Genomic DNA, 144179 nt, shown 5'->3' with positions numbered 1-144179 from the left:
CTGTAATTGCTGAACCCAGATGCTAGAGGGCCAAGCACTGAAAATGAGGTCAGGAACTCCCCTGTCCTGCTCACAGCACCCTCCTCCTCAGTGCAGCCAGCCTGGAAAAGGAAGCTCTTTTCTTCAGAATGCACGAGACACACGGATTGACACTGCACGAGACACACGGATTGACACAAGGACGTTATGAAGGAAATGAGCAGAATGGGAGAAGATGTCTTGCCTGCACAGCCACAGACAGCTGATTCTACCTATCAAAACACAATAAAGCATTGCCAGGTGACCTACAAAGATCACAGATGGGTACTTTGGGCAGCACAGCTTGTTTCTTAATTTCCCCTTTTTGTTCCAACTGTAAAATTTGTAATATTTATTAATGCATCACACTCACTAAACTGTTGATCTGTGGTATGACGGTGCTAGGAAAATTTCTGTGCTCAGTTTCCAATTTTTAATCACAGGGAGACAGGGAGGAACGTGAAGGCTGTGTGCTCAGCCCAGACACTTTGGAAGACTGTCTGGTATCACACTGGGATACTGCCTCCGGCTGACACAGTAGCACTGATGCAAGTCAAAGTATGCTTGCACGTCAGCTGAAACAGTGCTGCAGAAGTAGGATTAAGTGAAATTAATACTTCAAAAAGAAAGTGCAAAAATACCAATAATCCATAAGGGATGTGAAGGACTGCTTCAGGAAAAATAAAACAGCAGCAGAAATATCATTGAATTCTGTGGAGGCATAAAGACAAACAAAAGACTCAAGACAAAAAAGGATTAAGCCTTTGGAAATAGACCAACAGTCAAGGATTCTTTGGATTTAAGGTCAGCCTTAGCCACTGGCTGCATTGCAGAAATCGTATCTGAGCAGATTAGAATAAACGCAGATTTCAGCATTGTGGTGCCCGAGCCTGAATACTTGCCAGCCCTGTCCTTGATTTGACTCATGCTTAACTCTAAGCCAAGTCTGAACAACACTTCTTCAAACCATGGCTGATCAATAAAGATCTTTAATGCATCAGCTGTCCTATTACAAAATACACAATGCAGATAACTGACAGTAGGAGACAGATGAATTCACAGAATAAAGCTGAATTGGAACATATGATGCACTATTAACTCATGCAGTGCATGCTTGTGTGCCTGGATCTTACCGTACCTGGGAATATGGATGTGCACGTTTCCCAGAATCAACTACTAGTTAACAAAAAAAGGTAGATGGAAGCTTGGTTATAGCTGGGGGTTATCTGAGACACTTGTGCCAGACATAAAAGGCAGAGTAGCTATATAAAGATGACCAGGTTCAAAAATTCACAAGTTGTTCTTACAAAATTATCTTTTCTGTTTGGAAGGAACTAATTCATTTCAGTCAAAAGCTGGGGATACAAACCAACAGGAATCAAAACCAGAGAAACCAGTTCAGATGAACTGTCCAAGATGTTCCTAAAACATACACGGATTCAAATGGAAAGTTTTAGTTCTAGCTAAAATTAACACAGCTGATATTTGTCAAGCTGGACTTATTTCAGACTCTGTTTTTACATCTACCTTTCCATGCAAATAACACGCCTTTAGAACAACTCAAAACGCACAGCTGCTGAACCTGTTTAAGCATGACTCAGAACGAAACATGAACAGCACAGTAGAAAACACAGTCCTGCACTGGGATTTTGCAGTCTCACATCTTGATTTTCCACTGTTCACATAGCTCTGATTGGACTTCAAGAAGACTGTCCTTAGGCAACGGCCAGCATGCAAGTGACCATACTGGGGCCTAAAAGGACACGAACCACGATCAGGAACAGAGCAGGATGCTGAACACCGGGAGAGTTTACTACTCTTCCTCTACAATTTAAGTCCTTACAAATTGGAATTATATGCAAGGTGCAACATCTCTTTGTCAAGAGGAGGCAGGAGAGACGGTTAAGCCCTTGACCTCCCCGAGCGCAGTTCTGAGAAAGAGGAACAGTGAGGAACAGTAACCAGCTGATACAAGGCTCCAGATGGCCTGGACGGGTGAAGTCCTGGGGAAAAACGAGTCAGTTTGGCTGTGTTTATTCTAAATGCTTGTTTTCATCTTAAAACCCACAAGCCTTAAGACAAGGAAACAGGGAAACAGGGCCTTGCACATTTTCTCTGGAGGATCTGCTCACCGCCTTGCAGAGTGCGGCACACATGCACGGTGACCAAAGGTCACCGAAAGCATGTCTTTATAAAAACTCTGTCTTGTTTCTATATGTAAACTATTCTTAACCTCAAAAGCAGTGAAATTTATTTATTTCAAGTTTGCTTGGTTTTCCTTTTTTGAATGAAGCTTGCCTACATTCTGTAGATTATTAACAAACAAATTTTCAGGAATTAAATAAAAAAGGTCATAAAGAAAACCAATGAATATTTCTGGCAGGCATTTCAAGCTTAAAGACCGTTGACAGAGAAGCCTATGAGAGAATAAGATGGTCACATTTGCTCTTTGAATAAAGAGTCAGTGCCAACGCCACATGCAAACATAACCGGATTTAAAACTGGATACCTAATGGAACTCAACAGATTAGATCAAAAGAATTAAAACCATTTTTTTCTCATTCATCATTCTCAGGAATTTAGTTTAGTAGTACCAAAAGCGAGTTATTGCTATTTTGATGCATTTCAACATCTCTTTTAGAAGACGAATGGATAGAGGACACGATCTCCTTCTACTTCAGCAAGGTTTCTTGCCTAGTGGCTGATGCTAGTGCAGCCCTTAAAAAATTAAAGACATTCTACAAAAATTACTGGCCCCACCTAACACTGGTTATTCACAACTGATAAAGCTTTTCATATAGTATGCATAACATTTTCCCTAGATGAAAGGGGAAAAAAAAACAGAACTAGAAGCCTGAGATACAGCATATAGAAACCAAAACAAGCTTTAAAGGAGCCCAGCCTGTTTGACTGAGACCCAGATGCTCCCCAGCTACAGCAATTCAGAAGAGAGTCTGCCATGGGCTAATTTTCCCTGTTTCTGGACAGTCTAGTTCAGGGTCAGGTTGGACACCTCTAAGCTACGCTGCAATCTCCAGTGCAGACATGTCCTGAGGGAGAAAAACAATGACTTGCTAAAGCCCATAGACTCAGTCTACAGTCATCAGGACTACACCATCAGGATTACCTCACCCCTCGACTTACTTTTCCTTTTTAAAACCAGTCTTTTCTGATGCTACAGCTCAAAAATAAAGCAAAAAAACAGCGACAGAAGGACACTGGTTTCTCTAGTTCAGGGACAGTAACTGTGGTGAGACAGCAACTCGTACTTCTATATCCTTAAAAATAAACTTAGTTATTCTTCAAAAGCCCTTGTGGAAGAACTAATAATGAGTACTGATGTACAATTTTTGTCACTAATATGTGCTTGAGGAACAAATAGACAGCAGCCAAGATGACCTGTCTGCAAACAAGATGTCCTTTTGACTGGATCTTAGTCTGCAAGAAGAAACCAATTTTAAAGAAAAAGCACAAAAACACAGTCATACTGGTGCACTGAAAAGGAAGGGGAAGGGAGAGCGTTATCTCAGGTGCCTAAGAGCTTGCCATTTGTGTTAGCACTGCAACAGGAAAACCTAATAATTCAGGTGCAGCAAGAGATATTTCTGGAAACCAAGACATTTCCATGTGCTCCAGTCCCTCATTTCTCTGGAAAAAGAATAATTTATTATATACAATTCAGGAAGAAAATTATGAGGCATAGCCTTTCTATATTCATGACAAAAGTTTTTATCACACAGGGTAAATGGAGATTCTCCTAGTGGGCAAAATGAAAGGTTTTCTATTCTGTCAGGAAGTCTGCCAATGGTGATGTCAAAGACAGAATATACACCAGACATCCAGATTGAAAAAAAAATTCTCCTTATTTCTAGCCTAGGGAAAATTCAGAACTAGAACTGAGCTTCAGAAATTAAGCTTATAATGGGATTCACATAGACCTTCAAACAGCCCCTGGATGTGAGGAAAGTTAAGATACAAATTAAAGCTTCTCTTTGAGGTCCACCCCTACGCCTGAAGGTACCTGCTATGCACATATATAGAATTATCCTACCCTGAAGTGTGGTAGTTCAAAAAGAAGCACGAACATCTCCCAGGACCACACTCAAACCAATTGAGAGTGAGTCTTCTATTTTTGGGAATTGAATTCAACACCTGCCAACACCAGCCTTGCACGCAGGTAGAACTGCAGCAGCAACTATTGAAACTATCATGTCTATGTTCCTTTTATTCAACTTTCACCTTAAAAACTACTAGTAGTCAGTTATATTGCTTGTGAGTAAAAATTAAAGTAACCCAAATGAGTAAAGAGCAGCAAAATTTCAAACAAAATTCCATTTATAGGTGAACTCTTTTAGAAATTTCAGGTTAAATGAACCATGGATGCAATTTGTTTATGGCCATATTGTAAATTATGGAAAGACTGGAAGAGAAAAGCCCAATATCTACCTGTTTATTTGGAACGCACACAGTTTGCCAAAAGAAGAGGATGCCTTTGTCAGTGTATGCACAAGGTCAGGCCAGCAGCGCTTGGCACCTTAGCTAGGTACTCTTCTTCTAGCCTGAGAAGATTAAGACATATTTCTATTGGATCAACACTGTCTCAGTGCTAGGGAATGATTTATTCTTCCAGTTTCTTCTAAGATAGGTGCAATTATTATTCTAATTTTACACGGCGGAGACTGGCAACAGAGATAAATCAGGTCACTTGATTAGCACCCACAGAAAACCTGACAGCGTAGTTCCAGGTTAAAACTTTGTTCTGTAAGCAAATATATTTATTCAGCATTTATCTGTCTTGATCCCAGAAGACATGAGCAGCTCAACAGGAATGTTTGGAAATTGCTGCTTCTCTGTATTTGAGGCTTCAGCAACCGCAAACTGATGCACCCAACCAGGCATGCAGAGCTGTGGCAGTCAGAGCTTCTGAATTGTAAATATGTTTTAGATAAGGGCATTTTCAGTCACAAGCAATAGCAAATCCACTGGGGCACAGCTTTTTACAGACAGTCCAAGCAACCTTCATACCCACTGACTTTAGGAGGAGACCCACTTAGCACCTCAGGGTGTCATGCCTGGAAACAAAGTTTCATTTTCTCTAGCAGCAAATGGAGATTGATATCTACTGCAGAGAGCTATTACAAGGGTTGCATAATGTTAGCAGAGTGCTGTGAGCACGAAATATGCCTCGTATCATTAAATATGTGACAGAGGTACCTGCAGAGAGCTCATTAATTCCCATTTCTATTCCTGTTAGTCTAGAAATATTAGCATATAATTGTTAGTTTCTAAAATATTCTGGCAAACTTTTTTTAACTGAAAAACTGTGTCAGCATTTATTTTGGAATATCAGATGAAGTCTGTTCTCTCGCATGCCCCTCAAGTAACGTGTTACAATAACCTCAGTTACCTAAGAGGCAACGTTTGAGCCTCAGCAAAAAGGCTTTCTGCAAGCCTTTACGTAGGAGCTGTGAAATTTCTTCTCAGTAAACCTAAATGAAGAAGCCTTCAGTGTGACAAGAACGTTCAGAACGGACTATTCTGAAAATGCAAACCAAAACCGATGCACGTGTGATACACAAACAGACTGTATGGCAATACCACGTGTATTTGGAGATGGTATTGCAGTGCCCATCACGGAAAAAATCCAAAGGAATCTGCATATCTTCTGTCCTTAAAGGACTGCATTTCTCTCTTCTGATCTGTTTTTTTTCCCTCTGGAAGTCCCAAGATCAGTTTGTTATACACAAAATCAAAGCCTGGAAGCAATATCAGTGTAACTGATAGCTGTGTACCAAAGCCCTGCACAAATGAATACATCCATCTCAGTGGCAGAAACAGCTCGCACTCACAGACACTGCTTCCCTAGTAAGAATGGCAGAACACCACATCTTGTTCTGTACAACAGCAGATGGGGACCAGGAATTTATTGCATGTTTCCCCAAACTGCAGCTCTGGGGACAAACTCTTCTATCAGCTTAGACTTCTCAGCCCGCCGCTTTAGCATCCGGTGACTTAAAAGCCTGACAAAGGAAAACTGCGTTTAACCAGAAAGACATCAAAAGATGGACGTGCAAACAAAGCGCAGCAGTTTCTTTGCAAACACTGCACAAGAACACCAACTGCGTGTGTGAAACTGGACTATGAAAAGAAACAGCTTCAACTCTTTCATAACGCTTCAAACAGCGAGACTGGCGGCGATTACAACCCCGCCAACAGCAAAGCTGAAAGTAAACATACTGGCCGACAGATCTCTGCAGGAAATCAGATGTTTAATTATTAAATTATTTTGAGAGGCAGCTAAAGAGAAGAGAAATGCATGGATAAATGTGTGGGAATGTAAACACTTGCATAGCACGATGCCACAAGTGCGGGCAAGAGAAATCACGGTGTGGTTTTGCTGAGCTGTTTCCCACAGTACGCCATCACCTGATTAAAGGCTATCTAACAACCCATATCCACAAGAGGGATTAACCAAATTTACATAGGCAAATCAGGGCAAATTTCCCCTCTCTGCTCACTCATGCACGCCTTGTTTCTGATTATTTATTTTTTATTTCACTGCTCTGTTAATCTAACACACAGGTCTGTCTTACCGAAGTCGAGGGTTGTCATTGTTTGTGGAAAATACGATAAACCATTACACACTTCTAGTTACTCCAAAAACATCTGCTACTAAACAGTCAGTGTCGTGCAAGGTTTTCCTCCAAGTATGCACAGGGAGTTGCAACACTTTGCGTAGCAGCCGAGATGTTTCCTACTAAACATTCACAGACTGCACATCTACCTCTGACATCGTTTGACTGTTTTTTGGAATCAGCACAGTGTGGCATCTTACCATGAAGAAGTGTTCACTGTCTGCTTAAGCTTTCAGGCAGATTCCTACAGCATCTTGCACTCTGCAATTTCATAGGAACCCAGAGTCCCAACTGAGTAGGATAAAAGTCTTTGAGACCTGGTTCTAAGCAATGTTGTAACTTAAGGCTCTAATAATATTTGTACATTGAGCAACTAAACTAAATTCAGTTTCTTGACTAGTATCTGTAAAAAAAAATTTATGCATTTTTGCATTATTTGCATTGAAACAAATCACAGTGCAGAAGTAAATAACATATTGCATTTCTGAACAACTGCTAAGTAAGGAAGCAAACCTTATAAAGGATAATATTTCATTGCATTAAAGTGTAGCACAGCTCAGAAAACGTTTTTGACAAGTCTGTGTGATGAACTTCTGCTCAGTTTGGCATATTTTCTTTGTGCCATCCTGAACTATACTGAGAATTATACGGAGCACTTTTAAAAAAGTACATGTGGAAGAAAAGAGACAAAGGGGCTAGTAAAGAGTCCATTAGTTTGACAGAAGCCATGGAATAAATGGAAATTATATCCACCAGTTTTATACTTTCCATCTAACATGGAACTTTTGTGGAACAGTGATACTCAATTTATGCTATATAGTAACCATACATAGATAATTAACACGTTACATGCTACAATACATTGAGAACAACATGTTTCAAGCAACTTACGTTCCACGTACTATGCAGGACTTTATCTGTAGGACTAATGAAGGGTATTCATGCCACTCTCACAACTCCTAGTGTCACAGACAGCATAATGCTGAAAGGTTTAATAGGCTATTTGGCAGGAGACAGACAGAATAGATTCAGCTGCTAAAACTGTGACGCTGACATTTTGTCCTTCGTTACCAGTTCTTATCCTTCCCTGTACAAACGTAAGTGTTGGGCGGTGCAAGTTGGCAGACTATCAGTTTCCAGTCAGGCTGCACGACAACATCCCCACTTCACAAAGAAAAAACTGTTCCTCAGGAATATTTGTAATCTGTTGCTATTAAAGGTTTAATGAAATATAGCTTTAGGGCACTAATTAACACATAATAATTACATGCTCTGACTACCCTCCACACCCATCATCTAGAAAATATACAAGAATAAATAAAAATGGGTGCACAAATCATACACGTCATGGCCTCACTTCCTTCCCATTGAATTCAACAATAAAGTTCTGAAATAATCAGGCAGAGAACACTGCCCTAGAGAATAAACTGCATAAAAGTGAAAATTTGTATCTTGACAGGTTGGAATTACACAAGAGTTTTAGTATTAATTTATGGGTCACAGTTTTATTTCCAGTCCTACTGACATTTTAAGGCACATGGGATACATCTGGGAAAGGACATCTGAATAGAATTGTAAAGACACATTGGATATCCTGAAACAGTTAAAAAAACAACTAGAGGGAGTAGGGGGAAGAACAAGAAGCAAGCTGTAAATCAGATAAAACCCAATATAAATACTGTGCTTTTCCAAACCAGAAAAGGGCCAGGCAGTTTTGTGCATCCTTCACAATTAATAGGCCAGAGCACTGTTCCCAGAGTTCTCTACTCCCTGAAGAATGCTAATCTAATCCATTTTTAATCCCCCTGTATGTTTCACCTGAGTGCTGAGAGCAAGAGAAGAAAGCTCCCACATCTAGGCGTCTCATCTTATTCTCTCCAATATTTATGAGAGTAAAGAAATGCTTGAACATATGTTGCAAAGAATGACTAAGCAAAAAATTCATTCCTGACATACCATCCCCATTACACCCACTCAAGCAATTATTTATTTGCAATTAACTGGGCTTCTGCAAGGCTTTATAAAGGTTTTATTTACCATATGCATTTGTTTCAGACAAGTCACTTCTTTTGAAGTGAAGCCACATCTGGAACAAGGGATTTTTTTCCTCCTGCCATGGGCATTAAGCCTCTGGAATCCTGCAGTGCTTCTCTTCCCCTGTCACTAGCACTGCAAAGCCACTTTGTGCCACAACCAACCTCCAGGCAGCTCCAGTTCTTACAGGTAGCAATGGGTGCTTGCTGATTTGATGTGTTACTTCTTGTTCTACGGATTCATTTAGGAAGACATAGCATGTGGAGCTTCTCAGGAGCTGCACGTACAGAAACGTGCAGGCTCTCAGGGACACTGGTCCCGCCACTCGACATTCTTGGGCGCCATCTGCCGGCATTTTATTAATTATTGACACCTCTAATGACATTAAATGCCCGGGTCAAAGTTGAATGTTTTCTTCTGAAAGGCGTTTTCTCTTCTAGAAGTGGAAGTATGTTCACCCACAACTTCCAGTAAAGGTCTGGAACGCAGATCTTTCTAGTCCCTCTCCACTCCCACTCATGGCAACCAAACGTGGGAGGAAGGTCCACCCAGCACAGGACACGACTCTTCCCACGCGTGGGGAAATGCCAGGCAGCACCTTGGCCTTTCATTACCAGCCTGTGATCTGCAGCAAACCACTCTGCCTCTTACACCCTTGCCCAGAGGTCAAAATCCAGCCATGCCAATCTGCGTGCTCAGAAGTTTACCACCACCACCAGCAAATCATCACAGCAGCTGAATGGGACTTTTTGTCCAAGCTACTAAAACCTACACTATATTCTATTTATACTACTGTTGTTAACCTACTACACGTCTCATACATTTAGAAACAGTTGATCCTAATCCACAAGATGGTAATTTGACTGTGAATATGGCTCCAAGTCTGAGGTCATTCTGACCAGCGTGAAGGCTGTGATTCACCTCCTTACTAAGAGCTAAAAGTGTGTATTGTGACGAGATCTGGACTCAAAACCATGAGTTCTCATTCCAGTGCAACTCTGAAACACATGGATGTGAGGTTCTGGTCCATGCCTATTCCTAGTCGAGACATATTCTCTCCCTGCAGACAATGGCACCACACACTGTTCCAGAAAGAACTGTTGTTGGCACAGGACTCTGTCATTCAAAATCCAACAGAATAAATACCTCTAAGGGTCAGATATTCCCATTAGGCTCAAGAGAATTAGGCATTATTCATGTATGACAAACAGGATCTAAATTTACAAACGTATGAATCAAGAAGGGAATTTCCAGAAGCATTTTAGAATGAGTAGACCATTTAGCTGTCCCTCTTCAAACAAAACTCATGCCATATGTAGGTTCTGGAATGAGGAAGAAATTCAGCTCTGAAATTCTCTGCCAGTGACACAAACCTCAATTTGGAAGCATTAGCTAATGAAAAATACAAACAGGTTTCTACAACCACAGCTATGAAGACAAATTGAGTATACTCACTGCAGTATGTTTAATAGCTGGGCTTAGCAGGAGCAAGTGTACAACTATTAAACCCTGTCATACATTTTTTTGCCAAAGGATCAATCCTAAGAATAACTAAAACCACCACTGTAAGTGTCGCAACATAAAGAGGATTTAGACATTGGTAACTAATGAGGGATGTATAAATCCTTATGCATAAGAATATTTATGCCCATACTCGGTGCTGAGGGAAAATTCTGAATATAACCTCCCTAATGAAATATTCCATGAGCAGCTGCCAGTTCCTGATTGCACTTCAAATCCCAGCCTGGAATACAACTGCTGGGATTCAAATTCATGCAGCACTACATGTCTGTGAGTCTAATTAAAAGATACAGACCTGCTGCAAATGTAGGGAAAGCAGTGCTGGTTCAGCTGTACGTGACACAGCGCACCAATTCTGCATCTCTGATGTTCACAAACAGAACATTTGGTAAACCACCAGTCACCTTTCCGGTCTTCTGTCCAATCCAGTCTCAAATATCCCAAAAGACAAAACTATAATCTCCCTTGGACAGCATTTCCATAATATTCACACTGTTAAGAAATACTCCTTATAATCAGAATAATTTAACTTTTCTGGTTCATTTCAATGCTGAGATGACAGTAAACAATTCCGTTCATTCTTTGGGCTTCTTTGTCTCCTACTAAAAGCTCAGTGAAAAAGAAGTGCACCAAAAAAAAAAAAAAGACAGATTCCCCTACAGGAATTGAAAATGAAAAGCATAAAAGCTATACATCCATCAGCTGAAGGGCCACTAGATAAAAATTTTCTACCTGAAAAATAAAGCTATGCCTGTCTTCTGAACAAAAGATTGTTCCTTCAATCTTTTTTTTTACGAATTCAGTGTTGCTTTCCTGAGCATTCCCTGCTGTCTATCCAGAAACATTTGCATTTTTTGTTTTTCAGCTCAAAGATGGCCTATGCTTCCTGAAATTTCTGTATCTTCTATCCTGTCCTAGGGTCCTCTCCTGTTTTGTTTTTCTCCCATTTGAAAGTTTGGAAACAAACAACATTAAAATCTAATCTTTCCTCCTTCCTGAATTCCATATGGGTCTCCTCTTTCACCTTTCCTTCCTGCATTTTCCTTTCTGGGCAGCTTTTTCCTCCCTATATGCAATATACTCTCCCTCTCTACTTTTCCTTCTCTTGAGCCATCCATTCTTTCACTGATGAAAAGGGTAACAAAACAAAAGCAGCTGTTTATGTACCTGATGACATGAAACTTTAATTTTTATGGAATAATATCACACATTCATGGTACAAAGTCGCAGCTTTCCATCAACGTGAGATCCTGGATGCTCTGCCATAAGACATTAAACAGTGAAGTGCCTTGGATTCCTCGCACAGAATCACCATCCCTTTCACCAGCTCTCTCTCATCTCCTGTTCTTCCCAGTGATCTTCATCTTCCAGATGACTAACTTTTCTTCCCCTTCTGACACCTTTCCACTTACCACTTCCTGCCTTGATCTAATGAAATCTACTTATGGATGCTAAACTCTCCATCTCATTCAGAAGTATCCCCTCTACTGGGACTGACAGAGGAGGAATTTAGCCAATTGTTCAAGAGATGAACTTCAAATGAGAAGGCAAGTGTAAAAACTGGAATGAACAGCTGTTGTGAAGCAGCAGCAAAACCACTTCCATGAGCAGCCTTAGGGAGTGCTCCGCAGCCCAGCCCAAACAGCATTAACAAGTCTGTTGACATCATCGTTCTGCTGCTGCTATTCCTATCCATTTTAATGGGAAAATATCTGGGAAGAGGTTATGATTTCTATTAGCAAGCTGCAGAAGTGCCCTGATCACAAACAAGACTTCATTTGCAAGGTACTATATATAGAACAAAAGACACTCAGTGCTTCAAAAAATACACTGAGACAACACATGCAAATTTTCTACAAGGGAAGCAATGAGATAATAATATCGGCCAACATGAGAAGGACTAACCATACAGCTGTGATCAGATTTGTGTAGGCATCGCGGCAAGAATTCGTATCAGAACTTTCAAAAAATTACTACAAAAACAAACAGGTTGATCCAAACAATATCATTCATCACAATTAAGAAGAAAAATCTAGCTGTCGATAGAAGCTTTGACTGCAATGCAACTTTTAAAGATTAAAATCCTTCTTTTTCTTATGGACTGTCACAGACATAATGCAAAGCTTTTTTTTTGCACAAAACAGCTAACAGAAAACAGCAATAAAATGTATGTGAAGGAAAACCTGGATCCTTCATAGGATGTGATAAAAATAGATGTTAGTTTGGCCAATCAATATTAATTCATTGGAAATCACAATTACAAAGACAGAATGCAGTAAAGCCTACAGAGTATTCGTGTTCCGTTACTGATGAAATAAAAAGTAATAGCTACTAAAACAAATGATAATGAAGAAGTAATGTTTAGAACTAAGAAACATTTCTTTTTCAGCAGTGTTCAGTTTAAAGAAATTTCAGCAACAAGTCCTCACATTTAACTGCTTCGATAATGGTATCAGTACTGAAATGCATTTGTAGAAACACTGATGGAAACTGTGTGGAGTTGTTTGGGGTTTTTTTTTGTATTTTCTCTGCTCCTAAAAGAGGATGATCACAGACACCATCTTCCCCTCCTTGGTAAACCAGTTACCAAACACCTTCATACGTGAAGATCTCTGAGACACATACCATAATGTCCTGAGAGCCAAGGGGAGAAGACACCCCCAGTGCTCACAAGGGTTTCTAGAGGTCCTGTCACTCCCCTGAAGGATGCCAGAACAGCTCTGCTGTTGGCCCAACACAAACCTCAGCTTGCATCGTGCTAGATCAGATTCTTATACCAAGTTTGCCAAGAAAATGCACCTAAACGACCCCTTAAGAACGTCCTCCCAGTATTCAGGAGGATATTAACGCTGCCCAACACCAGGCACCTCGTTCAATCTGCTCACCTCTTTCTTTCAAAGGCAAAGAGGGGGAAAGAAGCTACTCCAAATGGGAAATTTAGAAAAAGGCTTAATTGAAGCAGCCTCTGGCCCCTCGCTCTACTGCCTATTCAACAAGGGCAATAGCTCCTCCGAGACACGTACCAATATCCTCCCTCCTCTTTCCTCCGACCTTTCCATGGCCCCTGGGAAATCTACCTCCTCCCACTCCTTACAGTTTCCTTCTATACCCTTCTGCTGCCGACTGAGCCTGTTGCCTAAGCAACTGCGGCTGAGGAGGGGAGCAGGGAGAGAGTTCTGGTCCAGTTGTGTGCTATTGGCAACAGCACCGAGCCCTGACCCGGGGTGTGCGACAGCGGCGGCAGCAGTCTCAGGAAATTACCAGTTCAGCTGGGCCAGGGGCCCTGAGCTGGGTGCCATCCACTTGCCAGGTGCTGGGGATTTTGCAGCCACCTTCGATTTTTGTTCGAGCATGAATAAAATAACCTAACGTTCAAACTGTCAAACAAGTCGTCGTTTATCTTACCCATAAATCCAGATTATGTTCACAAAGCAGCCACATTTTTTACACTGTAATTCTGGTTCTAATAGAACTCAGAATTACAAATTAACTGGTAATTAATCTCTAGAATAAAAATAATCCACTCTGGAAATTTCAGACTATGATGATGTGTCTCTTTCTCCCTTTGCTCTTTTAATTGTGCATTTTAGAATTCAGAAACCAGAACAAAAGCATCTATCAATGACCTTTCCAGATCTACTTCAGTATTCTCAGCTTTCTTTTCATCTTTGCTGTCTGTCTCTTGGTATTTGAGCAACATCTGGTAAAATGAGAATGCAGTCTCGGCGCTATTGCTGGACAAGAAATAATAATCTCTGCAAGATATCCAGCAGAGATTTTTTTTCTAATATTGTTTTATTGAAAAAAATCCTTTTCTTTTTTTTTTTTTTAATAGCATTCTGCTTATAAGGTTTTGTGTTCCTACAGTATATGGAACACTACGGGTTGCCTCCCCTTCCCACGATGGTTTAGGATCAAAATGATTGTAACTGACTACTTGCTGCTCTGCTGATTGCATGGGGGAGAGCTGGGCAGTTTTTCCTGTATCACTTTAAGCATAAAGCATGGAATTGTCTGCCATGACACTTCTTAACAGATACAAGGACCAGTCTTGTTAAAATAAACCAAAAACCATCAGGGATGATAGACCTAGAGGAGTGTAGCTACTATGGCATGTCACTCTCTTTTTAATTATTAGTTAGTTGTTACTTCTGAAGTAGAAACATAGGTAGGTAGAGGTTCCAGTTACACCAAGGGTTAATGGTGAGTTACTGGAAAATGCTTTGACCTTTTAAATTTCATATCCATGTGAGCTTCATTCAAGATTAATTTACTCCAGTTTATCAAATCTGCCTCCAGCAGCTGCGCACTTGCTAATTCTGTCCTCTGCACTGTATTTATAGCACTTTTTTTTAGTGTTTGGCCTACGCTTATTTTTGTTGAGTATAAAATAGAGAACAACTGGAGTTTAATCTTGACAGAACCCAACCACAAAAGCTCAGAAACTAACATCTCATTTTTGGCTCTGTTATCTTCACAGATAACCTACTTCCACTTTCAGCTATCCAGCGGAATAGTCAGAGTGGGCATCACTGGAGCAAAGCACAGTCCAGTTTATGGTTTACTAAATTCAGCGAGAAGCTTTAATTAATGAAGTCTAGAGTGCTGTGACTAGATAGCAGATTCCATCAATTCATTTGGAATAAAACTATCGAGCTTTCTCAATGTATCTGGAAGTTTCAAAACCATCTGTCAAAACAATGTTAAAAAATATAGGACATGAGTAATTGTGCTTGGGAGAGCTCAATTAATCGGTCAGGTACGTCCAGTGCTGCCACTTCAATAGCTCTGTCTGACTAATGGCTGCAGCAATGATGCAAATTGGGTGGCTGTGTATAATACAGCTTTCAAAAACAGAAGGGAGGCTCAAACTGTCACAAAACTTAGTGAAGAAAAAGGCATAAGGCCAAACATCCTTACTGTGACTCATGGATTTCAACAGGATTACAGAAGGATGGAAACAGACCACATTTACTGTATTAGGTCACTATGCCAATGTCATTAATCTTCCACCAGTGAAAGATTGCTCCCTACCATTCTGTGACTTAAAGTATGAGGATAATTGGCCCATGGGGATACAAGAAAGCTATAAGAAAAAAAGTAAAATAATGGGAAAAGGCTGAAGAAAAAAACATAAACATTTTAAAATTTAACATCTTGATTTTCCTTTAAAGGTCTTAATGAACATCACTGAATGGCTATTATCAATATAAACCCTTATCAATATGTTTATCACTTACCTGTTTATCAGTACAAGCTCTTTCATACTGATAATCCTCCACCTGTGATTTGCATGTGGCAAAAGCTGTATCACAAAATTTTACTTGCTTCGGCTGTTTGAATATTACTAAAATACTACTTGGCTCTTACAGACACTTCAGATAACTGTATATTGTCACCTTGCTAAATAGAATTCTTAAGACAATTCGTATTTTTTTCAAGACGAAGTGACTGAAAATTCTTGAGGCTGCTGAACGAAACACACAGGTCTAAATCACTTTAAATCCCAACAGATGATTAGCAACTGATTCTTGGTTTGGGAGACACCAAGTTCTTCTGAAGGAAAATCAGGCAGGTAAGGCAAAACCAGTAGCTCTCCTCCTAGTTGTGTTTGCTCTAGAAAGTGTGCATTTGACAATGCACTTGTATTGTTTTTCTTACGTAGCACGATTTCTAAAACTTCCAGAGGATGCTTAATACACAACAGCTAGCGAGTAAATAGGCCAGCTAAAGAAGTACCCACCTCAGGCCTGCCATTTGATCGTGCATCCCTGCCAGAAACACCTCTGCGCAGTAAAAACAGCTATAAAGGAAAAGAATAAAACTTTGTTCGATTTAACAAGCACTTCCATTTTTCTGCTGCTGCAAACATTAAACGAGAACCACGAAATCACTCTAGGCAGTATCACAGTTGTATCTGCACTGTTTTCTTGTATGAGGTCAGCTTTTGTGCAGTAAGAATGTCAGGGATCTTTTCTTTCATTGTTTTCATCCTCTTGGTCAAAATCTGAAGTATGTTACGCTGTAAATCGAGTTACGATACATGTGGTGTATCTGAGGTCAAACACTTACCCCATCTTATCTTATAATCAGTGTGACAACTAATCAGACAGTGATCTTTTGTCACTCATCACGTATCACCATTAAAATTAATATACATCCACTAGCATAAAACAAAATGAGAAAATTGAACCTGAAGTTTCAGCAGGCATAGCAATGTATAATAATAAATCAATTTTCGTCTAGCACGGACTGCCCATTTTTCCCATGAAGGTGTATTACTCCTTCTGAGGGTTTACACCTGCTTTCTTTTCCTGGCATACAAAACATATTTGGCCATTCTTTTTGATCCCTTCCTTATGCCTGGCATTTAATTATATTTCAAGTTTGAACTTGACAATGCAAGTTGATCACAAGTAAAATTCTAGAATTTCCTTACTAAATTAAATCCTATGAGTGGGAAAAGAAATAGCTATTGACCTCTGCATTCTTCACGTGTGACGACAGCAGACTCTGGGAAAGCTCTCCTACGGAATTCAACTGCTCTGCATTTCAGAATCAAAAAGTGCAGAAGACTCTTGTCACTCAGGCGGTGTGAAGCTGCGCTAAGGAAAAGATGAGGTGTCATAAAGAATGTTCCAGCTCAGTTACAGAAACAACAGTATGGACAGATAAAACCACCTCAAGCTGGAAAATAAACATTTCATGCTCCCTGCATTTCTTATAAAACCAAGCAGTCTCCAAAGCATACCAGCCTGCATTTGCAAACAGTGTGCAATACGTTTTTGTACAATTGAAGCACTTGCTCAGGGCTCTATTCTGCAGATGTGCTGTGTTCAGAAATCCCACAGGAGCCGCCAGCGTTGACTTTTTCACCTGATGCTCTTGGAGCATATACGTTCATAGTGGCAGGATTACATTAATTTCAATAACATGAACAGCAAAAAGCACTAAAGGGAAAACCACATTCTTAATTTGCAGTTCATCCTCAGTAATTCTGGGAAAATGTACCTGAACTTTAGTCAAAAATTCAGCTGCAATGATATGTAAAGTAGACATCATCTAAGTCTTTTATTCCTGAATGTTCTTTAAACTGAGGCTTTAATAAATATTTTAAATCTCTGCTCTCACATTCTTTTGACAGCATCACCTCTTTCTCAAGAACTCACCTTTTTCTACAGCACTGAACACACTTCAAATGTCACTAAACTGTCCGGTCTTTGACAGATTTCAATCACTCCTGAGGTAGAAGTTCTAATTCTCATTACAAAGACTGTATCCCTAAAAAAGTTGCAAAAATCACAAGTTCTTCAGAGCAATAACAATTCACAAGTATTTGGAAAGGCAATATGAAGTGGCAGGCATTACTAGAAAAAAATATTTAACACTAATTTATTTCAGAAAATATCTCTCCATTTATATATTTAACTTCAGGGTTATATTTACAGGACATGTTATTCTACATGTTGAAAACTGAACTTGCATGCCTGTCCCTGTTCCTTATCCACACAATACTTACAGTGTCCGTAGACTGGTAATTCTTCTCTTTTAAAGAAAGTTCTCTTGTGAATCCTAACTCTGCAGATTTATCCGTGTAATAAATATGGCCCGGCAGCTTTTAAAAAGTGCCAAAACATATTAAAACTGAAACAAACCAGCAGTAGTTATGTCTAGCTTCATTACAGGGATGGCTGTTATTTGGGAACATGTAGCACAGTGATAACAGCAATGACATTCAGTATCCTTCCTGTTTATACTGGTTGTGGGCTGAGAGCTAAAAAGAGGCTCTGCCAACCCACACCCAGTGAATCTGCTGGCGTAGGATTGCACTTGGACATTTTCCTTTTCCCAAGACTGAATTCCCATCTCTTAATAATCAGCCTAAACTAACTTCCCCTACTGGCTCTTACCATCTAATATGGTCCTCAAACCACACAACTCCCACAGCAACCCAAAGAGCAGGTGGCTGCAGGTAAATGAAGCCTAAACTTGTTCTAAGTAGACATTTGTTGTCCCGTGGCAGGATTTGTTAGATTATCTTGATACTATGACTCTAGTGATGAAAGCCTTCTGGCCTAACAGGAAAAAAAACCAAAAAGACCAAGGCATCAGGGTATGTCTACACTGCACCATGCCCTTTGTCCAGCTCCCCCAGAAGGATGATCCCCTTGGACCAGTTTCCCTTACCTACGCTGATTCTAAACCCTGTGCAGTATCTCCCTCCAGCACTACACTGAAGGGCAGACACGATGTACTGAGAACAGGATGGAAAATATCTGCACACCATTACCATACCATCCCAGAGCACAACACGCCAACTGTCTTCTACACTGAGAACACACTTCCAGTTAAACAAAATACAAACACGCACACATTCTCACACAGACATATCAAAAGGGACAAAGCGCTGATATTTGATGGTAAAATAATTCTCAGCCCTGTTTCTGCATGGTTAGTGCTGCCTGCGGGTCATTCAAAGAGTTAAAAGGATTCTTCCATTCACTGCTGTAAGAGCTCCCTCTGCTGTTACACAGAAAACCTACCAGGAAACGTTCCATTATCCTTGCAACTTTAGCACCTTCATGTGGCAAATTTCCAAACACTCCATCCTCTGAGGTGAGAATCGACACGATTTGCTGAGACAACTTTTCATGCTTATTTTCCACACCAGTAACTGCTATCTTATTCCAGTCTTCCAAAATGCAGGCAGGATCATTTAGAATAATCTGTTCCGATGCATCTAAGAAAAAACCAACTGCATTTACAGATCCTGCATTTGCCCTGATAAGTTTTGTACTATTCACATTAAGCATACTGCACAAATCATTCACTGTTTTTATAGATAGATTTTAAATCCCAAGACTGAGTTAAAAAAAAAAAAAAAAGCTGATCAAATGATCAAATTAAAGACCCATAAGAAAACCAGCTTCCTGTGACCAGCTGAGACAAAAGACAGGATTGTAGCCCCCCCAGATGAAAACAGCAGTTTCCCAATCCACTGCTGATTGAGACAGCAAATTAATGCAGTGCTAGGACAGTTTTCCAAGAGAGAGAAGCAATCATCTGAACAATCAAATACCAAGATTATTATGTATTTGCATATAGTTACCTTTCCTCACCGTTAAAACCCACAATGATCTTGACTGATTTCCCTGAGCACTGTGGAAAAGCTAGTGGTGACATTAAAATCTAACCTTCTTTTACTCGAAAAAAAATAATATGAAGAACATTTTTTCCTGTAATTATTTTGAACTGTCATAAAAAGAGAAAATCAACAAACCCGAGAAGAGATGATAACCTGAAAATCCTCCCTTAAAATGATCTGAAATATGGCCAGGAAATAAAATGGGAATGAAAAAGTGTAATTTAACAGAGCAACAACAGTCTAAGCAAAAACACATCTAGCAGAAAAAGAGGACACTGCCAGAAGGCAGCTAAGTAGAAAGGAACCTAAGAACGAACACCGGGCACTCTTCTTTCCTTTCATCTTTTGATTAACGAACTCACAATCCACTACAAAGGGACAACCTTGGTTTTGAAACTGCAGGGTCTGAGAAACCCCACAGTTTCCAACTGGGGTCCTTCCCAAAACGCTGTGCAGGTGTACAAAAAGTAATTCCTTCGCTCATCAGAGCATGTGTGTATTGACATTACGATAAAATACACAGACACTTTTTAAGTGAGCTCTCCATGCTTTGGTAAACACAACAACAAAAGTTTGGATATTTGCATTCACTTTGAATGCTTTCTACACAAATGTGGTCCAAAACATTACCGTTAAACCTGAAAAAAATATATTGTCAAAGAACCATGACAGACAATAAAAAAGCTTTATTATTTACCTAAAGAAAAACATTCCAGCTCCTGAATATAACCCATGGCTCCAGAAATTCGGCCCTGTTTACACAGGCAGAGAGCCACTTTTTTAGCCTGTGCCAGACTGACCACACGCCACCTGAGCCAAAGCCAGGCGTTGTGGCTCGTTGCTTGGTTCCACTTTCCCACAGTCACAAATAGTATCTCCTACTGCCTCAGAAAAGGTTAACTTGAAGAAGACACGGTGATAAAACAAACCAGTGTTACTAATGTTCTGTAACTTTGGAACATTTCAAACAAGCTACAACAAGTGGATTGTGGAGATGGGCATATTTCTGCATGCGTAAGTATTAAACTATACCCTTTCAGGTCTTCTGCCCCTCTTGCAGCCTTAATTCTCTACATTTGAGAAAATGGCCTCTTCTCTCTTTTCTTTCATCTCCCAGCTGCAGCAGAGAGGCCTCTCAGAGCACTGTAAGCAACAGGAAGCGATGGGACATTTCTTTCAGGGACTACCCCAATTCCAGTCCCTGGCAGCCTTCCAGTGTTCCCGGACACGGGAGATTCCAGGCTGGTTTCGGGAATAAGGAAACGCTTGTGCTGTTCCCGAGCTATGCTGGAGCAGAGTGGCCATCACCACAGCACAGCCTGTGGAACAGCGGTATTTGTAATTTTTGTTGCCAGTCTCACAACAGAGGAGCATGTAAAAAAACGAGTGAGTTTTAGAAGCCTAGTCAGATTTCCAGAAATTATTACAAAAACATAAAATGGCAACACCCTGAGCCATTCAGCGTGCCATCTGACTTCACGTTTTCTCCAAAGTACAAAGAAGATTCAAAGAAAGGGTGGAGAAAATTCTGTCACGTTAACAAAACCAAGCTATTTTGTAGTATGACTCTCAGAAGTAGCTCAGCTGGCTTTAACACTTTCCTAAGAAATTCTACAGAAGGACACATGAACGGGAGATAGGTAAAATTTTGTCACATTTACAGTGGCACAACAGTGTGGCAACTGTTATAAAATATAGTGCAGCAAAACAGTGTGGAAATTACAGGGATTTACACTGTCAAGTGTGATGTAACCTGTCTGCTATGGGTGTTGCTACCAGTTTTGCCTACAATCTGAGTGGTTTAGGATTTATTTAGTTAGTTTTAGGATTTGCATAACAGTTTTAAAATCAGCACAGAACTTTACGGTTTTGGAATAGGAGGTAAAGCTCCTATTTACCTATACAAACGAGGCATCATTGTGTTTCAGTAACAGCATTTTGCAACAGCAAACAATTGAAAGCAATTTGCAGCTCCCTGGCTACTGTAAGCACCTATAATACTTTCAACTGGAAACTACAGCTGCTTTTCACTCTTTCACCCTGGAGGAACTGAGCTGTTGTCTACTAACATTGCATTTAGTAATATTTTATGATTCCTGAGGTGGTCATAAAGCATGGCTTGCAAAACACCGTCTCAGTGTGATGAAGTAACTAGCTAGGTCTTATTACTATAGGAACAATGATGATTTCAGCACATCAAAATAACAGGCTGGGACAGGGTTTTTTTTGCGTTAGTAGGGTAGGTTATGACTGAAAGAAAGAAGTGGTGTTTTGATCCTGACACAAAGTGGTTCGGAATCCAAATTTAAACTAAAATACGGGCTACTGTTAAAGAATGCTGTTGCTCTTCTCAGGAGTAAAGTGAGAATATAGCAAATGCAACATCTGCTGCTAAGACTACTAATTTTGTAAGTCAGATCCTGAATATTACCTTATCCCAGTTTTTCTCTCAATTATGGCCTTTAAAACTTGAACAAAAGCCAATAAAATATGCAGAGAAAAACCAAAAGAAACAACACTGATCTTATAAAGTTCAGTAATGCCCCTTACGGCTGCTTCTAAAGGAAGGACAAAATACTCCACTGCTTCCATCTCTGTCATCGTCGCTATTACTGAATTTTGTATTTCCCAATGCAAACAAGAACAGTGAAAGACAAAGCTATAAAGACTATTTTGCATTTATCTGCAATATTTAAAACCACTAACAGCTTTTATACACCTTAGCTATCAGAAACTCATTTTAATGAAGCTAACTAGAATACTGCTTCATGACTCAAAAGACTAATCTTGAGTAATTAACACACGTAACAGCAAGGGTGGGGACTTTCAAACCAGCAGGTCGACCTTTGCTGTTGTCAACTGCACATAATTTATCAGTGGAACTAAAACAGTGTCAGCGCTGCACTGGGAACAGGTTTATACAGGACCTTAAGATGGCTGCCTAGCACAACGCCTCATTCCCACATGAAGGGGCCTCTCAGCGCTCCCCTACCCCTGACTCACCCACGGCTTTTCTAACTCTAAAACCCGGCCGAGCCCGGCGCTGCTCCCGGCGGGATGCTTTCCAGCCGCCTCCAGGCCCCGACAGCGGGCGGGGCACCGGTGCGTGGGACCCCACGCTGCAGCGCACGCCTCTGGAGACACAGCCGCCGGGAAAACCCGCAGACGCCAAATAGACAACCGCGGAGCGCAACCGGGGCGGACGCACCGCTCCCCGCGCGGACACGGCGCCCTCAGAGGAGCGCCCTGAGGGAAGCTCTCCCTCACGGCCGCGCGCACCCCCTCACAGCCGCCGCCCGCCGCGCTGCACTGTGGGAGCGGCGGTTCCCCGCCCCCCCGCTCGCGCCCTTCCGGCCACGCCTCCCGCGGCACCACCCGGGCGGGACTACAGTTCCCAGCAGCCCCCAGCGCGGCCGGCGGCGGTGGGGCCCGCCGGGAGCCGTAGTCCCGCCGCGCCGCCCGCGCGGGTGGAAACCCCGTGCGGGCCGGCGCCGCGCTCTTTCCGGGAGCCGCCATTCCGCCAGCAGGTCGCGGCTGAGCCCTCGCTCCGCGGCCGCACGCGTGGCCGCTTTCCGCCCCTCACCGCCGGTGCCGGCCGCGCCATGCAGATCTTCGTGAAGACCCTCACGGGGAAAACCATCACCCTCGAGGTAAGCCGCCGCGGCCCCCGCGCCGCGCTGCCCCGGCGGGCGAGGGGAGGCGGGAGCGGGGCCGGGGGAGGGTTTGTCGGGGCTGCGCCGGCCGACAGGGCCGCGCCCGCCCGCCTCGGGCGTTCCGTGCTGCCCCGTGCCCTCTGATGCACCGGCACGTCAGGGTGCGCGGAGAAACGCGGGCCCGGCCGCGTCTGGGCGCCCCGCTCGCCGAGCCCACCCGGGGCTGGCTGCCCCAGGGGGGCCCGAAGGGCCGTTGCACCGTGGGTGCTGTGTGTGAAGCGCCTCTTGGGCTTTTCTGGGTAAATTAAAAGGCAAAGCGTGTTTTCACTCCGGTTTGTTTCATAATAGGTTGAGCCTTCTGATACTATCGAAAATGTGAAAGCTAAGATCCAGGATAAGGAAGGTGAGCTCAAACTGCACTCCTTTTTCTCTTCTCTGGATTGATGTGTATCTTATGCAGATCTGATGGGTCTGCAGCAACCCGTTTTTTTTTTTTTATAAAGTGTCGTAGTTCACATTCCTTATTTAATCGCGATTTATGTCACCATTAGGCATTCCTCCTGATCAGCAGCGACTGATTTTTGCTGGAAAGCAGCTAGAAGATGGACGCACGTTGTCTGACTACAATATTCAAAAAGTGAGTCGGAAAGGCTGAACAGTGCTGTAGTACCAACTAGCTGGCACTATCGGAGCAGACTGACCAATGCTTCACATGGCTTCAACCAAATCAGTTGATTTAGGCGTGGGGAGCACTTCTGACTAGAGAAGTACTGGTGCTAGGACTAGGACTGGCAGTTGCTGCAGCCTGGTCTATAGTTTCAGGTCAGAAGAAAACATTTCTAACAGCTTCCACTTCCAGTGCTTCCCTTCTGTCAGCTCTGGCAGTTGGCACTCAGTGGTGAGCTGCTTTAGGGGGCTAACGTTAAAAATTCTGCTCACTCCTGCCAGGTGAACCTGACAGTGAAGCCAGGAGAAAGGAGAAGCAATAAAAAGTTGTTGGTTTCACTTAGTTGCATCATGAAACTGTTCTGCGATTGCAGTTAGAACCGAGGAATATAGTCACAGCAGATTTTACAGGAATTGAACCTTCTGGGGTTTGGGATGCAGCAGCAGCCTGCTCTTCTCTGGAGCCTCTTCATTTGCAGACTTAATAGCGAGTGATCCTTTCAGAGCTTTCCTAACTGCCTGGTGCTTGAGATCTACTTTCTGTAGATACAAGAAAAAGTGTGCTTAAACGCTGCTCTCGTCTTTAGATAGCATTTTGAGTCTATTTCATGTGCTTTACAAATAGGAATCAACTCTTCACCTTGTGCTGAGACTTCGTGGTGGTGCCAAGAAAAGAAAGAAGAAGTCTTACACTACTCCCAAGAAGAACAAGCATAAGAGAAAGAAGGTTAAGCTTGCAGTGCTTAAGTACTACAAGGTACGTAGAACTAACCCTAGGAGGAACTTGATGAAAACTTAGCTCTCACCAGAAAGGACATGAAGCCTCTAACTACTCTGCATGTAGCATGGCATATTTAAAGTCCTTCTATTTGCAAATATCCCACTTGTTAAATAGAAGATAAACTGACTGTTGCAGTTGGGCACTTCTGAACTTTGCTTCAAGGAATCTGACGTAGTAACTATCACAGAAACAGCTTTGCCAAAGAAAAACACTCAAAATTATCATTGGTGCTAAAAGGTGGCGAGTATATGAGATGTTGTCTGTTTGCCTTTTCCAGGTGGACGAGAACGGCAAGATCAGTCGTCTGCGCCGGGAGTGCCCCTCGGAGGAGTGTGGAGCTGGAGTCTTCATGGCCAGTCACTTCGACAGACACTACTGTGGCAAGTGCTGTCTGACATACTGCTTCAATAAACCAGAAGACAAGTAAATGTATCAGACAATAAAAATCTGAAGCTGTGTACGGTTTAAGGATTTATTTCTGCTTCCTGTGGCACTGTATTTCCTCTCTGCTGATAAGCGAGAAAAATCTAGGAAACTGTGGATGCTGACTGCCAACTAGGATGAAATACTTTGACTCTAGAAGTGAACAGCAACTTCTTTTAAAGAGCGGGTTTGATTGAGGGAGACTTAACTAAAGGAGATGATGTGTAGTAATGGCAGAGGAAAGAAAAAAACAACCAACACACAGGCTAAATTTAGAAGTGGTCTCCTTAAACATGAGAGGAGTTGACAGTACAGTAGTTGTAATCCAGAAAAATAGATCAGGAAAGCTGAAGTCCTGTCTACAAGAGCGTCAATGCTAGAGAAAAGGGGAGTAGAGTCCTGCTAACAAAATGTAGACATACTGAAAAATTGTATAGCAGCACTGAGGGGGAGAATGAAGAGGTGTCAGCTATTTTGGAGCGAACAGATAGTCATCAGAAATATTTATACCATGATGGTTTTACACACTTGAAGTGCTTGCAGTTAATTGTTGTAGTTTATCCTGTGTTCCCATGAGGTCAGCTGGTTGCTTGACAAGATTTAAAAGCAGAACATTGTTACATAGACATCAGATACAACGAAGCTCATGTGCATTTCTAAAAGTTCATTTAATGTTGACGTAGCCAGCCAGGAATAATACATGTCCTTTAGTGTTAACGTATTCAAATGTATTTTAAAATCCTGGATCCCAGGAAGTTGTCTGTTCAACTTCTTTTTCTTCATAACAGATAATTTTGTCTCCAATGGTGAATTCTATATACTCATCCAAACTCAATCCACAATCCATACCCGTTTTTATTACCTGGACATCATCTTTATGATGCTTCAGTGATGATAAAGATCCTACAAAGAGAAAGTGGATCAACAAGAGACAGCCCACTAAGATGAGAGCATGGAAGTGTGTTGGTTTGCCCCTCTTACAGAATTCATGTTTCACCTTGTAGCTACAAAGCGAATGCAAGAAAATGTAGGGATTGTGAGCCCTGGCAGCTAACAAATGTCAGATATTGGTCCTTTTCAGCAGGTAAATCCTGTGATGCTTCTGCTTTCCTACCAAAGCTGGCAGTTAGAAAGAAGTCTGGGTCACAGTACAGTGACATTTCACAGCTTTTCTCTAGTTGGAGCAGCTCCATCCTAAATCGCATCAGATGCATATGTTTTGCTCTTAACTTCACAGGGAACCAGCAGTGCGTAATATTAAACACAAATACACGTTTTGTGGCAATTACACTTACCTTTCCAAATAACGTCCCCGTTACGGATTAACTTAAACTTCATTTTTTTGTCTAGCAGCCCCTTCTGTACTCTGCATCCAGCTACTGGAATTTTGTTTTTTCCTACTGTTACAGAGAAAATGTCGAGAACAGAAGCTTCCCCTAAAAGAGAAAAGTAAAGTTGTATGGATTAAACGAGAATAACGAACTGGCAATAAATAAAAACAAGCTACACTCTTCCACTTACCAGGCTTTGTAACAAAAGAGAAAAGCAGCTACAGAGGAATATCAAATATTTGATACAATAGGAATGCTTCACTGGAGAATAAACTTGAGGCCGCAACATGAAGCAAAAATTTGAACAGTCAATGAAAACTCACCTATTGTATTCTCCACCACAGACGGGGGTAGTCTGCTACTGAGCTCGTCTTTCAAGTCTTCTATAAGTTTGTAGATGATATTGTGAAGCTTAATTTTTACTCCCTTTTTAGCAGCCAGCCGTTTAATACTTTCGTTGGCTTTCACACTGAATCCAAATACAACACCTGGTAAATAGAACAATCGGCAGCTGATGACTACAGGAGATCACTCTTTAAATAGTAAGTGAAAGCGTCTGCTGTGTCTATTCTGTAATGCTGAACTTGCAGCACAGGGTAGAATTAGCAGTCAGCAATACAAAACTCAACATTTTGCTACTGTTTCCCTTTTAAGGAGGGACCATTTACTTCTCCCACTATTGCACATAACTGCTCCTAACCCTGAATCAAAACAAGCGGCTCAGAAAAGGCCTCTCACAAAGCTCCCTGATGACAGAGCTGGAGGTATCCAAGCAGAAACTAATGTTTACACACAGCTCACCAGAGCTCATAAAGGACAAGGACACCCCATTTTTGGGCTGGAAAAAGTTTGTCCAAATGAAGCTGGAAGTGAACTAAATCATTCTGAACCACCTGTGCACTATGGCAGTTCCCATGACCCCACACCTTCTGCAGCAGGTGAGAATTACGGGGCATGAAAAGGAAAAACTACTGACACGGTCCTTCCAATGACCTCCCCGAGCAAAAGGAAATTCTTCTGTACACTGCTTCTCTGGCTCTGCCCTGCCAGATTGAGCATCATAAAACCTGAGTGAAGAGTCAGAGTTTAACCTCCATCCAACTGCTGGCATGAGCTTGTTAAGAGTCCCCCCATTTTCATGACTGCTAGCCTTCCCCACCTGCACTCCTGTTTGTTAAAGGAAACGTTTTTACAATCCATGGAAGTTTACCTTATTGATGCTGCTAATTATTGAGAAAACTAAACCAGAACAGGTCCTACCCATTTCAGTAAAGAGTTTGTACCAATTGTAAGTTAATTTTTAAACATACACTCACCATTAAACGCTTCAGCAAGATTTATATCAGTTTCACTGATATCTCCCATTCCGAAATGAATGACATCCAATTTGCATTCACCGTCAGCATCATAGCTGTCCAGAATGTTCAAAATAGCTTCAACAGATCCATCCACATCCCCTGCGTGTGTAAAAGGAAGTACTGCTGGCTTTGTACACATCAAAGAAATGCTGGAGAACTAAGAGAGCACTGTGCAACACAGAGTCTTGACATCTTTCATTCTTACTGTATTTTCACTAGTATGTTAAAACACAACAAGCCTATTAATTTTAAAATGAACTGAATAAATGCAAGAAGATCAGAGGTTCCTCATCCGCTGTCATTTTCAGGTCAAGTTTGCGTAGTTTTTCAGCTACTACCATCACTGCTTGTGTACTGCTAAATGTGAGGTCAAACCAAGTTCCTCCTGTCCCACTGTAACTAATGCATTATTGTTCTCGTCCTCCATTTTGCTGATGCAGTACTGCTGCTCACATAGCCTGTATTTTTTTTTTCAATATATATTTTTTTTAGTTACATATGTTTATATGTGCACTTGTATGGGTTTTACTCAGGAGTTCCTGAGTAATAGGGTTGGGCTCATAAATTTTCCTGTTGCTCTGGCCCTGCTGGAAGTGCATCCTTCCAACCACAGGATGTTTTCTGATACTCCTCCTCTTAATGAGAGGAGTTCAATAATCTGTTCAGTTTTAAACTTCTGGTAACAGAAATTTTTAGTATTTTAGAGCTATGCTTCAGACTGAGCACCTGAGAAGCACAAAACCAATGGAGCAGTAACAAAACACGACAGCACCTTTAACAATGACCGATAGCACATTCTTGTCCACCTCTGTTCTCTCTTTAGGCCTTGAAAACATTAGATGCTTATTGGCCTTGTACAGCACCGCCTTCCTCTGCCTCCAGGTCAGATGGGCTAGCTTCTCTTGCTTCTCCTTATATTCCATCCTGTGTTCTTTTTGCTTTGCTTCAATAATTTCCACATCCCTTTTCATCCTCTCCTGCTGTTCCACGTAGGTTCTCCAAGCCACAACTTCATGCGCCCTTTGCTGGCAGGAGGAGACAGAAACATTACCTTCCAAAGCACCGCATCGGAAAACTCCACATTAACGCAATTCCATCCTTCTGCATCTTCTCTACAGGCTCGCTCATTTTCTTTCATATTTAACAACAGATTTTGCTGCAAGGATGGCAGAGAACGAGCACAGTAGCTTCCTCCCTGGGCCACTATGACAAGATGACTCAAGGCCCATCTCTGCATTGCGGAAGAGAATAAATTACTGTTCATTTTTCCATGAAAAATGGTATTTGTCCAGCTCTCACAACACCTATTTCAAGCTACATTTTATGCATATTATTTTGTCAGAAACTCGTTCTCTTGTTCTAAAATTAAAATACTGATACCATCAAGTACTGGATTGTTCTCCAGGCAAGGTGATAGTGTGATTATATAAAAAAGACAAAAGTCTTCTGTGCCTTTAGAAAGGGAACACGTTAAAACACATCCCACATTACCCCAGCAGCAGCCACTCAGGACTGCAGTCATTGCAAACAAAGTATGGACAAAGGCAAGATGACCACGAGAAGCAAAAGCATGAACCAAAGGTGGCTCGTCTTTAATTCCACCTTGCTCAGGTCTCTTAATACTCATGCTCAGCCTTTGTCTTTCATCATATTATCCAGGTTATTTAGAATGAAAGCTATCACTTATGTTTTACTCAGCCCCTTCCCATCTACCTTACTGCAGTTTAAGTTTTCCATTAAACCGTTCTTTCTGTACCTCAGATTCTACTTCAAGGATTTCCTCTCCTGCTGAAGGGACGTCCTTCCAGCCCATGATTTCCACTGGGATGCCTGGAGAGGCTGCATCTACAGCTTTGCCATTCTCATCGAACATGAAACGCACTTTTGCCCAGGTCTTCCCTGCAACCAGAACACAGCCTTTTCTCAGAGTTCCTCTTTGGACGATGGCTGTGGTAACTGGACTAGTGAAGAGCAGAGGAGAAAAACAACAGACAAAATTAAAGTGACTCTTCTCCCCATTGTCACGGTCAGCATAAGCAAGCAAACACAAAACATACTTGTGATCAATCACAGGCAGAATATTCCTGCAAGGCATTTTATTAGACTGCTAATAAAATTTTAGAGTGCCTTGCAAAAAGCCTCAAACCTGTCCTGTACTCTTTTCATTTCTACAGATCAATACAAAATCTGGCATTTGTGAAATCAGCAACAGACTGATTTTACTCATTAAAAACCCCAAACCTCAACGACTTTCTAGAATTCAGTTCATTTTTCAAGAGGGCAGAACACATCTTGTTTACAGAGAATACGCAAAAACACTGAGATATTTAAAAGAGTAAAACGTCATGTTACGCACAATTCGCCAAAAATTGTGTATGCATTATATTACGGCAATTAACTTCATCATTCCTCCTTTTTAATGACGTTTCAAAAAATACATCTGTTCTAGCATTTTAAACTACTCCTGTGCTTAAAGGATTTCATTTCAGTCATATGATGAATTTTGCCCTATCAGGTTATAACTTCTTTTTCAGTTATGCTGTAGAATAACATTTCAATGCTTTAGTTACAAACACTGCAAAGAAACTGCTACAGTTTTATCAGCAACAAGGAGTTCAATGTTAAACACAAACACTGAGGTACAAACTACCTGAACAGCCTCTCTGCACTGCTCCAAATGGCTTCCTTAAAGCTGCAGAAGCATGGATCACTCACCCTTTCCCTTTGTCTTTGCGAGACTCAATTACAGTCCCCTCCACCAGACCTGTGGAATCCGCCTTCAGTTCTAGCATCTCTGCTAAAGCAACAGTTGCTTCGGCTAAAACCATGAGGTTTTCACCCTGCAGAAAACCACACACACAAAAAATGTAAAGTTATAGAGGGAGCGCCAAGTGCCCAGTTAAACTAAGATCCGAAGTTGAAATCTTAGCGCCAAATTCCCCTGTTGGATTCAGAATTTCTCACCGTGCAACACAGTCCAACAGCACAGAGCCCTTTGCCTTCAAGGCAAGATGGCACTAAAGTAATCAACTATGAAGACCACAGTACTGCCAGTCCAGAAGGCACAAAACATCAGGACAGCCAGTTTCCTTGCTTCTCTGTTCATAGCATCCAAGTTACAAATGCATAAAAAGACCTTGCAATATTCTGCTACAAGTATATGAGGAGTGCAAATTAAAACCAAAACAATACAAAACAAAAAATCCAACCCAAAGACACAAAACACCAGAACAACCAACACGAAATTTGCTATCTACCACACAATCAAGACTCCAGGACATCAAAGAGACAAAACTGTTGCTCTATTTCCTCTTTTTTCCCTTTGTTCTAATCACATTTTATTTTTGAGAACAGACACAACGAGCTAGCTGTCAGTGAGCGGATCCAGATGTACAGGAATCAGCGCAACAACGTGCGCTACAGAGCTGAATGGAGAAGCCATTTTTACGTATGCCTATTTTTAAGTGTAAGAGCATGACTTCTCAAGGTCTTGAACTTGCCTGAAATTTTAGAAAATTATTTGGGATGCGTTTAGAAAGACAGCAATAAGCCTAAGATACCGCTGCATCAGTTCGGACAAAGCTGCTTTGGCCACCACAAAACTAAAAGTACTAAAGTTCAGATTTTAGTTCAGTTTTTAGCTACCACTTGTTTGCAAGGATGAGATGGTAAATCTTGTAAGAGCACTACAAAACTATGTTCCTGTGATTAGGCATGTGTTATGAAAATATTTATTTACCCTGATCTGAATTTCTCCCTTCACGCACAGCATTATCACCACCCTTGATAGTGTAGTCATTTAATACAATGAGCAAATATATGAGGAAACAGCAGTTAGGATGAACTTTAAAAACATCTGCTAAATTTCCAGAAGTAAAAGGAGTTATTATTGCTCACTTGAAGGTCTGAGCCTCAAAATACAATAGGAGTATATTTCAAATAATTCTGCTGAGAGCCAGCAGCACTTAGGTCACAGTAAGGTGTCAAACACCTGGAAGACAAACACTTATTTTGCAGCTGCCAAACAAAACTGCATCTGTATGCACACGTTAGACACCCATTTTTTCCACCAAAACTTTACCTTGAGTGCAGAAATATTGACAGCTTGAACATCACCTCCAAACTCTTCACAGACTACATCGTGAGCCAGCAATTCCTTCTTTACTCTTTCAGGATCAGCTTCAGGCTTGTCGCATTTATTAATGGCGAGGATAAGAGGAACTAAAAAGAGAACAAATGAACTCGTTACCCATCTAACCAAAACTCACTGCTACTAGCACAACTGCAGTAAAAGGTTAGAGCAGGTTATGACCACTTAGAACAAATCATCTCACTTGGTGCATGTTCCCTGAGCAGTCATTGAGATCTGAGCTACCATAAATAAGCCAGAGGAGTTATCCTAGTAGGGAAGGGGAAAAAAAACCAACAATAAACCTGCCCCCACCACCCTAGGAGTGCTTTTCTCGTAACCCTTCAAGTCCTGCAAAAATATTAGTATTTTAATATCTTTATGTATTATTGCAACATTCAGTATATTTTCAAACACCTTCCCAGGGGAGAAGGAATGGAGCTACTACAGTTACTTCCCAAGTTCTGTGGATTCCGATTCAAGGAGCTTCTTTTGAGAGGGGAATAAACGTCTGCAAGGGACTCATCATTTGAGCTGCACATATTAACTTTGTGTACTGGGCTTGCCATTCACTTCAGAGTTAACACCATACCTCCTGCATTTTTAGCATGCTGGATGGATTCTATAGTTTGTTGCATCACTCCATCTTCTGCTGCTATGACCAGTATGACGATGTCGGTAACGTGGGTCCCTCTTGCTCGCATGGCTGAAAAAGCTGCGTGTCCAGGAGTATCAAGAAAAGTTATCTTTTCCCCAGAAGGCAAATGCACTGTGAACACACACATATAGTTCATTTTAAAACTGACATTTCACATAGCTTTATTTGACTTACTGTAGATCAAGCATCACTCCTTTGAGAACTTTTTAAATAATAATGACATATTTTAGGCAGACAGATAATTCTTGGCATGGAGGTCGAAGGTGTTTTTAACTCCTCAGGAAACAAAAAGTGTCCTGGGATCTTTCATAATCCGAAAAAGTCTAAATATAACCTCAACCGTGCAGACAATCCACATCAAAGTTCCATCCTCATAGTTACTACAGTTATCACAAGTTATGATTTCCTTTTTCTCTGCTCACACATAAACTGTTTATGTTGCAACGTTTTTCCCCAGTGAACTGGCAGCAAGTCAGCCCGTTACGCTAAGACGGAGAGCAAACCGTTCTGTACACAGGCATGTACACTTGAATCCTACCAAGAAAAGCACCAATGTGCTGCGTGATGCCTCCTGCTTCCATTGATGCCACTTGAGTTTTCCGTAGGCTGTCAAGTAAGGTTGTTTTCCCATGATCAACGTGACCCAATATAGTGACAACCGGGGGCCGCGGGGTGAGTACAGCTGGGTCTGCAGGAGGCCTACAATTAAAACAAAAACATGTTTTATAAACACCAAAAAAAGCTCACTGAGCAACATTCACGCCCGCTACGGCTACCAAAGAGCCATTTCCTAGAACTCACTGATGAGCAGGTGAGCCTAGATGCTTCCTGCTGTGATCACAAATCCCAGCTACACCACCCAGTTCGCCCTCTTCATCTCCCTGCTGCATCACTTAATACAGTAATTCAGTATATCAAAGAGGAATTGGCTTTTCTTCAGAAAACGGCGTAGAAAAAGCTCACTTAAATCTAATCTGAGTATCAGTTTTATGGCCAAAGATATCAAAACAGTAAACTTTATCTTGTAAATATTATCAGATTGTGACCGTATCAGGCATTACCAACATACCATCAGAACAAAGAAAACACAGCATATGAAAAACACTTGCAGAAGCAAATAGGATGAAAAGAGCCAAAAAGAACAGTTCACCATTTACCTTTTCACAGCATCTGTGTTTTCTCTTTCTTTTTCCTCTTTCAGTTTTGCTGATTTATACTTCATGCCTGATTTTTTGACAATTAGCTTGATATGGTCTTCATCTAAGATGGAATCTGGTTCTAGTGAATCAAGGTTAATGTCTGTGTAGAGCAGCGCTTCATAAATATGATCTGTAGAAAAGACAAAGACATTTAACAACTACATCCACAAAAACACGGGGGACAAAAAAAACCCCTCTTCACACAGTTTAAGACTTTCTCATTGGCAGTTTTTATTGTGCTAGTAAGTTTCATTCACAAAGCATTTTTCCTTTAGTTAGATTTACCTAAAAGTTCCTGTTACGCTACATACTTGTGGAGAACTTGATTCAGAAAGATTTGGTGAAAACGGCTGCCTCATTAAATGCTACAATCTTATTTTTCACTCAGATTTTCACAGCTTACTTTTCTATTAACCCCTAAGAAGAAAACAACTGAAACTCCTCCAAACCAAATAGCAAAGACATGATTCAAGGAGGAAGGAAATTTGATAAATCTGTTCATATGCCACTTTCTTTGGTAGTAGAAACACAGAATATATTGCCAAAAATCGTTACATGCCAACCTAAGTACCATCACAAATCTATCTCAGAAATGCCCAGCAAGACATGACAGACTTTACTGTTTCTCTCCTCATTCTGTGAGGGCAGTTTGCCAGAAAAAGTACCCAGCTGGATAAAAAGAGATTGGAGATTGGTATTACACAGGTATGGAATTACTTCACCTGCCAATAGTCAAAACATGCTAATAACCCCCCTAAAACATGGTTGAAAACTGCTCAAGCTGAGCCACTACACAACCAGGAATGGTTCACAGCATTAAAACAACAAACCTGCTTCTGTATCCCAGTTGTTAGGACAGTCACCTAATGAGAGGCGTGTTTCCAGACAGGTCCTGCCTGCTCCCAGTTAATCAAATGACTGGTTTAAGGAAATACATATCCAATATTAAATCCAAGATCCCTGCTCCCAGGGCTGGTTTACAGGCTGAAGCTCTTTTGTGCCTTCTCTCTTTAGCCACGAATTCTTTCCTCAGAGACTCAACTTCAACAAACCAGGGTGCAACGTTTTTCCTTCCACAGTGATTTGGCACTTGGGGAACACAGTCAAAAGGAGCAGCCTATGTGGACCTGAAGCCCTCCTGCTGGAGACGGAAGAAAGTCCTGGCTTCTTCACATTGAAGTGTCTTGCCTGGTAATGTGGATGGCCCGACCTTTTTTTCTCGTCAGTCCCCCACTGCATCCACCAACATTTTCTTTGGTATGGGTACAATCTGCCTTGCTGAGGGAGGGATTAGTGACCACTAACTAATGCCACTGCAGACATCTTTGCCTCTACCACCCATGGAAGTGGCACGATACATTTTAACTTTTGTGCTTCATGCCAAGAACAGAGCAGGCTCTCACCTACGTCTTTACCCATGGCTCGTGCAAGTTCCTCAACAGTCATCTTCTGCCTTATCTCCACTTCACCTTTGGCCAGTGGTATCTTCTTTTTCTTCTTTTTTGTCTCCTACATGGAATTAGACATGTATATAGGAACACATAGCTGGCATAAACTAAGAAATAATAAAAACAATATTCAAAATGCAATAGTCTCAAGCCATATGATGTAAACACATCTTTTTGACTGCAATACTAATGAGTTGTAATAATGAATCACTTAATGCATCATACTGAGTATTTAAGATGTATAGCACACTACACTTCATCTTTTTTCATTTTTAGTTGCTCAAAACAAGGAAAAAAATCAACAAAATAATTTTCACTTTTGTTTGTAATAATTTCCTCTTTCCTCTGCAAGATTCATGGTGCTTCTGGTATAAGCACTTTAAGTCATTATTTGAGAGGGAGTCACAAAATAGTCATACATTCAATACGTTTTGTCTTATAACAACTTCTCTATATTCATTAATAAAGCTCCCTTTTTGTGTAATCAAAATGCTCAAACTGAGCTCTTGTACTTTGAAATTTCACATAAAACCAGAGATTATTGGATTTTGTTAATTACCTCCTTTGTAGCTAGATGTCTGTGTGGCACTAAGGCAATATGGATTAACTTGTCTTTTTGCCAGGACTCTGGATACAGAAGAACGGAGCACACGGGACGTGCAGATGACTGCACAGGCTTCCATTGTGCTCTGTTAACTTTTCTGTCCGAGAGAGTACGCAGCTGTCTGCAAGCACCACGTAACTGGACCAGATTCTCAAACTTTAGTATCAACCCTCGATTCATTTCCTCACTGAAAATACAAAGGACACATTGAAATCAGTCTCAAAGCTGAAAGATACTCTTTCTTATGATAATATGGACAGGAACACAAGGCACTAATGTTATGTTTCAAACCAGGGTTTTTAATGCTGGAAAGTTGAACTATTTGGTAACTGTTTGAGTTTTTCAGTTTCCTTAAGTCACCTCTGCTATCCCATTACAGACACACAGATCTACTAATATCATCACAGCTTTTCAGTTTCCTTAAGTCACCTTCTCTGCTACCCCATTGCAGACACACAGCTCTACTAATATCATCACAGCTTACAAATCTTTCGCCTGTCTCCACCGATCTTTAATATAAACCACTAATATCCCCAGTTCAGGTTCTTTGACACTACCTAGAAAAAAAGAGAGACATCTGCACTCCTCGTGCTATTCTGACAGTGATGCAGGTGCAACCTACCTCCCTAAGCCAGTAAAATACATCTGCAAAATGCTGCTTGCATGTGCGTATACCACTGCTAAAGGACTACAGCACTGCAGTAACACCAGCGTTGTCACACGGACAGAGACATTATTTGAGGCCAAGCTCTGGCTCAGCAATTAAGCTCTCCAAGACGCTTCTGTCAGATCACCCCGCATCTTGCTTCAACCACCTTAACACTGGCTGGAGCCATTCCGGCTGTCCTGTACATCAGCCTCTTCGAACCTCTTGTTCGCAGAACGGAACCGCTGCCTGTGCATCACAAATCGCCTGTTCTGCCCGTCCGCTCGGCGATGCCATCCCCTGCGCCGCGTCCTCTCTCAGACACGGCGCGGTACCATCTTTGCGCGGCTCCGAACGAGCCAAACGCTCCCGATTCCTCTCACAAATTCCCGCGCTCCCTTTAAACACTGCCCTGTATCCGGATCCCTGCAGGAAGCGAGCAGACGACAATTTAACCAGCCAAAAACTACTTTTTTTTTTTTTTTTTTCTTTCCCATAAAGAGAACTTTAATTAGCTCCGACTGTTCTTACGCTCACCGGTTCGGCTAGCACCGCACAGAGGCGATCAGCCCACACGGCCTTTCGCCTCACAAACCGCCTGCGGCCGCGGGGCGCACGAACAGCCGCCTCAGCACCCGCCTCCCCCTGCTGCGAGCGGGACTGCACCGCACCGCCGCGCCGCACGCTGCGAGGCCGCCGAGCTCCCGCGACCTGCCGGCCACAGCCCCCCGCCGCCCCGGCCGCCCCGCTGAGGGGGCCCCACGCGCGCCCCCCCGCCCTCCCTGCCTGCGCCGGGCGAGCCGCTCTCTGCGCATGCGCTGAGCGGCGCGAGGGCACCGCGCCGGCGCAGTGGCCGTGGCGGCGGGCTGCCGGGGCGGGGGCGGGGCTTCCCTCACGGGAGGCGGGCGATGCCCTCACGGGGGGCGGGAGATCCTCTCACGGGAGCCGGGAGATCCCCTCACGGGAGCCGGCACATCCCCTCACAGGAGGTGGGAGTTCCCCTCACGGGAGCCGGCAGATGCCCTCACGGGAGGCGGGAAATGCCTTCACGGGAAGCGGGAGATCCCCTCACGGGAGCCGGGAGATCCTCTCACGGGTGCCGGCACATCCTCTCACGGGAGGCGGGATTTCCCCTCACGGAAGCCGGCAGATCCCCTCACGGGAGGCGGGCGGTCCCGTCACAGGGCGGAGGCGGTGGGTGGCGATAGCGCCAAAAGCGCTGGTGACCGTTTTTCAGCCGTCTTATCTTCATCTCAGGGTTTTGATATTTGTTTTGTTTTCAAATACATATACGCGCATTTAAATTCGAGTTTTGTGCTGCCTACCAGGAGGTACTGGCTTTTCTTGGCACCCACCTCCAATCTAAAGCTTTGAACATGGCGGATTTTTTTCAAGTTCTCTCTAGTTTGGCACCTCTAAGGTAATATCACTTCATAGACTAGGGAGAAAAATCTAAGAGAAAGTTCTGTGAGTGTTTTTTGAAAAATCCTTAATGTTCCCTCGTTAATGGTGTTTGTAAAACCCAGAGATGGTACCAGGTTACTCCTATGACACCCTCCAGCCTTGGGGTCTGCCTGGGACACGCCGCTTTCACGGCCATCTCCGTCAGGGGGCTGCAAGCTGCGTGTTACGAGTAATAACTGCTATTTCCGCTGCGTATCTTTGAGCTGTGTACTTTACACGCTTTGCCTGTAATGTGGGACGTGTGGTAGCTCACACAGGTGCTTTTCCACGTGCTTGCAGTAGGCAGTAGCTATGTCTTTTGTTGCCCTCAGTGTCTGCTGCAAGTATTTGCTCGTTTATGACGCTGAGTATTGACAAAAAAACATGTCCTGGACTTCAGAGGCACCGTCTGCTGATGAATGTGCCAGGTACTAACAGACAGATTAAAACGTACAGGGCCCTCAAGGGGTTCTCCAAATGTACAACGGGAAAAATAATCTCAAAAATAAAATCCTGTAAAAAAAGCTTAAATATCAAAGGTTGTACAAAGGACATTAAATGCAGTCTGTGTTCCTGCACAGGGAGGCAAATCAGGCAGAAAGTTGGTGCAAGCACGCGGAGACCATGGAGCTGCCAGCCCGCACGCCGAGGGCAGCGCGTCCTTCACGCCATGGGACTCGCTGGGGCGTCTGGGACTGACCTGAAAAACGGTTTTATTTGAAAGATAAATTTAGCATGTGAAACAGTCACCAGGGTTTACTGCAAATCTGCTTTTTTTGAGTTGATCTTCCATTGGATGCTGCCTGGAAATCTTGCTACGCGCTGCTGTAAGGCTCTGGGAATTAGCGTGGGATCATATTTTACCCACATGTCTTTTAACCACAGTTCCATACTGGTTTAATTTAAAGCTGTGTTGTAAGTTGCTCGTTTTTCTGAAGGGCAAACTGAAAACAAATAGTTTCTGATGTCATAGGTCAGGACGATGGTTTGGGTTATAGGAACATTTTCCACTCGACTATGTGGCCATTAATGTTTGGCTTTGTCCCTTAGTTGCAATTCTTGACTATTATTGGTTGCCTTTAAAAAAAACCCCACATTTGATTACACAGTTAATATTTTTTAGTGTATATTATTAACTAAATAGTTTACCTTATTTTGATTTTCCTAGCTCTGAATTAACTTCCCTATTTAGCAGCGTTTTCAGCACAACTACACAGGCAACGAGCACGCACCTGCAATTACCGTGAGCGCCACGTATGACAAATTTCATCGGTTTATATTTTGAGACAAATACCTGTTTTTAAACCAGCATTTGAACCAAATGCAGTTCACACCGGATGTGAAAGCCTGGTGTATATCAAAGCAACGCATCGTTCTAACGCCATTACACCCAGGTCTGAAGCTCGGGGCTTTTTTTCCTTATCGAAACTGCAAATTTTTTCCATTTACAGCCGCTGACCGAGCTACCTCGGCAGGGACGGAAGAGGCGGAGGCTCGTACCGGAGCCGGAGCGCGATGGCGGCGGCCCCGGAGCTGCGGGAGACGCTGGCGGAGCGGCTGCGGGACTTGGGCATCGCCACGGTCACCGCCGAGCACCCCGAGGTAGGGGCCGCCGTCGCTCCCCCCAGTCCCTTCGGAGCAGGCTGCGCGGGCCGCGCTGCCCCGTGGCATCCTCCGGATTGTTTTTAAATCAGGAAATGGAATTCTGCATACGGAGAGGCCAGAACGAGCTACAGGGCGTGTTCAGGCATATGTGGGTTTTTAGCATAATGAGCATAGAAAGCATCAGACTTTTCGCTAAAAGTTTGGGTTTTTTTTTTAATTTTTCGCTAAATAGACCCACAGATGCTGGGCCGTGAAGGAGGTTTTTGGGCTGTTTTGAACTCTGCTGCGGGTTGTTCCCTCTCTCTGTTTCTGTCCCCCAGATGGCCCCTTTCTCCTCTAGTTCCGCGGCAGTTTCAGGAGCTAAAGGCCATCCAGTTCTTCACCATGAAATCACCAGCGTCTAGGATGCTTTCCAGACTTTTTCCTCACTCCCAGTTAAAAGCGCACGCACTGCATCACTCCAGTCTAGCTGGTGGACCCACAAAAAGGGAGTGCTGTCAGGGCTGCCTTTCTTGCATTTTTAAAGTGTGATATTCTTGCAGCGTGCATGAGACACAAGTGATTGGGACAGCATGCAGGAACAATATGTCACATTTTATTTGTGTTCTCTTAAAATTTCTTCATAAAAGAGTACAGTTTTTAGGCTGAGTTAACATTCAGTATTTTCAAACTGTTTAACAAAAGATACCCTGCCAGTACGCGACTCAAAGTCTGATGGGATAGAGTCTCACACTACACTGATCATGTTTTTCAGGTGTTCACTGTTGAAGAAATGATGCCCCATGTCCAGCACATGAAAGGGGGTCACAGTAAAAACCTTTTCCTTAAAGACAAAAAGAAGAAAGGGTTCTGGCTGGTGACTGTTCTGCACGACAGGCAAATCAATCTGAACGACCTCGCTAAAAAACTGGGTGTTGGAAGTGGAAACCTGAGGTTTGCTGATGCAAGCGCCATGTTGGAAAAGCTAAAAGTGGGCCAGGGCTGCGCGACACCCCTCGCCCTCTTCTGTGACCAGGGAGACGTGAGGTTTGTGCTGGATGCCGGCTTTCTGGAAGGTGGCCACGAAAAGGTGTATTTTCATCCAATGACAAATTCTGCAACCATGGGCTTAAGCCCCGACGACTTCCTGAAGTTTGTGAGATCAACAGGCCATGATCCCATCATCATACGTTTCGATGAAGGCAATAACTAGATGAAGTTCACTTTTCTGTTACTTGGCATGGATTTTTGTAGAGCAGAACTGGTGAAGGTCTCATTACAAACAAAATTTGAAAAAACAGGCTTACTCCTATTGTGTAAGTTTATATTGTATCATCCGGTGAGAAAAAATACTGTCTTTGGGTTATTAAGAGTTTAACAGAATGTTTTTAAAAAGACAAGACATGTTTGCAATCTACCACTGAGTAACCAGTAAGTAGAAAAGGCATTATTTGAATATACTGTTTATTAATAAAATGGAGAAAACTGGAACTTTGTGGTAAACGTGAAGGTTTAAACTTAACATCATTAAGAAATAACAAATTAACTTAGAAGTTCTAAAATACTTGTCGGTACACACAGGACAGGGATGTCCAAATTGTGTACCTGTACCCGATTTATCTGCTACTACACGTTGCTTTCTTTTTATTATTTTTACTTAGAAAAAAGCCCAACTTCGCTACACTACAAAAATGCATTTGATTGTCTACGGTTTTAGTTGCATTTTCACTTTCACGGTATCCTCCCCTTGGGAAATGTTGGGAAGTCTGGGAATCGCCATTTCTTGAGCTGATTGATCCAGAAATGGCCGCACACGAGGGAGCCACCTCTGCCAGCAGACACGGCGGGGTGTGAACCCCAGGACCAGCCCCTCTCCTGGCAGAAGGAACAGTGTCACTGCAGGTTCCTGACCAGGTCTACTATGTCCTGGTGACACCTGGGAGGACAGGTGAGTTAACCTCAGCAGAGGCTGATCTGGCTTTCACTAGACGATAGATATTTCGTATAGAAAAGTATTACTATCACAAGGACAAGACCAGAACAGTCTCGACATGAAATTTCTAATCTAATTCCTTCTCCTCTCCTGTCCGTATGAATAAACCCCCTTCCAACAGATGTTGTGTTGAAGAGAGAAGCAGCAAACTCCACAAAGTCCAGTAAACATCCTGCGGCAACGAGAACCCACCCAAAACCCGACGCTGGCAACAGTGAAAGTGAGGGACAGAATCTGAAAATGAGGGGAAAAGGGCTTTTGAACACAGCCTAAGGAAAGAGTGTCATGTACGGACTGCGCCTAAAGGCGAGCGACGGCATGAACGAGAGTCGGGACAGAATGGAATAAAGCACACGAAGGGTGAAGAAAAACCACCTAAAAGGACCAGTGACCTTCAACGACTATTTGCTGCTGCACCACACTGAAGGATGCAACGCTCACAGGGATAATGGGAACACTTCAAAAGAAACACAAGGCAAAAAATCAGCCATTTTGACTCAGTTTCACTCTGGATGGCCAAGCCAGTTCTAGGAGAACATCAACATTGGTGTGTCTGGCAGGTGTTTCCTATTAAAGAAGTGAAATCTTTAATTCTACAGAACGAACTACCATGAACTGAGTAAGAAAAATCATGTTCTAGGGCAAGGCCAGTTACTTCACGAAGATCCTTACCACGGTTTCCTTCCCTTCTGAAGGATGTGGCAAGGACTGGAACTTAACGACCGAGTGCTTCATGACACTCAGAAAGACACAAACCACCCCCGTCTATCACGGCAGTCTCAAATGGGGAAGGAGTGACCTAAAAACATTGAACGACTAGAAACCTACAGTAAGAGCCACCAGAAAGGCATCCAGATCTTGTATTTGTTGTTCATTAGAAGACTGACAGGGACATCTGATGTTTGGGAATACTGGGCTGGTCAGTGACCTACCTGGAGAACTCGGGATTGGCACACGCGTTCCTAAAACAGGCAGATACTAAGATACAGTCTTGGGTGTCTTGGAAAGGAAAATTTCTTACCCTCTGCCTGCTGCTCACTCTCCCTTCCCTTTAAGGTTTCTTCTTTGTGGTACCCCAAAATGCTCTATCACTTAAAAAAAAAAAAAAATCAGAGTAAAGTTGACTTGTCAAATTTTTTTAATCCAGAAAGCTTTAAACGTGGAAAGTTCTTTTAAAGACACGTGTGCAACAGCAGTTTGCTGTGCTTCGCGGATCTGAAAATCTGAACTACCTAAAACCCACCTTCGTCCTCAGAAGAGATGGACTTGTCTCAGCAAAAATCAAAGCTTCAAATACTGCATTTGGCAAATCTGTAATGATTTCTTTTTGTATTTACTTAGGAAATTAGTGTCTTTTTTTTCCCCTCCCCAAATAATATCAAAATAACGTATAGTTAAAAGCTACAGAGGTCTAAGCAAATAAACACCACAAAACAAACTGCACACTGTCCAGAAAAATTCTGCTACAGTTTTATCGGTTTCTTTCCGGAAGAAATATTCACTGAACACATCACCAACTGACCACAACGCCGTTACTCAACACCAACATCATCCTTCCAGTAACATCGGTTTCCAGAAAAAGTGTGTATAAACGTACACACAACATCAGAATAAAAATTATTTGGTTTGGCATTTTAATAACATCATTAATAAATGTATACAATGGCAAACATTACAAAAATCAATATGTAAAGGACATTACAGTTTTAAATAAGAGCTTTTTGTTTCACACCCAGGTACATTCCTTTAAGGCAGTTTTATTAATATCAAAGCATTATTTACATATATGTTATCTAACTCTAGAAATCCTACACAAGCTCCTCTGCTGAGGCTGCATCATGTCTTGGAAAAAGTTTAGAAATCATACGTGTTGGGAATGCTACTAAATCCTCGGCAGACTATCAGAAAAGGAAATAAAAATCAGACATTGGCTAGTGCTACAACCTCTTTCGTGACCTTGAACTAGCAGTGACAGATTTGGCAACTCTTGCAGAAAAAAGCGGTGTACTCCCGTCGTAGGCTGTCCAACAGCTGCTGTGTCCTTCCCCTGGGAGTTCCTGTTTCAGAAAACATGAAGCGGCTCCCAAATTAAATTTCCGGTTTTATTTTATTTTAACTTTTAAGAGCACAGACTGGAAAGATTAAGAAAGGAAAAAGAAAACAATTCGAAAACCATCGGAGTGTGGAGAACCTCCTGACTGCTCTGAAACTTCTCTGCAAAAGAAAGTGTTGGGAGAAGCAGATTCTGATCTCTTAAAGGCAGACGGATCCCTGGTGCTGCTTTCGGCTGATTTAGCAAATACAGCCCCAAATCCCACTCTGGCCTCGTACCGATGGAGACAAAGCGGGTCAAAACCTGCTTCCGCTGGCACCGACAGGCATTAGCCAGGACCTGGGCACCCAAACCTGACCGACATGGGGTGAATTCTGCCCCCAAACTCCTGCTGACTCTCCTCTACCAGGAAACGTTGCTCAGGTTTCTGGATGAGGGGGGCTCACTTCTAACACACGTTACCGGTTCCGTGGTAATGGTGAAGTTTGGGACTACCCCCTGGCTGCGACCGCACACATGCTTTAGGCGGCGTAACAACACGCAAAAAGCAAGTGCGGAAGTCGTGACGGGAAATCTCGGACAACTTAATGAAGACAGAAAAGAGCTGAGCTTATAAATAAAACATCAGGAGACACCTGGGTGACGACAACGCCACAGCCGTGCGTAGCGAGGGCAGGTTACTCCTCTGAGAAGCACGTGCCACGCAGGCACGGCAACATACCGCTCTTCCCTAATTCCCAGGGTCTCGGAGAATCTACCTGGATGCACACGGCTGCTGCGAACACAAACAGCGTCTGGCGCCGCGGTTTCCATCTGCTGATTCACGACACGCATGTTCCGTTAAAAACAGTGACGCTAATGAACGGTCGGGGTTGAACGGTCTGAAACGCATCGGTCCTGTCAGAGAGAGAATTGGACCCTGAAACCAGCTTGGAAGTGTTGTAAGGGCTACCAGCATTCCGGATGCTGTACCTTTCCCTATGGAATTCCGTAAAGGCAACTCTTCCATCAGTCTCTACTCTTCTCTGCCTGCACTGCGGTGCAGGAACAGCACGGAAACCAGGTGTGACACCAGATCATTGGTGCTCAGAGGACTTTTCTCTGAGAGCACACCAGGGCTCTGCCTCAGGCGGTACCTGGGGAGAAACTCAGCTGTGCCCCGAGCTGCGAGTGCCTACAGGAACACACCAATGACCTGTGTTACGGGTACACGGGCTGCAACACGCTGCACCTCCTCTCACCACTGCCCATCCATCCCACCCACCCTTCTGGTGGCATCTCGTAGCTGTCACTGCACGGCTTGGAATGCCCCGAATCCTCAAAAACACCACAGCCATCAGTTACGACATGGGAAGTAATTCCAAATGCAGCTGAGATCTGGGCTTCAGATCACTCCTGGGATTGTTAACCTATGTTGATGCTCTGCAAAACTCACCATGCTTCCACTGAAACCAGTGACAATCTTGACACTAAGGACCAGAAACAGATGCTACTGTGAGCTGCTAATCAAAATAAATCCACGATTCTACTGAAATACCAGAAACATCTTCAGAGAAAGAATGGAAATTCTAGATGGTGGAAAGCTGCAAAACTCATCCTATTTTCACTCAAGAAATTTAAATTCTCTGTGAAAACAATCCCAGGCTGAACCAAGCGTTTATATTGTAAAAATAAAAATATCTAGTTTCGATCTGGATCTTGTAGCACATTTTATCATAAAAAGTATTTCAGGAGGCCACTACAGAAAAAAAGTAAGAAAATTTCCCCTTCTAAAGCTTATTGAACTTTACTCTTTTTCCCCTCTTTTGGACAAAATTTCAGGGAAATAAAAAAACTGACTTGCCAGTATGCTTTGGGATCCGAACTGCGTTCTCTCTCCAGTGAAAAACGGTTCTGTTCCCGCCGTCCTTTGTAAGTGGATAAAAGCCCTGAGCCTGAAGAACCGAGCCGCTGCCAAGCGGACGGAGCGGCAGCGCGGCTGATTCCCCGGCAGTCTGCGACCCTCACTCCGCACGTACGCCAGGCTCGCGTCGGCGTGGGCGAGGAGACAGCTGCAGGTGAAGGTGTCTGTGACACTAGGAGGTTACACAGTCAGCTCAACCCTTTACGACAGGAGATCGATTTGTAATAAAACAGAATTATAACAACTCGTTTTGGGTCTGCTCACAAATTCATGGACGCTTCCTTTGAGCTCTCTGCAAATGCTTTCAAGACAACAAATGTATGCAACCACGGAACGTACCAATAACATTTGTTGACTTTAATATAAACCAGTAATGAACAAAACGTTTCTTGCTAATAGAAGATAACCTTAAGGGGAACCGATTGTTAAATGCATATGATATTATTTACATTTTTCTTGCCATCAAGAAACCTCCTAAGCCACAATCAGCTCATGTCAAAAGACAAACAATTAAAAAAAAAAATTAGTCAATACACAAACATCGTAAGACAGTCTTATCGTGGAAATGCCATTTGTTGAAAACAGCCTTATATTAAAATAAAAGTTATAGAAAAACCATACCTGGCAGTTTCCTGTCAGAAACATCTGAACATATATATATGCAGAATAACTTGGGAATGTGAAAAACACAAACGACAAACAATGTCTATCGAATACGATTATCCCATGACTCCCACCTTTGTTAGTTATCAAACTTTTTCATGTATGTAAACAAATTTTTCTCTTGCAGTATGCAACAAAAATCAGCATAAACTTTTTTCAGAGCAATCCCATGCAGATTATGCTAACCAAGTAAGGCAGTGGAGTGCCAGTACGCTGTGAGGTTCTTGTATCTGTATGTACAGTCGATTTCAACAAAATAATACAGCATTTGTTTTAGATTTACAGAAGTAAATATAAACCTGCTAGTTATGGGGTTTTTGGCTAATTATTCGCAGAAGCTTAAGCAAATCAGTGGCTAATTTCATAAACAGAAGATGAAAGAAGTATTTTTTTTTTCCTGGAGTAATTCTTGAGACCTTAAAATTCTTGGTCCTCAGGGAGATGAGAACTGTCCTTTATTCAGTAGATCTTAACAGTGCAATGTGCAATAATTCCTAAGACCATCTACAAATTTTCGGCAGTAGACTCCAGTAGAGCTCCTTGATTCAAGGAAGGAAGGAAGGTAGGTAGGTAGGTTTTTATTTCTTGCCTGCTCTAGTCACGAAGAACGTAAAGAATTCCCTTAATTTTTAATAATGATTCCTACAGTTGCTGTCTTGTTACTTCAGATATAAAGGCTTCATACTGAGATACTGAAGGACACTTTTCTCTCTGCATTCAGTTGAAAGGTAGAAAGAGAAAAGAACATGAGAAAAGCTTAGAGCGTGGAAGTATAAAACACAGAGCAAAGTCACTAACAGAACTAACAGCACTAATAGCATGCACCAAGGATGTTTTCACAAAGTTAAGAGAAGGACAGAATGCCAAAGACAAGCTTTATAAAAAGGCAGTTTCCTTGTAGCATCGAATACTTTATACGTTTTGTTAAACTATTCTTTTACATTTATCTGTCCTTTTCTAAGGACTGACTTCAATATCACTTCTTAATGTGATTTCTTTGAACTTTCTTCTTCAAGAGATTTGAAAAAATAAAAATAAACGTCATTTTTTACAGGCAAAAGGCTAAATGGGATGAAGTTCCCCGCCTACACAGGCAAAATAACTGCTGTAAAACAATCTGTTCTGGCTTAACTAATAGGCAAGACAGAAGCCAGTGAAGCAAGCAGTATTTACATCTGGTTAATGCAGTGTGCACTTGTCCTTGTACGTAATGCTGTTAGTTTGTTGTAAATGAAATTAATCTCATTTACGTTTTGGGCAGGAAACTCACCACTTGGCCCACATCTCATGTAGTGGGTAATAGAATTAGGAGCTTTGTTGCTCCCTAGACCTGCTTTTTGAATTTCTGCTTTCTGGGATAGCTTCCACATCTGCAGAGAAAAGCATTTCATGTTATTCATTGTGTTTATCAGGACATGAAAAAAAAACCCTCATGCATTAAAATACATTCTACTTATTAGTAGAGCAAAAGGATCTATAAACACTTTTTTTTTTAGAGGAAAGGAGAGGAGAGGGATAGAAGAAACTCACTGGACATGCCTAATCAACTACACTCATTGAAATTAATCTTAGCATCTAGAAGAACTAGGTATTATTTTCAAAGCCACAATCCGATATACTTAACTTTTAGATACACTAACCCTAAGTTTCTGCCCATATGAAAAGGAATAAAAAAACCAATCAGATGTAATCAAGGCTGATTGAACCCGGCAGAGAACTTCACTCATCTTTGCGTTTTTTCCTTGCTCTACATTGACAGAAACGTTTGCAATCATTCTGCAAAACAGAAAATTATCTTTGCATGCAACAGCTCCAACGTGCACAGTGCGGTACCTCGATTTACTGCCCCTCAAAGCAAAGCGTCAAGCAAATTACTGAGCCTGAACCACAAACCCATTTCTGGCCAGCAGCCACGTGTTTAGTGCTTGTCATGACCATGCAAAGTGCCAACTTCTCGTTCCTAAGGGCAGCAGGGACCAAGGAATGGGCAAGTGGACCATCAGCCACCTGAACGGCCGAGGAGCAACAGTGATCGGGTCTGGAAGGAACTTCACAGATCCTTCACTAGCTGAGCACAGACTGAGGCATCCACATGTATGTACTGTTACATGCACAGAACACAAAGTGGAGGAAAAAATAATCCTCTGTACATGAGAACAGTTGTTTTCTTTCATATGTAATAAGCAAATGTTGACCAATTATTTTTTGGAGACATGAAGAAGTCTCTAGCAGCACGCTTTCCCTGCTGCAGCTGAACTCCGTGGAGCAAACCCAGGAGCACAGGAATTTTTAATCCTCAGAACTGAGATGTAATCAATTACAAATTTACAAAACGATGCAAACTAGCAGCTCGAGCTGGACAAGGTTAAACATCAGGCATCAATATTCACTATCGGATTTGGTTTGTAGAGAGACGAAACGATGCAAACTGAAGTGCCCTATGGGCAGTGGCTGGGGAAAAAAAAAAAAAAGTATTTTGTTGCCTTGCTAGCAAGTTTTAACTTCACTCTAGAGGGGTAACCTTTAAAATTTCTCTTTAGACCTCTTGGCCTTGCTCAGAATTCAATCAGGGTTCAGCGGCCACGCTGGAGAGTCGTAATAAACGTATCTGGAGACGGTACTGGTGTTTTTGTGTAGCTGTGACAGTCTGAGGAGCTACGTGAGACAGGGCTGGCAAAGGAGACGGCGGCACGCCGGAAAGCTGATCCCATGTGCCACCAACAGCAGCTGATCTGAACAGAGATACCACCTCTGGCTACAAACCGCGTTCTGCTCCCAACAAGCGTCTCGCTGCAAGACCCAAGCTTGCAATCGGTTAGCAAAGACACAGATACTGGTAGCACAGCATGAGTTCATAATGAGCACTCTCAGAACTAAGATTTTTGTAATTCCTTAAATAACTGGCAAAACATATTACGGACGCGTTGCTTCAGCTACCAGCACTGTTCAACTCGATCTAATTCAAACTCATCTACGGATTAATGGGAATGAGGCCAGATGACACGACCCAGGATCAGAACACTGACCTCGCTGCGTGAGAGTAAACGCGTATGAAATTAAGATTCTATTTCAGATTTGGGGTTGTTGGGGTTTTTTGAAGGTGACACAACTCTACAGGGGATACAGCAACACCCAACAGCACACTCTGAACAATGCTGAAGAGAAGTGAGGAACACCTCAGCACATAACAACGGACACCTGCAGACACAGGGAAGGGTGGCTGCTCCACATTTCCACACAGGAATTCTACCCTCCACAGAACGTCTCTGGAACACCTCATCTTCTCCCCTTGCTCCATTTCCCCACCTTGCCACGTCCCTGGAGCCCTGGAAAGGGCTGTGTATCCGCAGCACTTCCCAGCCCTCCCTGGTTGAACCCTAAGGAATTAAATTTCAACCCACACAGCAGTACCGTGACTGCCACAAAACTGCTGACAAAAAAAAGAAAAATTCAATTGTAAAAATCAGAATATGGCATTCATGAGTTGCAATATTTATCTTCGATTTAAAATATTTTTCTTCTAGATATATTTTCATTCAGGTTTTTTATAGCTTATGTAATTTTGGCCTACAATAACGGTCAGTGACTATTTCCTTTTGCAAAATGTGCCAATGTCTAAAGCCTCATGGAATTCAGCTGAAGTACAATATGATTTTAAACTCTGTTTATATTTACGATTAATAAGCTTCAAGCAACTACAGAGAGTGGCATACTAAGTAATTACTTTTCAACGTTTCTTTTTAGCTGGTCATCTGGAATTTAAGGAGTTATTGGCTTGAGCATTCCTATTCTATAATTTTGGAAGTAAACTTTTTGTTATTTTTTCTTTTATTTAACTATGTCAATTTAACATTTCTGCTATTTTGTTACACATCTTGTTTTCTATTGTATCAGTGTTACTTCTCTGAAGAAAAAATGAATTTCCACCGTAATCAATACAGGTTTTTATTACCACACACCACAAGGAGTCTCAGATAACTGTTATCTGACTCCTACTAAAGCCACACACTTCACCACATTTGTACACCAGACGTGGAAAGACAAAGCACAGAAAAGGGAAAAGGTGGAAAGGGTCATTTTTTCATTACAAGTGCTGCACATCATGTGGCTGTTCATCACCTCCTCATAAGAATTATCATTTTTGTTAGGGACTATAAATGGTCTTTGTATTTATGAATGCTCAAACATTTTAGTAAGTATGAACAGTAATTCAAATTTACTGTGCAAGCTACAGGCACTGAATTATCGGGCTATAACTTGTTCCTTGTGCAAAGTGCCACGACATGGCAGGAACGAAAAGGGCAAAACAGCAAAATCTCTCTAAATGTTTTTCATTAGTATCTCGTTCTTGAAAGAAGGGGAAAGAAATATTTTTACTCAAAATACATAATCCATGTGTTACTGATACACCTGAAAGCACGAGCACAACTGAAAAATACTGTCTTTGTCCTGGAAAGCGTGTTGTTCACTGTGCTGGTTTTGGCAATGCAGCATGCGGTCGCTTTAACATGCACTCGGTAACGGACAGGAAAAAACCAAAACGTTTGTAATGCGTGACAAATAAAAATATAGCTTGCATCAGAAAGACTTTTAAAGACATGCAAAATATGTACAGTGCAATTAATGTTCCATGCAAACTTTGGTGAGTTACAGTCATACATTCAAACATGCTAGAGTACACGACTGAGCCCTGCGTTGTTGTTCTTGGAAAACAACCACCCACAGATCTAACGCGAATTTATTTTGTCGTTGTAGTGAAATTTTCTCTAAATTCAGTGGACGTCGAGAAGAACACCTATACGTCATGTTAGGCTATATATATGTTTAATAACACAACTTCCTCATCATACACAGCCATACTCGTACCACACAGTTTTATTATCTTCAGACACCAGCAGCGGGGACTCGGCCTCACTAGCGTTTACACAGGTCGTAGGAACATGCTCATTAGTTACAACTGGCCGTAGGTCGTTACGATCGGATTTCGGATCAGCAGAAGGCTGCTCTTGGTTTTTCGGTACTGACCTAAAGGCTGACAGATTTGCCTGATCGGTCGTTTTTGACGTAGATCTTTGAGGCAACCCACTTATATTACTGACTAATTCAGTGTTAAGGGCCAAAAACGGCTGAGCCGCAGTAAACGATCCTGTGCTGTCCTTACCAGACACACTGACTTTATCATCAAACACACTGGTGCTTAGCAAAGTTCTCTCACGAAAATTGGACCTCTCCATCCTCCAAGTCTTAGGCACATCAGAGTTACATCCTAAATTACGTGGTTTGACTGCATGAGCGGCATCGCTCTGGGGAACACAATCTACTCTGTAAGCCACACAGTGAGAAACATTAGGGGATAACTGGTGTGCTGAGTACTCACTAGAGGTTGATGGAACGCTTCTGTCGGCGCCGGAGGGTGCTGGATCGACTGATACGGGTTGCCTACTGTCCTTAGACAAAAAATCGTGGATGCTTGTCCTCCGAGTGGTTCCCTCCGCCGTGGAAATCACGCTGCTCGCGCGAGGTAAGGTGGCGTAGGGATTGCAATCTCTGGATTGTCGCTGCGATGCGGTCGCCTGGAGCTTGTCTTTACCGGATCTGGCCTTCCCTTGAGCGCCGGAGGGAAACTTGAGCGGGGAGCTGCTGAAGTAGGGGTCTTCGGTTTTACGAAGGCTGGGCCTCACGAGTTGTTCTGGCTTCACGGACCGGCCGTCGGAGAAATCAGCTGTGGTTTTGACGCTGAAAGATCTGACGATTCCGCAGCCGGCAGCCGGCTGTTTTCTTGGCTTTTCCCTCCCTGTCAGCTCCGCGGACTCAGACAAGCTTCTCATGACTTCGTCTAAAAGATTCTCTTCGCTTGTAGATTTCATCTGCCAAAAATATGAAGCATCGTATAAACTTATAAATTGTAATTTTGACAATTCTTAAGCAATCTTTGTGGACATAAGTGAAAAAAATTTCAAAAGTGGCAGTTTGTGTTTGTTTTTTTTAATTTCTCAGCTCTAAAAGCAGCATTAAACGTTTACAGTTACACACTCATGAGTTTTCTGTACAGCTTAGAAGTAAGTACTTCAAAAATTAGGTGTCAGACAGATCACAACTATCTGGAATTAGTTCCTGCAACACTGATTAACTCAAGAAATCAGATGATCAGCACTTCAAGTTGATCTTCTCACTTGCCCGCTGCTATCACTCATCAATACTTCCTAAGCAATTTTGTAGGGACTACTATTTTAACTTATACTGATCATCCAGAGCTAGAAGCTTAAATTCTCTACATGGACAAATAATAAAGACAAAAATCTCAGAAAGTAATACGAAGCACATAACCTTTAGGCACCCTTGGTGCCTAGATTTGGACTGGACAGATCTTTTTTTTTTTTTTTTGAGAAAATACTTCAGAGGTAGGAAAAAATGTTTAGGTGAACTCCATTCAGAGACTCAGTGGAGAAAAAAGTAGTCTTTCTCAAAACGGTAAAAGAGACAATTTGGAAAGAATTAAGCTAAAAGCATTAAGGAAATGCTCTGACAGAGGGTTGGAAAGAGACCTCTTGAATACCCTTCCAACCTGAACGATTCTGTGATGCTATGGAAAGGGATTCTGTGATTCATGAACAGCAGTGGACTAGATGACTCAGGCGGTTTCTATTATTTCTATTGTCACAGGAGTATTGTCTAATGCTTAAAAACCCAAAATCATTGTCACAGAGACCATAGGTGAGAGGTCATTTTAAGTGTCTAACAAAAAAATCCAGAAACTTAGTCCCGACTCAAGTCACAGACTACCCCAATCAATTCAGCTGTGAATGGCTATTTTTCAATTTCAGTTGTGTCGTTGAAATCAGGTGAGTCTGATCCTTACTCCTGATAGTGCCTACTCACAGTACCTGGCTGGCTTTATCCTAGAGCACTCCTACTGAAGAACTGGGGACAAAGAAATTAGCATACTAGCAGAGAAGGCGATTCTGGGCTTCTAACAAACGGTCACTGATTTAGAGAAACATTCTCTTTGTCTCATTCCTCTCAGATTTCAACGAGCTCCAAAGTCAGGTGTTTTGCCGAGCTGAGTTAAAAAGATGAAACTGAAACAGACAAAGAGTCTCTCCTCTGGGAATGAAGTAAAGCATCTTCCTTCCTGCTGATGTAAGACAGATCTGACAACAGCTCTTACTGAAGACGAGTGCTGAACTGGAAAAAGAAAAGTAAACCTACTCTGAGGTTACAGCCTCCCACCTGAACTCTGGTGAGTGCACCATGCTGCAGGATACCAGACAATTCTGTGCAGCAGAGATTGACTTTCTCACCTAACTCAGTAACCCAGACAGGGCCACGCTGCAGAATTCCAAATGATTCTGTGTGTTATACTGCAAGTACAGTTTATCAGGACACAGGCCACACCACTTTTTAATGCAGGTGTAACCAGTAACTCCACAAAGTTTTAAAGCAACTCTACTCACTGAGTCTTCTGTTAATTCTGTGCCCATCTAGGGGATAATACATGGTTAAAATATTTTTTAAACTAACCTCGCTTGAGGTACCCTTGTTGCTTTCTTCTAAAAACTGCTGCAGGGTAACAACTTCACTTCCAGGAGAACCGGTTTTAATCTGTTTTCCACGACTATCCAGTGTTTCAGGCGTTCGTTGCTGGAGCACAGGACTAGACCTTGTATGACCTTTCAGGTACTGAATAGGACTGCTGCTGCTGCTGGACCAAGCCTCGTGTTCATGGAGCAGACTAAATTCCCCGCTGCTGTGACTCTGTGGCCTGCTTTGGTTGTTAACTGCACCTGCTTTTGGGGTAAATGGCATTAAGTATTCCATAAGAAAAATATATGAAAGCTGTTAAACAGCATAACCGTACTCAAATCTGGAATGTTACCAGACTCAGTTCACAATAATTCTATTTAAAATACTAAAAAGTCCAGTTGCCCTTTTGTACTCAAACCAAATCTGTTATTAATACAATTGCACTCCCCTGACTTACCTCCTCCAGCTCTTTGAACGTGACATAGCTTTGGAATAAAAAGCCTTTTACTTGTAATCTGGGCCTTCATCTACATAATACTACCTTTCCACTCTTATTCAGCATCACTCTAATATACTATCAATGAGTTTTACGTTACACGAAATACAAAGGATGGAATGGAAAGAAAATATTTTCTTCAAAGATATTTCTTCAATAAGAGCTATTTAGGAACGCTGATTCTCCAACAGTTTCTGCTGTTACTTCCAATTTATTACAACTGTGGCCTGAAGAAAGCATATGGCATTAAATGCAAAATAAATTCCACAACAATACTTTTTATTTTTCAGTAATTGTGAATTCCTTAAAAAATAATTATGAATAATCAAGTATTTTTTCTACTTCACGCCACTCTTAAGAAATGAACTTAAGTCTGAAGAAAGATAAATGATTTACAGAAGAAATTTCTAATACTGTATAGAAACTGGGGCAAGGACTACCTCAAGAATCTTTTACAGAAGGGAGTAATCAAACAGGCAGAAAATAAACTAATAAAAACCTTAAGCTAGCATCCATCTCTAAATTTCCAAACAAAGAGATACTGTGTAATAAACATAAGCCATGAATATTAAATGAAGTCTTGAGCTGGCAGCCTTCTAGTCCAGTATGTACAATGGTCTCCAGCTGGAATGGCCATTATAAACAAAATTGTATCAAGGCTTGTAGTACATGAAATTTAGAGAATATTTCTAAATGCAGGAAAGTTATTTATCTTTTAAACCCCAAATATTACACATGCCATTTTGTCCAGCTTGTGTTGGACGCTATACAGCACTACGGCAGCAGTGCACACCTAGTAGGATGCCAGGAGAAAAAAAGGGAGCAGCTTCTCTGCTTAAAAACAAGCCATTTTGAAGTTGGGGGCGATTCTTTTTTGTAATTTGGATTAGGTTTGGGTTAAAATAGCTCAAAACTTACAGACTAAGATCACCCTTTTATTAAAAACAGAAGTCCTATTAATACTTGTATCCTTTCCTAATTTGGAGATCAAAGCTATAAAATGCTTAAAGAAAAACATGCTGTGGTGTGTTTGGGGATATTTTTTTTTTTAATTTTTTTTTTTTAACCTATATAGATGATCTTACAGAGAAGATAATGGAAATGAAGCATGTATGTAAATTGACCTACAGCATACCTTTGACTTCATGGAGTGAAGCATTGTTATTGCTATTGCTAGTGGATGTTCTGCCACTATCAAGGCTGGCTGGTCTGGAAGCTAAGTGGAAAATTAGGAGACACCATGATGAACAAAAGTTTAGCAGATGACACGGTACCTTTACATTCTGATCACAGAATGCTGAGAGGCAGGAATCATGCACTATTTCACAGGCTGAGCATGCCCATTGTCAACAAAGTGGTTTCTTACAGATCAGAAAGCGAAGGGATTTCCAGGCAGTCCAAGAGGACGCTTTAGAAAAGGGCACTCGAGGAATGGTAAGGTAGGAGGGAGAGGAAGAGAGAAATAAAGTGCACGTTTAGAATTGAAACGGATTGGTTAGTGGGAAACCAGGATTCTACAGATGGAAGGACGGGCATGCAGAAGGCTGCTCGTGATCAGGTCACTTACAACAGATTTGACAAGGAACCTTGCACATTGTTGGAGTGCCACGAACAGGAGGAGCAAGAGCATCTGCACAGATAATGTCCTGCACTCCTATCCAATACAAGGGAAATGCACGGTTATCGTCTTCAAAAATCTCCGTTGCTCATACTAATTTTAAGTGTTTATAGAAGAGTTAAAACTTCACTTTTGAATCACCTATTATAGCTTTCACTTCAGAGCTTTGCTTGAAGGAACATGTAACGATTTTATAAAATACAATACATGACATTTAGGTTTCACTGAACAATAAACACTGAAAAATCAGGCCAGATTTGGATGTGGGGTTTTTTTTAGGATTGAAATGGTAACTTCATTTTACTATTAACATCAAATAACTTTTTAAAGGGAAAAATGTTTTGATCCTGTTCAGATGCACTTCATAGATACTTTCTACTAGAGATATAGAACATCTATCTGATATAGTAGTTAAAGAAAAGAAGAATCTGAAGAAATGATAGTATATATTCGAGAGATATGCAAATCACAGAAAACATGCTCACTTGTAACGATGCCATTCACTTTTTTTTTGCAAACTTTGTTAACATTCACATAACATATCCTTAACTCATTTAATTAAAGTTCACATCTTACCATGAACTCTTGATCCTGTACTGGAATCGTCACTAATACCTTGTGGACTTACGTCTTCAAAGGATGTAGTATCTATATACAGAAATATAAAAGAAGATGTAAAATAAAATAAAATAAAAAGATTACTGAAATATTTATTATCTGTAAAATACACTAAAATATTTTTCAAACCAATCCATTTTTACTTAGGTAACATTCTGTAGGAAAAATCCTGAAACATTTTATAACTGCAGTTATTACACCTATTCAGGTTCTTAGCACTGCAACTCAATTATTCAGGTTGCTTTTTCCTGAAAAACTTAAAATATAAGTAAAACCAACATTTATACGAAATTGCTGTCACACATAGTCACGTCACGGTGCAAAAAGCTTCTACCTATACCTTTATTATTTAGCAACTGCTTGGATCTGAAGCCTGTAGAAGAGTTGACAGTTGCAAAGTTGATAGCTGTAGTAGAGAAGGCCATAGCTCCCAATTCTTTCCTCCTTTTACCCGTAGATATATCATCAGGACCCTCCAGATGCTCAGAACTACCTGTCCATTGTCCTCCTGCTAGGACCATGGACTGCACCAGGTCATTCATGGCTGGGATGCAAATGAAAGCAAATGATCAGCATGGTCAATGTATTTGCTTCTGTTCTTATTCTGTTTTGCAAAACGTTTTGACAGTTTTCTAAGCATTAAAGCACATTGCAGATACTGGAAGATACAAACACAAGATCATCCACGTTATGACATGCAATTGGCTCAATGAATGAGGAGTGTTGTAAGTCAGAGGCTTCTTTCAGCTCAGTATGGTTCTTAAAACTGATTTTATCAGGTATAATCGCCATGCTTGCGCTGCAATGATGTGCAATATATATGTTAGAAGCTTAGATATACTGTGTGCAATGAGAAAATGGAATGAATAAGGATAAAATGGGCAAAGGTGCCAATACAATATAATGTCAACAATGATACGGGATCCTTGTACAGTGCAGGTTACTGCAGGGATACTGTATTTTACATAATAACAAATAAAAGGATCTGAAGAAGATGACATCTGATGATATTCACCTTTACTTCACAAAACTAGAGAAAATCATCTACCCCTCATTAAAAAATAAAATAAAATAAATCAATACAACACTTTGGCAACAACAACTGACGAATACTTGAAGAGTGACAGACCACCATACAGCCTTGCACTATTTTCTACACTTTCTTTAAACGAAAAATTACACTGATTTCTTAACAAAAGGCTTATGAAATGTGTAATTTGGAACTATTTCGGTTAACATAGTGCACTGTAAATTTATATACACATAGAGATGTGTATATAGACAACTATGTATACAAATATATGCAATCACAATGCACTGAATATATATATGTGTGTGGGTGTGCTTGTGCATGTAAACGTGTGGGTACGTGTGTGCGTGCACATATATAAAGTATTCAGTGCCAAGGTTTAAAAAAAAAAAAAAAAGAAAAAGAAAAAAGAAAAAAGCTCCAGCTCCTTGTATTGTAGCAGGACTCGCACATTGCAAAATAGGAGGAAAAATACAGCGCAGTCCAGGGAGAGGTTAGTGAAAAATTAGTAATGGAAGCCAGTGTAGCCATTTGAAAGAAGCTGAACTGTCATAAAGTCTTACACATGGAGCGACGGTAGAAGGCCTTCATTTTGTCTTTTTCCTTCGGTCTGTTCCTCAAAAAGGGCAGTCTTTTCAGTGCAACCACTTTTATGTCATAGCATGAGGGAAAACGGAAACAGGGAAATGAAAGAAAAAAAGGGAGAAGAACAGATGGAAGTTAAATGTTGAAACTAAGGACAGAAATGAATGTCTGAGTTTAAGCTATGTATGCTACGCTAAAAACCGTCATTCTCGTGCTTCTGTGTGATAATGAAATATGAAAACTACACTGAAACAGGAAAATTACACTATGAAAACTTCAAAATACTCAGAAATGCACCGAAAACAATGGTGAAGAGTGTAACACACTTTGAAAGTTCTAACTGCCAAGCTCTTGAAAAAAATCAATGTAACTTCTTTGCAGACAATTATAGAAATCGACGATTACATAGTTCTTACCATGAAAAATAATATTTCTTGAACACAAAAAAAGTGAAGCAAAAAAAGCTTAAAACAAAAGCAACTCTATGTACAATTTCTACTTTAAAATATGTTCATATCATTATTTTTTTGAGATTAATAACTTTTGTAATGTTTTGCCCTGCATTTCTAGTAAGACACAATCTGCTATCAGCCTTCATTTGTCACATTTTGCGCTCACTAATAATTTTGGTCATCTACTGTCTTGTAGAAAAGTTACATGGACCTTATGTTTGACCTACTGTTTGTGTACAGTGACTTTAACACTTTACTGAAATAATCCACTCCAAGTCTGTAGTAAGAAAAACAAAACCAGGATTTATTGGCTGGAATGATAAACACCAAATTTTTTAGCTGACAAAATATCAAAGATAAAAAAAAAAACAAAACAACCCAAAAGAAAATCCAAATTGAGTGTTGCTGTAGTAGTTTGGGAGGGAGAAAAATCAGAGATACGTAATGTCAGGAAACAGAGTTAAAATTACAAATAGTATTAAAAGATGGAGGAGGGGGAAATGACAAGTTCATCTTGTCCCTAGGTTCAGCTACTCTGCATTAGTAACTGATCATTTCGAAGCGCCCGATAAATGCCAGCTGACTGCCAAGCACACAGGAGCCACATGCAAACAAGGGAGATCCAGAAAGAAACGTGTCATGGAATCACCAAAAAGTTCTTATTTATGCAAAATATGAAAGCGCAGTCCAGTCCCTCAGCCCCAAGATCTGCTTATTTTATCACTCCAGTCATTTCTGGGACACGTGCTTTGTCGTCTGCCTTGCGTTTCTGCTCGAGCAGCAGCTTGTGACACAGCAGTTTGTTTTATGAAGCAGGGCACACACACACACGCATTTACGAGTGCACATCAACTACCCTGGAAGAGAAATAAATCTCCCTCTCCATCACATTATTCTGGGTTTGCCCTTAGACTAAGATAAAGTTTTCACAGTTGCAGAATATAACTCTACCTTGACCAGAGAGGGACAGCAAACACCCTCCTGTGTGGGCGGCAAAGAACAGGGAGGAAAGAAAGGCACATGTGCTTCCTATTTAGGATAGGAGCACGCTAAGTGCAATGTCACCTTGGAATTATTCACTACATGTGTATATAGATATTTTTTGTATGTATATATACACTTGTAGAGACTTCAAAATAACCAGGTTTTTGTTTTGTTTTATTTTCACATCAATAAAGTGTTCCTCCTCTTGTAGGTCCTGAGTAAATAAGCCAAAATCAACACAAACATAGATGCTGACTGGCTCAGAAAAAGCAGAGGGGCTGCTAAACCTCCCCCAGAGGAGACAGGCGTGTTGTCCATCCACTTGTGTATAAAGTACGCAGCTCCGAATCGCTCCCTGCCAAAGGAATACGGGGCACAGCACCAGACTAGTTTTCCAACAGGTAAAAAAACCAACCAGTTTGAGCACTAATGCCATCCAACCAAGGAAGTAACCCTGTTCTATTTCTACTTTTTGTCGTCACGGTGAAACACGGCTCTTTCGTAACTTCTCTAATCCTTTATAGAGGAGATCACTGATCCCTCTGTAATCCTTTATAGACACGGTAACTCATCCCTCTTAATTAAAAACCTCCACCCTAATCTTATTAAAAAGTAACCAGAAGATGTTCAAGAACCAATTGAGTCATCTGTGATTCTTGATCCTTAACATGTACCACTTGCCAAAGGACTGATTTATGGCTCTCAGCAGGTGTACCAACCACCGATGCCCTGCAAATCGGGCACCAAACCCTGCCCTTTGGTAAATGCAGCCTCCTGGAGAGGAGGAATTGTACGAGTAATTTCTGCATGGAACACGACTAAAGAAGTGTCCTGCAAAAAACACTGGAATGGCAGAACTACAGCAGAAACAGACAGGACACCACAAAGTTCAGCTTAGGCAGCTTTCACTCTTTACACCTTTATTCCAACAGACTTTAAAAACGGGATGGCAGGAGGACTATTTTGGTCTCAGTAATCATCTACTCAAAGAAGTCTAGCTATAACTCACTAACTTTTCTCTTTTCAGTATTGTGGGAACATGCTCTTGCTTTATGAGCTGAGAATGAACGATGAGTATGGCAGGATTCCTCCACTGATCAGGAAATCTCCCATTTAGTCATCCTCCTACTGTTTGCCAGAAATACTCTGGGGAATTCTGTACAGATAGTATTAAAATCCTCAAATCATGTTGTTCATGCACACAAGAAAATGTTTGGCAGACATCTTCTAAATGTTTTAGTAAAAGAAAATGGAGCCTAATATATTTCTTGTACTTCCACTATGATACAATGTGTCTGCTACTGATAGTACTATTTAAAGATGACAGGCTTATTAATAGCCTTAATTCCTTGGGACGTTGCTAATAATCTGAAATAGCTAAGTAGAATCTAGCAAAAGTTACCTGTTTTCCTCCACAGAAAAAAATACATTCCATTTGCCTGCCTTGTTTTTTCTATGCAAGAGCTCAGAATTGTATCCTGCTTTCCCTGAGAAAAAAAGGCTCTGCACAAAGCAGATGTCGGATCTGAGGTACTCACCTGATTCAACCACCGAAAACAGATAGGAAAAGTAAAGGTGAAATTCTTCAGCCAGACGAGCACACAGTATCCACGCTGCCTGCAAGATTTAACTGGTGCTGCATCCAGGGACAGCCATACAGGCACCCTCTGCCTTCCAGAGGCCCTCTGGAATCAGACAAGGGCTTCAAGCACTCTGCGAGACCTCAGGTGCTGTTTTCTCTGCAGGAGAGGGTAACCTGATTTTTGTGCCAAGATCACCTATCTTTGTAGGAGAACAGCTCTCTTGAAAACATTCGCACGAGAAAGTGTCCCGTGTTAGGAAAAGTCTCCATCATCATCTTCAAAAGAGGAAAATTTCACCTAGCAAATCTGTTTACCAGCAGTAGGACAATTCATGTGGGAACCAGTATCTCCTCTCGCTTTCTCTGACAAGGCATATGGGGCAGGAAACCTATACATCTCAAAGATCTCTTCATGTCAGATGCTCTGTCCTCTAGCTTTTGAGAACACCACTGATTTCTGCCAGTGTCTGCAATGTGGGGAATGTAACCTGCCTTCTCAAGGACACGCAGGACACTTCACCCTCTGGAACCACTGCCATTTCCTGACGCAGGAGATCAGGGTGGAACAGAACCTGTCTCTTCCCGTCCCCGAAACAGCCTTCAACCAGCGTGGAAAGCTACAACACCTGAGCATTCGCATGGACAGGCGGCAACTTACAGCTCCTCTCTTTCTTGTAGCTGCTTTCCTTGGAAGCTGCTACTGCCAAAGTCACTTCTTACAGGAAAGAGCCAGAGTACCTCGATATTTAGGATTTACAGTCATTCTCAAAGCAGAAGAAATAGACTGCAAAACGTGCACCAGTACTGGTACTTCTCACACTGAAAAATTCTCTTAACTTTGTGAGATGCAAACTGTCTCTGGAAGATTGTCAGCATTGAATTGACACATAATTCATCCGAATTCTATCAAAAAGTGTGGATTCCATGGTGACACGTGTAAAGGAGGAATGATAGGATCCGGAATTAGACCAGCCCTTCCAGTTTGTGGATAATAACTGGGATTAAGGGGAACATGGACAAGGTTCCATGGAGTAGAAAATTAATGAGGTCTGAAGAACTTCAAACCTCTTTCGAGGAACAGCCACCGTAAGTTCAACCATGGCTCTGCCAGGAGGGTAACTGCACGCTACAAGGTCCCAAGTATCATGCAAAGAAAACTGTCACATAAAAGAGCCCTTCCCGAACATGAAATCGTTGACACAGATGCAGATGGTCTGAACCAAAGCGTGCACACTCTTGACTCAAACTAACGCACTTGCAAACACACCCACCACAGCTCCAGCCGCTCCTGAATTCCACAAGACTTGCAGTTTATATGTAAAAGCAACAGTTGCTTTTTAAAAAAGTCAAAAGAACCTGTTTTGAACTTTAACAGACCCTTCCATGGAAAATGCTGAGCTTCCCAAATTGTCGAGTTAGCAACAAGTGATAAAATGTACCCTCGAACTTCTTATTTTCTTCAGTTATTAAAAAAATACTCACAATCTGATCTTGAGTTTCCCTGAAATAGTGGTTTTAGATATTTTTAACATTGACTAAACTTCTGCAATAAGCACAGAAGAAAAAAAAAACCCCACATCAAAATGGCTTTAATAATTTTCAACACAGCAAATTCATAGCTGGCACAAAACCCAGAATATCGCTCTGCTGTCTTTTGAAACTCAAGACACTAAAGTTTAAAAAAGCATTGCCAAGATTTTGAGCGAATGTCGATACACGTGTGTTCTGATGCTTTTACATGCACAGCCAAATGCTTTGGTGCACAGCTACTAAACAGAGTTGTTCCAACCTGGTGACTCAGCTGGGCAGTTTATGATTCACACCAAGAGTGGATAATGAAAAATACAGATAATAAATGTCCGTGCTGCACAGAATCTGGCCTTTTATACTGTGGGCATCCTAACACGACGGCTGTCAGGCTCCTTCAAGGTTAACAAGTTGTGCCTGGAATATTCAATCTACCCACAGCTCTGTAACCCTCCTTACTCTCCCTGTCAGCCACTTAATCTTTAGGATCAGCAATAATTCACATCTTTTTAACAGGTTACATCTCTACATTAACTTTTCCTATTGCATACTCAAACATTACCAGAATTCTTCATCGTCGTTTTTGTGAGATGCTGGAGGAACACCTTCAGACAGAAGATCTTTTTAGCAACTAAAAGACATTAGCACAGCCACAGCTTGGAAAGCACTTCCAAGATAAGGGGAAGGATTCATGCTGGGACAAGTGGGACAAACAAAATAGGGTGCTAGTGGTGGCATCTGACATTCTATCCAAAATTCTGCTCGTCTGACCCAGTAACAGTGCCTGCTTCATTTTACCCAAGCACTGTAAATGTATTTTAACATTTACGTTCAGAACTACAGAAATTCTAAAAACTAGTTCCTGCCCAAACACTTAAGGACCTAGTTTGTAAGAAGTCAGTATAAATCTATCCTTAATAAATGAATTCAGGCTTCGGGCCTAAAGACTTCAAAAATTATCTTTAAAACTCCTCCAAAACACGCAGCCTTTTCTGAGCACCTCTTGTTTTTTAATCGTATCAAAAAGACACTTAGCCAAGGATTATCAAAAGAAAAAAAATGTTCTGCAGTACTCACTACTACTCTTTTTGGTCCCCAAGGTCTGGCCATCTTCAAGAGAGTTTGAGCCCACAGAGGAACTATCCTGACTGTCCTGGTGGGGCAGCTGAAGAAATCCTTCACTGGATTCGGAACGTGTAGGCGTAAGGCTCACGGACTTCAAACGCTCTCGATTCACATCCTTCTTCGATTTTATCAGCTTCCTCATTTTCAGAGTAATCCAGTTGCCCCTTCTGTTATCAATAATACAGTACATTTATTGCATTTATAATACATTACTTATGCCTTCAGGCTTTTCCTAATCTGTATGCAAGACAGACATGATTCTGCTCCTCTGAAGTTTAAGAAAATCTTGTTTTTTCAGCTGGAACAGAATAGGTATGTCATGTTTTAGATTTGTGTTTATTTTTGTATCATGTTCATCAGTACCTTCTTGGTGGAGATGGTTCATAAAATTTATACTGATCCATTATTTTCTCCTCCAATTTCTCCTTCTGTCGCCTTAATTCATTTAACTTGTCACTGCAAACAGAAAGTAATTATCATGTACACTTCAAAAATGTATATATAATGTGTTAGTAGCATGTTCCTTCGGATACGTCATCTGTCACTTTTCATGAGGAATTCTTACATAATATTTGTTTCTTATTGAAAAATCAAGGAAGAGATTCAGCAAATAAACAGTCTTACATTTAACATTATAAAATTGAAAACATTTCCATTTGCCTTTAGTATACAACAGAATTTTCCCCCTTTTTTAATAATACTAAAGAGCACATAGACTAACAGAATCATTTAGACAAGAACATTTTCTCTTCTCTTAAATTCACTAAAAAAGTTCACAGGTTACAACAAACCTAGGCACTTCGCTTGTAGCAGAATGAAGAATAAATAACATTTTTACTCCTCATTTGCATAATCAGTCATGAACACAGTTGCACTGATACTTTGGAACTAAAAATATAATGTTTGTAATTTTTTGTAAATAATAATTTATCTGTTTTTCATATATGATTTAAATTTATATTGTAGAAAGGGAAACATTTCAGAAGTAGCAACCATATTGATTTCTATATACAACAGATGCTTTACAAAAAAAAGTAGGTATTTTTATTATAGGTATTTAAAAAAAAAAATAGGTATTTTTATTGCATGTGCCCTAACCACAGTAATTTCATTGTTTTAAAAACTCACATGTACTGCCTTTGCTCTACATGGAAGAGATCCTTGCTTTCCATATTCTGCTCAAGTAATGTTCTATTCTGTAGCATTAATGTCTGAATTTGATCTAGCAGATGTCTGTTTTCCTCCTCCAGATTTCCTTTAAGCTGGCTAAGCAGCTGTTAAAATATATGAAATGGTACATGCATATATATGTGAGCATATTTTACACACAGATAATGAGATTATCAAGAAAATTTAGGTCTACAAAGGATTCTGATAGTCAAATCAAACAGGAAACTTAACTAAATTATGACTCAACTGATTAAAGCCTCTTTGAAGCTTTCAATAACTTAAAACAGTTTACCTAACACGAACCCAATTTTTGTACTGCCTGTACAACAGACAAATTAATTTGTCTTTAGACACACTTTATTATCTATAAACCAAATGATGAATTCTCAAGTACTTCCAATGACTTTATGAATCTACAAATACACTTATAGAAATATTACAACGATACCAGTCACGAAACTCAGCACGTTTCTCACATACCTCACACTGATTATTTAGTTTTGTCGACGTAATATCCAGTTGTTGGTACTGTTCTTTGAGTTTAGAAAACTCAGCTTCTAATCGTGTTTGTTCTAGTTTGGAATTGTTCAATAATGTTTTCAAATTCTTATGATCAGTTTGGAGAACTTCATTTTCTCTCAAGAGCTGACTGTATGTATGAGTGAGCCTGGAATTAAGACACCATAAAAAAATACATGCGGATAGAAGGAAATGTATTCATTACCCACATTCCCTCTGAAAAGGTAGGATGCATTTTAAGGCAATTTAAGGCAAACCTTAATTTCTCTTCTGGAGGGGGAAGTATTATGCTGGGTGAATACTACCACTAAACATAGCTACTTGCAGCAAGCTACACCTCAGCTGCAGGGGTCAAGCAGGGCTTTGCCTGCGTTTCTGCTCCTACTGGCATCAACCCCAGTTCTCCTGCCCCTTGAGCAACTCAGGCAAAGTGGCTTGCTCCCTCCACAGCTCACAACCACACAAGATGCTATGTGGAATTCAGTATCCTCAGGATACAACAATTATTTTTTCTGTTTGTTTTTTTTTTTTCTAAAATGACTATGGCAGACCATCAGAGTGGAGCTGCTACAAGGTATGGATTGGGCATGTCCTGAAGTGCAGCATCAGGTATTAAGAAACACGACAGGAAACGCTTGTTTAGACCGTGCTGGCAAGTGCCCAGAGCTCTACTAACACACGTCAGACTTTTGCTCTACCTTTCATTTTCATCACGAAGTTTTTTATACTCTGCTGCTACCGTTTCATGTTTTTCGTTCTGCTGCAGCATTTTCTCCTGTTCTACCTTGAGTACTTTCTCCAGTTCTTCCAGCTGCACTTTCTGTTTCAGCAACTGATTGTACCTGCAAACAAAAGGCATGTTTAAGTCTCTCTATTTGGAACGACAAGAAAACATGGAATTTTTTGGAAAATGCGATCTTTCAAAGCGTTAAGATCTTAATGTTGTATTTCATTAATACTAACTTGATTCCTACTAGTTATACGGTGTTTCTCGCTTTTTGCTCAGTATTTACCTATCTTCTAAGTCTTTATGTTCCACCTCCAGATTTTTGTGCGCAGATTTAAGACTTCCATGTTTAGCAATCAGAGATTCATACTCGGAAGCTTGGCGCTCGTGCAGGTGTTCCAGTTTTTCATGATCTTTGAGAAGTGAATCATACAATGACTTCAGATCCTCACGTTCCTTGAGCACACCTTCGTTTTCGTTTTCTAAAGCAGACTGCTGGATCAAGAGCTGTGCGTTCTGATTCATAAGAGATGTGCTTTGAGAATTAAGGGTGGAATTTTCAACCTGCAGTCGTAAACATTTGACAAGAGTTGCAAATTAATTTCATAGTTTGGATTATTTTATCTATCTCCTCCTATTGAAAGATTTCTTCAGTTCAATCCTTAGCAACCTTCTCCTTACTCCATGACCTGACAACCTTTAATGGGAATACTTTTTTCCTTATATCCCAATAGACAATTCCAATTCAAAATATTCCAAGAACATTTTTATAGCAGTATTGCAAGAAAGCACTTAAGCATAAGCTTAAATGGACACGGGGGCGGGGGAGCAATCAAATTACTGTTTACCTTAAAATATCTGTTCAAGTGCTATCTAGATGACAGGTACGTTTTCCTCTCAGCACTGACAGCTCTAGTATCATCTTAGAGAAATGGATCACCACTGATCCTCATATCACAGAAGCCAAATCTATGACATGACTAAAAGGAACCTTCATATTGGCATAGATATTAAAAAAAAAAAAAACAAACGACGACCCAAAATTACTTTATTGTACGGAATCTCTGTTGTCACCATAAATTCCTTATTGTACCCTCATATCCTTTACAATAAGACTCCAAACAGTAGCATTCATTTAACAGAGAGAAAAGGAAATAAAGTAGTAGTTCCTGAAAGGAACTCTCATTCTGTTTTACTGAGGAACTGCTGTTCACAGTTCTCTCCCAACAACATTAATGTCCTTATGTTGTGAGATCTGATGGAAAGTACTCTCCTTGTAGAAGACTACAATTTCTTCAACAATTATGTCGGAAAAATATTAATGCCTATTAATACATTAAAGCCTTCAACATTAGATAGACAAAAAAACCCCAAACAACAACTTTACTTCGTGTGCCTCTGGAAAGATTAACCTAATCTAATCCTTGGCTATCTTAAAGAACTGACGATACCGAACGTGTTTGTCATCTGACCGGTATTAGACTAGTTTCCCTCTCTTTTCTATTCAAGAAATGAAAAACCCACAAGCTACTGAGGCTTCTAACACCCTCAGGGCTTCTATTAAGGGGGAAAAAAAAAAAAAAAAATCTATCACTCCAGTGCACACTGTTACTAAGGAACAAATCCCTTTCTGTTGGAACTGCAGCATTCTTTGTTACAGATGAGAAAGCTGAACCTTTCACTGGAAATGAAGTAATGTCTGATGGCATGAGTATGCTGTGAAACTTCTCAGACTGCATCCCGAGTTTCACTTAGTTCAGAATTCCCAGTTATCCTTTAAGACATCCTTTCTCTTTTATATTCCCTATGGGTATCAGCAAGAATAGTAGAATTACAGTTGCCCAAGAACAGTTTTGACATAGTCCATGTAGACCAGCTTCCTCTGCACTTCAGATTTAGCTAACAGTTAATCACACTTATTTTCCTGAACATATTTCACCTTTCATTTTGATTGAGAGTTGTCTTGCAACGTGCCTGAAGCTATGAGCAAAACAGCTGAATTCTCAAGGAAGGAGAACTCTCTTTCTCAGTCTGTTGGGTATAACATCATTCAGTCGTCCCCAGCAACAAGAATTACATTGCTTGGTGAGTTTCACCACAAAAACAAACAAACTTAAAGGCAGAAAACACTTCCTCCTCCCAACTCACTGCCTCAATACATTCAAATATCTCCCGTTAATTCATTCTCCACATTTATCAGATCGGAAAGGCCTGTGCTCTTGTGCAATTCAAGAGGCAAAAAAGCAACTACATAGATATTCCTGGATTTTTTTTTGACAAAGGGTATTACAAAATACTCCAAGAGTTCTGAACCCCAGAGATATATCCTCATCTGTTTAAAATGGTATATTTCGACTAATTTTTAATGACTAGACAAGACACAGTGTGTGCACAAACGTTGTGTTTTGTTCCTAGGCTTGCCAGCCACAAAGGGGAGTACTGTGCACTAACTGGATTTCAATGTGGTAGATCGAACGTGCATCTGTGGTACAACTGTGTTCTGCTTTCCAGAAAAACACAGGATGATAACTTGAGGCGTGCACAAAATGCATTATTTGTGTACTCCTTTAAAGACTCCTTCACTCTTTGATTTCCACCCACCCTCCATTGTTTACTATTTCTGCTGAATCATGGACTTTCTATTCCCTCTTTAAGTAGTTTTCATTCTTAGAACTCCAAAAAGCATTAGATCCATTAACAAGAATGTTTCATTCATCAGAGAAAAAAAAAGTATTTAATAACCCTGTTAAAGTATGAAGAATAACATCTGAATTTTGGCCATAAAAGTTGCAAGACTCTGTGGGCAAACATTTTGGTAATTTCCATGGTCATGAGTTATCTTTATTGCCTCTGAATTATCTGAATTCAATATTCATATATTTATGTAGTTTTCAAAGTGTTTGGTTTTTTTTTTCAAATCTTCTGTACTTACTAACATCTCGATCTTCCTCTTAGGTATGACTTATCCTTTTTTTTAAATTCTATTTATAAAAATAGACAAAATACTGAATTTATTAGTCTCTTTGGACACACTACTTTCCTGACCTAATTTAGAAGTAAAAAATAATAAAACAAATTACCTTAGAAGACTGGCTGAGAGGATCTACTCTACTTCTAAGCATAAGGTCAAGAGTTTAAATTGGACAAACATAAAGGATTAAAGACAATTTCTATAAATTTTATTATTCATCAAACAAAATATTATTTGACTGCTCTTGGTGCAGATTATTTGCACATTACTTTCTTTTCCATATCTGCACCAGAAGTGAAATGTGACTTACAATACATTATTGCCATCGACTTTAAAGCTTTCATTTGAAAAAAACCTTTGAATTAATTTTATTTTTCAAAGCAAAATAGGAAAATATTACCTGCAGCTTGGCATTCTGAGTTTGCAGAGTTGTATTTTGTTCCTGTAGAGAAACAGTCTGTCTCTGAAGTGCAAGAATCTGAGCCTGCAGATTGCTATTCTGTGTCTCCAGTTGCTTTAATTGTGTCTTCAGTGCTTGCTTCTCTGCCTGCAGTGTAGCGTTCTTTCAACATTAAAAAAAAAGGTAAAATTTGAGTTCACAGCTGTTTACTGAACTTCAAGAAAAAAGCCTGTTTCTCCAAAACAAAGCAGCATGATTTCACGGAAATACACGGGGTGGAACAAAACCATCCATCACCTCATATAACAAAGTAACACGCAGTGACATTATCACTAGAGGTTAAGACTGAAGAAATGGGTAACCACCTTTGTACCTAGAAACAGGAGAGAAATCTCCATGACTCATGTAAGTGAGGATCATATAAGAAGGATTTAAGAGATTTCTCTGGATTCGAAAGGGCAAATTCACGTTTCCACACTTCCTTTTAAATGCTGGCCAAGTGCTTTACAGCATCTGTAAGTGCACATTCCAGCTGCTTCATAAACTATATTTAATCCACAATCTGCGTGGTATGCAGATAAATCACATATTTTCTTAACAATATCCTCATTAGTATTACTGGAACAGCTCACAATAAATAATTAAAATCAGAGTAATATTAAAACCATATCTTACATTCCTTTCTACTTCGATTAATCTATCTTTAACTTTCAATAGTTCTCTAGTGGTTTCCTGATTTTCTTTCTCCCATTTATTGACAGACTGATTGTCTTCTCCACTTCTTGGAGGAGAATTCTGAACCATCCTTTCCTCTTCTTGTCTTTGCTTGAGAGCTTCATAATTCTTTTTCACCTGAAATTATTTAGGATAACTTACATTAGGTTTAGAATTCTTCATTTTCTTCATCCTAATTTATTACATGATCATTCCACTTTATAAAGAACAGAAAGTGCTATATATATACATGTTACTGTATTTGTAAATCTGCTTTTTGCATATGTTTGGGGAGATGGTGTACAAATAATTTATAGATACTGATAGCTTAAACACAATGCGCTTGGGCTCATCGTCATACTCGTCTAACAGAAAGAGATCTCTTTTCTATTTTATTTCAGTGCCTTCAACTGTATCCCTCAACTTTTAGTATAAAGTACAACCACCAAGGAGATTGTATTTCTTTTTTTAATCAGTCCACTGAGGCTGTTCAAGGTAGAACAGAAAATGTAACTTACTAAGAAATCACTATTTTTGGCATCTCAAATCAAATCAACTTGAGATTTTTTAGCCACCTGACATATTCAGTAATCAATGAATAAACTCATCAACAATTTTTCATGTTATTTCAACACTGGGCCTGTCTTACTGCAGTCTTAAAAAGCAGTAATGTCTTTGTCCCACTTTACATTATCCCAACAATGACCAACCACCTTTTGCTGTCTTACACAAACTGTCACATGTAGAAATAATGATAGCTGGTACAGGAGTAATTTAATCTTACAGAAAAAATATTGTTCTTCTTACTGTTTTAAGTTCCTGACGGAGTTGTTGGTTTAAATTTGTTGATTCTTCTAAACGAGCCTCCAAAGCAGCAATTTTTTCTTCTTTTATTTCGAGAGATTTCTTAAGTGTGGATTCTAATTTTGACTCTAGAAGCTTGTACCTACTGATCAATGACATCACACACAAAAAAGTCAGTATTTCAAAAAATTATTTGAGGTATTTAAATTCTGAAAAGTCCTGAAACAGTAGCCTCATAGCTAAACTCAGAAATGCTTGAATGCTGACTCTATTCAATAGCATGAAGACACTTCAGTATTGATAGCAAGTCCTATGTCCAAACCAAACAGAAGACGGTAGTCAAAACCATTTTTGAATCCTTCTTTCTTTAAAAACACATGAGACATACAAAAAGCCAGTTCAGCCAAACCAGTAGGGTGCTGGCTTTATTTGGATCATGAGTGTGTGCGTGATGACAGCACTCTTCCTTCTGGCTCCGCTCCAGCGAATCCAGCGGGGACCTGAACTAAATTAGAATGTGAAGTATTTGGAGAGCAAGATTTTCATCAATTTCCATTTCCTGCCAGCTCACAAAGAGGAGGCACTAGGGAAGGCGACGGGACACAGTACTTTGCAGGTGCATACTCATTTGATGTATGAATGTGCAAATTGCTCACTCAGCCCAGCTGCTGATATTTTAAGACTGTTACCACTTGTAATGTGTAAAGCTTCCATTTATTACCGCATTTACAAGAAGAGAAGTGGTCAGATTTAGAATATATGGGTTTAGAACAGTATCTCCTTTTAAGAAAATACTGAAAACCACACTCATTAATCACTTTTAAGCAGTTCAGCTACTGTACATGTGCTCAGAATCTGGAAAGCATCCCACTTCTCCCCACAGTTGGACAAAATAAACCAAACCACTAATATCCCCCTTTTTAATCTTGACCAATAAAGAATCCATCAGTTTAGTGAACGGAATAGATTGCAGGAGACTCCTGAATGAACAGCAGCATTAGATCTAGTCAGGAACTGGAGCAGAAGACCAATGGGAAGAGAATTAATAAGTAGAAAGCTGTCCAGTAGCATCATGTAGTAGGATGAGAATCCTCGATTTTAAGGTATGACAAGTAATTCTCAGGGACTTAAGAAACAGTAGGCAGTCTCTGACTAGAATAGACAGCATTTCATCTTCTTGAGCTGAAGCATATATTCAGCTACAAATAAGAATTTCTGTTACTGAAGAGTTATATAATTATACAGAAAACAAAGATGGAAAAAGACTAATAGCAGAGACCCAATATCCAGTTTCCTTTCGAACATCTAATAATAAAAGATGGTACAAAATTTCTAGTATTGTTGAGATTTGGGTATTTCAGATTCAGGGTCAAAATCCATAAATCTGTTTGTCTGAAGACAACAGTCATTTGAAAAGCAAGATAAAATGGAAACAACTTCAAGAACATTCAACAAAAAAACAAACAGCTCTCTCTCCAATCAGGGAGAGAAAAACTGTGCATTTTTAATTTCCATCATTAAAATGACAGAGACAGACCAGAAGTGATTTTGGCCACAATAAGCCCAGCTTTCTACAGGCTTGATGAAATTAATTTGCAATGCCTCACCTACGTAATATCGTTAAGAAAAGCAATCCAGGTGCCTTTGGGATGAATGAAAAAGCTGAGAATAACAGAAAGGCAGGATAGTGGCAGAGCAAAATTTCAAACCGACCAATGTTTCCACTTCGAAAACAAATATTGCCTGTTGAAAATCCTCCAGCTCTACATGAAGTTTGAGAAGAAACTCAAAACAGTAGTAAAGCCCAAATTCCTTCACATCTAAACCTATTTGGCCACAAGCCCGAGCTCAGAGGTAGGCTTCAGATAATGTTCTGGGTAAGCATCAAGATATGATGCTTTACTGCATACCTCCCCACAGATCAGCCTGCATAGGAACATTATACCCAGTCTGATATCCAAGCATCTTGCACCATCAAATATTCCACCTGCTTTTGTGCTGCTTTCACATGGTCAGTGCTGGAGAATCGAGCTTGCCGTGAGCACCTTTCTAGACAGGCATGATCTCCTGCTGCAAGGCAAGCTGCAAAGAATTAAGCATGAGCTGTTCTTACGACAGTGCAGGTGAGCAGCACCAAATTACAAGAGATGTAATGCCAGCAGGAAACGTTTGCCAGGCACAGGTCAACCAGTATGCAACACTTGAGCCTGCTCCCTGGGCTGTGCTCTTAATAGATAATGTATACATAGCAAAAAATGTGCACTGGCTCCCTGAAAAAGGAATACTCGTTAGAAGAGAACTATGGGGACGTGGGGGAATGAAAAGAAATTTACTTATTCGTGTAATTGCCACACACAGCTAACCTGGAAGCAAAGGAAGAAATGAAACAGGTCATGATAGGTGCCAGAGGTATGTTTAAAGTTCATTTACAGATTACAACCTAATGAAAGCTGGATAAAACTTCCCATTCCACAGAGACGTGTAACTCCAAATTCTCTTCTAAATTATAATTTATAGATCCAATATAACATCATTCTGTAAACTGCAAAGGAAACATTAGTGCTATATGGCCCAAAGTCGTAATTCATAACAACGTCACAAACCAACCAACCTATGCGAAGAGAACCCACATCCTCTGATCTTTAGAAGCACGAGCACTTGTAAAGGACAAGTGCCATTGTCTGCAAAGTAGAAGCAGACTCACAAATCTTTTCATGTAGTATAATCTGCAAAAGCACCTTTACAGAAAAATATTCTCTCCCTCTGTGAGGGTGCTCTCTCCAACCACTTGGAGCCTAGAACGCAGTTTAGAAAAGTGTTGTTCAACCTGGTCTTCATCTAAGCAGTTTAAGCTTCAACTCAGCTCCAGGACTGGTTCTTCTTTACTTAAAGGGGGCCTACAGGAAAGCTGGAGAGGGACTTTTTACAAGGGTGTGTAGAGACAGGACAAGAGGGAATGGATTTAAATTCAAAGAGGGGAGATTTAGATTGGATACAAGGAAGAAATTCTTCCCTCTGAGGGTGGTGAGGCACTGGCACAGGTTGCCCAGAGAAGTTGTAGATGCCCCATCCCTGGAAGTGTTCCAGGCCAGGTTGGATGGGGCTTTGGGCAACCTGTTGTAGTGGAGGATTTCCCTGCCCATGGCAGGGGGGCTGGAACTGGATGATCTTTTCAGGTCCCTTCCAAGCCCTAACCATTCTATGATTCCATGATTTTCACCTAAGGATGAACCGAATGCAAACTACACACTGTATGCTACACAGTAATGCTTAAATTGGGAGAAATCACACTACTCAAAGTTCTGAGGACTTTTCTTGTGAGCTGAGAAAAGGCAGACAACAGACCCTGGCAGAAAACAAGAGGTGGTAACAGACTCTCCCTACAGGATTCTGGCACCACCCCAGTAACAGAGCAAGAAAGAGAAACTGAAGGGAAAAAAAAAAGTTTGTTTTTTCTCTTGATACAGGAGGCCTCAAATCAATCCACATGTTCATGACAACCAGGTGTAACAATAGATCACAACAGTGGCTTTTTTTTTTTTAAGCACACAGCTGAATAGCACCATGAAATAAAGATTGGCTGGAAGCCCATAGTAGCCTGTTTGTCTCCTGTCACAAATTTTCCCTAAATCCCTGCAGGGTAAAACAGAACACAACATACAGCAGAGGAAACAGATGTCAGGACAGCAGCTGCTTTACAACGGCAGGTGTGGCAGAGCGATGGAGCCAGTACAAAGTTTTGGAGACACTCAAGTACTGGATACTTCCCTGCCAGTGGGAATGAAAAGAGTTTCCTTTTGGTAGGAAGAATTAGAAGGAAATAGTTCTAAGGAAAGACTGAGGTAGTTTAAGGTAACCACTATGTGATAAAAGCGTAAAGAACATTTCTGTCAGTCAAGCAGACAAAAAGGAAAAAAAAAACCACTTTGGGCCTATTATCTTTTACTGCTACTATTCCTGCTGCTAACCAGAACTAGAATTTTAATTAGACATTAACTGTATCTGTGACATACTGCAAGAAATTTCTTAGCAACAAAAAGTGACAACTCCCTTTCACAGACAGCTGAACGTAAAAGCACGACGACTACCTTATCCATTTCAAACAACAGCAAGTTTAATTTTGGACCTACTAGTGTGCCTTAAAAATTTAAGAGCATGCACAAAACCAGTCTGTAAAACCATTTTATCTTTATGAACAAAAAAGACCCTCATGCCTCCGCTGTTCCAGGCAGGCCGTGGCATTCTCACCTGTCATCACTGCTCTGCTCATCGTGCAAGAGACGCTCCTTGTTTAAGCCTATCTTTTCAAGCTCGTGGGCGAGTTTTTCTAGATCATTGTTCATTTGTTGAGTCTTCAATTTTTCATTCACCAAGTCCTTCCACAGAAAATATTACAGTCAGTATTATCATTAAATAAAATAACGTAGTCTGAATTCTAGAAGTGCTGAGGCAAGAGTCTTCTACCCCTACAGGACCTGCATGTTACCTCTCCTCTCCCTCCAATTTACCTTTCAGCCACACCAGCCATTATATTGTAACTATAGTTACAGCAGTAATAATAGTAATAATGACCTCACTGTATTGTTTACTCCCTTCCTTTCCATAGAACTTCCCTTTCAAATTTGGTCTTGAACCTTTCAGTGAAAGGGAAACGTTTCAGCCAGAACAAATACTAACATGAAGAATCTGAACAAGGCTCCATGAGTCTGTAAAAACTTTAGAGTTTAGTGTGATATGGTTATATTATCCCATTTGATTATTATGATTATATAAATTTTTATTATCTAACTCTTTCCCTACTGTAACCACTAGAGATGCTAATAGTATACAGATTAAATCATACAAAATACAAGTTTTTTTTCAGAAATACAGATATAAAGTCACTATATTATGAACAGATTATGACAGGAATGGTAACTAATTTCTGTTTACCTCTCGTAAAGTGACAAGGGTTTTCTTATCAATGGTAGCTCTTTTCACAAGTTCTTTATTTTCCTTTTCTAGTTCTTTCAGGCGCACACATGACTCTTTATATACAACTATTTCTTTAAATAGAGATTTATTTTCCTTTTCCAGATTACTAATTTTTACATTATTTTCTTCTAAAGTACTGTCTTTAATTTCTGCTTGCTGTCGAAGCCTTTTATTTTCTTTTTCTAGCTGTTTCTTGTCTTTTTCCAGTTGAGAAGTCTCTAGTTCTAACAGCTTATTCTCCTTTTCCAATTGCTCTAGGCGCTTACTAGAGATTTTCAACTCTTCTAAGTTCTTTTGGAGAGTCTGATTTTCAGACTCTAAATCTTGTAATTCACTTTCTAATTGCTGAATCTTCTTATTGCTGTTTTCAAGGGCCTTCTGTAGCCTTTGGTTTTCTGTGTCCAGGCCTTGGTAGCTGACTTCCAAGCGTTCAGTTTTCTTAAACGAGGCTTTCATGAGCTCAAGGCTTTTTTTAAGTTGCTCCTTTTCACTCTCCAGTTCCTTATTTTCTAATTGTAATTGTGCCACTTTAATGCTTGTACACTTCAAGGATTCAATGGTTCTTCTTAATTCCAAATTTTCTTCATCGAGTTGTGAATTCTCCTTTTCTAAGGATTCTAATTGAAAAGTGAGATTTTTCAGGCTATCCAAAGTTTTTTTTAGTTTTCTGTTTTCCACTTCCAAGTCTGAGTTTTCTTGTTCTAAGGCCTCGATCTTCTCACAAGTAATTTTTAAGTTAGTAATTTTTTTCTGTAATAATTCGTTTTCCTTCTCTAGATGGTGCACCTCATTCTCCAGTTCTTCTGCTCTCTCCACTTTCTCTTTATAGTGTTCCAGCTCTTTCCTGATTTGTTTTTTTTCAAATTCAATCTTATTTAACTTACTGCTGGTCTCTTTAATAGACTCATGAAGGATTTTATTTTCTTTTTCAATTTCTTTCATTCTTGCTTCAGCGCTGATTTGTGAGCGTTGTCTTAGAGAAGCTACAGTTTGATTCAAATGTTCATTTTCCTGTTCCAACAGCTTAATCTAATTTTGGGACAAAAATTGTAAACTCTGGTGAACAACATGCCAACAAGTAATTATTTCCATATATAAACTGAAAGCTACTAAGGTAATAAGATTACATTATACTTCCCTTTTGTTTGAAGTTGTATTTTTTTTTAAATTCTCTTACTCTACTAGTATTTATTTGCAGCATTACAAACACTGTGTATGTACACAGGTGGAAGTTTGACAATAAAATAAGTCAAAGTCAATCTTCAAATATTTTCCTCTTGGATATTAGTAGATAACATAAAACTAACAAAGCACAAATCAAAACGAAGTTCTATCTGTTTCTTAGCTCCATTTCATTTTCATTTGTGTTTACCTCAATTTTTCTTAAATTGTAGATTTAAAAAAAAAGATTATTTTTCTTAAATTGTAATTTCCAGAGGTATGTGTCCACAAAGAACAAAATGGCAGGGAAGTTCTAAACCAAACTTGAGATGGAAAGAGGTGTGGGAGCCACAAAAGCATCTTTATTTCCCTTGGAAAAAATAGAGGTGATCTGCTGCATCTGAGGGCATCCCGATCACAGTCAATAGTATTTTGGGAAGAAACATATTTAAGTTATATTTATTTTTGAGTTAAAAAACTCTGAGGACACGCTGCTCCAAAGCAGTTTCCAGAGAAAGCAAATCATATTAGAACTGAATTATTTTCTTAGGTAACATATTCCCACATCTATCTCAAGGATTAAGGCAGAATTTACATCCTTATTTTTAGTATTTCTTGCTTTTTTCCAGTTACTCCAAATAATTTGAAATTATTTGGGTATGTAACAACAGAGAGTAAAATCCAGAAAACTGTTTAACACAATATTTAAGAATATACTAAAAACATATCATAAGGGATGTTTCAACAATAAACTGTTTTGGAGAAAAGCGAAAGTGCTAATTGCAATGAAAAATAGACTGAGAAAATTACAGACTGTTCTCTCATATTTAAGTGTGAATGTAACTATTAATTATAGATCTACAGCTCCATTCTCAGCAATGACAAACTGTTCTGAAATGATTAACAAGAAACTAACGGGTGTCTAAATCCACAACTTTGCAACACTTCTTTACATAACCTGGTATGTTGCTGAACATGCAGAATTACTTTCCATGAATTCTGCTTCTACAATCCAAACTTAAAAAATCATGATCAATGCCTCCATAATTTTTGATGAAATCAAATGACCTTATACAGTCCCCTCCAGTAAGTTTCGGCACAGGATTTGTAAAAGACATCAAAGATGCTGCTAACCCATCACAGCTCTGAACTGTGTTATGTTTAAGAAGATATAGTCCCACTGAACTGTCAGTTCTACTCCAACATCTTTAAAACAACATACATATCCTTGATGGTATCCAGAAGGTTTTAGTCCTTTTTTTCCCTAGAGTACACTTCTAATCAATTTTTGGAACAACAAACACTTCTAAACAAGACAAGCAGGTATACGTTTTCTTCAAAATTATCCCCACTGTTCTCTTTAAATAAAAGTAAAGCTTCAATGCTAAGCTTTCGGTTTTGTTTTCATTTTCTATGTCTGAAATTTCTTTTTCTGATTAAAATGGTTCTTTAAAAATTGTCATTTTTTTGAATTACAGTATGCTGTATTCCAAAATAGTGTACTGTTAAATTAAACTAAAAAAACCCCAAAACAAAACACCTTGGTCTTGACAACCTCATCAAGAAGTATCAGTGGAATTTATAAAAAAACTCCAGTTCTCATTCTGAAGGACTCGATTACGAAAGTTGGGATTTCCAGAAGTTTCTGTAACTCTTGTTTCCTACTGGCTGCCTTCCACAGGTCCCCTGAATTGCTCTGCAAAGACCTTAGAAGGTATCAGCACCCATTAGATACAGTAGATACATTCAGCACCCTCCCAAATACAGCTCATACCTTTTACACAGACCCAGACGTCAGTTTCTGGCCGCCAAAAATAAATTCTGCTAACCACTTACCAGCCACAGCTAGCAAACATTCTAGTACAGGGGAACTTTATGAAGACAGATACGATGGTTCCTACCCCAGACTAACAAGACTGAGCAACACAGAAGGAACAGAGCAGCAGCCCAGCTCTACTACACTGCTCCGCCAGGTCCCTGCGAGGGAACAGGCTGCTGTAATTCTCATCAACACTCCGACATTACACCAAACACTGATCAGCTGCCTGGAACCTGTTTTCCTCCATGGAGAGGTGTCTGGCTTACCTCCAAAGTTCCCGATTTTCTATTTTGGCTGAGTTACACCCTCTAAGCAACTATAGCAAACGCCCAGCCCACCAAAGCCACAGAAGCATTACAAAACACTAAAAAGTTCTAAAACTAACAGTGAAGCCTCCGCTAAAAATGAGTCATGTCTCTCACTGGCTGCAGGTCTTAGACATATTTTGCTGCAGACACGTCCTTCTGGCAAATCCTCTACATTTACAATCCCTTTACGCCTGTAAAAAAGCACAAAAGGAGAACAACAGTACACACAACGCAGCATTAAGACTTTTGATTCTGCTACTCACTTGTCGCTCTGAGTTTTCTCGAAGTGCTTCAAGTGTCTTTTCAAGCTGTGCTTTTTCTTTCATCAAATCTTTACTCAAGTTTTGATTGTTCTGAAGACTTTGTTTCTCTTGGCTAAGTTCATTCTCTAGTTCTTCAAGCTAGGGAAAAAGAAAACAATTTTTTTAAAATGTACTTAAAAATGGCAATAGTATTACTCTTAGCTCGGATGAAGGTATCCTTATAGAAATAAATAAAGAAGATTAAAGGAAAGAATAAAACTGAATTTTCTATTATTTATCTGAAAAAATTAATCTCTTCTAGGAATAAATTTAATTCTGCTAGAATTTTCTCCCTGTCTCAGGATATTATATCCATAAAGCACCTCTGCATAAATAAAAGGTCAGATTTTATTAGGCTCTGGGTATTTCCCAAGCATCTTTTTTTAAAATTCCATTTTGATCAGATTTATACTGCTTCTCCACTCTCTTTCAGCTTACAAGGGCTGAATGTTGTTTGACCTTACTGAACTAGTTCAAGAGAGACTTCTGATGATTCCTCGGGGTTTTTTTTGTCAAATGCATCCAACTCTCTTAATGTCGCCACACACAAAACTATTTACGAGTGAAAATAACCAAGTGTGATTTTCCTGTCACATCTAAGTTACAACTAGTTACTCAGAAGCAACACAGTGTATTTTTAAAAAAACACCTGCTGGAAGGTTTATATGCCATGTGAACTCCACCACCCATGTTCCCCAGCCCTACAGGATTCCAGACACAACTTGGACCCCAGGCAGGGGGAATACTTTTAGAACCAAATTATCTGAGTTATACACTAAATTGCTGCTAAATAATATTGAGGGGGAAAAAAAAACACACAAAAAGGGAGTAGAAAGGAATTTGTTCCTCCATGAAGAAATTTGTTTATCAGAAATAAGCAAAAAGCCTGGCATCAATTAGGCCAGAATCAGAATTAAATCCTTCTCTTAGGATGAGAATATTAATGTTAGACCAGTCTTCTGCTTCCCTCTCCCTCTTCCTCTCAAATTCAGATTTTCCTGGTCCCTTGCTTAGCAGACCAGTGCACATTTTACAGTGATATTGGTACTCTCGTTGGTTTTAGCAAAGGAGGAGTAACTGGCTCAATCACCCCAGCAGGGATGCAGTCTGCCTCCGTCTGGGAATCAAATTTATCCATTGCCTGCCCAGTTGGCAACTGGGCACTGGGAGTGGAGTTCCTGTGGTCACTGTTATCTCACGCTTATAAGACCCCTTATTAGAGGTTTGTTTCAAGAGAAAGTGTGACCAGATAGAAGCAGACTTTGTGTACAGGATTCGTAACAGACGCTTTGTTCAACTTCACGCTTTTTGCTGAAGTGATGACTGCTCAGAACATTGTTTTTAGGGCAAGTAAAAAAAAAAAACACGCTGCCAGACATCCAAAGTGGTAGGAACAGAATGAGACAACCACGAGGACCTACTATTGCTTGCTTCTTCTACCTATTCCTTTCTTTTGTACCCTCCCAGCTGTCTTCCTGATACTGTACAGAAATTCAAAGCAGCATATAGGCTGCCGCAAAAACCACCATGTTGTTGGGAAATCAGAAAAAGCATGGAAGTATGGAATACAGTAGGGATTTCTTTCAATTTACTTTTTTAATTATCTCTTACCCACTCTTCTCTAAGAATAGTCTAACATCTGAAATATCTGCTGAAGTAAAAGCTGTTTCAGAAACTTCAGACGTTTCACTCCACTGTAATTAGTCCCTGTTTTTTTCTTTTTTTTTATTCTCTATAAATATCACTGACTAAATTACTCTTTGATATACATAATTTGGAGAGTAAAATATTGTAGATTAGCACAGATAAATCTGGCAAACTCCTCTCATCCACTTGCTCATCAATTCCTTGGCCCATCTTCTCTCTTTCTCAGTTACGAACGAGGACACATGACCAAGTTTTCTGCTAAGACTAATCAGTCTTCACCTATGTACACATACTTTCCCCTGCTTAATAATTGCAAAAACTAAAGTAATATTCTCAAGTATCATAAACCACTTTTTTTTTCCACCATAAACTTAAAAACACCATAACACCTTTTAGATTCTAGTAATTTACCCAAAATAACAGCAATTCACAAAATTACCCTTTAGAAAGAAAACGGTGAGCAACATCAGGCAACTCACACACAATTCAAACCTACACTGAGATTACCTTTTTGCTAAGTCTTTGGTTTTCTTTTTCCATTTTCAGAATCCTTGAACTACTGCCTTCTGCAGAACCCAATGCACTTTGTAGTTCTTCCACGGTCTTCAGCAAACTTTGGTTTTCCATTTCCAACTTCAGCAATCTGCTTGATGTCAGTTCATTTACTTCATGACCAAGTGATTTCTGTGGCACTGTAAGAGGAAAAACACTATTTAAAAAAAAAAAGTTACTTATTACCTGGAGTTCTTGGACTTTGCATTTTTAGACTCCAATGTTTTAGTCCTCCAATGCCTTCTTGGTGAATAGAGCTAGTCAGGATTAATGACCCATTCTCCTTACCCAACCGATAACACTGCAGATGCACAGAAGGAAATGTTCTACTCATCCTACAGCTCCTAATCACAACAGAGCTTTGTTTCCTGCAACAGAGGATATACCTCTAAATTTCCACAAATCCTTTTCATGGGATCCAGTGTATGACTAAACACACTATATTAGAAAAATCAGAATTTTCACCACATCTATCTCTGCAAAAAAGTTACTCTGAGAAGCATTAACAAAGCTTTAACTTCGAGAAGAACAGTAAAGCAAAAAGTGCTACTTTGTGCTGGAGTATAGAAGTTTGAATGGCAACACAATGTAACTCCAAGGTACCTATGGGTTTTATATCTCTGTTTAACTGAACAAGAACCACAAGAACAGAGACTTTGCTATAGGCTGTATCTCCAAGGATACATGGGAATGAGTTAAAAAAAAAAACAAAACACAAAACATCAGAAATACCTAAACAAAAATCAAAACCAAACCACAAAAAAAAAAAAAATCCCCAAACTGTCACACCTCTCCAGAGGACAAAACACACTACTTCAGAAATAAGGATCTGTAATTTCTCAATTCTGTCCAGTCTCTGTGCTTTCAATTTTTCTACTTTATCGGTGTGTAAGTATTACTATGTTTACCTTCAGAAATTTCAGTAGTCCTATTTATCTGTTCAAGTTCCCAGCCAAGATGCAACGATTCATCCATACTTTGTTTCTGAGCCATTTCTAGAGTCATATTCTCCTCCATGAGTTCCTCTATCTTCTTTCTGTCCATATCACGCTCCTTAAAAATTATTCCACATGTAACGTTGAAAAAATATGTCTCAACATGCACAAAATATTTTAGTATGTAGTATGCCACAGAGAAATACAAAGTGCACACAGCAAGACAAAGAGGGACAGACAGAAGTATGGAGAACTTAGAAGAGAAATGTAACAACCAGTGAAGAAAAACGTGCAGAGAACCACCTCTTCTCACCATAACCGATGGCAATGACTACTTACTCTTTTCAAAGCACATTTCTCTCCAAACATCAGGGGAAAAAGTATACATGGTGCTTGACAGCACACACAAAAACCAAACGGACACGGAGAAGCACAACTTTATCTTCTCAGAACTACTGTAAGACTACTTTGATGCAAAAAGCTGTAACAAGACTGGGTCCACGACGAGAACGTCTCACCTGGCTCTTTATTAACCCCTCTACCCACACATGTTACTTTAACAGGAGTAAGTTGCAGCTGCAACTCTCAACGTTTTGCAGAAAATGAAAATAAACAGAATAACCTGTCACCCCTTGTGGAAAATGAAAAAAAAACCCCACCCAGGCAAACTATGGCTTCCTGTTTTCAAATATATACTTTTTGGAGAAGAACTGGTTAAAAACTGGAATTATTTTGGGAATAACCTTCAGATAAACATGTCACTATATTGCCAGAATTTGCAACATGAATAACCTCTTTTATGAAAGTATTTAAGCGACAATAGACTACCTTCACATAAAAAACCTGATCCTTTTGTTATTACTAACGAGCCTCTGTATTTCCTGCCGTATTTTAGCTATCCAATTAAACACTGTACTGCCTTTAGGAAGAGTTCTGCCTTTGCAATTTTTCCTTCCCTAGGGACAACCAAAGCTACTGTAGGAAACCGTACGTGAAGAGTGTTAGTAAATCAAGGCATACCTTCCTCCTCTCCCCACTATTTTTACTGGAGGTTCTTTTATTAAAAATGGAAATGAAATTCCATGCGTATCAGTTGTCTTTGTCACCCTCCATTTACACTTACCATCTCCATATCGTGTAATTTAGCTTTTAATTGTAGATTCTCTTTTTCTAACTCATGTAGTTTGTCAGAACGTGCTCGGGTCCCCTCTAATTGATCTTCCAACATTGTCTTTGTTTCTAGCAACACTTGATTGTCTTCCTTTAACTCCTGCAAGAATTAAGCAACAAAAAACCCTCACAACAAAAATATTTCCTTATTCATACAAACTTTGACACACACCATAACTAGTTTTAGAAATGCTGTTCTAATGCTAACGCATTCATTTGGAAGCTGTAACAGACTTTTTATAAAAAACAAATTTACAGCAATTTCCCGTAACCGTAACTCCTCTCAGCATCTACTGTCGGCCACTGGCAAAGACTGGAGACAGATGTAGATGGTCCTTTTCAGTCCATAATTTATCTTATTATCAGACTGAACTCCCTAATCTTTGGGTTGCAGGAAATGGAGAATAAAATTTAAGAGAATGATTTTCTACAGGCCATATGTAGGTTTACAGGCCATTGGGCAAACTTAACCTCGAAGTCAGGCCATGATGCTGAAAACACAACCGCTTTCTTAAAATACAACAGCCATACTCCAAGGTCCTAAAAGGCTTTAATTTACATACATAGAAGATTATTTTAATGGCATCTGATGAAAATAACGTGTAAAACATATCATTTGCAATGTTACTCATGATACAAAGGCAAAACTTTTCAAACTTCAGCATGCAGTCAGCTGCAAAATCTGAAAAAAGATCAGTGAATATAACGTATAAATATTTATCCTTCATGTTCCTCCCTACACAATTACTAACTTATAATAATAATTATTATTATTATGAAGCAAACCCAATTAATTAACATCTGTCTCTATTCAAGCATGCTTGAAAAAATAAGATAGTTTACAAGCTATGAAACATGTAAACAAATTTAGGTTTTTTTACTAGCTCAAACATCCTATGAAAATGGAATGTCCACTGTTTTCACATCCTGTACACTAATCTCTTTTCCTTTATCAATTGTTTTAACCACATGCTTTCAGTCCCTCTTACATCAGATACACACAGTTTGGGAAGTCATTCCCATCAGATGATTTTCAAACAGCTCACGCACAGGCGGGCTGATGACAACGTTCACCACTCACAGTACCTGATTTCCCCCAGACTCGTGTGTTCTAACCTCTAACATCATACACAGGTAACCACCAACGACTTGGAGGAAATCTGAGAACACGAATCACAGCACTGGACCTCTATCACTGAGCTCCAGCTGAGCAGCAATATCTTGTGTGAAGTATGTCAAACACCGAGAAAAGATCCGGAGTTGGAAAGTAGTCACCAGCCTTTGTCTTTAGACGACATGCAAAGGCAGCTTTGGAGCCTGCTCAAGAATGGATGTCTCAACAACAGCTGTTAAGGTCTGTATTTAATGTATCTTGATAAATTTTCTTCGAATTTCATCAGATTATTTCATATTACACAGTAAGACTATAAAATTAATTTCCACAAGCAAGGATAAGAACATCATCTTAAAAAAAAAATATTGAGAACGATGATTTTTTTAAATTTCAGAAAAACGTTTAAAGCCCTTCTAACAATGTTTTAATCTGCACCATGCACATTCTCACTACAATCTTTTGTTAACTTTTTTACACTGCAGTCCTCTCAGAAAAACTGGCCATCTCATTTTTCATTAAAAAGCTAATAACTCCTGTGTCAGTTGATATGCCTTATTTCTGACTGAAGCTATTATTACAAGCTTTGGATGAAGGATTTACAATTGAACATTAAAAAGATTTGGGCTTTGTTTTGCAGTTTTTCCCCTCTCATCAACAGTAGCTTTTACCAGCAGTAGCTGTTTTATGCTGTGACATACATTCATTAAAAGGCTCTAACTTTTAAACATTCGAAGAAAGAAGTCTCTTTCCAGAGCATGCTGTTTCTTGGTCATAAGTATAATGATATTTTCAGATGCAGTAACTAGAATATTGGGAATACTGAATCATGGCTAGGCAGCAGTTCTGGGGGAAGAAAATCTGGAGGTTATCACAGATCACAACGTTAAGATGTTGCTTAGGAGTTGTTATATTAGAAGTGCAGAGAAAAGTCATCTTTCCACTGTTTTCAGAACTGATAAAGCATTAATTAGCGTATGAGACTGAATGAGTTCCTGAGATCCCGTCCAGGCCTGTGAATCCAAGAGGCCACATTAAATAAAGAAGTTATGTAAAAATATTCTGTATCATAGTTTAGCCTAAAACTTTGGTTTTGCTTTTTGGTAATTTTTACCCTTAAGAAAGGGCTTCATACCAGTAGCTCAACAACTACATCTAGGCAATAAGACATGTTCTCCAACAAGCATTCATTTCGAGTTCTCCCTGCTTTTCTAGGCGTCTTTTAATGACCACCTCAAAAAGTTTTTTAAACTTTCATTAGTTTTGACTCCCACAAGTAATTGTTTCTTTCAGAAATTCTGCCGCCTGGGCATTTGCTCAACAAATTTGCCATTTAGAGACGGAACGATGGCCTAATAAAATCCTGATTTGTTTCCTAAATTGCTAATTCATGACAGAACTGTAAGTCTCTCTTGCCTGGTGTCAGTGCATCTTTTTTTAGTATATATTATCCATGGAATGCTGTTGTCCTATACTCACTTATTTGTATAACCACCATTTCCTCAACACTTTACTTAGAAAATGCCTTCTCTTAGGAGATCCACAAGAGGAAAAAGAAATTACTAATTTAAAGTGTATTTTTAATTAATTCCCCTTGAGTTTCTCAATAGAGAGTATATACCCTAAGCAGAGGCTCCTACTGATCTTGCTAGCTTAGAGCTATGGTGGATATTGCCGATTCCAAATGAAACTGCATGCCATTGGGCAGAGGGACTTTTACCTAAAAACAGTAATTTATCACAAAAGACTGACTATCATATATCCCAGAGCAAAAAGCTATAACGCTGTTTTCACGTCCCAGTGTTTAAGCCATCAAAATAGCATTGAAAAAGCCACAGCAAACAAAAAGTTACGGTTATTCAGTATTTTTTCCCCTTAATATACCTCCACTCTAGCTTTGTAGAATTCAATATCATGCAGCCTCTCTTTATATCGGCCGACTTCACTTTCAAGCTTGTCGACTCGAATTGCCTTCTCACGAAGGGCATCTAATTCATCTCTATACACTCTGGCAGAACGGGCATCTGAGAGTAAATTCATGTTCTAGAAAATAAAAAAAAAAAACACAAATTAAAGGCAAGAATACTGGACAGTATATGCTGAAGAACAACATAGCTCCTTCGTTACTTAAATCAGGAGTAATGTAGAGGGATATTGTAAGTTAATTCTGAGAAAGGCAAATGGATAAAAAAGTATTTTAGAGGCTCAATCAGATGATGTATTTTCCAGAACACTGCCTTGGCCTTTTTCAAAGAGAGGTATGTAAACATTTATAGATTTCAGAACAGCACATTTCTTTACAGGTAATATTCTCAAATGACTCCCAATAATTTTATACACTCATTGTAATAATAAACGAATCAGATGTTTTCCCTCATTATCAACACATAGACTCAAAGTATAAGGAAAACCAGATAAAATTTGAATGCATTGTTCTTATTCACTGCATGTACACTGATAGGACATGCTGGTGGCAAATTGCTTGAATGTGGAAATAAAAAAATTAGAGAAGAAATACTAAGCTAACTCAGACCAGCATTCTAGACCAAATAAAGGAATAAATTACAAGATCATGTTAAGAGTGCAAAATAAAAAAATGCATGAAAACATACTTCCCAATAAAAAAAAGGTGGGAGGAATCGTTCTGGTGGTGGCTTTTTTTTTTTGCCTACTTTTTTTTAAACAATACATTTACAAATCCCATACCTCTTGCTGAAGTCTCTTTAGTTCAGCTTCCATCTGTTCAAGTTCTTGTTTACAGTCAAGCAACTGCTCAGTCTTTTCCTCACTTAAAAGAGAAAACACAAAACAGTTAAATACGACTGCAAAACTTGAGAATTATCATCTTATTTGAGAATAAAATACTGAGATTCGTGAGATTTCCCTTATTTAATCCAGAATTTCATGAACGTCAGAGTGTAAAACTTAGGTATGTCATTATGCTTTAGGTATTCTTTAGGTTTTAGTCTATATCTAATCTTTTAAATTTGGTCAGATTTTCACAGTTTTTCAAATTCAAACATCTCCTACTTATGGAGGGCAGAAATCATTAGGGTGTGATAATAGGAGTTTCTTTATGATAAGAGTAAGGGATTTTTTTGGTTAAAAACCACCCCAACAAACAACAGACAATACCCATGAATGTGTACCAGGAGATTCACACCCAAAAGTAAACTTAGAGTAACTTAAAAACATACATTTAAATGATCCAAATACTTTACAGCAGCACCAGACAATGACCACTGAGGCAGCCTGTCGCAGATCAGGTAAAGCCAATTTTAAAAGCACTTTTATACTTTTGAAATTTTTCTTACAGAGAAGAATTAAAGTTTTCAGGTGCCTTTACTCATTAAAAGAAGTTACTGCTTAATAACCTGATTTTAAGAAATAGTCTCTTACATAATAAATTTTAATTTTATGAAAACAAGGCAGTGTCTGCTTTAGCGTATTGAGAAATGTGTAATATAAACAATTTGACATAGAAAACTACAATTCTTCCAGGCCTCATTTTCTCTTCCAGTTAACACTTATTTCTCAAGGCTTAAAAAATGAGTTTGTTAAACAATGAGTAAAGGCAAGGGAAATATTTAATTCTCTCCAAGCCGCAGAATACCTAATGTTCAAATGTCAAAAGCATCTCGAAACAAAGAGTATTCATTGTTGAAAAAACTGCCACATCCCAAACTGTATATCCTTTAAAGATACATTGCATATTCAAATATGCTACTACATTAGCTAATATTTTGGAATTCAAGTATGGAACAAAACAGAAGTAGAGAAGGACGAAATAAGAGAATTTAGTAGACTGAAATGTACAATACAATCAAAAAATAATCACACTAGTAAAATACAGATTTGTTTTAAACAAAGCTAGAACATTTCTTTATAAAAGTGAGCCAATCTCACCACGAAAGACCTTTCTGCAGCCATGCACTGTTTCAAAAAGGTCACTGTCAGCCTACAAGTACACAAGGGCTCATCTGTGCATAGCTCACTGCAACATCACTGTCCACAGCAGATGCTGAAGGTTTTCTACTACACAGGTGTTCAGAAGCCCCCAGAAATACAAATGTATTCTGTATTGTGTTAGATTACTGGGACTTTCTATTAACACTCGTATTCCCATATTATTTTTCTACATAGAAATGTGCAGGACTTAATATAGAAAATTAGGTGTGCAATTTCCAACTCTGGAGTTTCTATATTAAAAGTCTCAAATCCCTGTTTTGCATCCAACTGTTGGGATACGGTGCTGCAAAGAAAAATCATCTTTATAATTTCATACAAAAGGTCTGTATTAGCTGCGGTGCATATTAAACAAGATATGAAGGTTCATTGCCAAAACCAGATGATAAATAAATTTGAAGATGAACATTCTCAACTCTGGAACGAATCTAATTTTAAATTTATCAAATACATGCAGCATTTAATACCAAACGCTACAGACAGAAGTTAATTTATCAAAGTCTAGTATTTTAAATATCCTGCTACGTGTAAAGGCAATTTATTTACGAACTGAATTCAAATAGAGTGCAAAATGTGAAATGTTCTGAGCCATCACTGTTGCCCTAATTGCATGCTTCAGCTACAGACTAGAGAGGATTGTACTAAATTATACAGAACATACCAGTGTTCACTGTTTAGGCTATCTATTAACTGTCAATCAAACTAATAACAGCAATTTTTTCACTAATTTTCTTGGTGCAGCTGTTTATAGAATATCCTGGGCGGGCTCATTTCAGTAGACACATAATAATGCAGACATCAGAAAAAAAGAGCCGGTATCTTTTTGTCCTTTATTCTTCATGAAGACCAAGATGTAGTGGGGGAAGGGGATCCTCTGAGTAAATCAACCAGATACTTAATCCAGCCAGCTAAAGATGATCTGATCAACAGACTCCGGTAAGAGCAGACCAGCGAGCTGGCAATTGTGAATTACACTACCTTCAACTTCTGATTCAATTCTACCTGTCTCCTCTCCCCACGAGACATGCTGGATTAAAAATCTTTATAAATGCTGTTTCTGAACTATACGCAAGTTACTATACATATTGAATCTCTTCAGATATAACGTTTGTATTTCAAGGTCAAACCACGCATACTTCGCTCTGCCAAAACATTATACATTGCTATAGGGAGAAGCAGAGTCTCCACTGGTCTGTTATTGTTTTTCTCTTTAAATAAATCTTCACTACTGCTCAGATTTGTTCCTAGACTATGACAACAGACTGAGTACCCACTGAAAATGAATCAGTTTTCTTTATAAAATAGAAGGGATAAAAAAGGTTTTCATTAGAATATGAAAACAAAGAAATGAAGATCTTTGTAATAACGGGACTGACTTTTCACAGTACTTGCATGAGGGGAAGGAGGGGAATATACCTCTTGGCTAAGGGGTCAGCACCAGGGGGAGAAGAGAACACTCCCTTAACTGGAAGAATGTAGCAAGTTGGAAAATGTAAGAAACCATAACTCACCCAAGCTATAAAATGTACTCATTTTACAAATCACTTTATTCCTTAGACATAAATAACCACCCCCTGCCAGTAAACTCAAAGTCTGTTTCATTGCATCCAGGTTTGCAGTGGGTGAAGAGATTTAGTGGAGTTAGGTTGGCATAATTTTCTTTCTTTCTTTTATTTCTCCCTGTAGAGTGGCTCGGCAGATAGAAGTGGAATACTATTGAAGGGCATGAGCAAGTTAAGTATTGTGTAGACATGGGATCTTCGACACAGAAAGAAGCAAAGAGAGGGCAGAGAAGAAATTATTCTAATGATAATTTTTTTTCCTATCTGCAACAAATTAAAAGGTTTCATAAACCATGAATGAACCACAGATGATTATTTCTTACTGTATGTCCAACAAGAAACAGGTAAATTAATCACGCTGCCGATAAGGAATCACTATAGCACTACTTTCTTTCAAAAAGGACGTTTTGCCACTAATCCTTGAATGGTCAGGACACAGCTCTTACTTCCAGTCCCCACTTGCCTGCCCCATGAAACTGCTCTCGAGTGTATCACCCCATAACTGCCTCAACTGCAAAGCTATTCTCTTAGAAACATATATGAATACAGATATATTCAAAGTATAGTCGGACATTCATTAATGATAACGAACAACAGAGGAAGCACAAAGAACTTGCCTCTCTGAAACAATATGGACACAATATGTAAAAAAAAATGCAATGCTGCATTAGATAAGCTGTGAGTATTTCTAAAAGACAAACAATTTATGCAGAGCAAAGAGCCCATTACTGTACTGCAACGTGCTCAAAAAATTGCTTAAACATACCTAGTTTTTCAGAAAGTTTAGAGTACAAAAGATACAGAATTACCACAGCACTAGTTCACTGATTTCAGCATGTTTATGGTTAAAGCATCAATAGGATTCATAACAAAAATTAAGACAAACACTGATGAAAATTCATATTTGTCACACTGCTTCACAAATATGCTTACGCGCTAGAAACATGCTTCCTGGAGTGCAATAAGTCAAAAAGGCATTTTAAAATGTAATTTAACATTTGAAAGAAGGACGAATTTGTCTACAGATTGCTGTTATTGGGTGAAATCGAGAGGGTTTCAAAACCCTACAACACTCTTCTGCCAGCTCCAGGTGTGTACTCACAGCTCTTGCCTAAGCCGCCGGATCTTGGCTTTGGCATCTGCCAGCTCGACCGACAGGTGCTGCCTGCTTTCCGTGCGTTTCATGCCAGGAGACCCACACGGTGATTGTGCTGCTGACGCGTGAGGTAGGAAACGGAGACAGTCCCGTTCTTCCGAGAGTTCTACGATAGTCTAAGACATTGGTAAGAAAATAGGGAGAGAAAAAATTATAGCGCTGCATTCAGAGAGCCATTTATGTCAGAAACAAGTATCGTTTACTGCCTTGATAAATCAAAGACTGAAGCAAAGGAAGAATAATGGAAAAGTTTGGCCATATAATAAGTTAGAAACCCTACATACACCTCTACACCTAAAGCAAATAGGGCTATTTAACAGTACCTTGGGCTATTCTTCAACTACTCCAATTTAGACTTTTAAGTCCACAAAAATTATCAGTGCTTTGAACGGACTGGCTAACGAAGCAGCATGAATTCCTTGAACATGAGGATAAATATAAATATCTAAAGAAACTGGTGTTCTTCAGTGAGCAGCAGCAACCTTGCCAACTAAATAAAGCATCAGACCTATAGTAACGTTCCTATTTCATGATATAAATAAAGGTGTTACCCTAATATTAAAGATTTATTGTATTTTAAAGTTACTTTTCCTTTGTGTTGCATTACCACACATCCTCTCCCCTCATGGTTAAGTTTCTGTTTAACTCTTATCAAGGCTGTGAACTGGACAGTTGCTAACTGTCAAAGGAATATCTGGAATAACTGCAACATTAACATATCCACACTCTACTGAGGGGCAAATCTGGGGCTGCCAAGATGATTCATAACTTGCAATTTTTATTAAATACATTTCTGTTCCTTGATTCTCACGACTACAATGATTGTGCCTCACAATAAGCTTGTAAAACCTCCTCTCCTAGTATGGATTCTGCTCCAGTTCACTCGAACCTGTACAATAGGATACAGTAATTCAATGGGTACCTTTCAGTGACTGGCTTGCAAACTGATGGGTTACTGATTCCCGGAAACTTCAGCTGATTCAGCTTTGGATTTCCTGTTTTCAACTACAGCTGAATGTTGTTTAAAGTTATTTCAGACTCTGGTTACTACTTTTGAGCAGTAAGGAGTCCTTCCTTAAATATGCTAATTGAACATACATTAAACTACTAGTTATAAAAATAATAAGCTGTACCATTTTCAAAAAAATATTTCTTATATTTCTCTTAAGCAACAAACCACATCCATACCTCTGAGTGCTCATCTCTTTCATCTATAAGCCTTTTTAAATGTAACGCCATGTTTTTCAAGAGAGGTTCAACATACTCTTGTGTCAATACAGTGACATCCATCCACTGCAGATCGAACACATTTTCCTGATTATGAGTTACCTACACAGAATGAAATGGAAGAGAAAAAAACATCCTCTTTAAACTATAAGAGTAGAAAAGAAGCATAAGAAAATAACACTAAAAGTCTATGCGTTAAATTCTCTAGACGAGGTATGAAAAAACAATTAAAATAGATTAAATTCTATGTTATGGGATAGTTTCTTATCCACCTGAAAGCAGTATCTTGTACTTCTGGCAAAATAAAAAGCAAAATGTGACTGTTACATAAAATACATTACATATCACATACATTACATATCACATACATGGGATCTGAATTATATTTTATAAATAAGTCTGCATAGGAACATTTCACTGAAGTAAACTTACTGTAATTTTAAAATTCTTGGAGCAATATACGTGCTCCCTGGCACTGTTTGAACAAGGTAATCCAAAAGAGCTTGATCATGAAATCTTTTTGTGAATCCAGTTAAAAAATAAAGAGGTTTTTTGCTTACTAAAAACAATATACAAGTCAGGTATTTGATGCACTTACTTTTGAACAAATGCAATTAATCTTTTTGAAATAAAATATTCCACTTCCAAAAAAATTAAAAACGACAATATACCTCTTGGATATGGGCTGCAACAGCTGCTCTTGTGTCAAAATCCAGACCTTGGATTCTTTCAATAAATTCTTCCTTTTTCTGACACTAAAGATAAAGAGATCTATTTTATATATATACATATAAAATCACAAGTATTTTCATTCCCCCTTTGTATTTCTAAGAGCTGAAAATGCTAAAAATAAAATTAGAATGATCACATTGCTAAATTGTTATCGAATCGCGTTGACCAATACACACTTGGTTTATGCCATGTTACAGCAATTTTAACAGTTTCCAACACTAATAAAATGATAAAAAAACAACAGCTATTGAAAAGGGGGATGGAAGAGGTTTCTTAAAAATATTTACTTATTAAAATTTTATGATAGTGAGTTCCACAGGTATTTTTTCAGTGTCTTCCTCTACTACTCAAATTGCTTATTTAAGTTGTTAAGAACATACAACTGATCTATTTTTTCAGTTTAATTAGCTTTCTTAACAAGAGCAGCAGTCTGTCAAATATGTGAAACAGTTTCAATAAGATACATCAGTAAGTTAGTTCTTTAGTACTTTACCATTTTCTTCCTTTCTTTACAGTATCAGGTGAATCAACAATATTACAATTAACAAGCTATTAGAAATCCTACACACACAGTTTGCTATATTCATACAATAAAACGTAAGAGGTGTACAGTTGTAGCCATTTTAACTGTAGGAATATCCAGATTTTCAAGGAATGCAATAGTACCACTAGAGGAAGTTCGGTCAGCTAAACCACCTCAGGTATTAAAATAGTAAGAAAAGAGACTGATAACACTTAAACCATTTCATACAGATATAAACCTATATTAAGCTTACCTGAACCGCACAACCAAGTAAAAGCAGGAGGAGTTTTTTTATTTCTTCAGTACCTGGCTCTAAGAAGAAAACAAGAACGCAAAAACGGTAGGTGTAAAACGGTGATTTGCATTTCTTCTCTTACCCCTCAGAAAACATCAGGTTTTCTCACTATTTTCATATAATTTATGTTAACTTAGTTTAGAAAACAAAAAGATGAAGAAGACTCCATCTTTCTGGCTTTCAACCTAGTCCTTTTAACTGCCAACTTTCAGCGTTAACCAATAGCTTAAAATCCATAACAGTTTCAAAAAGAAAAAACATCATTTCAGCCCTTCGTAAAGCAGAACTTGAGTGATGTTTTCAAAAGTGCTTTGGAGACCTACAATTAAGTTTTCAACTGTAATCTCAGGTATCTCAAGGTATTAACAAAAGTGCTTAAATTCTTTGCCACCTCCAAGCTGTAAGTTAGGTGACAAGTTCATTTAAATTACTTCATAAAGCTGTACTAGATATTCATCTGCACGGGTAAAAATCAAAACGTATATCCAAATCTGGCCTTAAGCATCTCAATCTTCTAAAGAAGCTTAAAATAAAGATCAGTAAAGATGTTTCTTACTTTTTACATTCAAAATGTCCTCATCCTGCTACTACATATTTTCTATATCTAGAATATAAATGCCATAAAGCAAATGCTGTAAGGATGGCAAAATAGCTTAGGCTACTTGGAAGGAAACTGCATCATCTTACATAATTTTGCTTTACTGAAACAGAAAACACTATCCATTGGGCTATTTAGGAATAAAAGTGTCCTAATAGCATCCTTTCTACTATATACTTTGGATTTCAGCCAATAGTTTGTCTAGTTACCTAACAAGGAAACAAAAGCCATGATGTCAAACATAATAATGCTGGGTCTGGCTAGAAATCTGATCTTCATGTGGCAAAACTCTGCGATACAGCTGGGGTAACTACTACTGTCACCAATAGATTCACTTCCAGTCCAAACAGCAACCACCCCAGTGAACATCTGGCATGTACTAAGGCACACGTAGTCATCCTTGAACCTGACTTAAGCTACTGAAGCCCTTTTTTCTGAAGGACTAGGTCATCACAGATGATCTCCAGTGATCACGAGATGATTATAAGGGACTAAAAGAAAATTCAACCAGAACCTTCCTTCCAAAATGGCAGTTTGCAATCTTCTTCTATGTTGGGCAACTGATTTTAGATGAACCCCCACATAAGAAAGATGTAACCATTCACTTAGAAGCACTTGAAATATTGGCCTTTGATGTGATCCACTACAGTATTTTGTAATTGAAACGAATGTAAAATCCTTCTCAAAAAGTTACAGACACAAGGTAATCTTGACCAAAAGAGGAAATCAAAAAGAAATCAGGGAAGAACCAAAAAGGATACATAATTCTTAATGATTTTGAGTAGCTTTCAGTAAAGAGTCAAGCCTGCTGCCAGAAAGCAGAGATGAAAGAGACAGGTTCTAAGCTTCTCCACCTTCCTTGTGGCTTCAGGAGGTCTCTATGCATTATAATATTAAGTAGAGAGCCTGTTTTCAACATTGATTCAACCTGCCTCTTTAGAGGGAGCTATGTATAATCCCAATGAACATGTAATGTTTGAATTTTTCAAAAGGTTTGACAAGTAGACGCGTTACAAAGAACACGAACTCAAATGGGAGATCTTTAATCATTTATATAGACTTGTATCCCAAAGACTCAAGCTGTGGAAGTCTTTTACATAGAAACAGAAACTATCAATGAACACGTTTCATTAGAGGCACGCTACTACAGCTGAAGAAGAGGGATTCCACCCGACTGCCTGGCTTAATCAAAAAAGCTTAACTAGAATGAATCCATCTCAACATCATATATCCCACATTCATTTATTCCAATAAATTCATCAGACTTTTTTTTCTTTTTAAAACAATCCCTGAGCTCCTCTTTGGATGCTTATTTGCACACTGCTTCAGCATCTCTTGACTGGCTTTTAAAAGCCTATCTGAGTACTGTTTCCCTGTCCCTGCCCCACGTTCTCTGAAGGAACAAGGCAAATGTTGAACAACCTCACCTTCCCATTGCTACCAAGCATCTTGTAGGTTTTTCTTCCTTTTTCTGCATCATCAATACAGAAACATATCATTCTCTTCTACATCCTCCAACTTGCTGCTTGAACTTTGTTCCTACCCTGTCCTATCCTTTGATCTTCCCTGCACTCACTCTTATCCCTGACTTCCATATCCTCTGTAGCCTTCCATCCTCCCTGGCTTGCTCCCTCAGAAATATGAACTGGTTTTAATCTTTCCTCTCCCCCCATTACAGAACATTTGCCTCGTCATTATCTCTTTCTTCCTTTTCCTCTGTAATTTAACTTAACATTTACAATCACAGCCTGTAGCTCTTCTCCTCCAGTTTTCTTCTCAAACTGGCTTCCTGCCAATTAGCTCCACTGAAACATTTCTTGATAAAAGTCTCTGGTGACCTCTTTTTTTTACCAGAGCTCAAATCCAGCATTCTATCTGCCTTTTCCTTGATTAGCCAACTGCCTCTGATACAGTCAAACACATTTCTCTCCCCGAAATCTCATCTGCCCTTGCCTTCTGCAATTTGTCTTCTGATATTTCTTTACTAATCATTCTTTAAGTGCAAAGGGAAAAAACTGGGAGACATTTCTGAAAAAAAACACCACAGCTACAGCTTAGGCTTTAGTGGACCAAATCCTAATTGTTATCAGCAAATCAACTTTTACTATTCAGGCTTGTCTTGATGCAATCTGATTTACATAGCAAGTCTCTCAAAAGGTCACCAAGGTGTGATTTCACTACACTTGCCCACTGAAGAAAAAAAAGCCTAAAAATCCATACAGGGATGAGGTTCTCTTCCAGGTTGACACAGGAAGAGCTGTCTTAACTGTCAAAAGGGAAAGGTTCTGGATAGAACCCAAAAGAATGGGTCTATCTTCTGAGCCGGATCAAACTCCACGACCAACTCAGGCAGGAATATGAAACATCTTCAAGAACACTGCCCACACAAAACACTTTTTTTTCTAATACTTGGGCTACACTACCGTGAAGTTCATATTTTCTCACAAAGCAGATAATGTTCCCTCAGGAGAGCAATGTGTACGCCACCAGAGGTGCCAGCTGCCAAACCACAAAAGCTACATAGGCTTAGCTGAGGTTCCAAACAGGAAGAAGCTTTCTTCTTAATGACTAAAGCATAGGTTCTTGGGTATACAACTGAACACTAAATTATCTTTGTGGGTTTTTGTAGTGCATTTTTAATAAAAGTTCATCTTGTACTACACAATATTGTTAAGACATATTTTGTCTCAATATCTTAAAGAGAATTTAAGAAGTCACTACAAAAACAATATTATGACCTGGTTTTCTTAATCTGTTTTTCCACTAAATCTGGTCTCTAGGGAAATCCATGGATTCTTTCAAAAACCTGAAGAAAATCTGGAATCAAAATATAAAAGCACGATGGACTCTGTTATTTTGGAAAAGAAGAGACCACATTCACACTTCTTGGTGCACGTGATAGATTACAGCATCTACACATATAAAAACTGAAAAGGCTGTGATCTCAGAAGCAAAAGCAGCAATATTCAAAAGCAGAAAGTAAAATTCAAAAAAAATTAAATCAAGATACCTACATAAATGGGATATATGCAGATGGGATATGGAAAGTATCAAGGTTATGAACCCTGGAATTGAAAAGTGAGGTAACACAGATGGTTCTCCTTGCTCATGAGAAAAAAATCTTGTCTCACATACACAGAAGCATGGCATATAAGACATCTTAAATAAATAAATAAAAAGCCAGGGGAAGCTACACAGCCTGTTAGAGTAGTTCCTAACCTCTCTGCTGAGGTGCTAGAACATCAGAAGTAGAACACCTGGGACACATTAGACCCAAGTAAATAAATTCTGCCCAGTCCATAGTGGCTCCATGCAGGCCAGGTGTGTCTGCTCCGTGCTTCTGGAATTGAGAGCATGGTGCAGAGATTCCCAAGTGGCTGTGGATAGTCAGCTGGGTCCATACAGGCTAATTTTCTTGGTCTGAAAATTGCAACTCTGAGAGCTGGAAGCAGAGAAGGTGGGAGCATGGAGAAGACAGTGTCAGTTCAGGGGAGAAAGCAAGAAGGCAATTGCAATATTTTTCAGGTAACGATGCAAGAGAAGCAGGAGAGTTTGGGGGAAGGAAAAACAAGGAATAGGAGTTGGATCAAGTGAGATGCATTGAACTGCCAATTTTCTCAGAGGTGACTTAGGTAAAGAATGTTGAAAGTGGAGTAGCTGGGAATACATAAAACTTGTACTTTGTCAGATCAGTGGCTCATTGGTTGCTGGGAAGTGCACTTGGTTCCAGTACAAATCCTAATGCCAGCCAGTGCTGAGGTTTGGACACAACACATTTTTAAAAGTGTGGACCTTCAGTGTGAACAAAGAAAATGTTACTCATCATTATTAAACCACTTATTTGCCAGAAGTATTTACACAATCTTTTGTTGAAAGGCTCAATCTTATATGAATTATATTTTCAGTGAAATAATACAAGTTATTACACCAATGTAAATTTTCATCTTAGTTAAAAATAAACTTACCAGAAAAAGGATTTTTGCCAATTATTAATACATTTGGCAAAGACATCATGATCAACTGCTGCAAATTCTCCTATAAAAGTTAATTAAAATATTATTTCAATCATGTGTATTGAACAAAATCAAACATCACATACTAACCACCACTAAAGACAAATTAGTATTACATAAGTAGTTCGAAATTTTTCAGGTCTTAATACCCACATGTTCAATACTTAATTATTTGGACTCTAATTACAAAAAAACTTAAAAGTATGAAATATTTCTACAAAAGCCTTGCTTTATTGGTTTGCAAAGTCATCTCAACATAGTAAAATCCTCTCGTGGCAATGAGCTGGCTTACAGATCTTAAGCCAACTAGATCAATTCTGTGTCTCAGAATGTAGCAAAACTCCTTTATTAGTATTCATATTTCTTTGACTAGTTTATTGATAGATGTTTATTTTATTTGCTCTAAGCTGCATTTATACTACGAAAGATCAATTTCCTCTATTTCATGTCCATAGTCTCGGTGGCCTCGCCAAGACATGGATGTGAAAATTAGAGGGTTTTTGCTGTAGTTATGCTGGGACAAACCTGACTATAAAGGCACAAAATTCTATTTGCATGATCAGGCGGAGCTTTAGCTGGGTAAGTCCCACATATTCAAAGAGCAGCTCTGCCTATCTGTTCTATAGATTGTATCAATGGATAGCTTCTGTGAGCCAGCACTGGCTGTAATCAGGTCAAATCCTCCGTCTAGACAGGGTCTAATTCTTCTGAAGCAGAATAGTCTTCCTCCAGCTCCCAGATGTTTATTCACAGCAGATGCCATCCTACTGGCAGCTCTGGAGTCATGCTTTTTGTTTTTCCACAGTGACAGATTCATTAACACACAAAATGTTCATACTCAAAAGTATTCCAGAACCATCACTGCTTTACATCCAAAAGGCACATATTAGGTGCCATACTGTAAACTAAAAACGTAAGGTAAGTCGACTCATTTTATGTCAAATTTCAAAAATGACAATATTTCTTGAAAAACACCTGTAGAAATTATTAGCTATAGCTATACTTAAGCGTTCTTACCAGTTAACAGAGGACATAAAAAAAACGTATCTGAATTGATCAATACTAGACTGAAAAACATGTTCTCTCATTGCACATGCCTAAGACAAATTACAAGGAGGGAGAAAACAGCTCTGACCTACTCAAATGCCATGAATTTCAACAAATCATGACTCTTGTACTTCTGAGATCCTGATAAAGGCAGTTTTCAAATTGAAAAAAAAAAAGATACTTACTGCAAACTTACTGCACTAAAGTTAAGTTTTAAATCAATAAAAAACAGATAAAATATAAGGAATTCAAGGAGTATTTATAGCTACTGCGAAAGAAAAATCACATACTTGAAAAAGTGGAGGCTTGGTGGCTTTTTTGTTGTTTGTTTTTTGGTTGTTTTTTTTGTAATAGCTCAAGTAATTCCATGATGCTATTAGAAAGCTTTTCTTACTGTGAAGCAGAGTACAAGGAGGGGTCACCAAGAAATGTCTCCTCTACAGACTAGTGACATTATCACCTCTTTTCTTACTACACCTCTGCCGTGCTTCAAAGACGTCTACCACCTTTTTTGCCACATGGTGTAAACTCCGTCTGTAAGTTCAGTGCAACTGCTCTCAATTCGTGTTTACTTTTGAAATTACTGATTCTTTTAAAGAGCTGAAATTGGAACCCATGCGCCCCAAAATTCACGTACTTCTTTTAACTGCTGTTTAACCTGTAAAAATAAACTGAGCCTATTCACCAAATTCTGCCTTGCTTGTACAAACTTTTAGAGTTCATTAGCGCTTATTGTATTACAGACTCCCAAATCAGCTGTCAAATGAGGCTGACAGAGCACCCATGGGAGTCACAGAAGCTCACTCTATCAAACCTCCCAAGCCCACCAAAACTTAGAGGGTGATCAGTTCTCCTGAGTCAGCTGCTGAGAACAATTCCACGCTCTTACGCTGCCAGGAAATGTACAGGCTCAAAAGACTGGTTTGGGACCTAGTACGAGTTTGGTGATGCTGTAAGGAAGCAAAGCAGCTTCACTGGAAAAAGAAGATGCAACTGCAATTACACAGAAGAACAAAGACGACGCAGGAATCAAAAAACTTGTATAATCTAACACAGCATCTTCATTTTGAATGTTATATTCTATCAGTGCAGGTTTTTTGACAAGTACATATACCACACTGATGCAATTATTTGCTAAATTGAGAGACTGTTTTCCATAGATGTTATAAAAACACATGGAATAAACTTGCAGGGACAAGCACAAAATAAAAAGCTTTAAGAGTTAGGATAATGTAATGCTAAAAATTTAAAAATCCCCATGCCCATTAACATCTTATTCCTACTGTAATATTCCAGACATTAATCAACCTCGTATCTCAGTGCAGTGATTACTTTCCACGTTGCACTACTCTCGGATCTCAGGCATTCCATCCGGAACCTACACCAGGCACGGTGCCTGCACAGCTTTCTGAAGCATCCAGGAGTTACTTTCCATGTTCCACTACTCTCAGGTGTGAGGCATCCCACCCGGAACCTACACCACGCACCGTGCCTGTACAGCTTTCTGAAGCATCCAGGCGTGGGGGCTTGCAGCTCTGCCAAGGCGTACCCCCGGCTACAAGAGGTCTCCCTGATGGATTCCAAGGTCAAGCACTGGCTCTCCTGCCTGGGGTCATTTCACAAGCGACAGGAACTAAACCGACCCCTTCTTGAAGGTGAGTTTGCTCCGCTGCCTTGCTAAGCCATGCACGGGCTGCAGGAGAAGCCCAGCTGCCAGGTCGCACCAAGCTTGATAGGAAACAAAGACTGCAGCCCATCCTTCCACACTTCTCTCCAAACCCAATAAGCTAGCTCAGCACGTAAAGCTGCCTCTCTGCATGTGGGCATATCCAAGCGAACGTCAACACACGCAAAGAGCAATTTTAAATCTGAACAAGCATTCCAGTTTGGCTGCTAAATGCCTTTACTCCAACTAAAATGCCAGACCTGCAATGCCTGTAACTTGCCTCGCTTGTGCTATCTGAGACTGGCATCTCACAGGGTTAGAAGCCTGAGAGACTGAGGAGGGAAAGGAGGAAAAAGCGGATGCAGTTCTATATAGCTTACGGTCACACAGCACACACCTGAAACTTTAAAGGCATGCTGACTGACTTTAACATTTACTGAATAACAATACTTCTTTTTATTTTAAAAAAGCTATCACAAATTCTTCTAACACGAAGGTTTGAAGCAACATTCACAGTCCTGAACCGCTCAAAGGTCAGATACCTGAACGCAAGCAGGGAAGCCTGAGACTGTTGCACCAGGATGGACTGATGCTGAAAGGCCAAAGCAGCACAGGGAATGCTGTGCAGTCAAATAAAGACCAATCCTGCCAGCGTTTGTGCCTTCTGCTGCACCAGTGGTGAAGCACTAATGCCTGGTCGAAAATGACTGCCATCAGGAAACGGAAAAGCATGTGGGTCTCAGCAGGCAGCACTTACACCCACGGGCAGCAGCTGCCAAGAGAAGAATGATGTGAGGTATGTGTAGGCACAAAGCTCTGGCCAGGAAGATGCACAGTGGTTGACCACTGCAGTAAGTGACAGCTGGGATTTTTCACTGTATTTGGAGATTCTGAGAACACGTACTATGTGCCCACGCAAGAGAAAAAGCATACAAGGGGACAGGCTCCGTCATGGTGCACTCGCTGTAAGAGGCAGATGAAAGCAGATTTTCTCCCAGATCTGGACTCTCCTGGCAGAAAGGTGCAGGGAAGCGTAGAAGAGCACTAAAAGACACACTATAAGGGACACTGGTGACATCTGCAGTGTCCTACTACAGCCTGTCCACATGTACACCACTCTGTCCAGGCTCTGCTTCCAGAAGGCACAGCACTAGCTCTGACCTATCGCACAAAACAAAAATTCTACAGCTATTTTACAGCTCTAAATCAGCTCATCACTGCATTTACTATAAATTCCCATTCGATTTTTACCAACTCACTGATTTTTTCCTACTGAAAATCAAATTAATTCTAACTACAATAAATTTCATCATATTTTTCTTACAAAGGTTCCATTGACAGACTAAATGCACATGTAATCATTTCCCTCATAGCCACAAAACTTGCTTCAATCCAGAAAATACCAATCAATACTGTTTAATGTACTATATGAGTAATCAAACATGCAGAGTATCTATTATATAAACAGATCATCATTCACATACAAATGTTTTGACTACTACTATAGCTGTAAATTAAGTGTGATAAACAAAATTGACCAATTTTATAAACAACTATCCATACAAGGATCTCAAAATATTAATCTTATTTTTCTTATCCTTAAAGGCATAGCTAGAAAAAAATACTTAGAAACAATTCTAGGCAAAACATAACTCAAGAAAGAATTACTGACCTGATAGTAAGTTTTTATTTGTTTCACCAAAATAGACAAATTTTGAATCCTTAAGGACGCATCGTTGTTTACTTTTTTGTTTATCCTCTGATTGGCAGACTTTGGATTACTGCAAAAAATAATTAAAAAATTAAACACACTGAACATTAATCTTTAAAAATATAAAACAAATTATATTGTTAACAACATAACATACAAGGACAACAACTTGGTTGTCTTGGTGACCATGCCTTTCTTTTCCTTCCCCAAGAAATAAGGAGTTGAGGAAATGAAAGCTAAAGGCAGAAAGAAGTAACTCGAAACATCTGTCTCTGCTACAGCGAGGCCGATTAGCATCCTTTTTGGCCATTAACACAGTATGGAATTGGGAGCACCCATCACAACCACCGGAGAATTCATATAAGAAGAAAGTTTTTTTTGTGGCTCTGCCCCTCTCCACAAGCAGCCCCATCCCCGATGGATACAGAAAGCAGCACATGGCTATAACATAAATATTCCAGCACATGGTGCAGGCATCGGGCATCATTCCTGCTGATGTAGACAATTATGAATACCAGAATTCAGACTGGCTGCATGAACGAATGTCTGTACACTGTAAAACTATACAATGCCATTTTACTATCATGAGACACAAAACCAGAATGTAAGTTTTAACTTTTAGAACAATGAGGAATATGAAGTACACCATGCTAACACACATAAACTATTTTAAATTTATTTACAGATGATTGAAATCTGTCAACAAAGGGATTATTAATGGGAATTTTTGTCATATACTCCCACATACTACCAGATTTTTCCCTGGTTTATCTTGGCTTCAGAGTGGAAATCAATCTCTCTTTCCTTCACAAAGTAGAAAGGATTTGAGGAAATGGAGATGAGTCCCCCTTTTTCAACACCTCATAACATACCAAGTTATTAACCACATACAAGACAGTTTGACAACCATTCATTGTGATTTTTCAAGGAAAACAATGCCGAATCAACGCAACTCTCCCACAACACCCTGTAAAAGGCTGAGAGAATTCCTAAGAGATGGTCAATGTGAAGTTTCTTACTTTTACAAAAATAGTTGATACAGTTGCACAACGCAACTTTCGATATTTAATAATATTATTGTATTGTTTAATGATATTATCATCAGATAAGCATGCAGCTGACTGGAATACTGCACTCCAACAAGAAAATACCAACTTTTCACTGTCAAACTGGAGGTTCCTGCAAGGATGTGTGTGTGCTGGGTCTGGTTTTGTTCAACATTGTCAATGACTTTGATGATGGAATACAGAATACATTTACCAGAACTGCCATTGGCAAAGATTGGCAGGAATAGAAAAAAAAATTCAAAGAACACTATGGCAATTGAGAATGATCCTGATAAAGTGTAAAGTGGTGTGACAGCAGTATAAAGGAATTCAATAACAACACGTACAGGCAAAGGATTATACTCAGGAATCACATTTAGAAAGAGTAACTTGCTATAACACTTGAGTGACCTGAATATTGTAGTGGCCACAACTGAATACTGAGGGAAAAGAAATGTCATTGCCAAGAAAAAACTATGTCTTCAATTTTTTAGTAAAAGTGTTGTCTAAAAGAGAGGTATTTATCCTATGCACGGTACAGATGCTGCTTCAGTTACTAGAGTCACACTTCAGGTCTGTATTTATCCTTTCTCCACAGGTGAATCACCTGGGCTCTAAGCATCACCCAAACTGAAGGCTGTGCAGAGGACACCAGAAAAAGAATATGCATCACACAGAAAAGGTATATTTTACCTGAAGAAAGTATATGTAAGTAGTCTATAAGATTAAGTCTACGAGATCACCAATATACATGATCCACACATTTCTATGCAGATACTCAATTCAACCATAACATATAAGTGTGAACAACCAACACCCCAAAATGAGCTGTTCCCTCTACTGCACCCAACACAGGAGTGTCGTGATTTATTTTTATGCAATTTATCACTTTGATTGGTAGTTTCACATCCTTTTTGTAACGATGTTGCTATTGACAAAATTTACATAGTTACTCTAAATTTAAGTTACCTAAAAACGACTTTTATTTGCCTTTTACAGCTTTCTTCAGTTTTAGCGTGTCATCATTTTTAAAAGATACTTTAATGTTTTTTCTTCAGTTTATTGCTATCAGAATTTCCTGGTTCACAAGCATGAATGGAAATAATGTTTAAAAAAAAAACTTTGCTGGGAAAAGAAGTCAGATCATACGTAAAACGCACCTCCAACATGGCAATTTTTAAAAGAAAAGCAGTCAGCATAGCATCATCCTTCTTGTATATATAAATATTGATCTGGGAAAATTAGGACATTGATCTTTGCACTGGTAACTCCCCTCATTCCTAAATCCTCATCACCACGTTCCTAAAAATACTAGAAACAATTAAAGTATATTTTAGAATATATTAGCCAAAACTATGTGACTAAGAGGTCACCTTGGATTTATTATTAGTCAACCTGTAGCTGCGAAAGGAACTAAATGGGCTAAAAATTCCGATGCTTTGCAAATGTGCAGAACTGAACTCCTTTCCAAACTGAATTCATTCAAATTTGTTAAAATCAGAGCAGAAAATCCAGGACAAATCCTGCTGACCTGATGGCGTAGAGAGATCAGCTGAAGTCTCCTGTTTCTACATTCATATCTCCAAAAGGCCGATTTGGGCCCTTAATCTTCATCTTTAATCTTAATGACTATCGGATTATCTCCAGGCTTTTTCATCATCTTCCGCAGCATTACTACAGCCACACATTTTAGGCGAATCTCCCTTTAGAGCATTCAAAGCAGAGGGTACTAGAGCTTCCTGGATATCGTAATAGCTCTTATTTTAGTATCAACGCAAAAATTCGCGTGCAACCACAAGAATTCAAAACACAAATGCCATAAAAACTCAGGCTTGACACTTTCTCATTTCAAAAGCTGTACTAGAACCTTTAGACAGATCTTCCAAGAACAAAAACTTTAACATTTGCATAGGGCTGTGTCTTCACACCGGTATGCAAATAAATCTTTACACACTTTTCAGACAAATGAGTTGTTACTATCCCAGTACTACAAACAAAAAATGAACACAGAAACAAATTCCTGAACAACAGCAGAAAGAATCAATGCCAAGGATATCTGTGTGGAGGAGGGAAGAAATGGGCAATTAGATGCCAAGATTTCTTAGGACACAAGTTCTTAGTTCCACATCTTTGTCACCACTGCCATCTTCATGTTTTGCACTACAGTATTTCACTACTGGGACTTGCATACACAAAAGATACAACACATGAGCTCTGTGGTTTTATTTGATGATATGAAAACGCATTTTTGAAATCAGAAGTCATAACATCTGGGCAAGATCAAGAACTGTAAGGTGCCATTACACCTGTACCTGGACTTTGCTCCTGAGTACCTCCATTTCCCCTCACAGCACGAAAATAAAGAATTCACAACTCTCAAGTGATGCACTAAGAGATACTAGTTGAGTACTTCTAGAACACTTCAGCAGACACTTTGTCAACAGTACTACAGCAAATCTTTCTTACATTTCATCTTCTCCATCTTAATCCTTACAAATCCAACAGTGTATGCATCAACTCTGCCAAACTATGCGTTAACAAAGAAAACCAGAAATTCTGTTAGTCTTGTGTGAAAGTTAATGTTGATATGTATCAAAGCTTTATTTTTTTAATTATTAACTTACACTACTGTTGAAAGTGAAGTAACATTCCTTTATTTCCACCATGTCACTCCATGTAGTCCCCTCCCCCATTATATATACATTTTTTTTTTTAATGTGGCGCATATCTTCATCTATCAAGACCAATTCAATGGCTGACACACATTCCTTACATTTTATAGCAATTCCAGGCTTCTTTTTTGACAGAAGTTACATTGTTTTGGGTCAAAATAATTCATTCCTGTATCTTAAAACGGAAAGCATTCAACTTTTTTTTTTTTTTTGGCATGAATTTCAGGAAACAGTTTACTAAGATTGTGAATTTTGCTGGGAAAACTCGGGCCACAGATGTGCTCTGGAACTCTATCGTTACCACTCAAAAAAACTCGCAGTCCAGTTTTATGATCCTCTGCTAGTGCAGACTATCAACAACTAAAATCAGACTGTCAGCCTCACGACAACCCAGTGCAGAATAAATTTATTTTAATAATCTTAAACGTTTCCAAAAGGTTATGGCTACAGGTCCAACAGAAACTTAAAACCCAAAGTTCCGTACCATTTTTTAGCAGAACTTTCAAACAGATTACAGTAAGTTTAACTCCTTGCTTTTGAGGATTGATTAAGTTACTTAAATATTAGTAGTGTTAGCACTGATATCTACAAATAATTTTTAAAGTAATTAAACATTCGGCTCAAGAACTCACTATAGCTAGCTGGAAGTTGTATTTCTTGGATTTTGTCACTTTTTGGTAAAGATTGCCGTATTGAGGCATTATTCTTCAAACACAGGAGGTAAATTGTTTGATGCTCTCAATCAACACGTTAGCTATGACTAGGAGGACTTCTGCTGGGAAAAAAAATTGTTTCTAACTCTTGCCTGAGTGAAATCCTGCTCTCATTACCTTCCAGTGCAAACAGGACATTACCTCTGTACTGCGGTAATTTGAATCTTTCTAACCACATTATGGCATTAAATGCTTATACTTTATAAACACAGAAGATTAATGGGCTACCTACTAAAATGACCCGCATGCCGAAACTTAAAACATTTAAATTAGAGGCCACTTGGCATAAGGATCCTTCAGTGTTGGTATTTACCAGTCCTCTAATGCCCAGTCACTGATTTCTAGCTTTCAGATCATGTTGGAACTGTCAGTTTGGACTTGCAAAGTGCATCCAACAGCCAAGAACTGGCCTGACAGATCGCACCGTTACCAAAAGGACGGTGATTGGGCCCTCCAGCAGGAGATTTCATCATTTTAAAAAATAAACCCACCTTCATTCCCAATACTGGTAACTCATTCTCTCAAAACCTCCAACTTTAAAGCTCAGTAGTCTCCATATTCCACAAAACACCATCCTAAACAATATTTATTTAGTCGATATAGTCCATTTTCTTAAGCACTGATGTCTTAACTTGTTCCTCTCAAAGAGAGATTAACGTAGCATGATGTTAACTACACATTTTCCATTAGCTGTTGTTTGTAGAATTGTATTTTGTCAGACTGGTCTGAGCCAGGAATAGACATACTAATTTTCTTATCAAGCATTCTGAAATAACTAGGGAGGAGAACTCATGAAATACGATGTGCAAATATATTTTCATACAAAAAGATAAAATTCTAAAAGTAAATCGACAGAATTTGTATTGCTTTAAAGAATACGTATCTTTAAATTAGTTTACACTTTTTGGCAACTAATTTACTATGGATTTTAATAAATTACTTGCATCCATATGTTGAATTGTTCAATTTTTTATGACACAGAAAATTTTTATAATAATTACATTTTTATTAATACTAACCAATTCTGCTTATTAGAATACATTTGGTCCAATACCACTGAAAGTAGTACATGCTGCTGGGAATAAAACAAGATGTAAATGAAAAACTTTTCAAAATAAATCAGTTCTAAACCATACCTTTGTAAAAGACACCTTTAAAGAACAGTTTTCTAAAACCATAAGGTTCTAGTGGCTACTGTGGCTAGTTACACTATAAACATTTTTAAGGCAATCCATGCTCTGAACTCTGAATTGCTCCTTTTATTAGGTGGAAATACTGAACTGCTTCAGTGGCAAATAGCCTGGCAAAATAGGGCAAATCTGTCTAGAAGTCAATAGGAGGCAGAGCAGTAAAAGATACCCTGAAGCTATTTTACATTTAAGAGCAACCTACTTATGACAAGATACATTAATTTCAGCAGCAATAAAACCAGACAAGAGCATCCATCCCAATAATGCATTAGTTTAAAAGTCCTGATTACAGAGAGAACTTCAGTGGTTTTGAAGTACTACCAGTGTCAGGAATTACAGATTGAGACCTCATATAATCAGGGATTATGTGTCTTTTAATTTTTCATTGACCAAAATCTATCAGAAATGGGAATGTGATAGCTTAATGGCTTCATGCTTAAATCTACGCAGACTGCAAACCAGTTGTGTCCTCTCTTGCCATCTGTTCCTTGATGGTACTTAATGATTAAGTCCAGTATTATAACGCACCCTAATTTTAAATACATCATTGTCTGAATATATTTGTTAAGTACAGTGAAATGCTGAAACCAGCACTTCGGAAAAAATTCTACACAAGTGTATATTTTGAAGGGTAATAAATATTGACTGTTTCTCTGTGGTTTAGCTCACAGTAGCACAGTATTCACTTTTACATGTAAATGTTGTTGCCCAATAAAGTTATATTTTTTGCAAAGTCCCTTTAATAGGAATACTGAGGCTCAGCCTTGCTCTCTGCCCAATATTTCAATAATTACTGATACCAGAATTTTTGGCTAGATTTCAAATAATAAAGCAACATTTCCATTATTTACTATCAGCAAGGAAATAACAAATACGTATAAAACGTGTTTTACAAAGAAATTTAACACAGCAGTGTCCTTTTACTGTGAAAGTTAAAATAAAACTGGGGCCTTCACTGAAGAATAATTGATCATCTTGGATTAGTGCTTTTTTCTTTTATTTTATTTTTTTTTTAATGCAGGTGTAGGGCTTCATCAGGATTTCTGTGTTGATAGAAACGGATTTAAAGGGATGACTTCCCTAAAGAATACTCCGTGACACAGACTATCCACTGCTGAAGCGTGCAGAGAACTAACTCGGCACATTCTTATCTGAAAAACAGATGGCAATAAAATCCTTCCACCTCTTGAAGAGCATCATGCAAGAAACGCAAACCCTGAGGCTGCAATGTATTGATGATATTGAATACACGTGTGATGTGATGGCACGGTGATACTATACAGGACTATTACAACTGCAGAGCCATAGTCTGACTTGCTGAAGACACAAGGGATGTACGTTCTAGACTCATCCAAGAGATCACTTTGGAATCCTGCTTTGCCACTGTACCTTTGAGTACTTACGTGGGATCCAGCAAAAGGATGCTCTAATCTTAACTTGCAACAAGCAAGGAAATACTGTGATCTATACCAACCACTCTCCTTTGCCTTTTTAGCAGGTGTTTATGACAATCTGCCTCTTACTTGTAAAACATCTGTATTTCTACCCTTGAGACAATATCATTCAAGCAGCCATCAACACACAGCTAAAATGTTCGTGTAGTTCTGCAGACACCTGCTCAAACTCTAAAGATATCATTACAAGTGCTGAGATATCCTTTACCGCAAAATAAGGTGCACATTAATATCTCAATTTAACGATACTTTTCTAACTCTGCACGCAAAGACTGACCATGTGTGCCAAAATTTCAATACTTGTATCAAAGGTTTTTTGCCTCATGCCAACGTCAGTTTTAGGAAGCTGATCTAACATCGAAAGGCTTTTGGCTCTTGCACAAAACTCCACTTCCTAGGATTCTGTCTGACATCATAAACTAATAGGAGGCTGAAGCCCTATGCGTGCATTAAAAAAAAAAAAACCACAAACACGACCAAGTGGCCTACAACAGATCGACTAGCTGGTGGGGATCACAGGGAACACTGCCAAGAACACATGAGCAGATACTGAGCACAAGCAGACAGCTTCCCGGCCTTAGCTCTGCAGCATCTGACCAGGCTGAACCACTCACAGGGTAGCTGCACAGTGCCTAAGCTCCGGTTGGCACGCACAGCACAGGAGCTGCCTAATTACTCACGGTTGAAGTGTGCTGGAATAGCTGTATCTGAAGTGGTGCCACAAGCCTTTGCGCCAAGTAACCCCCTCTCTCCCTTCTCCATCAATACGAACCTGCTGCACCTCGCGACCTCAGGGCTGCTCTCACCAACAACCGCTCTGCTGGGTGATCCCACTGCTACTGGTATCACTTGCACAAAGAGACACCTCTCGCATCTGTACAACCCCAGGTTTACACATGAATGTGCAAACAGCCAGACAAAATCATGGCATATCGAAGAAGTCTGGTGACTGATCTTTAATTTCTCCCTCTCAGGGTTTTAAAAAGAGCAGAGTCCAGAACTGCTCAGATTTAGTTTTTGTCCTTTCTCTTTTCCTTACTAGTAATAATGCATGCAGGTGAGCAAAATGTAGGAGAAAATGAGAGAAAACAAAACAGTTCCCCTGTAATTTACCACGCTCACACTTGTGCCACTGAACTAACACCCCTCAAAAATCCATAACTTCCAAGCTTACCGGACAACAGCTGTCTTTATCATCACATAGCATGAAAAAACTTTACTACTATTGCATCAACTTGACAATTGCTGAAAGGTACTACGTAAAAAAAAAGAAAAGCTTTCTGCCAAAGACTGAAACCAGTGCATCACTACTCACTGCGCCGAGTAACCTGGTGAGCTCCCTGCAAGAAGCAAAGGGGACATGGAGCAGCCTCTGCTCCACAGCTTGCAAAAGATCAGCTGGCTTCCACCAGATTCCCAAGTTTCACTGATGGAAAGGAAGACCTATAGGATCCAGAGCATCACAGAACACTTAACATTCTTACATGAAACAAACATTGCCAGGTATTAAATAATGGAGAATTCCTAGAATAAACAACTTGACAAACAAAACTTTTTTTGAGGAAGCAGATGAGAACCAGAAAGTCTGACAAACATACTTTACTACTTCAACAAATCTAAACATCTTACAATGGTTGTCTTGAATTTTTTGTTTGTTTGTTGGGGGTGGGGCTTAATTCCAAAAGGCCTCAAAGCAAATACTGTTTGAAAAGGTAGAATCAGACTGCTGTAGTACTTGCAGGGTACTACTTGCCGAATTAAACTAAAACAATACGGCAGCACAGGATGCAAGAGCATACAGTCTACAAAGGACAAGCAAGAAAAGAGATGGACATACCACAGAAACAATGTACTGATGATAACCAATACTGAAGTTTTGCTTTATACTTTAAGCACTGTGTGTTATTTTCCCTCTCAGGGTCAACGTTTTTTACTTTTCAAATGAGCTCAAATTTTAAGATCTATTCAGTCCCATACTAATTAACAGAGCAACTGAATCCTATTTGACTTCGTGATTAACACCTCAATGTGACCGACCATTAAAACACTGCAAACATTTACACCCACAATAATCCTGTGGCAACAGGAAGATTAGTTTTACGTAAGTGAGCACTCACAGATCTGCATCACAAGATGCAGCATGACTTGACACCAAACATCAGAAGGCATTAAAGTGAGATGATGTTGGTTGTTTTTAACAACCTACCTTGGAAAGAACACTCTGCAAACATACAGGTAGTAGTTTGGAAGAAACATCAGAAACAGTTATAAAAGAAGAATAGGGCCAGAAAGTTGTCATCACAGATAGGAAGCAGCAAGCAGTACAGAAGAGAGGCAAATAAACACCTACTGCCCTTAGCAAATGACACTTGTGAAGCTAAGAGGCATTCTAAGATATTTAAAATATTAACATAAAGGAAAATAACTCATGTAGGATTTAAATGCAATACACATTTATGCAGTCTTCTTTATTTAAGCTTAAAAAAGACCTCAAGAGCTTATTAAATTTGCATATAGAAGTTTTTTCTCTTCTACCCTAACCAACTTCCAACACCACAGCAGTAGGTACTTTGCTTTATCTGATAATCATAGCATTATCAAAAATAATTTCTCCTTTGGAAGACTTGGAAAAACATTCACTCATTTTGTTCTTTACTTTGAACTTTGCCGAAGCTATAAATTCTCAAAAATAATCACTTAATACTTCAGATTCGAAACAGTCTGACCACAGGTAAACACCACAGCACACTGAGTATTAAAAAACACCGGAAATACTGATGTGAGATCAGCCGAGTGGGAGGACACCAAAGCCACCCGAATATTGCAGTTTCAGTGACTAAAAAGATCTTAAGTCATAAAAATAGTGCCACGTAGATTTCCGTTAAATGCTTTTGGTTAGAACACTATGACTCTAGAATTTCTCTTTCTTATGAAGTACAATAAACCGTCTATAAGTAAATTAACAATAAAATACACATCTTCACCTTTTTCCATACCAATTTTTAGACTGCCAAGTGACAGAACTGAGCCCTTTATACAGATTATTCCAGAGAATCAGACAAATTCAAATGCAAGGCTCCTGGATATAAGGGGATTGCCAAAACAAGTAAGTTACATTTCTTGCAAAAATTTTATCCACGTGAGCAACTTCATTGCTTCTGCTCACTAACTGTGCTGCAAGTTTTGTTTGCACAGCAATACACATACAATCCCCCTACTGATTTATATCTAAATAGAGCAGTACATGAAGGACCTTACCTCTTAACTACCCAAAGCTACAAGATAAACATATATATAAGGACCTGTAAAAGAAGTGCATTCTTTTAATCTGAAAACATTAATATTAATATTCTTGCGAAGACACAAACCCGCACTTTGTAAGTATGACATTTGTTGACATTGTATCATACATCAACTAGTATCTGTATTTTATTTTGGTCTGGCATACACAATACTCTAAATATACAGTAAGTATATTCCCAAGCTACCAGGAAATTACACCAGACATTTTTTGCTCAAGGGCTTATTCAAGAAAAACAAAGATACCACACAAACAAAAACTAGAGCAAATATTTCCCCGTAGCTTAAAATAAGATAAAATTCTGTGATAAACCTAAGTGGACTCTTATCTCCTATCACTATAGAAAAGGAAGGAAATTTCCAAGTATATTGAAATGTGCAACACAGATTCAAAGACTCACTCAACAGCCAGGAATATAATACAAGCTGCTTACTAGTTCATCCCTCACTATTTCCCAATCCAAAAATACAACATAAGATGATTTTTTCTTTTTCCTCAGAGTAAGCCAATGGCAAAGCACACCAACCGAGTTAGGGTCCTGCAGGAGCTCTGCTTTGGTTCAATGCTTTAACATCAATTAGTCCAATGAAATGAAGAGGGGATATTTTGCAAATACTGCTTAATAACAGCCACCTAAGAGGCTGTGCCTCTTTGCAGCATCTTCAGGCATAAATACAGGACTCTCTAAAACAAAGCAAACAGAGACTCCCCCACAGTTATTATCAAATAATCTCTGACCACTGAGGTCATGTGCTCTAACAAAGCAGCATTTTGAAAAAATGTCTTGATCCCTAAATAATTACTACACAGGGAAAAGTGGTACAGTATGAAAGACAAGGAAGGCAACAAATCAGTATTTAGTTTAGAAAACAAGGAGGAGGAATCAAAAATCAGAGGAACATACGAAAGAACACAAAGCCAAGAAGCCCCTTCTTAACTTAAGAAATGAGGAAAATCTAGAAGTAAGCTTCTCAAATTTAGCATAGGATTAAGATGTGCTTGATTTAGTGACCAATTTGTCATTTAACTAGACTATAGTTTTTAAAAGAAAGATCAGAGCACATCAATACTTTGCAAAGGTCCGTCGTGTAGACATCCCCAAAGTAGCCACGGAACCTGAAGAAATGCAGCCTCACCAGTGAAAGATGCAAGCTCAACAGCCCAGGTAAGACATTAGTAGTTTTACACTGTCAAGAAATACAGCAACATTGTTGGGTGGCTCAAGGCGTCTTGGCCACCTGGGCATACTGACCTTACTGGTATGAAAATCAGAGCAAAACGAGTTGTGTGTTGCTTTTCCTACAACACCAGGAGCCAGGACAGCAGCAGCACAGAAGCAGAGGTAGGCAAAGAGCAAAGTCAACCCTACAAACAGAAATATTACAGCCAGCCATAACTGGAAAGCTCACCCAGCCTCAACGTTGGGCAAACGATGCTTAGGCGAGCCACTCAGCCATCACTCCTGAGCTGCTAAAGCACACGGCGCAGTCACTGGTGTGAAACTGGGAGATGTCCTCCTCTGGCTCAAAGCCACACTTGTGGCATTCCCCACACGGTCCTGTGACTTCAGCTAAAGCCAGCTCTGCCTTGTGTAAGGACAGCTCTGCTCAGTCGTGCTGCCCTGTGCTGTGGGTGTATCTCCGCCGCTACCTCGCTCAGCATCGCTGCCCTGGAGTCTCCACTGTAGCATACGTGTCCCTACACGTGGAACAGCCTTAACTGAGCTGTGTCATAGAAGGAGACAGCTTGTCAGTAGACTCTTACTTACCTTTCCTGACAATGAAACACATAAAATATATGCCTAGAAAGCCATTAGTAATTTTATTCCATTATTTTCATAGAGTGCTTAGAAACAGCACATAGAACACGAGCGAAATGCAAAATGCTCTGAAAATAAAACTGGAAAGTCATAGTGAATATACAACGTTTCCTTGCCAGAACATTGTTGATGCTGAAACAAATTATTTTGATTGTAGATCTTTCAACTAAGACTGCTATTTATGGAACAGGTAGATAGACTCAATAGAGCACTTCTATACGTATTAAAAAATATTTTTTAACTCGGCTTTTATTCCCTGGCCTCAGCTACTAACCTAGACTGAGGATGGGACTAGTAGTACACTACCAAAAGAAAAAAGGAGCCAGAGTCAAATAAAGATACTGAAGATAACATGTGAAGAAGAGAGCAAAGAAGTGGAAGTATACATGCAGAGGAAGATTATTTACTTCCTAATCTTCAAAATACGGTGAGAAACAAGAGTGACCCACAGAATAGGTTACTGTACATAAATAAATCAGAGTAGACAGGTTGAAGGAAGTGGACGTCAACTGTGGAAAAGTGTACAAAAGCATTAAAACCCAGTAAAACAGACTTAAGGAAAGATCAAACACTTAAGCATTCCATGCTCGACCCACTTTTTTTTCCTCTTTACCTGTCAAAACCCCAAGCACCGCAGAAGTACAGGTGTCAGCCTATCTCCACCTCATTTGCCCATGAGACCTCATTTGTCTGCAGGCAGACATCCAAGTCTAAAACTAACCATCATTACACTGTAAGAACTCTCTTTTCCTTTTTTGTAATCAAAAGGTTTTAATTCCAACAGCCTTGACCGTGATGCACATTCTACTGGATCATTAAAGAATTTGCTTCTTTATAAAAAAACCTGAGCGTTATGAATTCAGCTTTCCTTAAGAAAAAAATAGGCCCGACTGCTGCAGAACCACTCAAGAGCAACAACTCTCACAAACCACCACTGTGACACCTACCTTGCATCTGTGGAAGCCCGACAGAGCACGTCTGAAAAGTGTGAATCAAATCCATTCACTTCAGGAACGTGAGAAAGGTGCAGACTTTTTTTTTTTTCTAAAATACGTGCTGATATTTTTACTGCTAAACACACCGATTTCATTTTCCCAAAAACTTTTTTTCCATTTACCCGCCCAGCCAGAACCTGGCTGAAGCTGCCTCTCGCTATTTGGTCTGCTTCACAAGAAAGAGTTAATTGGAACGGAGTGCGTGTCCCTGCACTCTTTCACCGAGCCAGGCAGCTGGCTCAAGCCCTAGAGATGGAGTCCAGTTTTCAGGGAAAGATATAGGCAAGCCAGAAGTATGGGCTGGCAAGCTCCACTGTTTGGAAAAAAGTGTACAACTAAAGACTAAGAGCTCAGAAAACGAGTCAATGAAGCCGTCTACACATTCCAGGCACACACCACCAGAGCGGTGGAAGAAAAGAGTCAGCTGGTCCACCTGGAAAATTCTATGGGCTTGAAAGGCCTGCATGTGGGTCTGCTCAGTGAAAACCAGCGGGAGAACGGCAAAAGGGAGAAAACCAGGAGAAAAATAAAATACTTCATCCTCTGAAGTAGTTTTCAGCACGGTTAGATGCAACAAGTGATATGGATAGTATCGATTAATGTATTTAATTAAGACTAAAGTTATGAATGGAACACTGGGATGAAATCAGACAGGTTCTCCAGACATGGATTAAATTAACTGTTTCTGAGTTTTGTTCTACACATTACTGATTCTGCAGACGGTATTTTTCCAATAGTTCCTCTGAAACAGACCCGTTTCCACAAATACAAAGCACAGTAAAATAAAACCATTAAAACTAAAATACAGTTTAAAGTCTTTGTTACTTGACCAAATATTAATGGTGGTGCTAAATGCAATAAAAGTCCCAATCTTGTAATTACTTCCAGCTGTCTATTTTTACACAAAGAAACCAGTAAGACTCGTCAGTTGGGGAACCACAGTTCCTACTACAAGACTTTCTGCATTTCTTGCACAATCCTAACAGAACTCAATTAACAAATATCAGAGACCAACATCTATCAGAAACAAAAATAAAAACCATTCAGAGAATGAGTGTTTCTGTAAAAATACCTTGATCATCTTGGATCAGAAGAATAAATAAACAGTAAAATACTAAGACACAAAAAAACCCAAGGTGTTGTTAGGTTCTGGGAAAATACCTCTAGGACAACTAAGTAGCATTTTACTGTAATTGCACCTAGATGTGCAACAGGCGACTAATCCGTTGAATTATACCATTTCCTTAATTTTAGTAGCAGGCATTACATATTTTAGTCAAGCATATGAACATTTCATAACATTAAAAGTGTTAAGATCTAGAGGTATAGTACAGGTACCAGGTATTCTCGGTATGTTCCTCCACCTCCCTCCATGGCAGTGATCTCTTGCGTTCTGATTTATTTCCAAGAGGCATGACCCCTTTTTGTATCAAAGAACACAAAGATAAAGGCTCAGATTTAGAAGGACAGATGGGTTTCTATCCAGAGGTATCAGATACTGACTGATCCCAGCAGAAGGGAGGTAACTGAATACTTTTCAAGAACCAGACCTAAATTTAAACAGGAAACGAGAGACATTTTCTCAAGTTAGGAGCTAATATTATAACACTGGAACTCTCCTTAATAAAATAAAATGAAATAAAAAAATAATAATAAAATAAAATAAAATAGGCCTGTAGCATCTCCAGCAAAGGAAGAGCTCTTCAGATGTAACTGGATACTGAATGGAGTCTGTAATTTTCACGTGTAGTAAAACGTCCAAAGAGTCAAAAGCAAAAGACACACGAGGAACGTAATGAATAAATCTTTCTCATGTATGAGGTACTAATAAACTCAATGCTGACAAAAACTGACCATCTCAGCATCAATATCCTGCAACTGCTCCAATGCTGACATCTATTTCCTCCGTCTAAATCATTACAATTGTAGAAAATAAATTTGGTCTAGACAAGCACAAGGAGAAATAAACGCCGTACGAACAAACTCTCACTTGTGGGTGACGGAGGGCAGGATTAACTCTTTTAACTGAACAAAACCCCTTCTCTAAGTAACAAAGCCACTTTTTTGATTGTGTAACTGGTTACAAACCATGCTTAATCCAATATTAACACAGTCACAGCATTTGTTTTTTCAACATTTGGCAAAACCAAAAATAAGTATGAAAGCATGCATAAAGCAGGAACACAGCACCTCTAACAGCCTCTACTTGTTCATGTTTTTAACACCCTTTAAAGCATCTAATGCTGCAACCGCTTTCCAACCATAGGAACCAACCTACACCACCACCACCCCACAAAGCCCTGAGCTGACAGGTACGCACCAGCTGTATTCTCACATCAAAACATAAACAGCCTCAAATATCTCAAAACTAAACAGTAAGCACCATGTAACACAACTCGTGTAAAAAAGCCAACTTCTAGAGGCGCTTTCCACATGCCACTCCTGGTGACTTCTGCAAGAACATCTCCCCATAGCTTCCAAGAGTGCTGCGGCTCCTAACCACAGAGCTCTAGTTCTCCTGTGAAGTCGGTCATCCAGAGCTTTTAAAAAAAACTAAACAAACAACATTCTGCAGAAAAATATTTTGCTTTTGAAGTCACGTGATCCAAATTTTTCTGTCACATTTCCTCAACATATGGTAGTTAAGATTGAAAGGAACAAGAAAAATACCAACAAAACAGAAAACACTGAAAATAATTTACATTGATGATTAGTTGGGAGTTGCATCTTTTAAATGCTTTTGCAAACGACAACACACATTTAATAGGTGGATATTCAAAGTCAACAGGACTAGAAGTTCATACAAGTTTCCACAGTGACCACACCACAGACAGAACCTGTCTGCAAAACATGAAACACTTTTTCCTCTTTCAATCCTGGCAAAAAAACCCAAATCAAGAATACAGTTTTGGAAACCTCAATTCTAAGCAGTAATCAATCGTAACACATTTCAGCCCCCCAAAACTGTGTTTTAAATAAAATACACCTTCCAGTGTATTTACGTATTTGTAAAATGAATTTTATTTGCACACCAGTCCTTTCACACACACATAGTTTAAGGTAGCTTTTAATTGCTCCAACTACCAAATCATTTTATTTTAAATGTACATCTCCCATGTGTATCTTCTGTAAACACACAACTCCTAAGTAAACTACAGTAATCACGGTATGGGGTCAAAGATGCACAAAGTCAAAGCCAAATTCAACGCACAGTGCCTTAAGCATGAGAATGCTCCCTCTCTGCAGCTTTCCATTTCACATCCATGTATCCCACGTAATGTATCAGATATCAATTTGTACCGCTAGCATTCCGAAAACTTGCTCAGAAAGTTTAATTTCAAGATTATATTCTTCAGAATCACCTTGTTTCAGTACTAAATTTGCCTTCCAGCTGTCAAACATCTTTACTGAATAGAAGCTCTACATGTTAAATGCACGGTCATAAATGACAAGCTACTTAATTTTTATGTAGTCCAAGCAAAAAAATAATTGTAAAATAAAAATAGTATGCTTCAGTGAATGCATCAATTAAAATTCTTACTAAACTATGCCAGAAATACACTCGAGATTTCTTTCAAAAAGTTCAATTCCACCAAGTTTTCCATGTTTCTCAATATTAGCAAAGTAAATACTTGGAATTCACAGAGGTAGGTGACAAAGAAAAAACTGGTTTCAAAAGGATGTGAACTCAAACTTAAACGTGGTTAACATGTAGATCTTTTGACATACATTACTTATACAAGCTGAATACCAACAGCAAAATCTTTTATTAAAGTACTAAATATGAGTAAAAACTATAAAGAGAGTCAAAGGATGCCCATCACTGAGCAGTGTTCCTGAGGAACAACTGTCATCACAAGCTGCTCACGCATGGATGTATCTATCCAGCCATCCATAAGCCTACATTTTTTCATACCTATATAAACAAAAGACGTATTTCTCTGTAAAGACTTAAAATATCAGGGGGGAAAAAAAGGTATGGAGAAATTTTTTCCACTAGTGACATTTTTATGATTATATCACTAGACACTTGACAAAAGCGTTACTCTCCAGCATCGCAGTAGTGGGCAACATTCCAGTCAAAACTATGATGAACAAAAAGTCACTATAAAGAATTTTTTCTAACAGAGTTTTCAATAAACAATTTATAAAACCATGTAAAAATGTTTCTTCTGTGGTTCATAGCCAGAAAACATTCTATACTCTCAGCTAAAATATCAGCTTTACTGCACAACTGCTGTTTACTCTAATTTGGAACTGTGAAAAATAAAGTGGAAGGAGATAAGGACAGCCTATTTGCTCAGTAAACAACACTATGTGACTCACATACGACCCTTAAGTTGTATGTCACCTGAACTAAGATATGTATTAGAATCTTATTAGCCAAGCAGATTTAATCGAAATTTTGGTTATGAGCATGACTTACAGCAGAGCGAACCTTTACGCTTCTCAGTGGAAATCCAGGAAGCTATTTACAGTCATCCAATTTTCCAGTAAGTTCTACATACCGTGATTCAGCCCGTGCTACACTATACATCCTGCAAACACATCCCTCGGCCATTTAACTGAAAAGGGTATCGGCTACGCTCCAAAGTCTCCCCTTCACTGACCACATGACTACTTCCAGTATAAAAGACAGACATTTACCAAGGTCAAAATGGGGGGAAAAAATCGAGCTTTCACAAGAAAGCAAAACATAGAAGAGACCCAAGACAAGAGCAAAAACCAAACCCAAGGCACAACTCGCGCACACTTACATTTGCAGCATGACTTCGCTCAGAAACACGCCATCCACCAGCGCCACATATTCCTCCAGGTTGGTCCCGTTTCCTCCAGCTAACGGTCCAAACGTCTTAACCTGCAACATAACCAGCACCACCGTGACACTAACTCCACCTCGCTCTCTGCCGCAAAGCATTTATCTTCAAACAATGAGCAAATAAGTGAGTAAGGCGTGAGGAAAAAGGAACGCTTACCCAGGTGACAAGAGGGCTCGACATGAACTGCTCCAAAAGGGGGGTGAAAATTTCGTTCTCCATTTTACACAAAAACGGTTAGCATCAATGTAGCTCCTCCGATGCAAAAAAAAAAAAAGAGAAGTCCTTCACTGTACCAACTCTCTTAAACGCCCAAGGATTCAGCAGGAGTAAGTGAACCTCATTTTTACCAAGCAATGCGGCAGCAACAAAAAAGTCGGTGCACTGGCAATGGGGATTTATCTTCTTCTTTCAGGAAAAAATGCATCTGGAAGTCCATCTACGCGTATTTCAGCCTTTCCATTGATGTCTCTCCCTCCCTACATACCGAAGGGGCAGAAGGAAGGAAGAAAAGAGGGAGGCTGCCTGGCTACTGGGATTCTGCATCAGACAAAAAAAAAAAAAAAAAAAAGGAGGAAGGAAAAATCTGCTTCAGCAGCCGCAGCTCCTTAGAAAGGAAGGAGAAATTCCAGCAAAACTCCGCAAGCTCATCCTGCCCCTGCCCCACAAAAAAAGACACCCAGAAGGGGGGGGGGGTAAAGAGGGGCAGAGCCCCCCCGCTCGCAGCTGAGCCCCTCGGCTGCCTCTGCACACCCGAGAACCCCGCTGCCCCCCCGGCACGGGCAGCCCCAGAGGGAAGCAGCCCCCAGCAGGGATGAGAGGCTGTCTTACACCAGTTCCCTTTTCTAACCCCTTCCCTTTTCCACCAAACTACGCCGCGACACAGGGACAGGAGCGGCACCCGCCGCCGCGCCCCACAACCTCGCCCTTCCCCCGCGCTGCCCGCTCCCCCCGTCCCCTCCCCTCAACTCTCTCCCCGCCGCCCCCCGACCCTCTCCCCAGCCCTAACGCCCGGTCCCGCTGTTCGCCAGCCGCTCCACCGCCACCCCCCCCCCCGCCGCGGCACCGAGCTCCGCTTCCCGCCCCCTTCGCCCAAATAACGGCCACCTCGCCTCAGCCAGCGCAGCCGCGCCGCATAACTCGCCCCCTCCTCTTCCTTCCCTCCCTCCCTCCCTCCCCCCCCAACGGGCGGTTCCAGCGTATGGATCCCTCCGCTCCGGTCGGTGTGCGGCAGCGCGTTATCCCTCCGCCAGCCCCGGTCCCTCCCGCCGCCCTCACCCGCCGCTCGGGGATGGCGGCGCAATTAGAGAGGGGCGGGGCCGCGGAGGGAACCGCTGCAGGGCTCGCGCCCGGCGCGCGCACGCGCCCGGGCTCTGCGGCGGTAACGGCCGCGCCGCGTGAGGGGGGCGGCTGAGGCGGCGGAAAGGCGGGAGGCTCTGCCCCGCAGCGGCAGGAGGAGGAGGAGGAGCAGCGGCGGGGGCACGGCACTCGCAAGTCTTCCCCCTGCCCCTGGGGCGCGGGAGGAAGATGCTCTTCGAGTCCCCGTTGGGAAAAAGGTGCCTGTGAGGAAAAAACTCGTCGGGGGGGGGTGGGGGGGTGGGGTGGGGAGGAGAAGGGGAAGTCGCTAACGCCCTTGAGGAGAAAAATGGGGGATTAATGGCACGATCCCCATCCCGCCTTTCGGGGAAAGGGAGGAAAGGTTTTTCTCCTCGGGAGGTGGAATCCAGACACACCCACGGTAACACAGACCCGGCTTTCTGGAGAGATTCAGCTTGGAAAGAGGGGCGCGGGGAGGGGGCGACCTGGTAACGGTGACAAGCAATTTGCTCGCCCCAGCTATTGTCCCTAAGCCATCTCTTGCCACTTGTGTCCGAATCCCAAATACCGCATTAACCTACGGGACCGTAGCTGCTTCATAGATTATGTAGTTTATGGACAAAGCATTTTGCAAAATCTCAAACTAAATCCAAGCGTCTCTTCCATGTAGTATAAATTAAATTGCAGCAAATACCTTTAGTTCTACCCACGTAGTAAAAAAACCCAACACCACACACATACTCGCCACAAAACTGCAGTAAAAGTGACTGAAATTAAGTCCTTTTGAAAATCATCACAGCAACAGCTAAACAGATTCGTTTGACCCAAATACTGGATATAGTATTTGTCCTAACAGTCCCAAGAATGGAAAAAAAAAAAATCCAGTCATTACCTTTTCCCTATATGTGAAACTGAAGAGAATGTCGAAGTAAAAGATGAGAAAAATAAATTATGGACCTTTGAATATTAATATGTAATTTGTATTCCAGGGATTATTTGGTGGTTTTTTTTTTTAAAAACAAAGTTGCATAGTTAAACGTTTTGACGTTTTCAGCAAAAATCAGGTCTTCCCCTCCCAAACCAGTTCTTCAGAGTGAACTCATCGTCCTCCTGTGAAACAAAAGAAAGAGCAAGGGAAAAGTCTGCAGTCTTGGGTCTGAATGAGAATCTAGTGATCCATGAGTGAAATAACTGCCAGTAAACTACTAGCCCTTAAAGACAACTACAAAAGCATTTTTGTAAAAGCCTGGCTAACCAACCGCTCAGCTCCCTGTATCTGGCAACAGTATATAATATGCAATTGTGCACCCAATACTATGGAACTTCCCTGGCTCATCAGTTTGTTTCTTGTGGGCCTTAATTAGGCAGTAATGACTTTGGCATAAAGCAATTTCTAGGAATTAGAGACTGACTAGTAGAAGTTGATAGCCCGTGTAGTAGTCACATGTTAATAACACCAGCTGGCTCAGGAGTTCCTGAAAAATATTTTATGCTGATATTTCCTAACATTGAGATAAAGATTTAATTAAACTGTTTTAGATGTTTTTTTACTTTTATCCACATCATCCAGTTTGCATGCATTCTCAGCATTGCTGTTGGTCACTGTTGCTGCAAAAGACTATTCTATTTTAGATAAATACTGCATAACATCTTTATGAAATACACTGTAAGATGGTTTATCTCAGATGATTTACAATTCCATATTAGAACTGAAGATTAGTTCAAGAGAAAACTAAAATTTCAGAAAAGGTATCCAGAAGCAGTCATACAAGTTTTATTTTTGGCCTTTTTTTTTTTGACTAATAGCCCTCAAAACCTGGGAAGAAGCTCTATAGTTTCCTGTAGCTTACACGTTGTCAAACCAAGTGTAAGAATATTTACCTCGTTTTCAAGTATACATAGACATCAATCAGAACAAATTGCTGAAAGGGTAGCTATTTACAGTATAGTCATAGCTGGAAGAAATTGGACAAGCTAGAGATCGTTCAGTTGCCTTTAGCATTCATCACGTGAGCACCAGCAGGATACCTACACATGGTAGGGACATTGTTGGTACCTACTGGTTAGCCAGGCTCGACCAGTTGTGGCTGTCCAGGACCAGCTCAGTCGCTTGTGCTCAGCTGCAGAGCAGTGCAAGCTACTTAGTTAAAACACAGATGTCTACAAGAGGTGAGATGACTTGCCATAGCACAGGAAGCTGTCCACCTTGGATTGCTGAGCCTTTGTTTGACATCCATCCCTTGAAGTGAATTAAAAGGTAGAAAGAAATGGCTTCCATTTTTAATGTAGCTGTCAGGAATCTCCAGGAGTATTGATCTAGGAAACACTTGGAAGTCATAGCTCTACTTGAAGTGGCAAGGTAACATTGCTATAGCCTGTGGTTTGTGATATATTTGGCTGCATTGTTTTAGCACTTTTTACCTGGGAAGACTCCTAAAAGCAAGTTTGAGGACAATGCTTACAGTGGTAAATCCAAGAACTTTGCTACTGCAGTTCAGGACCAGCTGAGGAAGTTGGCAACTTGAGTTAACTGACCCAGAAATAGAGAAGGCTGATAGCAGGTGATTGCTCATCTCAAAGTGTGAGCTGACTGAAATCCTCCTCCATCCACTCCTTCACCCCCAGAATGGAGCATCTGGATTCTCAGGTGTCTAGCAAGGTCTATGCTTAGACCAGTACCACTTCCTCAATTAGGAAACCATTGGGACACCTAAGATGGTAAAAACCCATCTTTGCTCCTCCTTTCATAATCCCAGCACCGTACACCTAAAAATCACACTCTTGGCTTTCAAATTTCATTAGTATATATACAGCTTTCCTAAATGGTATAATTCAACTTGAAATTATATCTCTATCTTCCCCTTAGAAAGTAAAATACAGTATTTTGGCCATAATAGAACTGATAAGATAGTTTGAACGATTCTCTTACTTTGAAACAACAAAATGCATTATTCTTAAACTTGTTTTAATAGTTTTAACTATTGTAGGAAGGCATATTTGGGAATATTTCGGAACTGAAAAATTACACTTTTTAGAATTTTTCAAAATGCACAGAGGACAATCTTGTTCTTTAACATCTCCATTCTCTAGAACAGACCTGTCAGTATTTAATAAATACAGTGTGTGACTTCCTACTTCTGAAAGAACAGATTTAGCAATTAACATTGTTATTTGAAGTGTAGTGTTTGTTCCTCTACAGGTGAAGCATCCCCATCTCATTTCTATTGCATCTTCTTTGGTATCACAAAGATTTTTACACAGAAGACACGGAAATTATAAACAATCTGTGCCTAGACCCCAGATCTGCAAATTACAGAATTACTTCATGATCTCACTTTAACTTGTTTTTCCTCAGAGCATAATTTCTTAGGCCTGTTGTTGCAAAATAAAAATTGAAAAAGAACGACTAGAAGATGAAGTGATGCCTTAAGTCTCCAGATAACAGGAAAGCATAACTGTGTACAGCCCCATTTACCTCCTCAGAGTTTGTCAAAAGATTTCTGGTCAGCCATGCCCACAGTGAGCCAAGGGAGGGGACTGTTTTGGGAGGAGGGTATAAACAATCTACCATCTTTAGCTGATGCAAGAGACAGTGGTTTTTCTCTTCCTCTCCTACATAAGTAGAGGAAAGAGGTGTCAGAGAAAGCTCTTGCCAGTGTTTTTGCATGCTGATCTGCACTGATGGGTTGCTAGGCCTTTGCAGAAGAGGACAAAACAGTATGGATGCTTGGAATCCACAGCAGGGCGATGGAAGTACAGTCAAAATGAGAATTTTCTGAATATGGGCTGACTTGACAGGACAGTGGCTAGTGAAAACTGCAAGCTAATGACAAGTACAGTCACCTTCCTTGTCTATGTTGCTCCCAGAAAAACCTGTTTCCTTGTCAAACAAAGGCTATAGGAACATTTGGAGCAATAAAGAGAGTAAGGGCACTGAAGGCTTGAATTTTTGAGTATGGCTAGGAATTCCCAAAGGTCCCACAAGTACAGTAGACTAACAGTTACTTCTTGTTCCACAGGAGTTGAAAGCAAGGGAAATCCCTCTGTAACATGAATAATGAAGTGGAAATTCCACAACAATTGTTGAAGATTTCTTCTCAGCTACTGCATCTGCTTTAACATGATCAAAATTCCCCATCAACTTTAAGGGAACTTTCCAAGCAAGAACTGTAAGTAACCTCAGAATGAGAGTATTTCAAGTGAAAAATTAAAAACAAAATAGTAGAGTCTTGGGGAAAGTGGCTATTGTCCATTTAAGGTTTTTTTACAGACCTCAGACATCTTGCAGTTTCTACCCAGTTATAACAAGTAGCAAGAAATAAGTGACAACAGACAAGGAATATCCTGAATGGATATCTGCAATCCAGAACAGTTTTCTCTCTCAGCATCCATACAAATGCATCAGAATTTCCTGTCAGGCAGAATGCTAATTGCAGGAAGAGGTATTTACCATTTCCAGCCATGCCTATCTGACATCCACCTCACTCCAATTCCTTTTTAGCCATGTTGATATTGAAACCATCATTTTCAATTGAGCTACAATGAAAAGTACAATCAGGCAGATTCACACAAATCTAGCAGTGACTTCCAATAACAATTTTGCTATTAAAAATAGGTAGTGACTTGATTAGAAGTTTAAGTAGTTAACTATGTTTTTTAAAATACATCTTAAACTCGAGAAGTCAATGCAGGGGTAGAACTACAACAGTAGAGCCCGATTCTAACTGCCACTATATCACTGAATTGCACATTAGACAAGTCTTAATTTACTTGAGGAACTACGTTGGTATTTAAGCTGTGAAACAGTTGGTGAAAGTATTATATTTAATACTGCTATTCATCTGAAGAGGGAGGTGCTTACAGCTTTTTGTTGCTTTTCAATCTGTTGGACTGGCAGGAAGGATGTTACTGTGGCAAGTCAGCTGATGTGATCGAAAATAAATAGCAAGGTATCATCGTGATTTTCAAATTTAATATCCATTCCTAAGCGTTTCCATAGGCTTAGACTCCTAAGAGAACATCAGACAAATACTGCCTTACAAAAAAATTCACTTAACTTATTAAATTAATTCAGATCTTTTCCTGCTTAGTCAATAAAACATTTATCTGTGTTTCTCACTTTCATCTGCTGACTACAAGACTGTCTACTAAAATTGGCTGTGAACTTCCTTTTGTTATTTGCTGCATACAAAGGAAACAGATTTTTTTTTTTCTCTAAAAGCAAGCCTTAAACATTACAGCAAGAAGAGTAGTTATCTGGGACAATAGCTTCGGTACTAACTTCTGTTGTGGCCAGTGGAGTGAGACCAAGCTCTTGCTGACATGCCTTCTGTCAAACAGGTTCCTGCCAGTATGAGTAGTGTTTCTTATGAACTGGGTCAGAAAGATGAATTACAGGGCAGGCTATCCATTTCCTCTGTACACAGCGCAAAGTGCAGCCCCATCTGCTAATTGTTAGCAATTACAGCTAGCTGTGTCTTTGCAGATAGGTGGCTAGAAAAGCAAGACACTGCCATTGTGCCATCTTGGATCCCTAACATACAGAAGCATTGAGCTGATTTTCTTCTCTAGATTCTGAAATTGTTTGCTTTGCTTCACACAGCACCACGTTACTGGTAATTGCCTCCTCATCCTTTGCCACAGACTCTTGCTGGTGCCTTCCTACTTTCACCTCTGTTTTTGCAGTCTTGATGTCACTTGACCCCAGTAGCTTGGGCAATGCTGGCATGAAACCCGTATTTATCAGCTCAGCAGAGGTTATTAGCTTCCATTTCACAGAGCCCTGCGTCACCTTTATGTTAGCATGTCTCATTAAAGGGGCATTCCTCACCAGCTGGAGATGGTGTTTAGGATCTTCCCAAGGTAAGTAAATAATGAACTGGATGGAGTACGTTTCCGTGTTTGAGATTGCAGTTTGTGTGCATGGGCTTAGTTAACGCCTACAAGAAGAATGAAAAACACACAGCACTAAGGATATAACTGTAGTAGAACATTTCTGTTCACATCTCTGTTCTTCTGAGCTCCCTCCCTCAGGATTATCTATTCATTTTCTCATCTGGTTTTACCCCTGGTTATTTGTCAAATTATTTACGTCTGAAAACAGCTTTTCTCTCTGTGAAATTCTGGTGAAACAATTAAAAGCTTTTTAAGAAATCCCTATTTTGCCTTTGGGAAACTCCTTTGACAAGCTTGTAGAGCAAGAAAACACAAGTTATTAATTTACATCATTACATTAAAAGACTGATATTAAAACATTTGAACTAATTAATAGAAAAAACTAGAGGTCAAAAAAATAATGCTGAATTAAAAAATGGTAATTACACTTACTAGATAGCATTCCTGATTAAGCTTCTTGCAAGAGTCTGGATCATGAGCCACTTAAAACAGGGAACATCCTACTTGTTCACACCTTTTTCAGAGGCCACTGATAACTGTAAAACCCCTTTGTTTGCATTACGTCCAGATGGTTCAGTTCACTGTGATACCAGTTTAACTAGGAATTCAATTTAATTGGAGATGAACGCGAAACTGGAATTCTTACCTATTCCTGTTCGGCTCTGGAAAATATGCCATAAAGGTTTGTAAAGGCACCTCAAAATTCCAGAGCATTGATTCGGAGCAGGTTTAGTGAATCACAGTAAACAGCAGGGCTGCTTGCAGTAGCACACAATTTCTGCATATTCATATCATCTTCACTTCTACTGCATCTACTGAATGAGCTAACGGTGTACAGGAACAATGCCTAGGTTATCTTCCATAGTCTATTGGAAATAATCTTGAGAAGGAACTCCAAGATTCCCATTATGTGTACAGCCACAGTGTGATAGCTACCATTATACTAAACAGAAAAACAATGTTAAGTAGAAGCAATTAAAATAGTGACCACTATCACGTGTTAACAAATCTGAACTTCTTAGCTATTTCCCTTTCCCTTACTTTCTGATATTTTATCCTGCTGTTTTTCACTCAAATCTACCCCACTTTAAAAAGTTTTATATAAGTATTTTTCTATAACAGCTGATTTTTCTTCTGCTAAAACCTACAGTGATGCATTTGGTCATTTTGTTCAGGCTTTTCTGAACCACTGTCATATCAACAGCTGTTTCCTGTGTATTCCTTTTCAGTGTCTAAATATCTTCCCTGGGTGGATTCTTCTTGCCAGCTTTATATGCCTATAAAATAGTATCTTTTTTCCTAAGGTGGTCATACAATACTGAAGTTCATGATTTTTACACAGTGCTCTAACAATATTTATGAGATTGTCTAAGGTAAGGGTGTAGCATAGTGTACTGGTGGCTTAAAGGTCAAAGGATAGTTTGGCAAAAGAATAATTTTTTCCCGTAACTTCAGGCTCATACTGAGGTGCCAGATTTATTTATTTTTAATCTATTATGAAGCAATGAAGCAATTTCACACACTACTATGTTTTTTTTTAATGCTTACATTAATGAACAATCTGCTGAAATTATTTGACTTGATTTTTTTAATAACCTGGGTAAGATTAGAATTTTGATTTCTGTGTATCTCGATCTTGATTTCATCTTGATAATTCTTGGGTGGGCCAAAAAGGGTTTATTTTTGCTTAGGATTATTACTTTTAAATATTAGTAACAGGTCGAAAAACATATACTATACTAAATGTAAGTAGGAGAATATTGTAGCCCTTTTCACAGGGTTTTTCAGAAAATCCTATACTAAAATAGTGAATAGTTTGAAATTTATTCCTTACAATTCCTTTCTGCTACTATGACCTATAAGATATTTTTTATCATAGTAGTAGTCCACCTTAACAGTCTACCTTAAAAAGATGAGATTATTCAGCTTTTTAAGTCTGTATCTCTGTGAAAGGAAAACACCTTAACAAAGAATGGTTTGTTGCTGACCTGCAGCTGGTTTTGGTATTTCATCTGAAAGGCTATTTAAGTCCTTAATGGTAACATTTATTCCCTCTCCCTCAGAGGAGTATTTTACAAACAAAATTAATTAACAAACGAGGATAGCCAATTTTGTGCTATAGTTCAGGCTGACAGTCACCCAAAAGGGGTGTTGGCACTAATAATGATGATTATCTCAAAGTATCAAGAGGTTTTCTGACTGATGAGATCTCTGCTGGAGCTGAAGCTTTCATCCTGGGGTGATGCACATGGAGCACAGCAGAACAGAGGGCAGCTGGCAGAAAAGCAGGAGCTGTTGCAGAGGGCATGGATACTAACAGTGGCAATAGCATACAAGTAACCTCTGACTCAAATTATCAGCATCTGAACCCTTGATACTTTACCCAATTCATCCATAGTCCCATCAAAAAGATGACTGACGCCTCCAGCTTGTGAGGCTTTAATGTTTCAGAGCTGATCCTTCTACACTGGGTGGGTATACACTCTTGCAAATGATTCAGATTGACTTGACTTTATAACTGTACTGCTCTGAGCTCCGATCTTCTGCTGTCTAGTTCTTTCTTTTACTGCTTCTGTCTTGTCTGGATTCGGTTAAATGGAAGCATGTAGCAGGGAAGTACCAGAAGTACTGTAGTTTCCTTTATAGCAACATGGACCGTGGTTAAGAAATTAGTCAGGCATTTAGGAACTACTAATCCTTTTTGTGAAGAATACAAGGCTTGTTTCTTCGAAGGAATTTCTAACTCAAGGGCCCAACACATAGTTCAGTTTTACCTACTGAATGCTCTTGCAGCAAGACAATGTTAAAAAAGTAAAAACAGGGGTTTAATGTCATTTTCTTTCCTTACTGCCAATTTTTCTTGGGCTGTTTTGTGATGGCACTGTTATGATGGATATCATCATATTTCTGCGTCTTCTCTTTGAAGAGCTGATACTTATCCCAGTGCTTAATAACACTGATAACAAAGAGAAATCCAGCTGTTCAAGAGGTAGTAAAAGAAGCTTGAAGCATTCCAGTTTAGAAATAAATTGCAGTTCAATTATCATGGGTTTGGGAAACGGACACCAAGCACGAAGCTTCATCCAAATTACCAAATAAATTCTTCCAATAAGTATCACATTTTTCACTGCCACTATGGGTCTGCTCCATTTCTGTATCCCAGCCTGTAACAGCAGGAAATCCACCATGTCACATATAGTGACAGTTGATTTCCCTTCCTGCTTTTACACCAAAATACAGTAGCTGTAGAAGGAATAAGAAAAAAAATGAAAGAGGTAAATCAAGTAAATACCAAATTTCTAAATAAGCCTTCATTCCTAGTATGATCCTATGTTAAGTGAAAGTCAAAATTCTGGCTGTGGACATTATATAACTAGATTTACTTTATAGCAGAAATATAGAATTGCAGATCCTATACCTTATGTAACACTTATTTTAACTGTGACTTGAAAGTCATTCTAGGAGCTTTTTTGTCAGTGTACTACAAAGGAAAATCAAGATGAAAGGGCGCCTGCTCTATGTCGTGCTTAAACCAATAGTGCCCCCTCGAGGAGTTGTTTTTATATGTATGCATAGGAGTAGATGGCTTGAGGATGACTGTTCAACTACGAGGTAAACAAAACAGAATACTTTTATCTACAAATAAGGCCTCAAAGTTGCACACATTTATGATATTTCTACAGCTTTTCGTTAGGCTAATGAGGATGCAAACAAGCCTTGTTACTTCCAAACCTGTCTGTAATTTTTGCTCTACCTAGAAGCACCTAACTGAATTGTTGTATCCAACTATAGGACAAATTCTGCAATTTTGTACCATTGAAGTAGACAAGTTCTCAGACTCCACCCTCTGCAATCCCGACATTTGGAGAAAAATGACATCACAGATCTTATATGCCTTCTACTTTGGCTGGCTAATGCTAATGAGGTGCTCATTTGACTCAAGATACATCAGCCTGCAGAGCTCAAGTGTGCGTGCAGCTCAAAGATCTATCCAAACTGGAAACCAATAAACCAGTTAAAATATTAGCAGCACAGCTATAATAACTCCAGATTCATCTGCTGTGTGTTTACTGAGAGGGCCTAGTGGGTTTGCACAGACTCTACTATTCTAGCTAAATTTCTACTACTGTCTGAGCAGACCCATTTAAACCTATATCAGGACACCTACACAAGCTACTACCACCTTGCCAAACAACTACATATAGATACCAGTAGAGGAATACCAGAAACAATCAGTGAAAATAGTAATTTTTTCCCCACTTTGAACATTTGCCATGCTATGAAATATGAGACCTAAAGATAACAGAAAAAAAATACTTAAACATTTTTCAAAACTAAAAAGCACCCTAAAATGCCAGCCTCCCAAAAGCAATGTTCTCTCCAAAACAGGAAGGAAAAAAAGTCTGACAAATCTTGAACAAAAATAACGATGCTGGTTTGCATTAAAGACCAACATAAAAATGCTTTGCTTCAAAAGATGAGAATGGGAAAAAATTTGGAAATTTGGGCAGGTAAGAAGGATTTCAGAAATAGACAGGCAAGGTGTATTATGATACATCAGATTAGTAGAAGAAAAGGAAAAAGCACGCTAAAACAAAAGTTTCCTGACACTGAAAAAAATCCAAGAGGAATAGCTTTTTATAAAAGCATCTGAGCAACTCTGAAAGCATCATATGTATGAAATTTAGTAAGAGGACTGCTAATTTTCAAATCAAGAGTTGCTGCTGTTGCTGGGTGTGCCCACATAGGGGAATGGAACAAATTAATTGTACCGAGCTCGGTTACTACTTACTGAAATGATCTGCATCCATACGATGCAAATGGTGGCTTGCAGCAACTGGCAAGATGTGACACATATGCTTCTGTTAGAAGGTAGTTATCTGATGGCATAGTAAGTTGGTAGTAACTTTCATATTGATGCCTCAGAGCTACACATTATTTTGCAGCCCCCCAGGTGCTTTACCACACAACTTGCCTCATCGCTAAGCCGTGCAGTTTGCTGAAGTCATCTCGTGTCATGATTAGAGCTGCACCATCTTTTGTGCTTACGGGACTCGCATTACATTCATATATCAAAGCCTTATGCGAGACACTGGCTGAGCCCTGAAGGAGAAGCAACGAGCTGAAGGACACCCTGATAACAAATGTTAAGCCCTTTTATCTGCCCGTTATCAATTCCTATGCACACCCAAAGATCCAGCCCTGCAATTGAGACCTTGGCTTGTCAGCATTTATCTTGTGCCTCATTACACCTGCCATATATACCATCGCACTTCTTGATACAGACATAAAATACACCTAAAAAAAGAATACTTTCAGATACTAGTCTATTGGGTATCAGATGTGTTTTTCTTCCTCTAATCAGGCACACAAAAGCGATGACTAGAAAGGATTGTTCAGAATCAGTCTTGCCCAGTATATCTCAAGTCATCTGCTCCTAACCAACCAAAACATTGTTCATCCTGTCATAAACTATCACCTTATCTTTTTGAGCTCCCTGTCCTGGATTCTTAGTGTCAAACCTACTCACTCACATATTCAGTGGTGAATGCACTGAAGGACTGACACAAAAAACATCACTACAGCCTTCAGGATGAAATAGTACCTTTTGCTCAATGACTTACTCAGCCACCATGCCATCCTTTCATCTTGGTTCAGCTTCAGAGTTTGCCACCCTGGAAAGTACTTCTCTTTCCCATCCTTTATCCCCTTTGGCATCCTGGATTTAAAAATGAAAATTCTACCACAGAAAGTGTTCACTGAGTATACAGCAAGGAGCTAAACATTTTGTAAAGGTCAGTTTGAATCACTTCATCATATTATAGGTTAGGAGACAGCACAGAACACCACATGGGGCCTTTTGGAGGCATTTTCCAAGTAAAAAGTATTGCATTTCATCTGCACAAAAACTTTCAAGACATATTTTTCTCATATAAAATTATTCTGGCACAAAAATGCATACAAACAGCAAGGAGCCAATAATATTAATGCCAAACATGCTAAACTGTATTTATTTCACTGAAAACCATGTGTATTTCTGCAGGGAATGTAAAATTGAATTTGAAGTACAGGAAGTGCTTTATTACTGCCCTGGCACTACAATGCAGAGTTGCTTTGTTGTTTGCTCTAAAATAGTAAGCTAAGCCTGTCCAGCCAAGTGAAGTGTCAGAAAGGAGTCTTCTGATCTGCAGCACCAAAATGTGTCTTGCTGGTCTCTTGTCAGCTTTCCCAAACAAGCACTTTTTCTGCTTTATCACACTGAACACATTACCAGTATTAAGACTCCCAGCAGAGTCTCAAATGCAATTTCTAACCTCCCCCCAACCCTTGTCGTCCATCCAACTCTCCTTATAGCCTAAAGTCCTGCCAGGATTTCTGCAAGAGCGCAAAAGCATGGATTAGCTTCACCCCATGAGCCTCCAAGCCCTGCTTGCCAGCCCACTATGGTAATAGGCAGAACAGCAGAAGACCAGAAACCCTTGCAGAGAGCCATCGACTGCAGCCAGTCATGGCAAACAGCTTAAGAGCAGATCTGAGCTCTGAGGAACCTTGGCTGTGGCAGTATCCCAGTATTAGGAACCGACCACAAAAACATCATAAGCAGATGTCATTCACTGCCATCACCACCTCAAAAAAATAAAACAACAAGAAGAACCAACAAACCAACCCTCTAACAAAACGAAACCAAAGAGGGAAGGAATTATAAGCCTGGTCTTGCAAGATCCTAGAAGCCTCTTCGCATTCAGAATGGCAATTTATCTCAGAGACTGCCCCATCAGCCTTTCTGCCTACAGGCTATTGAAAACAAAAGCTAGCAGCTGACCTCTCATCCCTCCAGCTGAAAAGCAGGGTGGCTTTCAGTCTTCTACCTCTCGAGAAAGTAGAACTAGGATTGGAAGGAAAAGGCCACAGCAAAAAGCTTTATGCACCAGCAACTTCATGCTGTCTGCCTTCCATTGTTAACATTAATTTGAAATCGCTAATTTTTGTTTCACTTCATTTCCTGTCTTTGTTTTCTACAAAAGCTAAATAGCCTGCCTGTTCACACCTTTGTAAAGAATGGGGAGAAGTTTTATACACTTGCCATACATAGGCAGTTTTATAAGGTTAAAAATTCATGAGTAATGGGTGAAGTAAGTCCTGTGCAATGACATCATAGCTCCCAGCCTGGAGTTCTACTGTGAGGTAATCCATGATACAGTCACAAAATAACCCACAATGTTACGTGCAGCATCATTTGATAACAAAAATTCTATAAAAGCATAGTTTCTAAATTGTTTTGTTTTTTAAATCATAATATTAAAGCACAAATAAAAAACCCATATCCTGAATACGTAGTCCACAAATTTAAACTACTTAATAAATAACTCATGGTGCTTTCAGGAAAATCAACTATGAAGAGTTACAGAAAGTTTAATGAAAACCGTGCGTGCACTGGAATTCAACACTTAGTCTGTCCTGCAAGTAGGAACACAAGCAGCTCTGCTTATGCTACTCTCATTCAGTCTGCAAAGTTGTGAGAGGCTCCACTTTCCACCTCCCAACTCTGCTTTATTGTGCCTTCCTGTTCTCACATGTACTGGGATGGCAGTTGCACTTGGATAGCGAGGGAAATACTGCTCGACAGCTCCTAGCCTCACCTCTCCCTTACTGCAAACAGAGCCCCTGCTATAAGCCTGATTAGGTGGCTTATTAGGAACTTATTATTGGCTTATTATTCCTTATTAGGAACACTGGTTCCATCTACTGTCATAAGCAACTGGAGGGCCCCTTAAAAACCTTACTGCCCAGTGCCCATCAAACCTGAAAGCTTTTGGGAGGTCAGTTGCAACAGTAATGAGAGCTACTGTGGTGGTGTGATGAGTTTGCAATTCCTGAGCTTTGCTCAGGTCTCCAGAGAAGTCACCCTGACACTGTTGTGTCACCCTGAGCTCCCAGCTGGCTTGATCACAACTGCGAGCTGCCACAGCTGGAGCATTAATTGTTAGCATGGAATCTCTTCTACACCTGGAAGGTAGATAGCACACACTGGCATATGTAATTTGTATAATTCTTCCAATATTTGACTTGCTACAAGTTCTGCACATCTAAAAACTAAACCAGAACATATATTTGTATGTATGTTCTATACAAAACACTTCTATCTGTATCTCCACTGAACTACTTCTTTCTTGTATGTCCAATTGATTTTTTCTGTTTCAGAAGTATAAAGCACAGCTTCTATGAAACACTCTAATGCACTGGGGTTTTTTTTGTTTTTCTTGGCTTTTATAATCAACAATACAATGCAATTAGCTAGAGTTCTTGGGGGCAACTGAAACATGTGGATAATAAAAATCAGAAATGCAAACTCTAATAAGGTTCTTTCAAACAGCCCCCAGAACCAGCACTTTTGTCTGTGCAGTACTAAATGCCTTCATGAAAGCCAAACCCTGCGGTAAGACTACACGATTCAAAAAAATTCACATCCCAAACCATTGCCTGTAAGGTTCTTCCTTGCGCTATGCAGACTATGAAACTCCAAGGCTGGGCAGCCTTCAGATCTATTCTAGTTTCACTCTCCATACAGCCTCAGGTAACACTTAAGTAATATTAAGTAGCCTTTTTTAATGGAATTCTAAAAGGAAATTAAAGTGCGTGCTTCCCAAAGTGTTAAAAACTGAAGAGAAAATAAAACTAGCTGGTACATAATAGAAGTCTTTCTGCTTAGCTTGCATGACACTTGGCTGAAGATGTTAGATTCAAAAGAGGGATCTGGGACTTGTATAGAAACTGCCACATCTCCAAAACCAGACAAGATCTTTCCCAAAAATCCCTATACAACTTCAGAGGCTGGGATTATTATTTTTTTTAAAAAAAACTATTATTATCAAGGACTTGCAGCAGTCATTTTTCCTTGACCTTTTCCTACTCTGATTCTGCAATAAGAAAGACATCCTTGCATCTGGCAATTTATTCCTGCATTCTTTAGATTAGAACATGGGACAGAGTGAAAGTTAAATCAATTGATCTTCCCTTAAGCCAATTATGAACATAAATTTTCTGTTTAGGTAAAAGTTAAAACCAGTGCCATGCCTCTGTCAACTCAAAAGAAGTTTAAGTATTACTGTGTTGTCACTAAGGTTAACAGTGCAGACTATGACCAAAGCTAAGGCTGTATTAGTTACTAAATTAGTACAATAAAATAAAATCAGTACACAATGCTGAGAATATCATGTATGCAGTTAGAGAGTTGTAGCTAAAAGTCAACTAAAAATGGTGACCCTGAATGAGCTCACACATGTTTCAGAGCTGGCCCGAGGACCAGCCATTGTTTTGGAACTTTTTAGAAAAGCGATGGGTATTTGGTGCTCAACTGTAACAAACCTCCTGGTGGGCTAAACCAAACCAACACTCAGTAAGTGGGAAGCCTGGAGATTCACTTTAAAACTGCAATAACGCTCCAAACTCAAATATTTAAAGGCATCTCCATGTGCATCATATCAAACTGACAAGTGTGAGAGTGAAGCTATAAAGTGAGTATTTTGCCCATCTGAGGAAAAAATGACATTTGCACCACGTAAAGAATTCTGGCACAGTCGTCACTGAGCTAGTAGCCTCTGTTACATACTCACTTTCTGCTCTAATCTGCTCCTAGTTGCAGAGCAGCCATGAACAGCTCACTCCATGAAATACATGAACGATGGCCGTTTTCAACACCGAATAAAGCCTGAAAACCCTTGTACAGTACATTCAGCTTGTCAGTGTAAAGCCATTCTGAATATTTCATAGGAAGAACGCTGGGTTAGTGAGGTACCATATTCAAGAAAGGCTTTCATGATACTTACAAGTCAAGGTTGCAGTAGACTTATTTAGGTTTTTACTTTAGATGCATCTAAAATACAGATATAGAGAGCAGCAGAAGTGGCAGTACTCCAGAGGGGTCGGGGCAATAACAACACAAGGTGGGGAAACACAGACATTACCAACCAGAGCGCAGTCCTGCAGCAACCAAGCACAGCAAGGTTAGCAATAGCAATAGGTGCTTTCACCCAAAAAAAGCCAGCTCAAGTGAGGCTCCCAGGCCAATGAGCTGGAGGAGTGGAGGGAGGGGGTGGGGGGCTCAGGTGAGGCTGGAAGGGGTGATTAAGGTGCAAGCCAACGATAGGGACAAACCAGCTGAAATCGATTTTATCTGCTGTGAGATATGTTTAACTCTAGAAGCTGTTTGGTAACTTCTAAATGCAAAATTAGAATGTATGCCACATATTTCCATGATGATGGGTAAATAAAAGATTTTAACACAATCTGAGAAAGTAGTATATCTATGAACAGCTTAGATTTTTGTCATCATAATACTTCATTAGTCAAAAGAAGAATTTGGTTTCTGACTTCAAACAAAAATTTTAGTCTGAAAAATATCTTAAAGTATGTTTTAATATGTTATCTGCAGATGACTTCAGTTAGGGTTATATATGTTTGCAATATGCTAAACTATAGAGTTGGCTAATGTCAAAATTAGTTAATCATCAGAATTTGACAAAGTAAATTGCTCGAGACCTTTAATCTGTGTGCTGATCTTCAGGTAAGATTTCCTCCCAAAACTGAGTCCAGCAGTCAACTCTGGTGGAGAAATGATGCCATGAATAAATCTTTTCAAGAAAATATACAGTTGCTACATGAGCTCATGATTCTCATTTTAATTTTTATTAAGAACAGCAAAATAGTTTGAAATTCCTGGGACAGTATCATCCTGGTTCCACTGGATTCACGATGGACCTGTGATTTTTCAGGGCCTGAATTCCTAGTTACTGTCTCTTTCTCCTGGCACTCTGACAGCTTTTTCTATGGCATAGAAAAGTAGATTCTCTGTCTGAGTCAAATTCTTGCTGAAAGAGAAAGCACCTTATGAGAAAAAACATTCTATTTTAAACTTAAAATGTTTTAAAAATCACAGATAATATGTGCGCTCAGGATTTATGTTCAAATTTAAAAGGAAAATGGCAAAACTCCAGTCAGAGCTGTCTTCAGAGCCCTTGACTCTGTAACCCATTACACAATAATCGATCCTAATCTAATTATACTGATTACATGAAATTGCTGATGACACTGAAAGACAGTATTATAGAGAAGTTCTACATATTTACACTCTTTTACAGCAGCTGTAAGCATGGAGTGAAACACTACTAGTAAACGCCAGAAATTCCTTTAAGGCTACTAGATACCTTGCTGCACGCTACAAACTTTCACTGACTTCTGGTGGCCCCAGAAGATGCTGCTTCTGCTTGTGTGCTACCAGTGCTGGGGCCAGGCTGTGAGGCATTTTTAATTGATAACAGCTACATGACTTTGTGGCATCAGCAGTGGTGTGCTGACAGCCTTCCCAGTTACAGCACGACACTGGGAGACACTTCTGAACTCCCGAACAGCAGGGCAACTCTTCAATGTGTAAGGGTCATGGCTTAATTTGTAATTAAGAATGAAGAGTCACGAGGGAACGTTTCCCAGTTTTGTGAATGCTGGAGATCAGTCACTGGCTGAACAATGGGACCAAGTGTAACCCTTGCAAGAAAGAGATGCTGCTCATGAGAAGAATAAAACACTTCAAAATGCTTGAAACTATTACAACAGCAGTCAGCTTCAACTTGATGTATGTCTGGAATTTAGATTTGGCCATGATTACACACGTTTTTAAACTTTCAGACCGGAACGTGGCAGTAGTATAAAGCAGTGAAAGCATGAACCTTGGAAATTTTGCCTGATTTATAAAACAGCAAAGTATCACAACCGCAGGGTGAACAGCTCTTTTGTTCCATTGTTGCCTCTGGCTGTGGTTTCACCTGTGCCAGCTTCCAGCCCTTGCTCCCTCTGCCCTCATGGCTGCCAGCACCAGTCAGAAGAACGCTCTGACAATTCAGAGAACTAGTTCTCAATTTTCTGTTGAAACAACTAGGAGATACCAAGTTGTTTAAAACATGGATCTTCAATTTAGATTAAACTTCAGCAAAGTTTTCTCTGCTTTAGGATGGAGTTTCTCATCAGGTTCTTCTCTTCTTATGGGACATCCTATCTTAGTGGTAACAACCTGTTCCAAAGCTGTAGGAAAATGGTTTTCCTGATTTATTCCAGGGACTTTGAACAGCCACATCTATAGTATTTATCTATCTATCACATGCGTCTTACGTTGTATAAAAAAGTATCAGCTGAAAGAGAGGATCAGACACTGGTAACCTGTGGTCTAAGGATCGCTGCTTTAAAAGTCCTTCAGTTCTTCTGAACGTGACATAAATAGTTTTACAATGGTAGTCTAGAGCAATCTTTTTAATTGTTATAATTCTTAAATCTTCCAGCACTGGTCCATGTCAGAAATGTGTACATTTATGTGTATATCAGCTTTGGTCACTTGCACAATTTCCCAGAACAGCAGTGTGACCATTTTGCCTTCCCAATATTGTCTGTAGGGAGGGAGGGGGAGTGGAGAGGGGAGAGGAAGCTGGAGAAATGGCTTATTTTGAGCTGGCATTCTCTGACTTGCTTTTTAGTTGTATAGTCTCCTATTAAATAATTTCACGTATTCAGATGGTAAAGACTGCAGTAACTGGGATAACAGAATTTATTAGGTATTTCAGAGGATTTTAATTTCTGTCACACCCAGGAAACAACTGGGAAAATAAATAACATGCTTTTGTTCTGCAGTGGCCAGGGAATTTCAGCGTTTTACCCAGGGCTTCTAACCATCTCATACCCTTATTGATACCATTTCATACTTCACACTTAGGGCTTCCTATGCTACATTTCCTCGTTCAATAAAACTGTCGGCTTCAAAATGAAGGAGACAGGTCTTTTTCTTTTTCTTTTTTCAACTTGCTCATGGCTGCAGAACTCTGTGCCAGAAGAGATTAGAGTAACAGAGCTCACAGGCTTCAGATCAAACCATAGAATTCACCTTGCCCTATTTTGTCTTCCTCAATAACAATCAACTGAAATTGGACAGAAAAATCTAAATCATTACAAGGCTTTTTAGAATTCAAGATGTGCAAACACCACAGAAAAATTAATGGTAATTACTAAAATGCTACTAAAATACGTAGTCAACATGTGGAGAAAATTCCTCTGAAATGCGTACATGTATATATGTGAATAAAGCCTATTTTTGGTAAATGAAGAACAAATTTTTCTTTGGGAAAATATATGAAATCAAATGTATCAATAGACTTTTGGATAAATGTGTGGCTAAAATGTGCATGGTTTATTGTTTGTGGCAAGTATATAAGTGAAAAAACTAAAAGAGGGAAGAAGTAAGTAATCTTGCACTTTTTTAGTGTGTCTTATTTCCACAAATTGTAATGTGAAAGCATTAGATGTTGGACACTTTAGATGCTTTTAAGATTAGATAATTTAGCTAAGAAGAGTCATTATATAAAAAGCTTAAAATATGAATGATAAAAGCTCTTAAAAATTGAGTTGGGGGTTGGAGTCAGCAGGGTCAGGTAGTTTCTTAGTAATAAATCAGTCTGCTCATTTTTAATAAAAATATTCAGTTGTCATTTTGGTCATTTTTATTGGAGAGAACAGTTGAAAAATATGACGAGCACAGGGACTGTGTTGAGAATATTTTTGTGTCTCTATTAAATCTTTCTTTTGGACTTACGCACAGATTTAGTATTGAGCAATTAAGTAAGGAAACAAGTTGCTACTCCAACCCCCATGCTAATGGTGGAACACAGTTTTGGTTTCCCCTTCAGCATCCCAACAACGGGAAGGTGTGGCTAAGCGAGCCCCGAAGGAGAACTTGGACCTGCACCAGGGCTCTCACGTTGGCTTTCTCTGCCCTGGGACAGCGACATTCCTGAACCTACTTGGTACTGGCCCTGGGAATGGCATCTGACCCAGGATGAATTCCAGTGAAAGAGCCTTGCATTTGTCTAAAACATTCAAGTCAGAAGAGAAAACACAAGCTTTATAAAACGAAAGAAAATGACCTAAATAGGAAGATCTTTAGAAGTTCCCGCAGGAGTTCAGTATCCCTAAGGGGAGGAAAATGAAGGTAACTCATGATTCCTTATTTGACTTTAAGCACCTCTTCAATGTGTTTGCGTTCCTTAGAATCAATTTCACTTCTATTTTAGCTTTGACTAAAGTACAATGAAGTCACTGAAGTACACCATATTTGATAAAAAAACCTCATCAATAAGTAATTGCAAATAAACCCACACTGATTAGTATTTTAAGATGCAAAAGTCACATTTAACTCTGCCTATTAGACTGAAGAATATTACTGGGGAAAAAATGAGAATGTTCACATGTTAAATTAGGTGCCAGGAGCACACTGTGTTGTACAAACTTACTGATACCAGCAAACAGCCTAATTAAACATTTTATATAAGGATGGCTGAGTACAAAGCACTTTCCTAAGTGCACGTTAAATTGCGCACCTAAAACCCCCACACTTGCTACAGTGTACTCAATTTCTTCCTGGTGAAAATAAAGTATAAAAATATGAACTTACATTTTTAGTATATTTTTGCATGTGCTATTGTGTAAGGAAAGAAAAAAAAAGAGAATGAAAAATACATGCAAGGAATTGCCAGGGAATACGTATGTTGACATTCATGGGGCACCTATATATTATAAACAGGATACAGAGCTTTAGCTCTCACCATAATGTTTGCCCCGTGAATCAAAATACCTGTGAGAAGATAGTGTTTGGTAGATGTTTTTTCAGCTGTTTTATACAAATTAGATTCTTTTGGAAGACCAGTCTAGCTGCCATAAAGCAGACTCCCATGGTTTCTTTTTTTCTCATAGTAAATATTCTGCAGCTGGGTAGTCAGGAAACAAAATCTTGACTGAGTTCCCAGCCAAAAGAAACGTGCTACTCTTTAATCGTCCAGCTACTGACTTCAGGCTGCGTGTCTCTGGGGGGGTCAGATGGAAGATGGAGAGAAGGTGCATGCACCAAGCGCCTAAGTAATTGCAAACTAATACTCCAGGGAGCTGCCCTGCTGATGTAGAAGCAACAGCTAAAAAATTGCTTTGCGCTTGAAACCTGGGTACATTTTTTTAAAGTAACACAGGAGAACATCATAGTACTTTATACAGTTTAAATACAGTGTATGATGTACAATTTTCCCCATGTTGTTACACATTATAATTACACACAAATATACAATTACACTGTGTTCACATGGTCTTTCCATTAAATTTTAATAACCCTGTATTTGTGGGTCTAGTAGGAAAAACTGGATACAGGGAAGGTTATAGAATCTCTTTCATTAGATTTGAAGAACAAGTTAGATAAAAATGTGTCAAGGACAGTCTAAGTGTACCTTTGCTACACAGAAAAAGTGGAGTGCACTACAGCTTCTCAGGGTCCACTCCTGCCCTGCAGGCCCATGGTTTCCATGAAAAAAAAGGTCTTTGCACCACAGTTTTCCAGGAGAAAGCTTGAGGTCAGGTTTCTCTTAGAGGTCAGATTTATAAAACAAGACTGGAATTTCCTTTCAGAGATACAACTATTCCCTGAAACAATCCCTCCCAAACAAAAATTTCTAAAAACAAATTGGAGAAGTCGTATTAGGTTTCCTAAGGTAAACATATTTATAATTGTAAGACTATTTACTAGATATTACAAATTAGATGAATGGAAGAATTAAAGCTGAAACAAAAGAATAAGACGATGACTGTTTACTATCGCTGTAAATCAGTATCCTCAATATCGCTCAAACATCAACAAAATTATTCACATCGAAAAGACTAAAAGGAAGAAATT

The 144179-nt window shown here is 39.7% G+C and overlaps 4 protein-coding genes across 10 annotated transcripts; 2 read left to right on the top strand and 2 right to left on the bottom strand.

Moving 5' to 3' along the window:
• Positions 1-22887: 22887 nt before the first annotated feature.
• On the top strand, positions 22888-24928 carry RPS27A (ribosomal protein S27a). The gene is made up of 5 exons (XM_086631149.1): positions 22888-23003; positions 23355-23409; positions 23558-23643; positions 24298-24429; positions 24731-24928. The coding sequence occupies exons 1-5, from the start codon at positions 22956-22958 to the stop codon at positions 24878-24880; spliced, it is 471 nt and encodes a 156-aa protein (XP_086487275.1). The 5' UTR covers positions 22888-22955; the 3' UTR covers positions 24881-24928.
• Positions 24929-25525: 597 nt separating this feature from the next.
• MTIF2 (mitochondrial translational initiation factor 2) lies at positions 25526-36691 on the bottom strand. 2 transcript variants are annotated; one of them, XM_086631147.1, is made up of 14 exons: positions 36419-36691; positions 35559-35790; positions 34955-35060; positions 33510-33681; positions 32891-33051; positions 32287-32463; positions 31647-31786; positions 30281-30405; positions 29322-29526; positions 28338-28590; positions 27524-27664; positions 26531-26695; positions 26172-26312; positions 25526-25779 (listed from the first exon to the last, which is right to left on the bottom strand). In XM_086631147.1, the coding sequence occupies exons 2-14, from the start codon at positions 35781-35783 to the stop codon at positions 25610-25612; spliced, it is 2181 nt and encodes a 726-aa protein (XP_086487273.1). In that variant the 5' UTR covers positions 35784-35790; positions 36419-36691; the 3' UTR covers positions 25526-25609. The 2 variants fall into 2 exon arrangements, with proteins under 2 accessions (XP_086487273.1, XP_086487274.1); XM_086631148.1 differs by lacking the exons at positions 34955-35060; positions 35559-35790; positions 36419-36691 and adding an exon at positions 34382-34452.
• Positions 36692-39207: 2516 nt separating this feature from the next.
• Positions 39208-40684, top strand: LOC104379794 (prolyl-tRNA synthetase associated domain-containing protein 1). Its single transcript, XM_009987141.2, has 2 exons — positions 39208-39294; positions 40052-40684. The coding sequence occupies exons 1-2, from the start codon at positions 39208-39210 to the stop codon at positions 40487-40489; spliced, it is 525 nt and encodes a 174-aa protein (XP_009985443.2). The 3' UTR covers positions 40490-40684.
• Positions 40685-47193: 6509 nt separating this feature from the next.
• CCDC88A (coiled-coil and HOOK domain protein 88A) lies at positions 47194-121545 on the bottom strand. Of its 6 annotated transcripts, XM_086631903.1 has the most exons (34): positions 121376-121545; positions 121157-121257; positions 118181-118208; positions 103961-103971; positions 103171-103279; positions 98738-98807; positions 94133-94191; positions 93296-93379; positions 92586-92726; positions 91344-91513; positions 87420-87501; positions 86598-86756; positions 83556-83702; positions 82406-82550; positions 81453-81637; positions 79260-79397; positions 75667-76737; positions 74983-75110; positions 70738-70879; positions 69892-70068; positions 69217-69378; positions 66132-66409; positions 65817-65960; positions 65080-65266; positions 64558-64703; positions 63793-63885; positions 63382-63596; positions 57738-57821; positions 56485-56688; positions 56103-56174; positions 55476-55562; positions 55044-55124; positions 53410-53675; positions 50733-51755 (listed from the first exon to the last, which is right to left on the bottom strand). In XM_086631903.1, the coding sequence occupies exons 1-34, from the start codon at positions 121436-121438 to the stop codon at positions 50733-50735; spliced, it is 6252 nt and encodes a 2083-aa protein (XP_086488029.1). In that variant the 5' UTR covers positions 121439-121545. The 6 variants fall into 6 exon arrangements, with proteins under 6 accessions (XP_086488031.1, XP_009985444.1, XP_086488032.1 ...); XM_086631901.1 differs by lacking the exons at positions 103961-103971; positions 118181-118208 and adding an exon at positions 55275-55331; XM_086631905.1 differs by lacking the exons at positions 55476-55562; positions 103961-103971; positions 118181-118208 and adding an exon at positions 47194-47258 and having other exon boundaries at positions 51266-51755.
• Between the last annotated feature and the right edge of the window lie 22634 nt (positions 121546-144179).

The sequence above is a fragment of the Tauraco erythrolophus genome, chromosome 2 (assembly GCF_009769465.1).
Source record: "Tauraco erythrolophus isolate bTauEry1 chromosome 2, bTauEry1.pri, whole genome shotgun sequence".
NCBI lineage: Eukaryota > Metazoa > Chordata > Aves > Musophagiformes > Musophagidae > Tauraco > Tauraco erythrolophus.
The sequence above is the reverse complement of the archived record's forward strand: the minus strand, read 5'-3'. Positions and strand labels throughout refer to the sequence as shown.

Bases quoted from the DNA above. Each gene is read 5' to 3' on its own strand.
- RPS27A (XM_086631149.1), top strand. From the start codon at position 22,956: ATGCAGATCTTCGTGAAGACCCTCACGGGGAAAACCATCACCCTCGAG. The intron at 23,410-23,557 runs GTGAGCTCAAAC...TGTCACCATTAG, and splicing joins TAAGATCCAGGATAAGGAAG to GCATTCCTCCTGATCAGCAG. The intron at 24,430-24,730 runs GTACGTAGAACT...TGCCTTTTCCAG, and splicing joins CAGTGCTTAAGTACTACAAG to GTGGACGAGAACGGCAAGAT.
- MTIF2 (XM_086631147.1), bottom strand. From the start codon at position 35,783: ATGAATCGAGGGTTGATACTAAAGTTTGAGAATCTGGTCCAGTTACGT. The intron at 27,665-28,337 runs GTGCTGTCGTGT...TTACACACGCAG, and splicing joins GCTATCGGTCATTGTTAAAG to GGGATGTGGATGGATCTGTT. The intron at 26,313-26,530 runs GTGAGTTTTCAT...TTTCTCTTTTAG, and splicing joins TGTGGTGGAGAATACAATAG to GGGAAGCTTCTGTTCTCGAC.
- LOC104379794 (XM_009987141.2), top strand. From the start codon at position 39,208: ATGGCGGCGGCCCCGGAGCTGCGGGAGACGCTGGCGGAGCGGCTGCGG. The intron at 39,295-40,051 runs GTAGGGGCCGCC...CATGTTTTTCAG, and splicing joins TCACCGCCGAGCACCCCGAG to GTGTTCACTGTTGAAGAAAT.
- CCDC88A (XM_086631901.1), bottom strand. From the start codon at position 121,438: ATGGAGAACGAAATTTTCACCCCCCTTTTGGAGCAGTTCATGTCGAGC. The intron at 82,551-83,555 runs GTAAGTGTAAAT...ATAATTTTTAAG, and splicing joins AATTACACGATATGGAGATG to GAGCGTGATATGGACAGAAA. The intron at 55,125-55,274 runs GTAAGAAACCAC...TTTTCCACTTAG, and splicing joins ATCCCTTCGCTTTCTGATCT to CTTCCAGACCAGCCAGCCTT.